The 144,179-nt window shown below is 37.4% G+C and overlaps 1 protein-coding gene across 2 annotated transcripts; it reads left to right on the top strand.

Moving 5' to 3' along the window:
* The first annotated feature begins 35,468 nt into the window (after window positions 1–35,468).
* LOC149804505 (vam6/Vps39-like protein) lies at window positions 35,469–141,799 on the top strand. Of its 2 annotated transcripts, none has more exons than XM_089940807.1 (26): window positions 35,469–35,652; window positions 43,670–43,738; window positions 46,962–47,029; window positions 47,581–47,623; window positions 50,594–50,688; window positions 53,232–53,303; window positions 56,971–57,009; window positions 59,113–59,205; window positions 66,245–66,428; window positions 76,769–76,886; window positions 78,909–79,026; window positions 81,442–81,571; window positions 87,068–87,210; window positions 89,996–90,124; window positions 92,205–92,346; window positions 93,313–93,399; window positions 101,560–101,633; window positions 106,032–106,130; window positions 107,025–107,142; window positions 114,025–114,153; window positions 115,717–115,819; window positions 119,956–120,001; window positions 123,336–123,485; window positions 130,523–130,596; window positions 132,902–132,993; window positions 137,135–141,799. In XM_089940807.1, exons 1-25 carry the CDS (start codon window positions 35,580–35,582, stop codon window positions 132,942–132,944), a joined length of 2,439 nt encoding a protein of 812 aa, XP_089796933.1. In that variant the 5' UTR covers window positions 35,469–35,579; the 3' UTR covers window positions 132,945–132,993; window positions 137,135–141,799. The 2 variants fall into 2 exon arrangements, with proteins under 2 accessions (XP_089796933.1, XP_089796922.1); XM_089940796.1 differs by having other exon boundaries at window positions 130,523–130,657.
* The last annotated feature ends 2,380 nt before the right edge of the window (window positions 141,800–144,179 follow it).

Genomic DNA, 144,179 nt, shown 5'->3' with positions numbered 1-144,179 from the left:
AAATCCACTCCACTGAACAAGAAATGCATGAAATTGTTGACGGGGGCTACTTTATTTTCGTCATTTATATCGGAACCATCCGTCGATGTGTCGATCACCTTTACTTTCATGTACAAGTAAGTTCTATTCAGATCAATGTAGTCTTCGGGATGTCCTTTGATTTCAAACTCAGTGGGAGCTGATCCCAAGTCCTTGACAGAGGAGACGGGATGAAATTCGACCCATTGGGATTCATGCATCGTCATCATAGTAGGTGGCATGGCAAACAGATCCAGTTCCGACTTGGAACAGGCGCAAGACTATTGGTTTATCATTTTCTTTCTTTCTTTTTTCTCTCTATGTTTTTTATAATAATTAGAAACTCCTATGTCTCTGATGGTTCTTCTTTTCTTGGTCTTTCTAGCTCTAGGGGTGTGAAAGCCTCTGTAGGGTGTCTTTGTCGTCTCATTCTGACTTGTCATAGCTGTGTATTCAGGGTTTCTCGTCGGCTCCAAATGTCTTTGCCCATTTGAAGCAAGATATTTTTTCTTGCTCTCAAGAAAGCTTCATTATGGTTTTGTTTATAGATGATGACATTTTGGAGAAATTCTTTGCCTTGCGTCAATGTGGCATCTATTAAAGCGTACAATCCTTGTGTCACAATCGGTTTCAACAATGGGACTACCGAACGAAAGGCCGATTTCAACATATCTCCTAAAATCATGTCCTCGCTGTCGAGCAACGCCTCGGTACAGTGGATACATGGCTTAAGTGTCGCTAGAGAATCGTTTTCGAAAATGGTGTTTCACCGCCTTGACTTTCCCGTTGGAGAATGGAATATGTTGTCCCAGATCTACTTTTATAGTAATGTTGAGTGTCAAAATGCGACTTACTCACGGGTAAATAGTGAGGATGTACAAATTCGCGGTGAACGTGATAGGTGTTTCCACCTTCCTGGTCATTGGTCGTGGCAGAATCCACTTTAAAACCTGCTGGACGTATCGTTCAAGAATGTTTTCGATGTCGTACACTTCGTTTTCTGTTTTAGTCACACGTTGTAACTCGGGCAAGTAAAACGTTCCATTTATCATTTCCCTGTTCATATCTTCCATTTTATAGACTGCAGGATGACGGCCACGCATTTGTCCTGTGACACGAAACAATTCGCTGGTCCAAGTGGGAAAATAACCTTTGTCGAAAGTGCGCTAAGTTTTGCCAATGCTTACCCAATCTCCTGCTGCCAACACTCCACCTTTCTTGTGGACAGCTACCATCGGGGACGTACCAAACAAGCGCTCAATAAGTCACTTTGTTGAGTCACTTCTGGGGTGGGTGGGTGGGTGGCATGTCCGTTGCTCCGATGGAAAGATCGGTTGTATGCTTGGACCACGTGGGGTAAGACGTCAATGTACTTGAGTGTGTTGATGCATAAACAATTTCCACATGCGTTCTTTCAAGGTGCGTTGAAAACGTTCCACGATGTTGGCTTTGGTTTCGGGATTCTCGGTTGTAAAAAAAATGAATGTTTCGTTTTTCTTAAAAATTCTTTTGGAAAGCTTGGTTCAGAAATTCGGTGCTTTATTCGTTTGCCATTGATGTGGGTGACGACCACTTTGTTTCAACACCAGTTTGAGGGCTCGCACTAACTTACTGTTTGATTTGGAAGTCAATGGTCCAGGCAAATTTGGAAAAGACGTCGATGACACAAAAAAAACACAAATATTTATAGCCACGATTGTATGTAGCCAAATGAGAGACATCGACTAGATCGGCTTGCCATTGATGATTGATGCTCTCCACTCGAGCGCGACTTATGGAAAAGTTTCATCCAATCAGCTTGTGTAAAGTGCACGTGGCTTGTTTTTGTACTATCGTTGCACTTGAGGTAAACGGAGACTTTTCAGACGGGTTTTGGCAGCACGATACAATTTCTAAACTCCTTCGTAACCTGTAGGATGGGCTGGATATTAGTAGTTGTTGTTGTTGTTGTAGGGTTTAACGCCATTTTTCAGCACACGATCTGCTATACACGACGGCCAGTATTAACGGTGGAGGAAGAACCCGTGAAAACCTCCAGAAAGAACCACCGACCTACGAGAAGCTACTGGCAAGCTATCTCACATACCCACATTAGCCGAACCCGAGACTCGAACCCACGCAGACAGAGGTGAGATGGCAGTGATCCGTAACAGAGACCGCTTTAGACCACTCGGCCACTCGGGGCGGATAGTAGTAAATGCTGGCTAACACCTTCTCCACTTTTTAATAAGTCACTTACTCTTCGCTGACGTTACTTTGGATGGGGCGAAACGGTGGTTTGGAAACGGCTTTACGTGTCCGATGTGCCACGAGAGCAGAAGTCGAGGGTAGTGGTGGCAGTGGTGATGGTGGTAATGGGGTGGCTTTGGTCTTGTTTTCCCTCTTTCTTTAAGGTTCTTCTCGTTGGGGTGTGGGGAATGGGGTCAACAAGAACGCTGAAATCTTACTAGGAACTGGAGCTGCTGACGGTGTTTGAAAGACTTCTCCTAACTCTTCTTACTCAAGCATTCGTGGCACTGCGTCTGTCTTGGCCACTGGAGGCGATGGCGGTGACGGTCGTCACGGACTTTTCATCAGGATCTTAAAATCTTTCAGTGTTGGTAGAGCTTTTTCGTCTAAAGCTTTCTGGTGAAACAGTTGCAGCCGTTGCAACAGTTGACCGTACTTTTGCGATTTTTCTGTTTCGGACAAATCGTTGCAATCCTTCAACGATTGCAATTCGTGTTGTAACTAGGTCATCTCGGTCAAATGAGGAGTTGGAGGCAAATACGGGGTCCGTTGTTCTAGCCAACGATGGTATTCCATCCATCGTTCGGAAGGCACAAGAGACAGTTTCCGTCCTACCATTATATTCCAAAGGTCACGTATGAGATCTTTTGACTCAAGGGGTCCCTTTTATCTTTTTCGTCCTTTTATCTTGAATCGACGGGAAAAACTCTTCCCAGGAGTTCTCTCAGCATGGCTCCCGCTATTCCTTTACCAAGAGGTCCTAAACTAAATTCTCAGCGTTGTACCATCATCTTTTTCTTTCTTTTAACTGATGGGTATTTTCTTTTGGACTATTTGGCGAAGGACGTGTCGATGTTTGGCTAAGCATTTTTCTAATGTGGAGACAAAGGTATCGTGCCTTTCAAGACATTCAGACAACATTCGTTCACGGTATCGATGCCGCTTTGGAAACTGTTTGAATTCGTTTTTTTTCCGCATAGGTGAATGAGCTTTGGACAGGACAGACAACATGTTCCACTGTTTATCTAAACAAGGTGGAAGTCCTTTCCTTTTCTTTCCTTTTTCAGCCAGGGAGTGGTGTTTACTTCTTTTAGTAGACATCTTTTTGGATCAAGAGGAAAATATACACTGAAGTCCATCGCTTGACATGCGTCCTTTTATCTTATTTGTCTGAGAATATTTGAAGAAGAAAAAAGAACATCCTCCAATTTGGTTGCTCTTTATCTTCTTTGGAAGGCTCCGTCTTTTCAGTGGTGTGACTTCGATGGCTGGCTAAACTTTTTTCGAATGGCGAAACTGTCCTTTTCTTTTTGCTTTTCCTTTTTGGACAGAAGAACGACGATGGTGACGGTATGCACTTCTTTGAGGGGACATCTTTTGTCGTAAAGGAGCACTAAAACACTGATCCCCATCGGTTATCATATGTCTTTTTTTATATTGGACTGCGTCGCCACTGATTGTCTTTACGTCCTATCAACTTGATGACAGGCATCACACGTCGTGGAAGGGTTCTCAGCGGTCTAAATCACGACAGTGCTTGCTTGGACAAATCCAGTAAACTCTGTAACATGCCCTATCTCTCTTGGACTGGTTGTTCTTTTTCTTCTCGGTCCGTTTGGCTTTTTTATTTTGAGTGACATTTTGCTTGGGGAGGACTCTGGCGGATTGGAATCCCATTTTGAGAGGGAGCGAATGATAACACCTCATAGAGAACCGCTACCTCCAGGTTTTAAAATGATTTGCTTTTCAAGGCTGCTTTGTTCCTCTAAACAAAGCATTCGGTTTGATGTGGAATGTCAATGATGCCTTGCAGTAACTGACGTGCTGTCACCGTAAACCATCGTAAGACTTCTATGAGACTGACTTCTAAGACACGAGCACGTATTTGTGGATATTGTCGCGACTGAAGCCATACAAGGCACGAATCAAGATGATACTAAAGGGAGCTCATGTTGATACTGTATGAGGCAGACACAAAGCATCCAAGGTTTTGAAAGATTTTCTTCTTGTTGTTGTTGTTAAGTCGACGACGGGGATCTGTACAGGATAGGCCCTCCGTCTTGGAACTAGTTGTGAAACAGATGGGAACGAAATCGCAAATAATCGGCGGTAATGGGGTTTTAAATCCTTGCACAAATAGGCGTGTTAGGCTTAAGTGGCATCGTGGTAGGCATGAGTCAGCCAAGGCGTTCCTAACTGCTTGGCTAAGACTTCCACTTGCGATTTAACTCTAGGGCTTTTAAACAAGACCATGTAACGAGCATTGGGATTGATGATGCGATGGGCTTTGTCGTTTCAGTGTGGCTAACAAAGATTCCCACACCTCCGTGATGAACCCCTCTGCTTTCTCCAATGATACTTCGGACTTGAAATCTTTAAACTTCACCGTGTACGTGCAGTCTATGGTTCTAAATTTTCTAGATGACCGTTTTTCCGACTCTCAAGTGTGATAGTACTTTTTAGGGTTTACTGGTGAACTTTTGTTGAGTATAGTCTCTCTGGGTCTGGATTCGGGCTAAATCATATCATCTTCAAAATCGCTGACATGAATCTGAGCCAAGACTTTAGCAACTATGTGAGGCGATAGATCACGTTTCTGCCTCTTACTTTCTTCTCCTTTTTCCACAACATGATGTGATCGTTTCATTTTGACTGCAAAAATTCAAATGACAATATAGTAAAAGCTATGGGTCCCTATATCCATGTCAAACCAGTGTATTCCCTTTATTCATTTCACTCTCAAACTGACCAGAACGATGGAAGAGCCTACACAGATCTAAATTCTGATCAGAGCTTTGCGAGGTGTCATACGAAAGTTTTCTTAAGACAATTCAACGGACTACTCCCCCCTTCTTTCGAGATGAAAGTCAAGATACTTGTTATATATGTAAGAAGAAAGGGCATTGAGTCCAGACCGACAAGAAAAGCAAGACATGTGTCAGAAGAGACAAAAGTCAAGATAAATGATACCATTGTCAAGAGAACTTGGTCTTCAGAATGCTCTAAAAACAACAGGAACAAGAGGAAGAGAAGAGATCAGATCAGGAAGAAGAGCCACCCTCCCGAAAGGAAGAATCCAGACACGTCCAGAAAGAGATAAAAAAGATGAAAAGAAGAGTAAACAAAACTTTAAAAGTGAAAAAATTCAAAACAAGAGAGAGTGAACAAAGACACAGAAGTCTATGAACTTTTTAAAGTGTTGTATTGTGAATGAGATTGTAAACTTTGTACCTTAATAGACCAGAAAGAAAGCATAAGTGTCCCTTGCTTTTGATTTTTTAGAATAAGGACTTACACTCAATCATTTAGACACGAAAATCATGAGGCAAGAAGGGAATTTTGAGTTTTAATGGATTTTGGCAAAATGATTACTATCTCTTTTCGAGAGAGGTGGGTGGCCCTAAAAAAGACAGTTGGATGTTTTTTATTTTTTATTTAAAGAAAACTCAGGAACGGGATGTAATCAGCTTTAACTGCCTTAAGCTTTTGCCACGTCCATGGCCTACTTCTGAACTTTCTTCTGTCGATGATTTGGTAGAAATCATTAGGGTGGTTATCTCAGACGTAGTAACATGGTGGGGCTGTCTGGCTTGGGAAGGTCGCATTCGTCGTATTAAAGAAGTCTGATAAATTTGTTTCAGACTCTTTAACTCTGCTAAAATGTCTAAGAGTACCGTCACCGTTTGACTTTCATTGTCCGGCTTCTCTCCTAGACCATATTCCATCTTCTTCATCTTCTTCCTGTCGTTTCCTTCATTTTGCCTCTTCTTCTCGCTGTTCCTGTTGAAGGAGAAAAGCTTGTTCTGCTACTTTCTGCTGCTGCAAAAATTTCTCCATTTCTTCTTTGTGTCTTTGTATTAAATCCTCGAAGTGCGATAAGCTAGGAGAAGGTGGCGAAGGTGCTGGTACCGGAACAAATTCTTGTGAAGAAGAGAGAAACTCCACTAAATCCCAATTAAAATCGGTCTCTTCTGGATGTAGGACTGTATTGACTTTGGTAGCTACTGCTATGCCATCGCTTCTCACCTCCACGGCCGGTTCACTTTATTGCCTTCACCTGTTTTCCTCACAAGATGTGGACAAACGTTGAACCATCTAAACACGTATCGTCGATACTGTTCCGTACAGACTTACCCATGTATGTCATATCATCATGGACGATCATCTGGATTACCGATACGAGCGTTTGGAAATGAAGAATCTATGTGGAGAGACAGGGCTGTCTAACGAGAGTCCTCACTACGGAACAGAAGTCAAATGAAGTTTGAGGAAGACAAGAACACATATGCGATGTCCTCTTTGTTAACGGAATGATGTTAACAAAATACCAAATGCCCTTTTCAGGGCCGCTCATACGCCTCGAAAAGATATTTATTCTCTTTGCGAAAAACAATTTCGTCGATTTTATAGTTTAGGTGTGATGTATATGTTATATCTAAATATGTCTCTAATGTTTGTGTTTACCCACTTTGCCTTTTGCTCCTACACAAATCCTCCCAATTCCCTTGTCCGTATACAGTCCCAATATTCCCATGTTTAATTCCAAATGTCCGTATACAGTCCCAATATTCCATATGTTAAATTCCAATTGTCCGTACATCGTCCCAGGGGGGTCTGAAAAATCTTCTCCTTTTATCGTCCCAGGGGGTCTTGCAATGCTAATTCCCATTGTCCCTATATCGTCCTCATTCACTACTTATACTAATAGTGTAGCTAGTAAATCGTTGGCGTCAGTATCAATAATTTTGACTTCTACAATAGACTCTGCGTGATGTCATTAACAGTATCAGCTGTAGTGCAACCTTAATACTCCAATGACATAGCAGTTAACATGCACATAGTTAATTCATCTATTGTAAGGTGTTGGCAATTTAATTTTCGGCGCGAGGTGATACCATGATTTCTTTTAGAGCTGAATTGTTTGTTTTTTCTTTCTTTTATCTCTAGATGACTAATCCATTTTTCCAAGTAATATAATGGATATAAAATGGTGTTATTTTGATATAAATCAAAACAAAATATTTTTCCAAAATTTGACAGCTAGAAATTAAATAAATAAGTGTGAAGCCCCTGAAGTTACTTCCTCTGATTAGTTACGGTTTCCTTGAATCGTTTGTTGAACGCAGTGTGCATTATTCTGTTGGACTGGTTGTGCATGAGTTTGCTATCAGCTTTTCTCATTCACTAAATTGCTTTCAGTGCCTTCGATAAATCCAATCCCAACCAGGCCTCATCTTGTTAGAAGCTAGAGAAAGAAACAAGAAATGGACTTTAGTGACATGTTATGGAATTTCCATTGTGATTTCAACACAATTGTAATATACGAAAGAAAACGTTAGTGATTAGTGATAGGGGGCTGTCCCAGGCAAAAAGGTCGTGGTAACTTTGATATGACTACTTCATCAGGTCATCATGGGAATTTCGCTTCGTCTAATAATACCATACCAAGCATGCAAAGTGATGATGTATATATCAAACCTGCGAAAGCGATGCCACTCGTTATCATGGACTCTTTACTGGTTTTCATGGTGGGTGTCCATGCAGCTACCGCCATACAGATGTCATCCAACCTTAAGTAAACTCATGCGTATTTCACCGTACCCTCATCGAAATGAGCCTGTGCAAGATGAATATTCATTCCCTGTACGTTTGCCTGATTACTGCAACTTTGAAATTTGAGTCCAAACCTTCCAAGGAAAATGGCCTAACTATCTGGCGGTACCTGCCTCCGAAAAGTCAGCCAGAGCCGGATTTATATACTTGGGCGAAGTGGATAAAGACAAGTGCTTCAGTTGCGGTGTGTCACTTCACGACTGGGAGCATGAAGATACTGACATGATCATTAATTCTTTACAAGAGAACATTCGTGGTTTCCCTGTGGAGTTGAGAGAACGCATTTACCGAGTGTTGGTCAAAATACAAGTTCAACGCAAAGAATAATTTCATCCGTTACGTCACTGGTGTTTAAATCACTGGTACCTGAATGGTATAAGAGGACTGATTCAGATGAAAGTTCTCAAGTGGTCAGACATTGATCAACTACTCACAGACAATAAGGACCGAATTATTGTATGTGGTTTCTTTACTATTAGGTAGACATACTTCAACCAATTCCAGAAGAAGAGTTAGAAGATTACCAAAATCTTTTACACAACGTAATGTTAGTTCAAGATAAAACGTCTGAACGGCGTGTAATGTGCATGTCAGTGACTGAACAATTTAGATTCACTACAGGAGTACGATCATCTCTGTGCAGAAAGTAAATATATTGCTTCCGAAAAAAAGGTATAAAAATGGACTACCATGCAACGATCTTACGAAAAAAAGTACAGGAACTCTTGTCTTGTCTCTCTTCGTGTCGAAAGTGACATTCCCTGCACTCTGGCTACCTCTACTGTCTCTACTCCCTCTTGCTCCACTTTCAAAGTTATCGAAGAACACTTAGATCGTACCAGTTAGCAGGCATTGTATCTTCGCCATCCGTTTAACATGTTAATTGCCGGTCACAGCCTAAGAAAAAGAAAAGTACCCAGAAAACGAAAAGCCCCCAGAAAACACCTTCTACCTGAAAGAGAGGCACTTCGGTCAGGACGCAACCTTACATTCGCAAGTCATGACCTTCAGCGACGGTGACCGCGTCTCCAGTAGACTCAGGTATTTCCACATTCGCAAGTCTTCGACTAGAAAAGTTACCATAATGCCCTTCAGCACGGCCTTAGCTACCACTACCACCGTGACCACTCCTTCGCTCAGTTCTTGATTGCAAGATCTACAAAAGCAACCCTTGTGGGTGTCGTGTGGAGAACGTGTACCTTAAATGCAAATCGTCTTTTTCTGCCAAATCTTTCTGGTGTATTGTGTCATCGGTGCTGCCATTGCCAATTGTGGACCATTTGTTTGAGCAGTGTTTCATCGGTTACCTTCTTCCCAATCCTATACTGAAATACTCCTCAGATGGTTACAATAGGAATCTTGCGTCTAACGTCAGTCACCCTCTCAGAAGTCAACACTCTAACCACAACAATCCCCTTTTAGACAATCGTCTGACTTCGAGTGACCCCTCGGACAGCAGAACTCTGGAATTATGAATAACAACAACCAATTTTACTTAACGTTAGCCAGTGACAGTTCCTTGAAGGTTTATCCCAACAATATCTTGTGATGTTACACGGCTAAATTACCTCAGGCCATCCAATTAGATCACAAAGCCAGGTGACGGCAGATTATCTGTAGTACAACCAACGCTATGGCAATAAGGCACAGCCTCTCTTTAAGGCAAAAAAAAAAAAGAACAATTAGAACACCTAGATAAGACCCCAAAACAACTGGAATATATAAGGTGGTCTAAAAAGCCCAAGACCATCGGGCCCGGCTGCACAAGCGGAAAAGTCTAACAAGATAAGAGAACTTACTATAACCCCAAAATTAATACATATGAGGTGGTCCAACCCCAACGACCATCAGGCCTGGCTGCACAATGCGGCAACCAAATACCTAGCGAACCTAGTTAGGACCCCAAAAGTTAAGAATATATGAGGTGGTCCAATCCCCAAGAACCATCAGGTCCAGCTGCACAAAGAAGCACACCAAACAGCCTAGGAAAGCTTAAGATAACCATAAGTAAAAGGGTGAACTCAACCAAAATCACCCCATCCAAATCAGACAAACCAGATACAGTTATAATAACCCTACAGACTATCACTAAGCGGTTACTGATGCGGTACTATCCTTAATTAAAACAGCACGGACTATTTCTTCAACATATCTCAAAAGTCCGTCAAGACGACATTTCAGTAACCTTTTGGCAAGGGGGTCAACAACAAAAAAATATCCTGGATACACCAAGGTGCATTCCTGTTTCGTGGGCTCCTCCCTGACGGAACCTTCTTCCTTGCCACTTCTAGACATGAAATTAATTAATGTGCCTAGCACATATTAATTACATAGAGGGAGAGTCACTTTGTCCTCTCTTCATGAACAAATAACTAAAAAACCTCGGCGCCCCGATGTGACGTCATAGTTTCATTCAATCGCTACTGACGTCACATACTACTTGGTCGACACCTGGCGCAGTAAATGCAAACTGAATTACCACCCTTAACTCGAGTGCATGCTGGGACTATCCCGACTCGAGTGCAGCCTTACATCCAGGTCGCTACGGTCTATGAAGCCAGTCGTATTGACCTAAGACCTGACAGCTCAATTAAATAGTGCCTTCTATGCACAGTTAAGACTGGGGAATGTGGTACCATTCAGCTCCCCATGATCAATTAAATAGTCCATTTCGGATATTAAACAGAAAGCATGCCCGTATGGGCGATTACGTCTATAATTTAAATATGATGATGATGAGCCGGGCCATTCAGCATTTAGCCAGGGAACGTCGTCCAGTGAACATCGCAGAACAGTGCAGCGGAAGTAGTATATGGGGATACATTACGGACAATGGGAATTACCATTACAGGGACCCCTGGGTCAGATTACGGACAATGGAAATTTAACATGGCGAAAAATCGTGGGTCAGATTACGGACAAGGGGAATTAACATGGCAAAAAATCGTGGGTCACTTTACGGACAAGGGGAATTTAACATGGCGATAAATCGTGGGACAATCTACGGACAAGGGGAATTTAACATGGGATTTTTTTTTAAAAAAAATTTTTAAAAAAGGGGTAGGCAATTCAAAGACTATCTCTTTTCGAGATATATGGCTGGCCCTGAAAAGGGCCTTTGGGTTTTCTTCTTCTTCTAATTTCTTCTTTTCCTCCACCAAGTTCTTATTTTATCTCCTACACTCTTCTTCTCTTTCTTTTTTTTCTTCTCCTCTTCTTTCTTCTTCTCTTCCTCCTCTTCTTTCTTCCTCTTTTCATTTTCTTCTTCTTTTTCAATTTTTTCATTCCATTCTCTCATCCTTATCCTTTCCTCTTCATCCTCCTTTTCCTCCTTTATTTCTTTCAACAGATCACTAATGATTACCTTCATTTTTCGTAAATTGTTTATCTCCATCTTCACTCTATGGGGACTATATGAGTAGTGATCCTCGTTTAGGTTAACCAACATTTGCTCAAACATTCCTAAATTGTCCATGACGTTTTGCAATTTTTCCATTTTGTTAAGGTGGTTTGAAGCCATCTTCTTTTTTTATTCTTTGCAGAATGGTTTGAACCACGAATACTGTGGGTTCTTATACAAAAAGCGCGGACGTGATGGAAAACATCCCCTAAAAACATAAAATTGATCTTACCTAGATCATGACCAACAACGTGCGTACGTGAAGGAAAACATCCCCACTTTTCTCATTTCATATAATCAAGCCCAAACTATACTCTCCACATACTCTAAGAAACAATAAAGAAACCCATAATCTACTATTCACACAAACTTACTTCATCATTTACAAACACAAACACACAAACACTTACACTTCCACTATTAATAAAGAGTTAGTGTTTATATTCACACTACTCTACCTACACACATTGGCAAATCGATCGTTATTTCTTTTCTAGAGTATTGGGTAGCCCTGAAAAGGGCTGTTTTGTTTGGAACTTCATGGGCACCTGGTTAATGGTGGCACCTTCCAGGCCTGGCGCCACATACGCATCTTATCCCCCAGTTACTTTTTACCTTTTGGGGGGAGAGAGCAGAGGCAGGATATGTCGCTTCAGAATCCCAATTTTCGCTCTCTGGGATTTTGAAATTTTTTCTTCTCTCCTTTTCCTCCTCCTCTTCTTTGTTTCTTCTTTCCTCTTTATATCTTCTTTCTTCTTCTTTATATCTTCTCTCCTCCTCTTCTTTGTTTCTTCTTTCCTCCTCTCTTATCCTTCCCTCCTCGACAATGGTTTCCGCGGCCAGTTCATTTAATATGCGCCTGGCATATTCCAGATGCACATGAAGCTCCAACAGTTTCTCAAGTCTCGTGTTCATTTTTCGGTGTTGATCAATCAACAAGGGTAGCTGGACTGCCGAACGAGTTTCAATTTATACTGAAAGCGCGGACGTGATGGAAAACATCCCCCTAATAACATAAAATTCATCTTACCTAGATCATGACCAAAAAAAACAACAACGCGCGGACCTAAAAGAAACACTCACTCACTTTTTATGCTATCCATCATTATTTTAAAATTTTTTATAAATCACTTCAATTGACTATCACATAAGCAAAGCAATCCAATCTAACCCCAAATATACACCTCAAACACCAAAAAGACATAATTTTAATCTACTATCCACACCAACCTACTTTATCACTTACAAACACACAAACACACAATCCTATACACAAACACATACCCTCACATTTTTTATAAAAGAGTTAGTGTTTATATACACACTACTCTATCTACACACATTGGCAAATCAATCGTTATTTCTTTTCTAGAGTATTGGGTAGCCCTGAAAAGGGCTGTTTTTTTTGTTTTGCTATGGCATTCTTTTTTAGTTTCTAAGAATGCGATGTCCTCTGAGGATAGACTTTCTGGCGATAGGTCTGCTTCTTCGGAAAGAGAAGAAGAATTCTTTGGTGTCGATACGACAATCGACAAAGCCTCTGTCAGCTTCAGGTTGCTGCTGTTGCTGTTGTTGCTGCTGTTGCTGCTGTCTCTGAAGTCTGTACTTCTCTGTCCATTCTTCTTTTTCCCTGTTCATTTCTTCTCTGAAGAGCTCTTCTATCAGGTCTTCAGTGATTTTTAACATTCTCACGTTCTCTATTTCTTCTGGTTTCGGTATCAGACTGTGTCTGACCCTATGCAGATTCACGTAGGCTTCGTTGAGCTTAGCTAGTTTGGAGCACATCTTCTTAGGAGGATTAGTCGACAATGGATGGCTAGACTGGGAACAACCCTGTTCTTAAAGTTAAAGCGCGGACGTGAAGGAAAACATCCCCACACGGTTTTTGAGCCGCAACGTTCATGAGAGGGATAGTAAGAAATGAAAGAGCATCAATCCAACATTCTTCTAGCTAAACAAAAGACAAAGGCATTTTTTCTAAACACAACATTTTTATTCAAAAATCACTTAACACTAAACAACAACATTTTTAACAATAATCCAAAACTATAACATCAAACAATTTTTTTCAAATCACAAACATTTTTTTCTTCAAATACTAACTACTTTGAACAGGGCTGACAACGTTGTGAATGAAATTGTGATTTCCACTGTTGGAAATCATTAGGCCATTGATGGACACTACGTTTCCTAGCTTGAGACAAAAGATAAGCATAATGGTCACAAAACCATCGATCTACTTTCACATCGTTTCTAGCAGAAGAACGAGGATCAAAATGAGTCACTAAATGTTCTAAGGAATAGCCCAGGCTGCGATGATGCAGAAAATACACACAGTACTGTCCACACACCAAGGAATCTGTGCCTTGTAATTTCACGTTATTGAATCGGGTAGTCTGAGCATTTCTTCTCATAAAGTCGATGATATCGTCTTCCAAAGGGGGCAATCCGTACGAATCGAAATATTCCACACATCCTTCTTGAGGAAAGTAGACGGCTACCCAGTGGGTTCCTGGGAGATGACTGTCGTCCGTGTTGATCACGTAAGCTTGATGGTCTTTAGGTTTGCGATGAGGGAGTTCATCTTTAGCACAGACGACAGGATTCCAAGAAGCTGTATACGAACTGTGGTTCAAAAGGTAATAAAGTTCCCAGGTATCCATTGTTTTGTGTGGTTTTTTTTCTTCACAGGTAATAATAAGTCGTCAATTCGATCCTGACTTTTTGCTTGAAAATGTCTGACGAATAAACGGTTATTCGTTCTGTTTCCTCACTCTGATTCAGGAGAGCTTCGATACGATGGATCTCTTGAGTGGTTAATGGTGGACAAGAATGTTCACGCAAGTCTTTATACCACTGGTGCAACACGTCTTTGTTCGAGATGAGACTCCAAGCTTCGTCCAGATACTCGTCCAATTTTTCTTCTTGACTTAACATCAGGCATTTATCGTGTTGAATTTGACTGGGATGATCGTTTTGACATCCATTGCAATTTTTCTTGATCAATTCCGTCATTTTTTCGACCAAGTGTTTGGCAAAACAGCAGACTAAATGGGCTTCTTGTTCTGGCCATCTCGACTTCATCATGACAACTTCTTCGTCTTTGTCTTGGGATTCTCCTTCCACGGTCTCCTCACATTCCATGTCCAAAGTTTCTCCACTTTGTAAAGAGGGATAACAGTCTTCCATAGCTTCTAATAATCTAGAATGACTTCTCTCAAACTGTTGATTTCTATGGTATTATCGAATTCTGCATACAGGATGACGTTCACCGTGTCTGTTAGACTAGTCGCAAACTGAAGTTCCACACGAATCTGACCTGATTTTATAGGGTGGAAATGTTCCTCGTCGCTGCCCTGGTCTGGAGTGAAATCAAAAGCCCACAAAGCATAGCCTCCGTCATATTCGTCGTACGTAATGCCGTGACTGGTGTTGGTTCCTAACTGTCCGGTGGCTTCGTACAGGGACAAGTACGATCTCAAGTAATTCGACTTAGTCCTATCGGCGGTATTAAAGACTGGTTCGAAAGGTCGGGTACACAAGGTCTTGCCATCGCGACTGACTTCGATCTTGGACACTTTGCAATGTTGAAACTCAAAAGGATTTTCTTTATAGTCACCATTGAAAGCTGAATTCTTGACGATGCCAACAATCAAACGTTTGGGTAACTGTCCTTGGAAAAGATGATCTTCGATCTTGGATCGGAGTCCAGAGGCAATGGTGAACGTTTTCACTTCCACACGTCGGATCGAATACTTGGCGGTTGTTCTGCTCAATGTCTGACTGATGTCGTTACCTACTTTAGGTAACACTTCCACACGACGCACGTAAAGTTTGGCTTCTTCGATGAAGGTTTTGTAAGTGGCATCAGCAGTACTAGTCATCAAATGGAAAGCGGCACTGCTACGATTCAGTCTCAGGCGGACATCCACTCCGTTCAGCAAATACTTTTCTTGTAACCACATGTCCAAATGCAAGCGATCCATCAGTTCTAAACTACGACTTAGATGAATTTTCTTTCGTCGTTCTACAAATCCCGTTGTATTTGGCTCCTCCCCAGCAACAATTGTATTTTTGTTGAACCTATTCGCTTGGTCAGGTTTCCATACCACGCAAGCATCCAGATGAGTGTTCTTGGCTTCTTTTCCGTACGTCAAGAGATTCTCCAGGTAGGCTCGGTAAGGGTAAGTATCCATGCTGCTGCTGACCAGTTTGTTATTCAAGTACAAGTCCACTTCGCTAAACAAGGAATGCATGAAATTGTTGACTGGAGCTACTACATCATCATTGTCTATGGCACTGTTGTTCGCTTCGGTTACTTTGACTTTCAAGTACAGGTAACTGCTATTCAGATCGATGTAATCTTCGGGCTGTCCTTTGATTTCAAACTCGATGGGAGCGGAATCCGTCAAAGAGGAGATGGGATTAAATTCCACCCACTGGGATTCTTGCATGGTCATCATGGTGGGGGGCATGGCAAACAGATCCAGTTCCGTCTTGGAACAAGCGCAAGACTCTCGGTGCATCATTTTTTCCTCTTTCTCAATAATCGAAAACGTCTAAGTCTCGAACGGTTTTTCTTTTCTTGGCCTTTCTAGCTTGAAGTCTGGTGAAAGGGTGTTTTCTTCGTCGTCTCTTTCTGCCTTGTCCTTGCTGAATGCCTGACTCGGTAGCGTGCAGGGCATTTATAGGTGTGTCTCGTCGGCCCAAAATGTCTTTGCCCGTTTGCAGCAAGACATTTTTGCCAGCCCTCATGAAGGCTTCTTTAGGGTTTTGTTTGTCGATGATGACATTTTGGAGAAATTCTTTGCCTTGCGTCAGTGCCGCATCTTTCAAGGCGTGCAATCCGCGTGTCACCATCGGTTTCAACACCGGAGCCACCGAACGAAAGGCCGATTTTAACATGTCTCCTAAACCGTGTCCTCGCTGTCGAGCAACCCCTCGGTACACTGGATACATGACTTGCTTACGAGTCGTGAGAGAACCGTTTTCGAAAATGGAGTTTCACCGTGACTTTTCCTTTGGTGAATGGAATATTTTGTCCCAAATCTCCTTTTATAGTAATGTTGACCGTGTCCAAATACGACTTGCTGACCGGCAAATAGTGAGGATGGACAAATTCGCGGTGGACGTGGTAAGTGTTTCCACCTTCCTCGTCAGCGTTCGTGGCAGAATCTACTTTGAAAGGAATGACACGCAGTAACGGTACGGAGGTGTGTCCCACCACGTTGTATTCCACCACATCGGAATACACAAACATCAAATTCAGTCCTTGGTTCAGTTCTACCGGGGTACGAAAATACTTGACAAAAGTATCGTTGTCGTAAATGATGGCTTTTTCTTTTAGTGTTTGTTCTGTTTTCTTCTTCATCTTCACGTCACCACCCAACATGTCAAACAATTCATCATCAATAAAATTGAAACCCATCATTTTTTCCCCCTCAGGAAATTTCATCAGGAAGCGACGAGCTGTTTTGTGGTATTCCATGGTGATAGGTTTGATATTCTTGACATTCTTAAAAGCTTCCCCAAACACGCCATTAAACTTGGTGACTATGGTGTTGACCAAATGTTGACCACTAAAATAATAGCCTGAGGGAATGGACAACTGATAGTCGGTCCAATTTGGATTGCCTTTGTTTTTTGTTTTATGGGGATATTTGCTATTGTCATTCATCCACTTTTGCAGTTGTTCGTCATAAACTTCCACCACAAATTTATTTTGATCGGCAACGACATTGAGGACTTGGGTCGGGTGAATCATTTCGACTAAAGCCACTTCCCAATGGGCTTCGTGATCTAAGGGGATGGCTTGAGGTAATTTGGCCGTGTAACAGCACAACGTGTTGTTGGGAAACACCTCCATGGAACTGTCACTGGGTAAGGTTAAGTAAAATTGGTTTTGATGACTCATAATTCCAGAGTTCTGTGGCTGTCCGAGGGAATATTAGTGGATGTCAGAGGTGTGTCTCCGCCCAAAATGGGGTTCTGGTTGTGGTTGTTGGAGTGGTGACTGGCACTGGCACTGGACACAACGTTCCCGTTCGAGGAGAATTTCAGGGAGGGGTTGGGAAGCAGGTAACCGATGCAACTGCTCAATAAAATGGTCCACAATTGTTTGTCTCCTTGTTGCAAACTCAAATTGGCGATGGCTGCCCCGATGACACAATACACCACGAAGATTTGGCAGAAAAAGACGATTTGCGTTTTAGGCACACGTTCTCCACACCACACCCACAAGGGTTGTTTTTGTAAATCTTGCACAGAAGAACTAGGGGAAGAAGGACTGGTCGACGTAGCTGCGTCTGCTGCTGTGTGAAAGGGCATGATGGTCACTTCTTCTTTTTATAGTCGATGACTTGCGAAGCGTCGATCCAAGAATCGAACCTGGGTGGATATCCTTTCCAACGTACTTTGACTTCTTTGACACGTCGTTTGCCCACTTTACGGGTTCTGCGTTCGAGAATGCTTTCGATGTCGTACACGTCGTCTTCTTTTTTGGTGACACGTTGTAACTCGGGCAAATAAAACGTTCCTTTGAGTACTTCTCCGTTCATGTCTTCCAATTTATAGACGGCAGGATGACGACCATGCACTCGTCCAGTGACGCGAAACAATTCGGTCGTCCAGTTAGGCAAGTAACCTTTGTCGAAAGTGCGTTTGGTTTTGCCAATGCGCACCCAATCTCCTACGACCAACTCTCCACTTTTCTTGGGGACAGCCCTCGTCGGGGACGTACCGAACAGGCGCTCGAACACCAGCACTTCGTTGTCGGGAGTCACGTCTTGCGGGGCACGTCCGATGCTTCGATGGTAAGATTGGTTGTACGCTTGCACCAGGTGCGGTAAGATGTCGATGTACTTCAGAGTGTGGTGATGCGTAAAATATTTCCACATGCGTTCTTTCAAAGTGCGTTGAAAACGTTCCACGATGCTGGCTTTGGTTTCGGGATTCTCGGTGGTAAAAAAATGAATGTCACGTTTCTTTAATTCTTTTTGGAAAGCTTGGTTCAGAAATTCGGTGCCTTTGTCCGTTTGCCATCGAAGAGGGCGACGGCCGCTTTGTTTCAACACCCGTTGCAGGGCTCGCACTAACTCGCTGCTTGATTTGGATGTCAAGGGCACGACCCAGGCAAATTTGGAAAAGACGTCGATGACACAAAACAAATATTTGTAGCCACGATTGTAGCTGGCCAAATGAGAGACATCGGCTAAATCGGCTTGCCATTGATGATCGATGCCTTCCACTCGGGTGCGACTTCTGGCAAACTTGCGTCGAATGGGTTTGTGTAAAGTGTAGGTAGCTTGTTCTTGTAACCATCGTTGCACTTGAGGTAAACGGAGACTTTTCAGTCGCGTTTTGGCAGCACGATACAATTTTTGAACTCCTGCGTAACCTGCAGGATGGGAGGGATCGTAGTAAATGCTGGCTAAGACTTTTTCCATTTTTTTGTGTGGATTGGTGTGTTAATAAGGCACCCACTCTTGGAAGAGGCTACTCTTTTTCTCTTGGGGTATTTTCTTGGATTGCAATGCTTTGCGTGTGCGGCCAGCAATAGGTGTCGAAGAGGAGGAGGATGTCTGAGCGGGGGATATCGGTTCTTGTTTCACTTCTGTCTTCACTTCTGTCTTCACTTTCTTTTTCTCTTGTGAGGAAGAAGGGGTGGCCATCATCTTTTTAATCCATCCAATTCTGGAGGTAGGTGGTGTTGTTAACTTGCGTACTTTTTCTGGTGGAGTTTGAAACCCTTCTTCTTCTTCTTCTTTTCCTTTTTCTGTCTTGGTCACGGGTACTGGTGGTACTGGTACTGGTACTGGTGATGGTGCTGGACTTTTCATCAAGGTCTTAAAATCTTTCAGAGTGGGTAAAGCTGTTTCGTCTAAAGCTTTCTGGTGAAAGAGTTGCAGTCTTTGCAAGAGTTGACCGTACTTTTGCGATTTTTCTGTTTCGGACAAATCTTGGCGATCCATCAAGGATTGCAATTCGTGTTGTAACTGGGACATCTCGCTCAAATTGGGATTGGGAGGTAAATGCGGGGTGCGTTGTTCTTGCCACCGATGGTATTCCATCCATCGTTTGTAAGGCACTAAAGCTAGTTTTCGTCCTTCCATGGGGTTGTCAGGGGTGAATTCTGAGATCTTGGGACTTCCGAAGGCCTTTTTATCTTGCTCCCATCAGTCCTCCCAACATGGTTCCCAAGACTCCTTTCAGTATGGGGCCTAACAAGAGAGGTAAAATGCCTCCACGTTGGACCAACATCTTCTTTTTTTGACGAATGGGAATTTTCTTTTGAACCATTTTCCGAAGAACGTGACGATGTTTGCCTAAGCATTGTTTCTGGTGTTTGGACAAAGGGATCGTGCCTTTCAAAACGTTCAAACAACATTCGCACACGGTATCGATGACCCCTTTGGAGGCCGTTTGAATGAGTTTTTTTCGTAGGGGTGGAGAAGCTTTGGACAGGACAGATAACAGGTCCCCATGTTTGGCTAAACGTGGTGGTAGTCCTTTCCTTTTCTTTCCTTGGGGTTTTCTGGAGGGTGACATCTTTGAGTCTTTAGGAGCACCTAAAAACACTGATACCCTACTCGGTCACAGGCCTTTTTTATACTGGAACGCGTCGCCATTGATTGTCTTTACGTCGTATCAGTTTGAGGACAGGCATGACACGTCGTGCAGGGGTACGTAACGGACTAAATCGAGCCAGTTCTTGCTTGGACAAATCCAGTAAACTTTGTAACATGCCCGATCTTTCATGGACTTTGATTTTGGGAGAAGGTACTTTGTGAGCAGCAGCCACTGCCGCTAAATTGGAAGGTCCTGCCACTGGGGAAGTTCTTTTGGGGGTCATCAACGGAGAAGTTCTTGGTGTGATCAACGTCTCCAAGTACTCTTCAGTTCCTGGTGACATCAACGGAGAAGTGGACAAACGTGAGGCTGCCGGAGACGCTGTGGCAGGTCGTGGCTTGCGAGTGTAAGGTTGCGTCCTGGCCGAAGTGCCTCTCTTGCGACTAGTTTTCTTCTTCTGTGGACTTTTCTTTTTTTGAGGACTTTTTCTCTGTTTCTTTTTCTGGGGGCTTCTTTTCTTTTTCCGGGGTGATGGTGGTGGTGTCTGGTAAGAGGAGGGTCCTGCCACTGGAGAAGTTATTCTTCTTGGGGACCTGGTCTTTTTCTTTTTCTTCTTGGGGCTTCGTTGGACTTTTGTCTTGGGGATAACTTTGGGTGCATTAGGATCCCATCTTAAGAGTGAGCGAATGATGACCCCTCCTAGAGTACCGCTCCCTCCAGGTTTCAAAATGATTTGTTTTTTGGTTTGAGTGTCGATGCGGGGATCGGCCAGTTGGACCAAAGCGACTTTGTTTCGATCGAAAAAGCGTTGGGTTTGATGAGGAATCTGAATGATTCCTTGCAGTAATTGACGTGCCGTCACCGTGAACCAACGTAAGACTTCTTTGAGACTAGCTTCTAAGACACGAGCTCGTATTTGTGGATTTTTTTCTCGACAGATGCCATACAAGGCACGAATCAATTTGACGGGAAGATGCGACTGAAGGGACGTCATGTTCAAACTGTGTGAGACAGACGAAAAGGGTCTGAGGTTTTTATAGATTTTTTTGTGGAATGAAGTACGGAGACGTGTACAGGACAGGCCCTCCGTCTTGGCACCAGTGGTGAAACAAGTGGGTACGAAATCGCAAATCCTCGGGGGTCGTAGGTTTCAAATCGACGAGTAAATAGGCGTGTGGCGTTTGAGTGGCATCGTCGTACGCCTGAGTCAGCCAAGGCGTTCCTAACTGTTTGGCTAAGACTTGCACTTGCGATTTATCTCGAGGGCTTTTAAACAAGACCACGTAATGCGCATTGAGACTGATGGTGCGATGGGCTTTACTTTGTTGAAACAAATTTTGGGTGATGTAAACGACACTGGCATTACGGTGATGCCCTTTGCGCGTGAACCACAATTTAATTTCTTCTTCGTCTTCTCCTAACATGTCGTCGAAAATGACCAAATGGGTTAGACGGGAGTCAGAGACGATGCCATCGTCTTCTTTAGGAATGCCTTCCACAAACAAGATGGAATCGCCTTGACTTTCTCGCAAGAGGCTGTACGCCGATTGCCACTCTTTGTAACACCACACGATCCGTTGAGGGGGCCGATCGATCAAATGATGTTTATGTTCGATCAAACGTTTGACGAATTCGGTTTTGCCTGAACCGCTAGGTCCAGCAATGAGCATGTTAAAGGGATGGCGAAGATACAAAGCCTCCCAACTGGCACGATCTAAGTGTTCGTCGATGACTTTGACAGTAGAAGAAGAGGGAGCAGAGACAGTAGAGGTAGCCATGGTGTGAGAAATGTCACTTGTGACACGAAAACAAACAAGACAAGAGTTTATATACTTTTTTCAGAACACGTTTATTGAATGTTTTTTTTCAAACATGAATACGAAAGACAAAAATACATAAAAGCCAAAGGCTTAAGTACAAGAATAAAAGGCACATGATAACGATGAATGTGGAATAAACACAAGTGTCTGTACAACAATCACATCTTTTGGGTAATGTTCTAACCAGTTCAACAGGGGGTAAGGTCACACAAGTGTCCTCCCGAAAGGGTCTTTCAGGTCTGTCCACGACAGTCCTGTCCTGGGTGACGGGTTCTTCTGGCACCGTCACTAACACGGGTTGAAAAGTAACTTTTTTCCTTGAACAACTCTCGTGCATACTGGGCCACTTCTTGGGTCCAAGCCTCAAAATCCCATTCTTTCCAGGCACGGACATCTGTCCAATGGGGATGTAAGTCACAAGCTACACACACATCGTCATACACGTCTTGGGTAGCTAAAAGTTGACGAATCTTTTTTTCCCGTAGAGGTCGAGAAGTATCCAGATGAAAACGCAAGGCTTTGAGCAAAAGGAGTTTTTCGTGACCATTTAAGGCCATGGAGGTGGTAAGTACTGATCGTAAAGAGTCCACAAGGAATCGGCTGGTAAACGAAATCCCAGAAAACAAGTCACTAAGACACACACCACTTGTCGTCCCAAATTGAATGGATAAAGTTCTTGTAATAATCGATGGTAATGATCCACGGTTTGAATATGGTCATTGAGTTCCTTCCACGGAATCTGTTGGATGACATGTGACATAAGTCGTGGCATGGCAGCCTGTTTTTATAGTCTCTTTGTTTCGGAAACAATACACGTACTTTCTAGCCAGAGATCTTCGTTCTCCAGTAGGGAATCTAAATCTTGCATACTGTAACCGAAACTTCAGAGTTCGTTTAGAAGTTTCCTCTTCCTCTAAGTAGATTCCACGTAAAATATGTTGATAATCCTTTAACTTGTCTTCCTCAATGTATTGCTGTAGGTGAATCTCGAAGTAACCAAAATAATGAACGTTTCGATCATTCACTAACTCAAAGTGTTGAACAAGGTCTGACCACTGAAACAATTTCTGACGAATCAGTTCTCTTATACCATTCAGGTACCAGTGATTAAAGATCTGGTGACGTAACGGATGCAATTGTTCTTTACGTTTGACTTGTATTTTCACCAGCTCTCGGTAAATGCGTTCTCTCAACTCCACAGGCAAAGCACGAATGTTCTCTAGCAAAGTATCCATGAATAGGTCATACTAAATCCTCTTTGGTCTGACACAAGAAATGTACTCTTTGCACAAACATGGTTTCACTTCAGTGTCGAATTTAAATCGTTGAGTCACTAATCTACACATGACAATTCGTTCAGAAGTTTCCTCTTTCACCAAGTTAACATTGTGTTCAAGATGTTGGTAATTCGTTAACTCTTCCTCTGGAATTCGATGCAGTACGTTTACAATGATGTAGGTAGAATCGTCCATACCAAACCAATCCTTTTTAAAACTAGAGGATCGTTGATCAATGTCTGTCCGATGGAACACTTTCAATTGAATCAATCCTTGTATAGCCTTCAGGTACCAGTGGTTCAAACACCGGTGACGTAACGGATGCAATTGTTCTTTACGTTTCACTTGTATTTTGACCAGCTCTCGGTAAATGCGTTCTCTCAACTCCACAGGCAAAGCACGAATGTTCTCTTGTAAAGTATCCATGAACAGATGATTATGGTAAGAAGTTACTTCAATGTCTCGGTCCCACTAAAGGTAAGTAATGACAATTCGGTGACCATCGAGCATGTTCTACGTAGGCCGAATCTTGCGGTTCCCAGTGGTGAAGTGTCACATCGCAACTGAAGCACCTGACTTTATCTCCTTCGCCCAAGTAGAAAAATCCGGCTCTGGCTAATTCTTCGGGGGTCGGTCCTCCCAGATACTTTGGCCATTTTCCTTTGAACGATTGAAGACGATTTTCAAAGTCGCAGTATTCCGACAAACGCACAGGAAACGAATATTCGTTTTTCACAGGTTCGTTTCGATGAGGGTTGAGTGACATGGGCAGGAGTTTGCTCAGGGCTGGATGACATCCGTAGGGAGGTAGACGTGAAGGTGAACATTCCCCTTTAAACCCGGTAAAATGTCCAAGAGGACGAGCGGCATCACTTTCGCATCCCTCAGGTTTGACACGCACAGCATCCCTTTCCATGATAGGGGTAGTGAGAACAAAGTTCCCATGATGCTTTACGGCATCGCTCAGGTCACAACGTACAGCATCGTATCCATCGCAAGGCTCACAATCGCACTCGTCTGCAAACTCCGCTACGCAATTACAATGGTAACCACATGGACAATCGCAGTTTCCTTCCGGACATTTTCCGTCGCAATGCCTGGGTCTTATCCATCCAATATTAGTCACACTAGAGGAAGATACAACTTTTTTACAATCCCCAAACTGGAACGATGTCTCTTTCAAAGTATTCATCTTGTTTGCTCGGTCTTGGTAGTCACAATGAACTATCGATCTTGTCTAGGGTTCCTTTTTATATACAGGCCAATACCGACGTGACCGTACGGTAAGGTGAAATGATTGGGAAGTCTCACTCGCTTCTGGTACACGATTTGATAGATTTTTTCCAAGGGTCGACTGACGATGTGGTGAGTGGGTAAACGTACAATCTTGTTCGGTTGGTGAGTGGTCACTTTAAAGTTTCCATCCTCTCCCGATTGCAAGGCTTCTTTCAATACCCCAAAGTTGACCACTCGACTGGTACGATAATTCAGAGTCAGTCCTTTCACTTTGCACGTCGTGTGCACTTCTCCTTGTTTGTCCCGGTATTCGTAGCCGTAATTTTTGGGACCGCCACTGACGAAACTTAGAATCTTGTCGTCGGGATGCTCGTCTGTCCAGGCTCCTAAACGGTCTCCTTCGATGTTAGGGTGATGTTGACTCGGGTGATGGATGTAAATGCAACTGTCCGTGTCAAAGTACAGGACGCGTTCCCCTAACAGTTCTAAAGCTTCGTACAATTTTAAGCGAGCATGGGCTGTCACGTAAGCCGCAATGATGACATTTCCAAAAGGGTCGTCTTGTACAAAGTCCAGATCTTCTTCGTAATTGACCAAGATCAAATTCTCTCGAACGACGTCCACGTGTTTCATGTATTTGGTTTTGTCGTGAATCATCTGGAAGTAGCGGGAAGGTTCTGTCAAATATTCCGTCTTGGGTAAACACGGTCGTTGTGCCATTTTACCCCACAAGCAATTTAACATCACTTTGGCAAACGATCGCCTGCCTTCGTTTTTCTCGATGTGGTCTAAAGTGATACCTTCTTGTTCGTAATATTTCTCTTTGAATTGTATTTGGTCTTCGGGAGTGTGACACCAGGAAGGATAGCCGCTGGCTTCTTGCTTCAGTTTCAAAAAGGCATCCACGTAGTCGGCGAAAATGCCTTTCTGCGTGGGGTCACCCTTGCGGTACTGTTGTGTCTTGGGAAAGTGGCAAATTTCGTACACTTCTAACAGTTGGTATCCAATGTCCAGAGCTTTGAACAATTCTACGCTGACCCAGGTTCCCGTCAAGGCACGTTCTTCCTGGGTGTGCTGACAAGGTTGGTCTTGGTTGCACGTTTCGGCACAAGTACGGCACAATGGAAACATCAGTTTGCCTTGACAATGGTGAGGTAAGACGGGATGGTATAGGTTCGTGGGAGGCAAAACTTTACACTTGATCAAGCCTTCGTATTGTCGAATGTTTTTCAGGTCGATGTGTTCCGTGAACAATTGCGGGTGCCCTACAGGAAAGCGACAATATTTGCACACGTAGGGATACAGCGAACACACGTCCAAGTATTTGATTTCTTCTCCTTTCTCTTCGTCGGCTTGGTACAGCAAACAGGTGGCATTGGTCCTTCCTCCGTACAAACTATCCCTCGGGTTCAGCGGGTCCATGAACTGGTAACTTTCCACGAGGCGTTTAAACTCGGGATCGGTTTTCAAACGGTGATCGTACTCGTGTTCCCACATTTCCACCACTTGGTATCCTTGCTGTTCTAACTTTAGGCATCGCTGACAAGTGTCCTGGTACAAGTCTTCCATGGTTCGTTGCAAAAACTGATTTTTAGTGTCACGGTCAGGGTAACAGACGGGACATCCGTGAAATAAGCAACCGTTAAACTCGTACACGATCTTGGGGTTTTCTAAGTCCCAGCCATCGACCGAATACGTTCCGATGGTCTTTTCGCCTCCTCCGTTGCGGGCATGCTGAATCCATTTGTCTTCCTTGTCGCACAAGTAATGTAACCAGCGTAGGGCTTTGACCGAGTATTGACGCTTGACATAGTGGGTCGTTTGAGGACTGATGACAGCCACGGTTTTTTCAGGCATGAATCGTTGTCGATACACTAAGGAACACGCTTTGGCAATGGTGCAAGCTTCTTTCAAAGGATCGACCCCTCCGTGTTCCATGAACAGTTCTCGAAATTTTCCACAGCAACGTCGTAAAATGTCCACGTCGGAACGACAATACTTTAGCATTTCTTCCTGAAAGTCGAAAGGGTCGGAGGCGTGAGCCTGGTACCAAGCGTAGAAAGCTTCTCGTTGTTCGGTACGCATGTTGTCGGGGTCGTAATAGTGAGCCTCAGGTAAATGGGGTAGAACGGCATGTTGATTGGCTTCCGTATTGAAAAAGTGTGGAAAGTACCCTTTAGCCATTTCTGTCATTCCAAACGTTTTAGGCATTCGACTCAAAGGCATGGCCAAATAGCTCATCGAATCTTTAAACTGCACTTGTCCCACTTGCATGAAAATGATTTTGGCTCCGTTCAAAGTCACTTTAGGACGCTCGGTGCCTTGTTCCGTATAGTATCTGAGAAGAAACTGTCCATCGTATCCGGAGAAATTGTGAGCCATCACCGTGGCATGGCGATGACAATCTCCGTAACGTTCGATGTCCTCTTGGCTCCACGTCTTGTCGACGGGGTCTAAGACCCATTGGGCAAAATCGGCTAACGTGTTCGGTCCCCGAAAGATTTTTTCACGCCCTCCGGGAATCTTGCTACAGTGAGGGCAATGACTGAAGATAGGTTCTTGAATGCACTTCTCGCACGCTCGATGAGCCACGCAGAAATTAGGAATGTGAATGCCGGTCTCTTGCATGCATTCGAAATCGAAAAAGATGAAATTGCCTTTCTTCTTGTGACCGTCCTCTTTCTCTGGTGGGGGTTGGTATTTTTGCACGTAACATTCGTGTTCCAAGTCCACGATGTGGTGACAAATGTGACATTTTTTCTTTCCTGAACATACGTGTGCCTTGGTACTATTGGTACGTATGCCTTGTCCACACGTAGGGCACAATCTCAGGAGTTGACAAGCGCATTTCTTCTGTGAACCTTGCGTCTTCAAATGTTGTTGGTAACAGGTAGGGCTGACAAACGTGCGCAGACAAGTGGAACAAGGCACTGGTTCTTCGCTCAGACAGGGTGGAGAGGCCAAACATCCTGAGCATTTCCATCCACAATGTTTGTGTTGCTCTCGATTATTATAACCATAGTCACATTTCTCACAGTAATAACCGTATCCCAGGAATCCGGTGATACTGGTAATGGTATCGAAATGGTCATCGTGATGATAAAGGTGAATGTATTTTCCGTCCTTAAAATCTTGGCCTCGAAACAATAGAGGCCCGCGCATTTCTTGAGGGTGCACTTTCAAGGTGTATCGTGGAGCTAGGACATCTTGCAATTTTTGCATCTCAGGAATGCCGCAGGGTGTGTCTTTGGGCAGTCCGGCTTGTTGCAACAGGAGTTCTGCTTCGTTTCGTTGTTTGGCTCGGTCGGAACGTTGAATAGTGTCCCAGGTTCTTTTCCATTCTACCGTGTTGTTCTTGTTGGCATAGGTTCGTCCCACCACGATGGCACGGGCTAAACACATCTGGTCTTGAGGGTTGTTAATTCGGACGAGACTCTTTTTGGTGTTGCGAAGGTCGTCCACCAATAACATCTTTTTGCGTCCAGTCCCTTGAGGAGGAGAGACGTGGGTCATGTCCAATGTGGCTTTTCCATCGGTGATGTCAAACTGATCATTAGATTGTTGTACGTGTTGAATCTTGTCCATGACTTTGGAAGCAGTTAATTCTGCAGGGGTGCTAAACTCGATCCAAACAGGGGATTTCAAACCGTCGTGTTGTATGGAAAGTCTCAAGCGATCGTCTTCTTTGGGTTGACATTGTCGCTTGAGTGCAGTGAGCAAAGAATCCCACACCTCGGTGATGAACACTTCTGCTTTCTCTAACGGCACTTCAGCCTTGAAATCTTTAAACTTCACCGTGTATTTGTAAGCCGTGGTTCTAAATTTTCTAGAGGAGCGCTTTTCCGTCTCTCGAATGGAATAGTACTTTTCAGGGTTGACTAAGGGTAGTGAACTTGGTTTAGAGGGTTGGGATTCTGGTTCACTCATGTCCTCTTCAAAATCACTGGCATGAATTTGTGCCAAGATTTCAGCCCTGGTACGAGGCGATAGATCACGTTTCTGCCTCTTACTTTCTTCTTCTTCTTTTTTCTTCTCGAATGAATGGGATCGTTTCATCATGAAAGCAAAAAGTCAAATGACTCAAGTTCAAACACCATAAACTACTTTATAGTCATAGCAGACCAGCGTATATAAAAGGGTGTGTGTCTTGTCCTTTCACTATTCATTTCACTCTCAAACCGAGCACAACGATGGAAGAGACTAACCAGATGGAACGTTTCGTCAGAGCTTTGCGAGGGGTCATTAGAAAATTCTCTTCAGACCAGCCTACGGACTACTCTCCTTCCTTTAGAGATAAAAGTCAAGATACTTGCTATATCTGTCAGAAGAAAGGGCATTGGTCTTCAGAGTGTCCAGACCGTCAAAAAAGAAAAAAAACAGGGGATAAAAAAGACAAAAGTCAAGATACCTGTTATTATTGTCAAGAAAAAGGACATTGGTCTCCAGATTGCCCAAAAAAGAAACAAGAGGAGTCAGAAGAAAAGAGGAATTCTTCAGAAGAAGAGAGGGATTCTTCAGAGAAAGAGAGGGATTCTTCTGAGGAAGAAAGAAGACAGGTGAAGAAAAAGAAACAGGAGAAAAAAAGAAGAAGGGAAGAAAGCGAGGAGGAAGAAGAAGAGGAAAAGAGTGTGACGGTGAAGAAATTCAAAAAACAGAGAGACTAAACAAGGAGAAAAGAAGAAGTCAATGAACTTTTTATTAAAGTGTTGTGTTGTGAATTGTGAATTGGATTGTAAAAAATGGAGAAAAGAATAAATGAATGATATAAGGTAAGAGTCTTTGAGTTTTGATTTTAAAATAAGAAGCTACACTCACGCACTCATACACAGACACGTACTATAAGGGTAACATGGGTGAGTTTTTTATGAGTTATTGGCAAATTGAAATTGTATTTCTTTTCGAGAAATGTGGGTGGCCCTGAAAAGGGCCTTTTTTCTTTATGGTGAGTTTAAGCAATCAATTTTAACTGCCTTAAGCCTTTGCCACGGCCAAGGCCTACTTCTGGACTGCGTAATGATGATAATGATTGGGTTGAAATCACTAAGGGTGGTACGGTAGGCTTAGTCACAGGGTTGACGTGTTTGGCTCGGGAAGGTCGTATTCTCTTCGGTCGTGATAAAGAAGTCTGATACATTTGTTTCAGACTTCTTAACTCCGCTAAAATGTCCAACAGTATCGTGACGGTTTGACTTTCACCCTCTTGTTTCTTTGCTGCTACTTCTTCTTCTTCTTGTTGTTTTTTTCTTACCTCTTCTTCTTGCTGTTGCTGTTGCTGTACGAGAAAAGCCTGTTCCGCTTCCTTTTGTCGTTGTATAAATTTCTCCAATTCTTCTTTCTGTCTCTGTCTAAAATTCTCCACTTGCGGTAATGAAGAAGGTAACGAAGGTTCCGGAACAAATTCTTGCGAGGAGAGAAAATCCACAAAATCCCAATTCACCTCTTCTGAAAGTAAGTCCGAGTTCCCTTGGGCAGTCTCCCCTGCTGGTGCACCCCACTGGATCGTTTTCTGAGTTTCCGTCATGTTGAATCACTATCGCATAGATTGACTGCACACAAGCGCTAGCGAATCTATATTGACTACGTGACGTCACAGACTGCTCTCTTCGGATTGGATGCGGGCTGACTGAATTCTGTAACGCGTGTTCGGATTGGTGAATGAACTCAATCCGTTTCAATCCTTCCTGTCCCTATAAATAAGCGCCGTTCAATGCATTGATTCACCTGTTCTCGTCGCTTCAAGATGTGGACTACAGTTGAGTCATCCACCCTTGTGTCTTCCATGATGTTTCGGACAGACTTGCTCATGTATGTCCGATCGAAGTGGACCGTTGTCCACAGGACAAACACCAGCCTGTGGATACGTAGGATCTACGTCGAAAGACAAGGATGCCTGAAAAGAGTGCTAATTTACGGGCCAACAGTGAGACGCAGCCTAAGGACAAGAAGAAGACCAATGCGGTGCCATTTATGTTAATGAATACATTAACATAAACCCAAAGGCCCTTTTCAGGGCCCCCATATTTCTCGAAAAGAGATAGTCTTTGAATTGCCTACCCCTTTTTTAAAAAATTTTTTTTTAAAAAAAATCCCATGTTAAATTCCCCTTGTCCGTAGATTGTCCCACGATTTATCGCCATGTTAAATTCCCCTTGTCCGTAAAGTGACCCACGATTTTTTGCCATGTTAATTCCCCTTGTCCGTAATCTGACCCACGATTTTTCGCCATGTTAAATTTCCATTGTCCGTAATCTGACCCAGGGGTCCCTGTAATGGTAATTCCCATTGTCCGTAATGTATCCCCATATACTACTAGCGGAGCGTCCACGTGCAGGCTATGAAGACGCCACTAAGACTGGAGATAATGATGAGCCACCAGCCAAACATGGACAAGTTGTTAGCAGTGGACAGAACATGGCATTGCCGAATAAACTTCGCTGGGAGACAAATAGAACGTTACAGGGGAAATACTCCGGAGTGCTCGTCACTAAATAAAAGGAGGGATGAGTGCATGGAAAAAGCATGCAGCACGTGGGCCGTGACTAACCATTAAAATAAAAAAAAGGAAGCGCGGCCACATACATGGGTTTGCAGCCCACGGAATCCCAACTACCCAGCCTTAGAATCCGAATAAACAAAAATAACGGATTACAAGTGACCGGTTATTAATAGCACAGTATTAACGCGGATGCCGAAAAGTCGTCATGACTGCTAAAATAGCAATGGAGACCATTTCCCGAACTGCCTGGACGACGTTCTTGATCTCGATTTGAAAAGGTCGAGCAACAATCAAATTGCCTGGTTGAATGTATTCGGTGCTCATTTTGGCTAGAGAACCCATTTGATAATATCTCTATTTTCATAGAACTTAATCTGACCGATTTTGGATACCGCCATCAAAATTCTAGTTCTTAAATTAGTATGCTTGATACAAACTATGTACGAGTCATTTTGAATATACTGGTTGCTATTTAATTAGCTTATTGAATATACACATTGTACACTAAATTCTAACTCATTAATGGATCATTTTTTTTCAAACATTCTGACTTATTCGATTTGAACAATTGCACAGGTGGCTATCACATCGTTGGTATTTTTCATTGTCCAATAGCATAACTGGACTAGATTTGAAATAAGTACGGGCTGGCATTTCTGGGAGTACACAACATCCATGGCTGGCCTGCCGAGTTCCTTGCTTCCTTGCCTCTCTCGGTCATCGTACATTGACGGAGATGTGGAACCATTTCCACCCGTCAAAAAAAACAGGTGTCCTAATGTGACGTCGTCGCTGCCGACGAATCCAAGCCGACGTTACATACTGCTTGGGGTGACACCTGGTGCGTTCAATCGCAGCTGAATTCCAAATTTGTAATCATGAGTGCGTGTTGGGTTCATTCCCACTCATGACGGCCCTACATTCGGGTCGTTAGGGACTAATTAGTCCCACCATCTGATGGCCAAATTAATCAGTGTTCTTTGAACACATAAATGCCTGGGGGATGAGGCACCAATTCCTTCCCCCAGGAGTAATTAAACATCCAGCTGAGCTGTGCTGGAATAAACCGTCGAACATGCCCTAACGGGCGAAATAGACGTTAATTTAACAAACTAACTAATTCGCGCCATTCTACACGGAATAATAAAACAAGGAGATGGCCAGCAACCATATGAATAAGATGTTACAATTACAGGAAGTGGTGGATACGATAGGCACGGTAGAAAAGCTACTAGTGAGAATCGAAAAAGCTGCATATAGTCCTCACATTTTAAAAATGGATTTGAACAATTTCAAAAAAGGCTAAGGAACAACTGAGACAAATGATTAAAGAAGAAAAGGCGAGAAGGAGGATGAAGAGGACATACAGAGGATGAGAGAGTGGAATAACGAAATAGAAAATGAAGAAGAAAATGAAAGGAAGAAAGAGGAAGAGGAGAAGGAAAAAATGAGGAGGAAAAAAGTGAAGAAAAAAAGAAGAAGAATTCAACAGCGATAACAAAACTAAGAAGATGGTGGAGGAAATGAAGACACTCGAAGAACAAGAATAAGAAAGTCAAAGGCCCTTTCAGGGTCACTCATATGCCTCGAAAATATATTTATTCTCTTTGCCTAAATTTGTTTTAGTCAATTTTATAGTTTAGGTGTGATAGATTGATGTTCTGGGAGTACACAGTATCCATGGCTGTTCATCAATCTATGTATGTGTTATATATATCAATGTCTCTACTGTCTTTGTTTACCCACTTCGCCTATTGGTCATATACAAATCATCCCCATTCCCTTGTCCGTATACAGTTCTAATATTCCCCATGTTAAATTCCCATTGTCCATATATCGTCCCAGTGATGTCTGAAAAATCTTTTCCGTATATCATCCCAGGGGGTCTTGTAATGCTAATTCCCATTGTTCGTATATCGTCCCCATTCACTACTAGTATAATAGGAAGAAAACATTAACATAAAATAGGTTACTTAACAAACGAGAAAATGTTTAGTGGACTTCAGATAAATACGTAAAGTTCAGACAGAAAACGTGTACACTCCTGCAAATCGTAGGATGATGATTTGCAGTCTTACAATGGAATACATATTCTTAACACACTTAGATAACGCTCGTAAATATCTAAAATATGACACGTGGTTGGGGAGGTAATCTAAAAGTTAAAGTTCAATTTGGCTCGAATATGTTTCACAAAATTCCTTTAGCCACCGCGTTGGCACACGTAACAAGTGTCAAACATGTGATTAAGGATCATAAACACATAGTCAAAACTACATACGTGTTTTGTTCCGAGTGGGCGGATAGAACTAGTTAGATGCGGCTATGAATATGTTGAGCCCGTCAGAGTTCTTTCTCTGACTATGAAGAAGAAAAAAACACTTATGTGAGTTTTGTATTTATTTCATATCTCCTTTTTCGGGCACATTCTTTTCAATTTTTGTAAGATATACTTTTAAGAATATGAATTTGGCATTTTTAAGAAAGATAATAAACAACCTCTAAAAATCCCATGTGGTTCTGTCTCTTCCTAACATGCAGACAAGAAAATTCTAAAATTCAGTTTCTTATTAACATTAGGACTAGAATTTTAAGAATCATTTGAATATTTTGAACAAGAAAATTCTAAACAAGATTGTTCTGTTTTCTCTTTTTATTTTCTACTTCAACAGAAGCAAGAACTAAACATGTAAACAGACATATAATTCCCAGCGTGTGTAGCAGTAATGAAAAAGTCAACATTAGCAGTGTAACTAGATGTAATTTCGGAGTGGGGGTAGTACCATGATTTTCTTTTGAGCTGAAATACTTTTTCTTTTATCTCAAGATGTCTAATTTTTTCCAACTAATATAATGGATATAATCTGGATATAATATGGTGTCATTTTTCTATAAATCAGAATAAAATACTTTTCCAACTATTGACAGACAGAAATTAAACAGAAAGATGTCAGGCCTCTTCCCCAGATCATTCAATTGTTGGTTCCTAATTTAATTGCTATATACTGTGGTACGTATAGTGGTGCATTGAGAACTACCGCTGTATACCGCAGTACATATCGTGGTTCGTTAAGAAATACCGCGGTAAAGAAAATCGTCGTATCTAGCTCTTCGTTGCTTCTTATTCTGCGTCACGGCAAGGACGAGGCAGAAATATACGTCGAAACCACTTCTGATCTCATAAACACTTTCAGTAAGGAATAAGAAAAGAATAAAAGAAGCTGTCATAGAATATTAAGTGCTTGATTGCTAATTGAAACAAAATAAAAAAAAATTAAAATAATACACCGAAATTTTTACAAGTGTTCCAAGTCATGATTTGATCTGTTTTCCATGTCACTAACAATAATGACGATACAAGAATCCCAGTAGGTAAAATTTCATCATGACTACCTCAGCCCATTTCGAATTTGAAGTCCAAGTACAAACCGAACATTCAAAACGATAATAATAGCAGTCACTTGAACCTGAACGTCAAAGTTCTCAAAGTGGGCCACACCAATGTAGGCTACGATTCCAGAGTAGCTACCGTCAAATATTGTATGCATTCTTTGTGGAGCGAAGTGGATTTGTACTTGAATAACAAAGTGGTGAGTAGTGGTCTAAAGCACTCTCCGTTACGGATCACTGCCGTCTCACTTCTGTCTGCGTGAGCTCGAGTCTCGGATTCGGCCAATGTAGGTATGTGAGAAAGCTTGCCAGTAGCTTCTGGTGGGTCGTTGGTTCTTTCCGGGCTTTTCCCAAGTTCTTCCTCCACCGTTAATACTGGCCGCCATGTATAACCTATCGTGTGCTGAAAAATGGCGTTAAACCTTACAACAACAATAACAACTTATCATTACCGAACGTTCATGGAAAATCTCTTGACGTTCTGAAATGCAGCCAAAAACACTCATCCAGATGACTCTGTGGATTTGAAACCTGACACGCTATATAAGCTCAAGGACACGGCGTTGATTACAAATGACGATGCAGGTCACAATGTTGGATATAATGACCATCGAAACAAAATCAAACATGGATGCAGATTAGAACCGATGGATCTTTTGCATTTTGAACATGTGGTTGCAAGACAAGCATTTGTTGAACTGCCTGAGTCTGAGTCGAAGTAGTACCGTGTTCCATTTGATAACCAATGCTAAAAAATACAAAACCATCATTGAATAAACTAGGAGCCGTGTAGAGGTTTTACCTAAAATGGGAAACGACACAAGTCAAACTCTGAGCAGAACAACGGCCAGGTATCCACTATTTTTACGACTCTGTCGTCACAAACTTAAGTAAAAGAAAAGAAGCAAAACCAACAAGTTGTATAAAACTTTACAAACAGTTTAATTATCAATGTTATAAATGACAAATGTGAGAAAAACTTACAGCATAATGAAGTGAATCCAATTTAGTCCTTATATATGTCGATGAAAGTTTTAAACGAATGAAAAGTCCTTTATAATTTTCAATACTGGAATTCTGATGGTCCTCCAAGAACCGTGACTTTGTCCAGATGACGTTATCTATAAATCTTTCGACTATTTCTCATTGAATTTCCACGTCAGCGTCTCGCAATGTAACTAATATTACCGAATTCGTCCGTGCACGAATGATTTAAACATATAATACTAACACACATAGCCACTGTATTTCGACTATGCTTTGCGTGGATTTCAAAATAATTAACATTTTTAATTCTTACATTTTAATAGTAGCATTGAAATATTCCGGATTATAGGGTTAATATGCGAGTTCGATCTAACATCTGAACCTCAATCGGAGACAAAATTATAGTTCCCACTCTTCAAAAAGAAGGTGTCTAGATCATGTGAAGCAGGAAATTACGTCCAATACATTCCTTGAAGTTCTGCTATGTTGATTTCATCTGTGGTTTAATGGGAAGATTGTAAAACTCATCGGCAGATGAAATAAAAATGCATGACGCGTATGAAGCAGCTCCAATACTGGAGAAGCTGCCTCTAAAAATAGAAGCGATTGCATGTTATGGTGAGCTAATAGTGTCCTCTTTACTTAGTCCTACAATGTAAGACCTAACACATCAGAGGTCTCACTAGGATTTTAAAACTAGGAGTTCAGGACTCCTAACTTGGTAAAAATCGGTGTCCCACCCGCAAAAGTTGCAGTCCCCTCCCAGAAACATGTTTAAGTGGCTAAATGTCCATTAAAATGCCATGAATAAGCAGACACTAAACTTTGTCAGTTTTATTTATTTCTAAGCATTTATTATTCTATACAAATAAACTATGTATAAAAATTGTTAGTATGTACAAATATCATATTCTTTAACTACAATATATTTTACTTTTGACTATGTCGCATTTCACAAAATTTTCTGATGCTTGGCTTTGGATCGTATTCCTCTATGCTTGGTCCCTCTTCTTTGACTTGCATCATTTGTGTTAAGGTCTCGTGTTTTATTCAGGACCTTCCCTTGCTCTTGATTTATTTCTGCACATTGAGGCCACTCTTGTATGCCATGGGTGTTACTGGTGACACCAAAACAATCACAGCTAGGACTGCAAAGTCTGGAAGTCTCTATACTCTTCAAGTATAGTTGTACAGGCTTCGGTCAGTGTGCAGTTCAATGATTTTATGACTACCTCGGAAGTAGGTGGTCTGAGGATGTCTCATGCCTAGAATATGTGGAACTTTGCAGATTAGAAGAACCAGTTGTTGCCATTGAGTTTAATTTTCCATATTCTTTGCACCACTGGCATATAGCTCTTGCTGGTCAATCAAAATGAATTTTGTAAATCCAAGGAAAGTTTTTATTCCAAATACTAAGCCAGGCATCACGCACTTTCTTACACTTGGCTACTGCCCCATCAAAACTATCAGTTTTAGCAACTTTAGCAGAGTTCTGAATCACATTAAAATCTTCATCAGTTTTCCGTTTTAACCCCAAAATATTTATCCAAATTTGTACACAGCATTTTGCACATGGCATTGACAAACCACCCCAACAAGTGCATTGTTACATCATAATCTGCTTACACTGGTGTCTGGCCTTGGCACAGTATGCTGTAATATAACTAAAATAGCCATGCAACTGACTAACTACAATCGACACCCTCTGAACACAAGAACGGGAAATGACTACAGTCGACATGAGGACAGCAATTTTAAAAAAATGTAACTGAAAAAATAGTTTTCCTGCAACTTCAAAGAAAACTGATTACCTCTGAAGCACCGATATATACCAAGCAAATAAAAAAATCTGGTTCATTGTTCTTATAATTACTTGATGTTGCCGCAGCAATAACAAATGGGTATTTGTTTGGTCCTTCAAAGAGAGCTTTTAGCGGTGCCTTAAATAACACATGCACCTTCATCAAAGCAAGCCAACAACCTTTGATCAAAGGAAGTCAGCAACAAAAATAAAATTATTGTTTCAGTTTTCATAATGACAACATATTTATTGGGGGCCCCAAGTGGCTGAGTGGTCTAAAGCACTCACCATTCCAGATCACTGCCATCTCACCTCTGTCTGCATGGGTTCGAGTCCAAGGCACGGCTAGCGTGGGTACATGGGAAAGCCTGCCAGCAGCTGCTCGTGGATCGGTGGTTATTCCCTGGGTTTTCCAGGGTTCTCCCTCCACCAGTTATACTGGCCGCCATGTATAGCCTATCTTGTGCTGAAAAATGGTGTCAAACCCTAGAACAACAACAACAACATATTTATTGTGCTGCTAAACTTTCCTGTTTGCAACAAAAATATTGGTTACAAAGGACTCCTGTGTAGGTGATTTTCTGCGTCCCCCCCAAAAAATTTGCATCCAAATACACATAATTAAGCATTTCCACGATCTCTGGCACATGAAGGTTTTGTTTTAGTGCTATGTCTTACTATCCAAATAAAGGCCTTGTATAGTGTGTTCCGATGTCGCTGACATTGGAACGAGTAGTCAAAGCTTCAGGAATATCTCACACATTTACAACTTATATCGACACTCTTCCACTAAATTATGTGTAATTACTATACTTTGCTGTCTTTATCCTGGTGGAATGAAAATATGACACTAGCAAATGGACGCATTTTCATGTTCCATTGACATACATTTGAATTTGTTTCTATGTGACAGTAATCTAGGTATGCTGAAGTATGTTTAAGTAGGTTCATGTGGCGGATATGTTTCTTGAACGAAACGAAATGTTACTTTACAGTTCTAATAGGCATAATATATTTTTATTTGTTTCTTTAAAGAATATTTCAACTTAACCCAATTTCAGCATTCCCAGCTTTCATCGCTTTCCAGTCAGCTGAAATGTAGGCCAATGAAACTTGAAAACAGTTCCATTTCTTTTGTGAGAATTTGAATTTATTAGAGAAAAGACATCAGAGTAAGTAAAGTTTGACTAAAACATTATGACTTTACTTTGTAGAAAAGCGCCATTATGTTGACTTTAGTTACTATGTTAGTCTAAGTCAAAACACACTACACATCGCTGTTAGTTATGCAGTAAGACCTTGACACCCAAAACATATATGTCAGCGTCAAGGTCTTACCTGTAGGACAAGTCTTTACTATATTATATAGTATATAATCCAATGCTGTATTATTGCTGCAAACAGGATTTTCACATTAATTTTGGACATGCGCTGTCCAGCAGTTGTTTACAAATGTAAAGCTATAGCTAGTAAGGACACAAATATCTTGCAGCACAATTTCCTCTAAAATGTCAGCATTTATTTTAAGTTTACAATGAAAAAGCACAGTATCAACACTTTTCCACAAATAACAGTCTTATTGATTTTGGTCCAACAAGACACCCCAAGAATGTCCCTAAACATTCTCACCTACCCAGAATACATATATACAATTGAATAAAATCAAAGCATAAAATGTGATAGTATAATTCTGCATTGTATAATTATCGAGTAACATCAGTAGACTTTTGCTCTTGTCAGTCTTCAACAAATCGAAGACCCCATTACACCGTAAGATTCTTGAAAACACCCCAGAACACCTCAAATAATGTTTCACAGTTGAAATTATTTTATCACTTCACCAAAAATTGTGTAATTTAATCTTAAATATCCCAAAATTGAAAGTTAAAAATCCATTAAATGTTTTAAGCTGATTACAAAGTCAACCACAGTGGCAAAGGAGTTATCATTCATGCATCTGATTCTGAGTCTGAAAAAGTGCATTTTGATACATTTGGATAAACTAATACCAAATGCATTGCAAAGTAATTGAATAATCATTTGATTTTCTTTTATCCCTATGTATCCTGGTACAAGGATGTGTTCTTTTCATGGCCTATTTTATTGATGTTCTTCTTTGTTGTTGTTTTTTTAAATTTTCTTTTTAATCAGGCACACACACACATATATATATATTAATTTTGTCATTATTTCTTTTCTTGTTTTTTGGTATTATTTATGAGAAAGTCTCAAAAATACACCCTCAATGATTTTTTTCTTCTTCTTTTTGGACACTGTTGTTCTTTGGGTTTTCACGTGATTCCATTTCCTTTTCCTTATTAGTGATTGAAAATTTCCCATCTTTTGAATTTTGCCTCTGTTTTGATTCCACATGGAAATTTTGGAAGAGTATTTTTCTTCTACTTCAAACTTGCAACATCAGATAGTATCATGTGTATTGTAAATTTGTTCTTCGTTAATCATTTGATAATTTCCTGTCATGTAGAGAACTTCTGTAATCCATAAAATGCAAGTGTGTAATGCCATAAAGTTTTTTTATTAATGACTTACATTCCTCAAGTTATCCACTAACAGAAAACAATTAGATTTATTACCAGGAGGCACATGACTGTGTTCTTTTTTAGTGATCAGTTTGTATGCTTCATGACCAGAATGCCACTGACCTGATATTAATTATTTCATTGTTCATAGGAACAAGGAAATTGACTGGTTTGGCATCAGTTTCAATGTTCTCATAAGTGTTGTCACAATTAATTTGAGTTGACGTGACAGAGTCATCATCAGTGTTTGATTGATCACTCTATAGTATGCATTGATTAGTGGCAACAATTTGTGGATTTACACTGCATTCATTGTATATGTTGGAACTGTTTATTGTCTCTGATATCTTTGGTAATACTGACTCTCAGTTTTGTTAATTTTAAATTCCTTCTCCATGATGTTCATTATTACGAAAGAAAATATCCATTTATTGCTATGACAGATGTACTCATTTCATGAGGCTGAAATTGCTCATTGTTTGCACGACTGCTACACTTCTTTAGAACCAGGACAAAATTACTAGCAGTCCGTATGGTACTATGCATTGGACCCATTCTGTTCTGTAATATGGTAATCTGTGCATTGTTTTGGATTCCTTCTGTAGAGAACAATTTAGTCAACACTGCACGAGTGTTGTCTAACAGACCATTCATTCTAAGATACAGTCTGAATTGGTAAACCCACTTCAGCAGAAAATGACATTATAGTCCATATTGATGAATACCCACCATCTGTGCAACATGAAATGAGGGATTCCTTATAGGAGGGAGAGTAGTCCATTAACTGGTTGAAGTCTGATCATTTTGTCATTTAGTGACATTTCATTTTATGTGCATGACCTCAGTTTGGCTGTCAGATCCTCACTTCCCATCAGTGCAGTTGAAACAGAGTTGAGAATGCAGTTGCCATCACATACGATAGTGAAAGTACACAAAACAAAGACAGGTCACATTTGTTCATAATTTCTTGTGCATTTTAATTTATTTCCACAAAATTGGAGGGGATGACCTGTTATCCATAGAACTGAAGGGACTCAAGGATCTGTCTCCTGTTGCTATGAAGCAGACTTTCAACACCCTAAAGGGATACCTGAGCTAAGCAACATAATCCTTGAGTAATTGTTAGATGAAGTCCTCATTTCTACCTTAGATTTGCTATACATCTCTGATACCATGATACTGTGCGAGGACAACAAACTACATACATTTGATATTGTTTATTGTTTTCAAACAAAAGCATACTTTTGGCTTCTCTTTTATTAGTTTATTTGATTATATTATAGCTTCTCGAGGGTCGTGGTTCTTTCTGGGGTTTTTCCGGGTTCTTCCTCCACCATTAATACTGGCCGTCATGTATAGCCTATCGTGTGCTGAAAAATGGCGTTAATTAAACCCAACAACAATAACAACAACTTGATAATTATACAATGTAGAATTATACTGTTAACTGTCTTTTTTGTTATTTGATTATATATATATATATATATATATATATATATATATATATATATATATATATATATATATATATATATTGGGTAGGTGAGAGTGTTTAGGACAGGCTGGTGGTGTTTTGGGGTAGTCTTGGGGGTCTTTCCTTTGAAAGTTAAAACCTATACTTATGCTACTTGATAATTATACAATGCAGAATTTATTGATTTATTGATCACTGTCTCTTTTTTTGTTTCATTTTATTTCATTGTATCCTGGGTAGCTGAGAGTGTTTTAGGGTAGTCTTCTAGTGTTTTGGGGTCTCTTGAGGTCATTTCTGTGGCAATTTAGATCTCTGCTGATATTACTAGATAATTATACAATGCAGAATTATTCTGATCACTGTTTTTTTTCTTCTGTTAATTTTATTTAATTGTATATATGTATTCTGGGTAGGTGAGAGTGATTGGGAACAGTCTGGTGGTGTTGTTTGGGGTAGATGTGGGGTCTTTCCTTTGCTAATTACTATTAAGTATAAAAACTGTACTAATGTTACAAATTATACCATCTTGTGATTTTTTTTACCAAAATTATTGACTGTTTACACTTGCATATACAATCTTTGGTTTGGAGTGAAGAAATTCAGAGGCATCATGAAAGGAAGCCGCAAACTTGATATAAAATGCACTGGAGTTGATCTATTGTTAGATACACAAATTCTTTGTTGATATTGACGATGTTAACATTGCATTGTTATATCATCGTTTGCTTATTCTGACATCTGGCCTGAGTATGGTACGCAGTGAGATCTTGGCATATTTTTTTTTTTTTAAAATTATAACATTCCTGGTAGCAGAAAACAATCTGATGAGGCACTGTGTCATAATGGATCTTTCAGATGAAACAGTGTTGGATTATTGGCCTCTGGCTAGTAATTATTATATTTTAACTGACCTCTGTATGACTATGTGGATGATAAGTAAAATTCCTCTTTTTTCATTCATAGAATTAAATAATTCAGATCGTTCATATTTTCTATAGTAATCCCTGTCAGAACAGAACACCTGTGTATTCATTGTCTGTTGGCCCTTTTTCAAAATAAAACTTCTGATGCATGAGTGGAAGGCAGCGCCACAAGAAATATATATAAAAAAAATCCTGAGATCTACTTGTTGGTTTCCTTATGCTACAGGTACTAGCTACAATAGAAAAACTTCTGAAGGCAGGAAAAGTAAGAGCTACAATTGACCAAACGATGGCTAATTACTTTTGTTTTTAAAATGTACCCAGGAAAAAATAACTTTGCTCAAACTTCAAAGGAAATTTATCACCTCTAAAGCACCGATCGTGCTGCATAAATACTAAGCAAACAAAAAACAAAAATTCAGAATTATAGTTGTAAAAAGTCTTCAGAATTATAGTTGTAAAAAGTCTTCAGAAATATAGTTGTAAAAAGTCTTCAGAATTATAGTTGTAAAAAGTCTTCAGAAATATAGTTGTAAAAAGTCTTCAGAATTATAGTTGTAAAAAGTCTTCAGAATTATAGTTGTAAAAAGTCTTCAGAATTATAGTTGCAAAAAGTCTTCAGAATTATAGTTTTAAAAAGTCTTCAGAATTATAGTTGTAAAAAGTCTTTAGAATTATAGTTGTAAAAAGTCTTCAGAATTATAGTTGTAAAAAGTCTTTAGTGTTATAGTTTGTTGAATTGTGTCTGCTTGGTAAATATTTAAATGTGCTTAACAAATTCCTAACCTTCAAAACAATTCAATGTAAAACTAACCAGTGGTGCCATATGATCATAGGACACTTTATGCCAGTTACCGGGGCCCAGAGTTGCCGAGTGGTCTAAAGCACTCTCTGTTACGGATCACTGCCATCAAACCTCTGTCTGCGCTGGTTCGAGTCTCAGATTCAGCTAGTGTGGGTAGTTCTTTCTGGGTCTTCCAAGGTTCTTCCTCCACCATTAATACTGGCCGCCATGTATAGCCTATCGTGTGCTGAAAAATGGCGTTAAACCCCACAACAACAACAACAATGCCAGTAACACTTGTAGGTAACAAGCAGAATTATTATAATGCAGTCTTATTTTATATTATGTTAAATGAATAAACATGAATTTATTTCATATTATATTCAAAACTGTATAACAACCAGTATTTTTGGCTGACAATATTATTTTTAATATGCTATTCTGGATCATCTGGAAATAGATTGCAGCAAAAATTAGAAGTGATGAAGTTAATGATTCTAACAAAAGGATTACCATGTGTGTTAAAAATTAACCAAAATGGTCCTTTTGCGATTTAAGTTCCCAAATATTAATACTGTGATAACCATTTTAAGAGTGGTATAAATGCTACCCCCTTCCCTTGGGTCTTTTAAAATGGATGAAAAGTCCAGTATAAAAGAATTAAGTAACAGTGGCATGTTTGCTTATTTTTCAAAAACAGTTGAAATATTCTTCCTTAGAAAGAAAATTTGTTTAAAATGTTTATATTAACAAGTATTTCTGGCCCATTATTCAGCGTCTCGGGGTGGGTGGGTGGTAGAGCATATAAATTGATACTGGTTCATCTGAAGCAGTAACATTTCTTTTGAGGACTTGTGCTTATTCGTCCATGTTGCTCATGTTGTGTATGACTTTAGTTTGGGATCTTTAAGCTTTTTAATGCATGAGGAATTAAATACATTCATGTTTATAGCAGTGTGCTGATGTAGTGAGCAGATATGGTGGCTCAGATCTGTGATAAGACACATTATTCGTAATATGTAGCTTATGATTAATACACGGTCAGATTATGAATGAGAGTCATATTTTTCTCCCATTCTTCCCATAACTGTTATGTTATATTATCTTTTCCAGATGATGTACTACTTGTGGGAACCAAAGAAGGGCACCTGCTACAGTATAGAATCAAGAAACCTAGAGCAGGCATGTAACATGTACCAATGTACCTAAGCTAAACCATATATCCTTGTGTTCTAGATGTTATTAGTATGGCACTGGTCACTTATTTTGAATGCAAATTCATAACTTGCCATTGATTTTCCTACCATTTCTGAAGTGGGGCCCAGAATTGTGAACATGTGCATAAACAAAATGAGTTTGGAATGTTCAGAATGAGAGAAAATAAACAAGTCAGCATGTGTATTCAAAAGCTAAAGACAGTACATTTCAGTATGTTGTACAACAGTCAGTAGGATTTTTTCTTAAGTTGGCTGAATTGTCATAAAGGAGTTACTGAGCAATGTCATAAAATCCAGTTTCCCATAAAATAACAATTTCTGAATACAGATTTTAAATTTTTAATAGTTTTTTCATCAATTTTCACTTAGGAATGTTAGAGAGCACAAAGTATTTTTTAAGTTGCTTGTTATCTGAAACTCAAACCAACCTCTCTTGGAGATAAAAATTACAAAATTATATTCATTTTAGATCACCTTTCTGTAAGACAAAGTTAATTTATGGTAGAGTCCAGTTTCAGACATTAATCATGCGTTGTATATCATACGTTCTAATTAGCTATTTTCAACTTTTTATGAATAATCACTTGACCATTTTGCATGTTATTTTACAGAAAGCATTCTGACAGCAGGGCCTTTCTTTTTGGAAAATCAGTCAGCAGAACTGAACAAATTTGACAACATCTTTGCATAATGGCCCTTCAAGTTTGTGTAAATTATTCAGATTTGCAGTGAGAGATGGCCACCATTTCTAAACTTGGAAGAAAAAAAAGAATCTTTAAGTGACTCTTTGTAGAATCATTTAAGCCTAATTGACCAAGAACTTTAGTCAGATTTGTTGTTGTTGTTGTAGGGTTTAATGTCATTTTTCAGCACACGATAGGCTATACATGGCGGCCAGTATTAATGGTGGAGGAAGAACCCGGGAAAATCCCGGAAAGAACCACCGACCCACGAGAAGCTACTGGTAAGCTTTCTCACATTCCCACATTGGCCGAATCGGAGACTCGAACCCATGCAGACAGAGGTGAGATGGCAATGATCCATAACGGAGAGCGCTTTAGACCACTCGGCCACTCGGGGCCCCAGTCAGATTTGTGTAAATGATGCTGAATTAAATATTAATATGAAGTTCTTTAAGTTATTACAGATGATGCCAATCTGCCAGTGAATACGGCTGTTCCTATTATAAATTGAAATGTTTAACTCCTCATAAAAAGCTGCTAAACAGAAATTGAACAGATTTGACATAAAGCATTCTAGCTTGGAGGCCTTTCCAAACTTATACCAATGATACTGATTTGCCATCAAATATGGCCACTGTTACTCAAAATATAAAAACCTTTTAGCAAATTCTTCTATAAAAAAACAGAATTTGAGTAAATTTGACAGCATCCTGGCACAAATACCTTTCAAGTTTGTGTAAATGAGGCAATTCTGATTAAATATAGCCACCAATATGAACATTAGAATTGTATTTAGATGAATTCTTCTCAGAAACATCATAGCAGAATTTGACCAAATTTGTCAAAAATGTTATGGCATTAATGACTTCAAATCATAAAATGATATTGCCACTAATAATAAAGTTTGAAAGTCCTTTAAATGAGTTCTCAAATGCTCACAATAGATGCTGACCAAATTTGACATAAACCATTTTTGGGAGGAAGTGCTTTTAAATTTGTACCATGGATGCTATCGCATATGGTTGTTGATACTAAAAATAGAAACAAAATGTTTGATAACTCCTCCTAAAATGCTGCTAAAGAAACAATGACTAGATTTGACAGAAAGTATTCAATACTTTTCAGATTTATGGAAATGGTACTGTTCCTCCATCAAGTGTGGCCACCATCACTAAAACTAGAAAAACAGTTACACAGTCCTTTAAAAACAAATTCATGGACTTTGACCAACTTATTCAACTCATTGACCAAAGCATTCTGGTCCACAGATCTTTCAATCAGTCAAATGGTGTTGATGTTCCATCAAATATGAATGAAGTCATAAAACCTATAGAATCTTTGAAACAATTGTTGTCATGGCATATGCAATCAACAGCATTGGGAAAAAAGTATCCTACTAACCAAGATGATATGCTGTTTTGATTAGGAATGGGTTATAACAACTCTCTCCCCCCTACACACACACAGACAAAATGCACTTCGGGTAAAGTTTAAGCATGTCAGTATTTGTTTCACAGATAATTATTTTATCTCATTTCTGAACCAGATGTAAGAGAGTAATTATGTATGTGTAGAGTAGACAGTTTCATCTTTTCTTCATTACATTGTTCCTCGCACTAGCATGAAAAAAAGCTCACAAAATTTGCAAGGAATATTTATGGGGGGAAGAGAAGCAGTTTGTTTTTTCCTGATGCAGATATTTTTTGACTTCTTTCCCATGGTTGAAATTTTGATATTTATTCACCATTCTTGTGAATTCTGTAAATTTTACTTTTATATGAATAACATGCAAAATTGCTGAGCCTGTTTCTGTTTTCAATTATTTCAAGCAAGTGAATTTATTGGGAAATGTTCATTCAGACAAGTGAATTTTTAGAGAAAATGTCATTCAGACAAGTGAATTTATAGAGAAAAAATAATTCAGACAAATGAATTTACAAAGAAAGGGTAATTCAAACAAGTGAGTTTACAGAGAAAAGTTAATTCAGACAAGCAAATTTATGGTGGAAACTCTATCAAGAGCATTATCCAGGCAGTTAGGTTGTGATGAATTAGCCTCACGCTTATTCCATTAGATTCAGTACTTAAGGCAGAGGTGACTGAGTGGTAGAGTGGTCTAAAGTGCTCACCATTACAGAACATGCATATTTGCCATCTCAGCTCTTTCTGCATGGGTTCGAGTCTAGGGCTTGGCCATTGTGGGTACATGAGAAAGCTTGCCAGTAGCTTCCCAAGGGTAGGTGGTTCTTTGGGGAGTTTTCCTATATTCTTCCTCCACAAGTTATACTGTCTGCCATGTATAGCCTATTATGTGCCGAAAAATGGCATTAGGCCCCATAAGGACAACTTAAGACAAAAAGACACCATTTCATGAGAAACATTGGATAAGGAACAATTGACCTCTAACAAAGTTTTAATTTTTGCAAATTCTTTGAACATTCAGTATTGTGAGTTCTATTTAAACTACTGTTTCAAAAGATTACATTTGTCTTCAAAATTTTGCAGGTGATACGAAGTATGAAGTCACTTTGGAGCGTTCAAATAAATCTTTCTCAAAGAAACCAATCTCACAGGTAAGAGTAATCCATGCTTCTACAGTGGCTCACTTAAACTGATTTATGATGTTCCTTGGAGGTTGGAGTTGTCAAAATTGCACTTTTTTTTTTCACAAGTTGGCACAGCATCTCACTTTGCAGCGTAATTTTAAATTTTTGATGAGGTGCCAGACAAAGAAATTTTAGATTCTTGTAATAGTCAGCCTTTTGGGATGTCATATTTACCTAATAATATATACGGACAAAAATGTTTTAAGAAATAAAATGAATCTATTTATGCATGATCTTCCATTTTTGTAGTAGACGATAATGAAGAGGACAGGTCAAAATTATATTTATTCTCCTTGTCATTGAATACTTGACTTTGCTGGAAATTTGTGAATAAGTAAAGTACAGTAGTCCAAGTTGCAACAAAAATATGTAATGAATCATTTATCCTGATTATGTTGAAAGTATAGGTTTTTATGATTTGTTAAACTTTGAAGTTTAAAATAACAAACAAAGTAGCAAGTGGTCGATTCAGGTGTGTACATTATGTCATATTTCCCCGTTATATCTTTTTATTTCAGCTGGCAGTTATTCCAGAGTTATTCCTCCTGATTAGTCTTTCAGGTATTGCATGCTTGTTTTTCTTCTATCCATGGAAGGTTTAAGTTTTCATGTTATTGTTTTTAAATGCTTTTTTTTGTTCCACAAGATAATCTAAAGCGCTGTACTCTGACAAGGTTATATATAGAGACATCTGACGAATATTAAGTTATTAAGGGCTGTTCCATTAAAATATACATAGGACACAGGGAAGTCACTTTTAAAGTGGGGTACTCACCCATAGATGCAATTTAGAATTTTCTTATCATTTTAATATGAACTCTGTGAAATCAATGTATCCTGGCATATATTTTTTAAAAACTGCCTTCTCTAGGTACCATGTATGTTTAAATGGAAGAGCCCTGTAAGAGAAATTGCCTGAAAAAGATGAGTTTTCACTTCAGGTACCTTTTTTCTAAGTTTCCTGCTTGATAAAAAGACATTTCTTTTATCCATTAACCCTTGACCAGTCGCATATACACCTGTATCTGTGTACTGGATATGAACAGCAATTCAAACCTTTCATTTTCTTAATTCAATTGTCTAAATAAAAGTGGTCACACATAACATGCTTAATTTCACAGCTTTGTTATGAATACCGTATTTAACAGTGACTTATGTAGTAATTCCAAGATTAACAGTGGCCTTGACACATGTAACAGTGCCACAGTTAATAGTGCCCTTGATTTTTGTAACAATACCATATTTAACAGTGGCTTTGACTTGTGTAATTATATCACATTTAATAGTGCCCTTGACTTGTGTGATTATATCACATTTAATAGTGCCCTTGACTTGTGTGATTATATCACATTTAATAGTGCCCTTGACTTGTGTGATTATATCACATTTAATAGTGCCCTTGACTTGTGTGATTATATCACATTTAACAGTGCCCTTGACTTGTGTAATTATATCACATTTAATAGTGCCCTTGACTTGTGTAATTATACCAATTTAACAGTGGGCATGACTTGTATAATTATAACACATTTAATGTGGCCTTGACTTATGTAATTATACCACATTTCACAGTAGCATTCTTTATGATCACATTATTGATATAGGTCACATGACACAAACTGGGTAGACGCATCCATACACCCTGGGTTATGTACATATAGTGTTACTTTCAGTGATGACTGTGTAAATTCAGTGGTTTCATTCCCATCCCTGACAAAACACACATCATCTGTAACAACTATGTGAATTCAGTAGTTTGTTTTCCATACCTGAAAAACACACATCATTAGAGGATGAAAAGTAACGAATCTGATTAGAAATGTGGACCTCTTACATGGAGTTGTTTTTTTTTTTGTGTTTATACTGCCAGCATGGCTTGCAAAATCAGAGAGCAGAAAAATACAATTTGTTTTACACGTTTTAAAAAAAGTTGTATGCATTTCCATCAGTATATTCATTTTATGGTTAAAACATTATGAAATCATCATAATATATATGTATATGGTGAACTACAACAATATCTGAGTAAGTGGACAATGAAGAGGAAGAAAAACATAAGTGGTCAGCACTATAGAGTTGTCACCTTTATTTTTTTAATAATGTGGTTTCAAGGTTTCAGGTAACTCTTGATTTGGCTTCTTGGTGCTTTTTCATGTTCATGTCTGTGTTCTAATCCATTAATCATATCCACAAAAGTTGAAAACCTCAAAAGTAGATCACCATACAATGTAAAATATGTACAATATTCAGTGTCTACATATATATCAATATACAGTGTCTACATATATACAATATGCAATGTGTAAAAAATATACATGTGTACTATATACAATATTATATAGTGTGTACAGTATGCAGATGTGTACAGTATACAGATGTGTACAATAAATATGTGTGCAATATGCAATGTGTACAGAACACATACAAAGATACAAGGGCCCCAAGTGGTCTGATGTGCTTACTGTTTCAGATCAGTGCCATCTCACCTCTGTCTGCGTAGGTTCTAGTTTCGGGTTCGGCCAATGTGGTATGTAAGAAAGCTTGCCAGTAGCTTCTTGTGGGTCGGTGGTTCTTTCTGGGGTTTTCCTGGGTTCTACCTCACCATTTATACTGGCTGCCATGTATAGCCTATATTGTGCTGAAAAATGGCATTAAATCCTACTATATATATATATAATAACCATGTTTCTATATGAATCTTTCTCAGACAATTGTAAAAAAAACACAAACATGTCTCGTCATTTAATGTGTATAACATAGATTTGAACTGTTCTTCTGTTTTCAGCGATAAAATGTCAAATCTGAAACGATTTATATTCCACCAAATAAGATGGTATTATGTGACATAATTCTTGTTTTTTTAAAGAAAATTCAGAATAAATTCCACAACATTTAATATATTATATATTAAACAATTCACTCACATAAAACAGATAGGAAGAAAGAATATTTTTCTTGTTTGTGTACCTCAACAGCTGAAGATTGCTTCATTAAAGTGGACATTTCTCTGACAAAACTGAAGTACTGTGGTCATTGTCAAAAATAGCCCTTTAAGCATTTTAACTGTGGTCAAATATCCACATCCAAAGAACTTAGGTAAACAGGTCCACAACTGCCAACACTTTGTGCATGCACCAGTGAGTGAATAGAAATCAGTATTTTGAATTTACCAAAGTTAAAACTGCATACTTCCAGGTAAGACTGAATGTTGCAATGAAACCCATCTTCATTTTTGTTAATATATAATATAAAAGTAATTTTGTACACACAATTCTGTGATATCAATTTTCATAAAGAGTTGAATGGTATAAATGAAATGTGAGGCATATTGCCAGATTGTCCTCAGTATGAAATAAAAATAAACACATCATGAAATTTTTATTGCAGCAAAAACAATCTGCTATACAGCTGGTTTGAATTCTTGTGTTTTTTTTATTATTGATAATTCATTCAAAACTATTTTCTCTTGTTGTATTTCAAGTTCCGTAATAAGTGTTCTTGATTTGAGTACATTTTCTAACTGTATTTCAGATTATGCAGTAAGTGTTCATGATTTGAGTACATTTGGGCAGATTGTATTGCTAGCAAAAACAAAGGGAGCAACTTTATTTGAAGTAGATCTCCAGGTTTGTATTTACAGAGCTCTTGGACAATATATCCATTAGCTGTCAGAAAGTGAATATATTTCTTGTGGATTACAAAACAGCTTGATATAGATTTACTCTCATCTTTTATTTACATTAATTCTTGACTGGATCTCACAACTGTCAGGTGAAACATTGTGAAGAATGTACTTATAAATGGTTGTTGTTTTGGAATTTATTTTAGCATAGAGATTTATGTGGCTCATAAGAAGAAATGATATTAGAACATGGCTGATAAAATCCCATCATCCCAGACTATTCATTTTCAGAGTCAGACAATTAAATATTTTCAAGACACTAGTCCAGAACAAGTGATTATTTTTTATCTTAATACAAGTCAAGCAAATGCTAATTTTCATGCTTTAGTCACTTTGTCTACCCAGTCATGCTCCCCCAAGGCATACTGAATGCTTGAATCTACTTCACTCCACTTATTTATATCCCTTGATACTACAGTAAGTGGTCATTGATTACATGTTTGTACATTGATAACCGTGTGTACATCGATAATTGTGTACACATTCTGTTTCTGCTTGAATGCATATTTGGCTAAGCAGCTGAATTATCAGCCAATCAAAACACTTTAAATAAAACTAGTCTGGTATGATTAATTTGCAGTTTTGTTATATTGTGTTTACTATAGCCAGATACACTTGAGAGGCTTGCTGTTTGATTTCAGTCCAGCTATTCAATGCAATTAAATTAATAAAAGGCACTCTGCCGACATTGGTGTCAGTTTTCTTTATGAACTGATTAAATGACGGTAATTAATCTTTAATTTTTAATTGATTATACAGAGAATCAGTTTCCACATGTGATATTCCATTTGACGTAAAGTGAATATGCTAATTATGGCCTGTTTATATAAAGCACAAAATATATGTTGTGATAACTTTGGAATAGTTGATGAGCAAGATTTTCTTTACTATGCAGATAAAATGAGTTGACTTCATTATTTTCATGAGGAAGGTTATAGGGAAATAGAAGGAACATTCACCTGAAAATCAAGGGCAAAAATGTAAAGCTGCCACTGAATCAGAGGTAACTGCTTTTCCAGAAAGACTCTGGGCAAGCAAAAGGTGTGAAATATGATGCCACTGAGACAGACAAATGTTCAGTCACATTGGATTGATAATTATCCATGGCCTGAATCATTGAAAGAATGCTGTTTTGCATTTTTTGGATTGATAATAATTCACTGCTTCAGTTATTGAAAGAAAAATGTTTTGCAGATATTGCTGTTTCAGAACAAGATATGGTGTGTACAAGAGATCATGACAATCAAAATAATGAAAAATTAAGCTCTTTTAGGAAACAAATAAGTTGTGCATTATTTTTTTGTGTTATTTCTATGGATTAAGGTGCATACATCTCATTGAATCTAGTCAAGTTATTGAAATTTTGAGATAAATGAAAAGGTAGATGGGACAAGTGAAGTTTCTGCAGCTAGTCCTGGACAAGTGGATAGAAAAAAACTTGATCAGTCCCATTGAGTCTTACACATACAGGCCACATGATAACAATTAATGGAGTTCCAAGTAATCACCTAAGTTGATTGCTTGTTACTAGGGTTACAAATCAATTAATCAAAATTTTGGAAGATCAACTTAATTGTTAGCTATTTCCTGAAATAATACATGTACCACATACAAGTCCTCTCTGTATTTTACAAGCTGCATACAAAAGATTGAAATATGTGCATAGACTGACCCATTTACAAGCTGCGTACAAAAGATTGAATGAAATGTGTGCATAGATTGACCCATTTACAAACTGCATACAAAAGATTGAAATATGTGCATAGACTGACCCATTTACAAACTGCATACAAAAGATTGAAATATGTGCATAGACTGACCCATTTACAAACTGCATAAAAAAGATTGAAATATGTGCATAGACTGATCCATTTACAAACTACATACAAAAGATTGAAATATGTGCATAGACTGACCCATTTACAAACTACATACAAAAGATTGAAATATGTGCATAGACTGACCCATTTACAAGTTGCATTCAACATATTGAAATATGTGCATAGATTGACCCATTTACAAGCTGCTTACCAGTGATTGAATGAAATGTGCATAGATTGACACATTGTTACAAATGTTGAATAAAAACTCTACAGTCATGCATAAAGGTTAGATATTATGAAATATTAACATGCAGATACATTGCATAGAAAAGTGATGCAGATATCACAGACTGCAGAGAGTGACAAATGGGCAAGTTGAATAGGGGGATGCACACTGCGCAGACAGCAGAGAGTGACAAATGGGCAAATTGAATAGGGGTATGCACACTGCACAGATTGCAGAGAGTGACAGATCAACAAACTGAATAAGGAGATGCACATTGCACATTGCATTATCACTCTTTAGTACTGATCAGTTACTTTTCCTGAATTTGTAATCAATCCCTGATATAAGCAGTTATCACACATACTAATCACCATGCACTTTCAAATCTGTTCGCACGAAAACTTTTTAAAAAGTTATTACTTTTCATTTCCTTTACAGAAGCCAGCTTCTCTGAGTGGGGAAGTTCAACCATACCTCAGGATGTGTGTAGCTGTCAAAAGAAAATTACAGGTTTTGTTTACAGTTTCCATTTATTTCCTTATCCTTGAAAACTTTGCCTGCTGAAAAAGTGTAGTGTATCTATTTTATGAATTCACTGATTTGGGCATAAATATTTACAGTAGCTCAAGGAAGTTTTAAGATTTTTAATGATTTAATTTATATCATTTAGATGGAATGTTGTGTTTTCAAGATTTTTTTCAGCAAAGTAGGACAGTACTCAAATACATTAAAAAGTCATTTATGTACACCTCACTGATATTGTTACAATAAATGGTATTGGGTTTTTAGATGGCAGTATTCACAAAGAAACAAAAATGATTGCAATTTCAACTCATAGTTTTCAGTTTTCTTATGTTAGTTAACAGTGTCAATCCATTATACAAATTTTTGCACATTTCTTCTTCAAATACATCACCTGATCATAATTTGGTATTTATCCTTTATTCACACTTTGGTAACTCAGCAATTCAAGAGACAGTGCAATTGTATTAATTTCCCTGAATGTTTACATTGATGTTAGTGCCACAATTCACTGTAGTTTTTGCAACATTTAACTTCATTTTACCTGAATATGTATTTGTTTTCTTGTTCTGATTTCAGGTACAATTGGTAGGATTGAGTGAAGTGATTGTAAATAATTTAAGTTGCCAGACTTACCAGCACCCTTGTATTTATTGCATGGGGTTTACATTGGGACATACATATGACGTTGGTTCACAATGGTCAGAAGATAGATGGGTTACCATTTACACCAAGCAACATTTTTGGTTCAGTGAAAGGGTGAAGAAAAATTAAGTTTCAAATGCAGTTAGAATTGTTATTACCTCTTTAGACTACATTCTATTCCAATTCCCTGATGGTAGAATTCTCTGATAAAGACTAGATTTCATCTGGTGCATTCATCAAGATCTCTCATTCAGCTGCAGTCCCACTCTCACCAGCACTGCAGTGAGGCTTTACTGCATGGCACAATCCTTGGGACCAAATTTGATGTGGTACATAGGCCAACTAGAACTGACATGAATCTACCTGGTACTGGCTAGGATGATCATTTCCAGAAATGCCAGTGCCAGACTTCATCCTAGGATATCAGTCATTAGTTACACAGGCAGCATTGACTGTGGTGATCAGACCCAGTACCATCTCTTAACTGGTCATAGACCAGCTTGATTCAAACACTAATGCAGTCTTATCAGATGGCTTCAACTTGTGGGACTAGTACAGTATTTGTTGCTCCAGGAATGCCCAGTCCTGGCTTTTAGACACAAAAAACATTGTGAATCCATCAATGGTGACACAAGCCTCAGCTCTGCCAGAGATGCATTGCCTACCCAGTGATCATGTCCATGCCTATTGGTACTGGGTAAATGATGCCTCCACTGGATGACACCAGATGGATCCATGACAGGGACTGGTTTTTTCCACTACCTGGTGCCAGCTGTGGCAACAGTCTACTTATGGATACTAGTCCAGGACAATGGAGAATGTTGGAATGAATGTCTGATTTTGTTGTTGTTGTTGTGGGGTTTAACGCCATTTTTCAGCACGATAGGCTATACATGGCGGCCAGTATTAATGGTGGAGGAAGAACCCGGAAAACCCCGGAAAGAACCACCGACCCACGAGAAGCTACTGACAGGCTTTCTCACATGCCCACATTGGCTGAATCTTAGACTCGAACCGCCGCAGACAGAGGTGAGATGGCAGTGATCCGTAACGAAGAGCGCTTTAGACCACTCGGCCACTCGGGGCCCCGAATGAATGTCTGAAGATAACTGTATCCCAACAAGGACCTACTTCCATTCCAGGTCCACAAGCACCAGCTGCCTCTTTTGATCTAGTGATATTCAGGGAATCTGTCTGTTGAGTTCAGTCTGCATTTTAAGCCACTTGTGATCGCTCTCCTTTATCACATTGATTGACTGCTTTTAGTCAAGAAAACCAGCTGTCATTCAGGCAACTACAACAGTCCAGTTGAGTTGCATAGTGATTATTTGTGCTGTGAGGCATTGGAAGACACAGTTGTTAATGCACCTTTCTCTTCTGACCAAAATTGCCATGAATTTTAAACAACATGCAACATGACACACTTGCCATCTTTTCACCATCAAATCACAGCTCTTGACAGAGACATTCCCAACTTCAGACAAACAGATCTTCCTCACTGCATATGGACAGGAAGCCCTTTCTTGACATTCAACAACTGCTTAGATGTCACACTCAGCACAGGAACATTGTCCTTCCAGATTGTGGGTGTTATAAGGTGTTTGCGAGGGCTGCCATTCACTGTTTATGCATGCTTTCTTTACCATCAACATGACAAGAGACCCATTCAAGTGGTCATTTGGTAGCAAGAATCACATTCCCCATAGAAAAGGGAAGTTCACTCTGTTTACTGTCAGCATCACAAGAAACCCATTTATTTAAGTGGTCATTTGGTTGAAATAATTAGCATTCCCCTTAGAAAAGGGAAGTTCACTCTGTTGACATTGTAAATTCATGTGGCTTTTACTCCAGACCTCACTGACATCTCACCTCTGTCCTCATGGATTTGAGTCTCAGGACTATAAAGTCCAAGCATGGGTTGACATCAGTGATGAGGTCGAGTCTCCTTCTTTCCATCAGCTTCCCCAGTCAACAGATCTCTGGGAGATTAGTGATCAGCTGTCAGAATATATCTATGACCTGGGGAATGCTAAAGCTTTCTTTTTGAAAAGCCAGTACCAGGCATGTGCCCATTCCACTGCCTACAGTACTGAACTCCCAGCATTGGATAAGAATGTAATAGTGGTTAAGATGTCTGCCTCACCATTGTATAAGGGGTTTAAGAATGTGTTTCTCGCCACATTGAAGCTGGTTTGAATCTTTGTTCCCATGTCTTCAATGCTGGGTCTGACCTCATTGCAATTTTTCAGCTGCAGAAAAATCAGCCAACCAGCATACCTGGGAGTCAACAGCCCAAATTCAGACCAGTCAATCTTTTCAATTTTGCCCTCAGTCATACCTCAGAAATGAAGTCCCTGTAAAAACTATCACTCATTTCCATGGTAATGAGACCATTGTTCCATCTAAAAACTAAAATGAATGTGCTCAATTCCATGGTGACTAGACTTTTATTCCCTGTAAAAAACATACCATGAATGTACTCAATTCCATGGTGACAAGACTTTATTTCCCTGTACAATATATTATGAATGTACTCAGTTCTGTGGTGACAAGACTTTAATTTCCTATAAAAAAAATACTATGAATGTACTCATTTCCATGGTGACAAGACTTTATTTCCCTGTACAAAATACTATGAATGTACTCAGTTCCATGGTGACAAGACTTTTATTCCCTGTAAAAAAAAAACATACCATGAATGTACTCAATTCTATGGTGACAAGACTTTAATTCCCTGTAAAAAATACCATGAATGTACTCAATTCCATGGTGACAAGACTTTTATTCCCTGTAAAAAAAATTTACTATGAAGGTACTCAATTCCGTGGTGACAGGACTTTTATTACTTGTAAAAAATACTATGAATGTACTCAGTCCTTAATGACAAAATTGTTATTCCCTTAAAAATTACTATGACAATATGAACATTAATACAGACTATTAAAGTACTTAATTGTATTCTGAGGTCAGAGCTCACAGTGCTTATTTGTGTATTTACTTTTTGTTTCAGCTCATGTACTGGAAAAATAGAGACTTTTACGAGCTCCAGGTAAGAAGTTAAACTGCCAAGCCAGGCTAATGATTCATGGTGCCACAGTGCCTTACATGCCTACAGGTTCTTCTATCATGCTCAAGTTTTGCCACCATACTTTAATTTCCTGCAGCTGTTCTTAATCTTAAATTAATGTAACAATTTTAACAGTTTCCAAAATTAAATAAGTTAGATTATGGATTTCAGATCATTCTGGTGGCCTATGTGGTTAGAGTCTCCACCTTACATGCAGGAGGATGCAGGTTTGAATCCCAGCTGAGTCATACCAAAAACTTATAAACATGTTACTAGCAGCTGCCTCACTTGGCACTCAGCATTATGAGGTTAGTGTTAGGACTGGTCAGCCTGGTATCAGGATAATGTGACTGGCTGGGACACTATACTTCGTGTCTGTGGTTTGGTGCCCTAGTGCTAGACATCACTATAAACTGCCACACTGCAGACTTCAGAGTGATATCACTGAAATATTGTTAAAGCTACATTAAAAATCCAAAACATACACACACACACACACACACACACACACACACACACACACACATGGAATTCAGTACATGATAAAAACTTTTTTGAACTTAGTATTGCTACAATGATTTCCATGATCTGCTGTTTCCAGATCTGTTTACAATTGGAAATATCTTTGAAAGAATTCAGTAATAATGGATGGTATTCCCTCTAGATTTAAGGAGATTATCTTTACTGTCACCATTCATTGATAATTTCTGCAGTAAGCTTTGATCTGTTGTTTTTAATAAAAATGTCTACCTGATCATGGTAACATTATACTTTGAAATTTTATAGCACATGTAATTAGGATATTTTAACCTGCATCTAATGGTAGTAAATTTAAATCCTACTGTTTTGTAAGAATGATTTTCAATTTTGTCTTACCTGCAAAACATAAGAAAGGAATCACATGATGTTGTCATTGTTGCTGTAAGCTTAAATATATTTGGCATTTATCCGACACTGTTGCATGCATGGTCAGGAAAGTTAGTGGCTTCATATTGTCACCTTCAAGCTGGCACATTGATAGTTACAATTCTTACATTACTCAATGAAAAATAGTGTACTAGAATTTCTTGTGGGAGACATTTACAAGTATGTTCAGTTTTATTGGGTTTTTTTTTTCCAACATAAATTGTGCAAGTGGACATTAAAAATAGCCTGAATTTTGCTTGCTAAAAATATTACAACTATCTAAATACTGCTTGAACTGAAAATTTAATTTCATGCCCTGGTGTTATTGTGACTCTCCACACTTCTGATTATGTTTGTTCATTTAGCTTATTTTTACCAACACTGTTGTGCATACAGTCATGGGATCTAATGAGACTATTAATCTATCAGGGTACTACTGACCATAGGCAAATGTAGGTTGCAGTGACCTACTTTTATTTGCTTATGTGGCTTTGCAGGTTTTTTTTAATTTATGGCCATTCAAGTCTTGTTTAAATATGTTCTCATTTGTATTGGAGAATCATGCACACTACCTTTGTAATGTAAGTAACTCCATTTTCTGTAGCAGCCTGTCATTTGTTTTCCATAAAAGACATTTGCTTGTTTTCTATAGTAAATGTTGTTTTCTGTAGTAGTTTTTATTGTCTGCTGTAGTGGCTGTCATTTGTTTTTAGTAGTTACCTGTAATTTGTTTTCTATGCTAGTCTATTATTTGTTTTCTATTGTAGCCTGTTATTTATTTTCTATCATAGCCTATCACTTGTTTTTTATATATAGTAGCCTCACATTTATTTTCTATACTAGCTTCTCATTAGTTTTCTATACTAGCTTTTCATTAGTTTTCAGTGGTAGCCTGCTATTAGTTTTCTATACTAACTTTTCATTAGTTTTCTATGGTAGCCTGCCATTAGTTTTCTATACTAGCTTTTCATTAGTTTTCTATGGTAGCCTGCCATTAGTTTTCTATACTAGCTTTTCATTAGTTTTCTATGGTAGCCTGCCATTAGTTTTCTGTAGTGCCCTGTAATTTGTTTTCTGTGGTAGCCTTCCATTAGTTTTATGTAGTACCCTGTCATTTGTTTTATTTTGATTGGTGTTATAGTTTTATTGATATACTCTACTTTTTATTGTTTCCTTCAGACAGATTTGAATTTGTATGACATTCCAAGGGCCTTGGCGTGGTGCAAAGATTCTGTTTGTGTTGGATTTAAAAGAGATTACTTCCTTATTAAGGTATGACATTTCTTTATTATTTGTTATATCCTTTGTTTTATCATGGATGTAGTGTGCTCCATCCCTTGCAGATTTATCATTTTGGTGGGAGCTTTAGTAACTCATTAGTAAATCAAATTTGTAATCCAAGAGTCACAGGTCTGGTACCTGCCCAGATCATCCAGGGTCAGCTGCCTTGATGTTTCCTTTGAATGATATAGCCAGTAATGAAGTGTTAAAAGTGCCACTAAAAGCAACAGCAGTTAATTTATGATGAATTACTTTTGTGGCTTAACAAAAAAAGAATATTGATATGGGTATTTTAATTTTGTGGCTGTGCCTCCTGTTATCTTGAAGATGAATCATTTACTTTAGTTCTTTAAATTAATGGTTTGCTTGTAACCACACAATATTTGTACTGTTTGAATGTATTCCTGTTACTGAGACATGCAAGGACATATGATGAACAATCCAGTGATGATAATTTCCTTGGGGTTTTACAGCAGATCATATTGTACCATTATCGGGGCTTTTTTTCCACCGTTCATAGGTAGCCATGAATTGGGGGACCATCCCGCGTACTACCTTACAACTCTTTTTCCACATATGTCATGTCTTCTGTATAAATGATTCAAAACATGTACACTTTGAGCTAATAAAAGGGGGAATAAGTACAGGAAGAAAAGAGGATAGTCTGAAGAATGAAAACACTTTGAGCTGTAAGAAAGAAAAAAGAGAAAGAAGCATGAGGCAGAAGAGAATAAGAAACAGGCATATTGTAAGAGTATAAGTATATAATAGGTATACATATAAATCTTATAAAACTAATTTCTGATGATATGTACAAAAATATAACCAAGAGATAATTCAAGATTGTAGATGCATCAACTGATTTTCATAAATATATCTAAAACATTTCAAACAATAGACAGAAAATGACAACAACATTCAGTTTCAAAACATTCCAGTTTATTGTTTCTTTTGGCTAATTCCATCTCACAAATGCAGTATTGTTCTTAAAAAAAAATTGTAAACAGTTTTAGAGATGGAGGTTTTCTTTCATGGCATATATAAAATTAATATATATTAGATATAAAATTAATTACATTGCCTGCTCCTGCTTTTAGCATACCAACAGTTATTCCTATATTTAAAACAAGAAAAAAGATAACTTGTACATTAAACAAAATCTTGGTAATCACCAGGTATATAATATAATATGACTGAGACACTTGCATGTTGTTTGTGTAACAGCTAAATAAAAAACAATGCCCTGAATAATATGAAGAATCCATTTGTTTGTTCAGAATACCTTATGTATCACACAACAATAGTAGCTACATCACTGATCCTCTGTAAAACTGCTATATCAATTACAAGCAAGTTTATCTACTTTTGATTTACTGTTTCTCACATTAATGACTTAGGTGGAATGAAAATTGTACTCTTTTGTATAAAAAAAAAGAATAACAACCAAAACCAACATCTAAGCCATTGAAAGCACTTTATGTTATACCAGCATATAAGCTGTTTGATATGTTTTGTTATACCAAAGCTATAGACATTGAGAGTGTTTTGTATTATACCAACTTCTGAGCCACTGAGAGAATGTCTGCAATAAGTAGATCTGACAGGCACCATTTGGATTGTCAAGGTTTGTTGACTTCGTTCAGCAGTCAAGTTACAGCATTCCTACTACTAAATGAGTTGGATGTCAAGTTTTGTTGACTTCATTCAGCAGTCAAGTTACAGCATTCCTACTACTGAATGAGTTGGATGTCAAGGTTTGTTGACTTCATTCAGCAGTCAAGTTACAGCATTCCTACTACTGAATGAGTTGGATGTCAAGATTTGTTGACTTCATTCAGCAGTCAAGTTACAGCATTCCTACTACTGAATGAGTTGGATGTCAAGATTTGTTGACTTCATTCAGCAGTCAAGTTACAGCATTCCTACTACTACTGAATGAGTTGGATGTCAAGATTTGTTGACTTCATTCAGCAGTCAAGTTACAGCATTCCTACTACTGAATGAGTTTGAAGTCAAGGTTTGTTGACTTCATTCAGCAGTCAAGTTACAGCATTCCTATTACTGAATGAGTTTGATGTCAAGGTTTGTTGACTTCATTCAGCAGTCAAGTTATAGCATTCTTACTACTGAATGAGTTGGATGTCAAGGTTTGTTGACTTCATTGAGCAGTCAAGTTACATCATTCCTACTACTGAATGAGTTTGACGTCAAGGTTTGTTGACTTCATTGAGCAGTCAAGTTACATCATTCCTACTACTGAATGAGTTGGATGTCAAGGTTTGTTGACTTCATTCAGCAGTCAAGTTACAGCATTCTTACTACTGAATGAGTTGGATGTCAAGGTTTGTTGACTTCATTCAGCAGTCAAGTTACAGCATTCCTACTACTGACTGAGTTGGATGTCAAGGTTTGTTGACTTCATTCAGCAGTCAAGTTACAGCATTCTTACTACTGAATGAGAAAAATTACATCTAAAGCATATCAACGACAACTCTTCTTAACATGAAATGCTCTCATAGACTATTAAATATGTATTGACAGAGAATTGCAAAGCTCACCAGAACATAAACTTTTGTTGATGCCTGTCATTTCTCCTTCAAATACGTTCCCCGATCACATTAACGTTAGGGATATAAGCCTGCTACCTCTCGAATCCAGCCCTACTAAAAGACGAAAATTCGTCTTTTCTGTCTATCGCATTTAGACCAAAGAGCAATAACTCTTGCCCTTACCTCCCCTTGCCACTGCCAGGTGTCACTAGTTTTTAAGCTTCGCTTGTACTGATAGCACGTACATTATACCTCCAAACAATCCAAGCCATCTTAGCGTTAAATTGGACCATCCGAAGTTAAATTTGGATTTATTGCGTTGGACAATCATTCTTCTACAGGTTGTATACATTATTTTAACAATTTTTTTCAAAATTGAGTGACTTTGTCACCCTTACGGATTTCATCTACTGAAGACCATGTTACACACGCTATCACGGAACTCGTGTTGTCAATTAAGAGTTAACGCGACACTGACTAATTTTGCTTACTCCGTTAGTAACGGTTGTGGTATTAGCGAATTAATAACATGCTGAATTGATAATTTGTGCTTTGTTTTCTTTTCTTGTGTCGTTTCAGTAGAAATGTCAACCAAATGCATGAAATGCAAAAAGTTCAAAGCAAAAGAAGACGACCATGACTCTTGTATTGTATGTACCAAGTGTACATCATCTATACCATGCAGCGTGTGTAATACTTTGACAGAGCAAACGTGGGCTGATGTAGTCCAGAAGGCAGCAAAAGGGAGGGATAGACAGAATAAGTCGAAGAAAGATAGCATTGATGTCCTCAGTATACATCAGAAGACAGCCTCCATTGCAAGCCTTGTGGGGGACGTTGGGGTCCCTCCTCCCCCTAAAGTTCGTCGTTTGCAACCGTCAGCCATAGTAACATCAGCGGCAATGGAGGAAAATAATGTTGACAGGGTACAACAGTCCAACTTTGAACAGATGCATTGTTTGGTCCAGGAAACGACGACGCAGCTATTGACATCAGGCCAGATATTACCCTTATTTCCCTCGCTCGCTTCCACAGCTTTTTCTGAGTCTTTGGGGGAATGTTCCCCCAATTTTAGGCTGCCCAGTGGGCGTAAGCCCCCCCCCCGCATGTCCGAGCATGGCCTTCGGGCCTGTAAGTCAGGACGCATGGGGTTTTTTCCGGATCCATCGGATCCATTTCTTTATACAACCTCTATGTCACTGGCCGTCCAGCTGTCCCAGCATGGGGACCCTATTGCTAAAACGGTCCGACCAAACATGACTTATGGGGATTTTAGTGATAAATCCGTCCGTCAAGCTGTACCGCCGGCAACATACCAATACTATGGCGGAGATTTTAGTGAGAAATCTGTCTGTCCAGCCAGGCCATTGGAGCAGCCGGTACTGGTGATAGCAGGACTGTCGCCAACATTCAGACCGACCACAAGCCAGACAAACCAGCCAGCAGGTCCGGCCGTCCATATGTTCACGGCTTATCCACAAGGGAGAGTTAGTGACAGTGTTAAGGATGACGGAATCGCGTCATCTATGCCACCTGGTATGCTCTATCCAGAAATGCAAGCTATTACAGAACACGACTCGGCACACAGTGAGGGTGACGAAACTCCTGCAAATCAGCCGTACACAGATCCAACCATGGAACGGACTAAGTTTGGCTTCAAGGCGGCAGTGGAAGAAATTTATAGAGTGTTGGCAATTTCAGAATGCCCTCCACCTCCTACCGCCACTCAAGGCTACAAAGTTAAGGCGTCTGTAGATCTTGATGGGGAGGAAGAGACGCCGTCCTTCCGGCTCCTTCCCCAGTTGGCAAAAATTAAGGAGATCAACGATCGTCTATCAGGACGAATATGTGATCCGGGGAGTGCTAAGGCGTTCTTTTCAGAAAGCCAAATACCAGCGACATTCTCGGGTCGCTGGTACAAAACTCATTCAGACGCCTTCAGTACGGATCTTCTGGCCCTGGACAAAAATATGGCAGCAGTTCACATGTCTGCTCCACTGTTTTACAAAGTGGACAAAAATGTGTTCCATGCCACGTCAAAGCTAGTCCGGAATGTAATCGCTACGTCTTCAATGTTAGACTTGGCTTCATTAGCCATTTTCCGACTCACAGAAAAATCCGACAATGACCACGCTTGGGAAGCGACGGCCCAGATTGCTAGAGTTATTAACAGGGCAGCTCACCATTCCATGGCTAATGCGTTGACTGCTTCTGCCAACTTAGACCTGATACGACGTGACGCATGTCTGCGGTCCACATCACTCAAGCCCCATCATACTCTGGCTTTACGGATGACTCCGTTTGGGTCGCCTTTACTCTTTGGAGGAAAAATTGAAGAAGTTCGGAAGCAGGCAGCTCAGGAACTGCCCCTTCAACTCGCCGCCCAGCCCTCGCAAGCGTTTAGAAAAAATCAGCCCCTGCCGCAGCGGGGGGATGATTGGCGGACCAGGGAAAAGGGATCCTTACAATCAAATGTGCAGTATAGATCCCAATCCAATGCCAGGAGAGAACAGTCTAATCAAGCTAGGAGGCAACCATACAGAGGCGGTAAGAAACAAAGTTTCTCCGTCTTCAAGCCTCCTAACTCTAAAAATTGACATACCCTCTCCACCACCCGCGGACAGCCTACCTGTGGGCGGCCGCCTCCTGCAATTTCAGGACCACCGGACCACCTTTTTTCCTCAGAACGATTGGGCGATCCAGGTCATTTCGAAGGGACTTCGGATTTCATTTATCCAACCCCCTCCCCTGTCCTCCTCTCCTCTCTTCACGGACGTACCGTCCGATCGGGAGAAGGATACCTTTCTACAACAGGAGATACGGTCGCTAATAGAAAAAGGGGCGGTGGAGATTGTGGAAAACCCGCAATCGCCGGGGTTTTATTCCAGGCTGTTTCTTATCCAGAAGGCAAACGGCAAGTTGAGGCCGATCATCGACCTGAGTCGCCTCAACCAATACATTTTACCACCAAAATTCAAGATGGAAACGGCGAGATCAATCCGTCTTTCCATCCGGTGGGACGAGTATGCCATCAGTCTAGATATGACCGACGCATATTTTCACGTCCCTATCCACCCCGCGTCACGGAAATTTCTCACATTCGCTTACCGCGATGTGGTTTATCAGTTCTGGGTCCTACCCTTTGGCCTCAACATCAGCCCTTGGGCTTTTACCAAGGTTATGGATTGCGTCGTCACCCTGTTCCATTCGACTTCATCTACAGGGATGGCAGTGTACTTGGACGACATCCTCCAGAAACATATGGTAAGTTCTATTCTGCTCAAAGGCTGAACTGGAAAAAGTCCGATCTCCGTCCATCTCAGCGTTTTGTCCATCTGGGTATGGAGTTTCTCACCAATCTGAATCTGGTACGGCTTCCTCGCGCTCGCGTAATCCGGATCGTCTAACTCGTTGAGTCCGTTTTCAACAGGACGTGGATTTCAGTGAGAGAATTCTTGCAACTCCTCGGATTATTCAGTGTGGCGGCGGACTTGATCCCGCTTGGCCGTCTTTTTTTGTCCCTTACAAATGACGTTACTGGTACAATGGCGCCCCTTTTCAAGTCCCCTCAATCAAACAATAATGATCACGCCCGAGATACGATCATTCCTGAGTCAGTGGCACAACCCAGGTTGGCTGTCCACGGGGATTCATCTGGAGATGCCCCAAGCGGAGATAACAGTATGTACCGATGCCAGTACCTACGGTTGGGGTGCCCACCTGTTGCCGGACTTCGCTACAGTCAGCGGCACGTGGGAGCCAGGGGAGAGGCCTCTCCACATCAACCTTTTAGAAATGAGGGCTGTCATCAATGCCTTACATTTCTGGAAGGATCAACTCTCAGGAAAAACTGTCCTCATTATGTCAGACAACTCTGTGGTGGTGACTTACCTCCTCAAACAAGGGGGCATTACTTAGAAACCCTCCCAACCACCCCCGATATGCGAGCATCCTCGTATAATATATATCGCTCAGCTTAAAAAACTAGTGATACCTGGCGGTGGCAAGGGGAGGTAAGGGGCAAGAGTTATTGCCCTTTGGTCTATCCGAGATAGACAGAAAAGATGAATTTTCGTCTTTTAGTAGGGCTGGATTCGAGAGGTAGCAGGCTTATATCCCTAACGTTAATGTGATCGGGTAAGTATTCTCGGAGAAACACAATTTGCTAAAAATTTGCTATCTCCATTACATCAGAACTCTCAATTTGAATCATATCGTACAAATTATGAGATAGATAAGTTGTGGGTATTATTATTAATAGTCCTTTCATTAGACATTTAATGTGCATTAAAAGGCAACCATAGGGCACTTTATTAGGTCTATGACTCACACCATGATGTATTAACATTCAAATAATTTGACACATGTCCTGATCAGTAAATACTAATCAGTTAAATGATCTGAATCAACAGTTGTTTAATGATTATAGATATGTGCTAGCTCAAGCTTTGATTTACATGTTAAATTTTTGTCTTTGACAGGTAAACACAGGGGAATCTAAAGAGTTGTTTCCAACAGGAAGCTTGCAGCCAGAACCTGTGGTGACAAAACTAGATGACAACATGTTGTTACTTAGTCGTGACAAGATGTCCATATTTATTGATGCAGATGGCAACCCAGTGAAAAACCAGCCTCTGACATGGTCTGATATCCCATTTGATACAGGTATGTGCTTCCAGAGTTACTGTCCTTGTTTCCATCAGTTTCAAATTTCTACTACATTTGAGCTTTGCAGTGAGGATAGCAAAGGAACCATTCAACATGTTATAATGCATTTTTGTCTATAACTCATCCCATACATGTAAATGTGCCTTTTATGCATTTTCTTCATATGGGATAATTATGGTCTATTCTAATGCAGTTAGGATCATTGTCTCACATTGTTTGTTTTTGATTTGGATTTTTAACATAGCTTTAACAAAATTCTTCATTTGTATTGCTACGATGCCTGCAGTGTGATGTTTTTTGTAGTGATGTCTAGCGATGGGGCATCATGCCACAGACACGTAGTATCATGTACCATCCAGTCACATTATCCTGACACCAGGCTGACCAGTCCTAACACTAACCTCTTAATGTTGAGTGCCAAGGAAGGCAACTGCTAGTACTATTTTTATAAGTCTTTGGTATGACTTAATCAGGGTCTGCACCCATGACCTCCAGAATTATAGGCAGACGCTCTAACCAGGGTTCCTGCAGTCATGGAAATCCTGTAAAAGTTTGTAAATTATAGATAAGAATTATAAGGGCCTTGAAAAATGTTGAAATTTTCATAAGTCATTAAAAGTTTTAGAAAAGTCATGGAATTTAATTATTTTGCATTATCTGGTAGCATTTTCATTTACCAATGCAGAAGTTTTACCAACCTACCTAACTTCATAAGTCATTAAAAGTTTTAGAAAAGTCATGGAATTTAATTATTTTGCATTATCTGGTAGCATTTTCATTTACCAATGCAGAAGTTTTACCAACCTACCTAACTTCATAAGTCATTAAAAGTTTTAGAAAAGTCATGGAATTTAGTTATTTTGCATTATCTAGTCACATTTTCATTTACCAATGCAGAAGATTTACCAACTTACCTAACTTCAATAATGGATATGTTTAAGCAGGTTCCCTGTAAACTTCAGTCAGACTACATCCAGGGATTTTACCACCATTCAAAATCATTTTACTTCCGGCACCCAAAAGAGAATGAACTATCCGATAGAATAAAGTATGTCAAAATCCAACTGTAAAATATGTTTTTATGTTAAATTTACATGTTAGGTAAGTATTAGAAGTCATAAAATTACATAATAGCTACTCTTGAAACTGGTAAAAAGACCTTGGAAAAGTTTTGGAATAGTCATGGAATTACATTTTTTTTAAAGATTGCAGGAACCACTTAGGCCACATTTTCTCACAGACCTCTGTGTCCCATTTTTTTCATATTTGTCCCGTATTTTGGACTTGAATACAGGTTAAAAAAATTCTTCTTACTAATCCCTTTTTTTCTTCAAAAAAATTATAAATTTCCTTACAATTTTCTGTTTAGAATGGGCACCTGGTTCCATTCAGAGAGTAAATGTATCGCATATATAAAGGGATAGAGAGTTCTAAAATATGATTGGTTCATTCAGATCAAGGCTACCATGTCAGTCATTAACTACCATATTGGATTGTGCAAAGCAGTTGCTGCTAAAACTGTATCTCATTTTTGTAATATTCAACTTTTAGTCATGTTGAAAAGGAAAGCAGAAGATTCAGAATTTTCTCCAGCAAAGGAAAGAAAACAGAACTGGAAGAACAATTATGCTCTCTTGTTTAGATTTGTGAAACCATCTATAATAATAATAATAATAATAATAATAATAATAATAATAATAATAATGATAACAATAATGACTTTTTTTTAAAGAGGGTAACACAATTAGCTAAGAACTAACCTACTTTGAGGCCCTCATACAAAGGAATTTATTTATTTTAGCTGCATCTCTGAAGCCACTGGATATATTGGTTTTATAAGAAGGTAATAGAGTGGGCATTTCTAATCGCAACCGGAATATTCCAGAGCAGAGTTCCAGAGTATTGGAAACTTTTTAAAAGTGATTCCTTATTTGGTTTGGGAATTTTATACTGTTTGGTAGACATGGATCACATGTGGGGGAGTATTGCCAGGTAGCCTATACTGGAATAGTGATTGTAAATATTCAGGAGCACTATTATTGGATATCCTGTACATTAATTTGGCTTTTCTCAAAAAGATTTGGTCTTTAATAGGTAATATTTTTGACTTACCAGCTAAATTTTCCTTGCTTTCTTTCTGGATTGATATTAGCCCAAATGCTCCTTTATTAAGATGTGCCAGCTTTGCTGCGTTTATCATTTGAATTACCCCATACTGTATTACAGTAGTCTAAATAGGGTTTTATGTAACTGTTATAAAATAGTTTTCTGAGCCTTTCTGGGAGAAAATGTCTTATCCTACTGAGAAGCCATAAATTTGAATTGACTTTTTTACTGATATGTTTGATATGTTCAGTCCATGATAGGTTATTATATACTAAAACACCAAGTAGTCTATCATGATAGACCATTTGCAAATTTTTATCCCTCCATGCCATAGTTCATCACTATCAAGATTTGTCCTTTTTTGCCCTGTTGAGATAAGTAATATTTTAGTTTTACCAGTATTTACCACCATGCCATTGCATGTGCACCAGTTGTCCAGTTTGTTTAGGGCATTCTGTAAAGAAATTTCAAGTTCATGCTTTGTGTTTTGGATGTCTGGCAATGTTGTGTCATCTGCATAGAGATCTGTAAATGATATTGAGTCTCTTAGTAAAAGTGGTAGGTCATTAATGAATAAAATAAATAGTAATGGACCTAGAATTGAGCCTTGTGGTACTGATCCATATCTAATTGTTCCAGGTTCAGACAGAATATTATTTATATAAACATATTGTGTTCTCTCACTTAAGTATGAAGTAAACCATCTAACTGTGTTTTCATCAACTTGGTAAATTTTCAGTTTCTTCAAAAGGATTGCATGATCCACCATGTCAAAATCTACAGATACAGATCCTATTATTTTACCTTGATCAAGTGTTTGAAGCCATTTATCAGTTAGGGAGATCAAGGCAATCTTACGTGAATGTTTCTATCTAAAGCCTGATTGATTAGGGTGCAACAGCAAGTGTTCGGTTAAATATGACATGAAAGAGTAGTAAAAGAGAAAACTGAGTTTTGCAAATTGTGTAATTGTGATTTTGCTGTTGGGTGCAGAGGCACCCATGACATAAAACAGCATGAAAGAGCTATTAAACATCAGCTTGTTGCTTCATCATCAACAACTCAGCCTGAACTTGCGACGTTTATAAATGCCAAAGAGAAACTTGCTGAAATTCAATGGAAGTTCGCTTTAATAAAATTTTTTTAGAAATGAACATTCCTTAGTCACTAGTGTTGCTGATGATTCATTTTGCACACTTATTTCCAGATAGTAAAATCACAGAGGATTACTCATGGGTTAGAAGGTAAACATGGTACATTGGAATTGATGATGATTGAAAAAACAAGGTGTGGAAAAGGCTCCTATAAACAGCCTGTGTCAGAAGGTGCATTAAGGTGCAAGAATGCATTGCATGCATCTTTGACATTAAATAGTTAGGTAACTTAGTGTCCTACTTTACTGATGGTTATAGATGTTGTAAATAGTTACATATGCATTAAAGTTTTAAAAATCAGTATTTGTTTTTGAAAATCAGTATTTTTGGACTCTGTGGTTGGCACGTATGCTCTGTTTGTGTGTGTGTGTGTGTGTGTGTGCGCACATGTATGTGATTGAGTGTGTATGTGTGTTTTATGGATTTTGTCTTGTCAACTCAATTTTTGGATAGACTTATTTCCTTCCCTTTGATTGTTGTTTGTATAAGGTACAGGTCAAGAACCATTCAACATTCTGGTCCAATTTGGGATGTACTTTTTTTCTTAAACCTAGGTTTGCCTTTCTTGGTTTCCACTCCATTTTGGTTCAATTTATGGCACTTAACATCATATCTTTGCATATGATGTATTGTGGAACTGGCACAATTCAGGAATCATTTAATTTATTCAGATGCAGTTTGATATTAATCTGTCTTATATACTTTTATGTGCCATTTGTATGTTTGGTCTCTACTCCATTTTTGCCATATGTATGCCTCCTGTCAAGCAAATTGTCATCCTCACATGAAACAGGACTGAAGAAATTATTTTTATTGACATTCCAGGACATGTAATTTAAAAATCACTTGTCCAAACTTCATATTCACTTGTACCAAAATTAAATCATTCGCCTAGATTTGATGAGATGGTTGCAGCTTAACCGATATAAAGAACAAAAGAAATAACACATATAATATTTTTATTTATTGTGCCAACATAGAAGTATCAGTACTTGCGTCAGCAAAAAAGGAATGCAACTTGCTAAATTCAAACTTTCCCCAATCTTTTCTGTCAAGACTTGATCAACTGACAGAAAAAAGTCTCATTCCCTGTTCCTGTTATTGTTGTTAACACAAAGTTCAACACCATTCATTGCCTGGAATGCACACATCATTTCCACAGAAGAAAATGGTTTTCTATAAGGGTCTAGAATGTAGACTGTGTTAAAAAGAGTTCAGTTCATTCTCATTTACTTTTAAAATGTTCTTTTGTAATGGAATGTCAGCAGCTTTAGCTTGGCTTTGATCAAATGCTAGCTAGTTTTATGTATATACTGTGTACTCTGCTGCACAGGCATTATGATGCTCAGAACTGTCATGAGACTTGTTTCATGTATATACTGTGTACTATGCAGCAAAAACATATAAAGGTCCAGAACTGTTGTAAAATTTGTTTCATGTATATACTGTTTACTATATTGCAAGGGAATTATGAGGTCCAGAACTGTCATGAGACTTGTTTCATTCATATACTGTGTTCTGTGCTGCAAAGGCATTATAAGGTCCAGAACTGTTGTGAGAGTTTTTTCATGCATATGTTGCAAAGACATTATGAGGTCTAGAACTGTCATTAGACTTGTTTCATGTATATACTGTGTACTGTGCTGTGAAGGCATTATGATGTCCAGAACTGTCATTAGACTTGTTTCATGTGTATACTGTGTACCATGCTGCAATGGCATTATGAGGTCCAAAACTGTCATGAGACTTGCTTTATGCATTATCTGTATATCATGCTGCAGAGACATTATGAGGTCCAGAACTGTCATTAGACTTGTTTCATTTAAATAATGTGTGCTATGCTGCAAAGAGATTATGATGTCCAGAACTGTCATTAGACTTGTTTCATGTATAGACTGTACCATGCTGCAAATGCATTGTGAGGTCCTGAACTGTCATGAGACTTGTTTAATGCATTAACTGTGTACCATGCTGCAAAGACATTATGAGGCCCAGAACTGTCATGAGACTTGTTTTATGTATATACTGTGTTCAGTACTGCAAAGACATTATGAGTTCCAGAACTGTCATGAGGCTTGTTTATGTATATACTGTGCACCAGAACTGTCATGAGACTGGTTTTATGTATATACTGTGTACCAGAACTGTCATGAAACTTGTTTTAAGCATATACTGTTTATCATGAGACTTGATATGTTCAGTCCATTTACAAATACACAGATTGAATTGCTAGTTACGGAAAATGTTTGCAACAACTGTAAAACGTCTTTTCCTCAGAGTCCATAAGTTGAACTCATGGATGCTTATCAGCAAAACATGGCTGAACATTTCTATCTCTTAGTTGTGTTATATTTAACATTTATTTCCAGCCACATAGTCTGGTTTATGACTGTTTGGAGAAATAGCAACCTTACATTTTATCCCAGCAAAGAATGGTCCAATCAGGATTGTTCTGGGTTGAGTAAACACAATATAACAAAATCATTTAAAACACTATGAAGTAATCATGCCAAGATTGTTTTGTTTGAAGTGTTTTGATTGGCTGATAATTCAGTCGCTTAGTCCAACATGCAGTAAAGTGGGGGGCCCCGAGTGGTCTAAAGCACTCACCGTTATGGATCACTGCCATCTCACCTCTATCTGCGTGAGTTCGAGTCTCAGCCTCGGCTAACATTTTTACATGAGAAAGCCTGCCAGTAGCTTCTTGTGGGTCGGTGGTTCTTCCCCTGGTTTTCCAGGGTTCTTCCTCCACCAATTATACTGGCCGCCATGTATAGCCTATCTTGTAAACCCTACAACAACAACAACAACAACAACAACAACAACAACAATAACAGCATCAGTAAAGTGGTAATAGAACATGCATACATGAAACAGTTGGCAGTAACCACAGGTGTGATGTACCACAGGATATGAATGAAAAAATGGAGATAATTCAAGCATTCATTATGTCCAGAGGACATGAAAAGCCAGATGAAGGTAGATTGAGTGCTTGATGCATGAAAATTAACACTTGCTCAGCTTGTTTTAAAGTATGGTGAAAAAACTCTCTTGTCCCACCCTGATGAGCACCTTGGATGATTTTATTTGTCTGACTTTGAAATGAAAAGTCTGGGACATTAGCCTGTTGAATTTAATCAGACCTGAATGGACACTTGTAATGTTTCTTGTAGCTCACATAGCTCAAGAACTATTCAACATATTCAGCTGGAATTCTTACACGTAGAATAGATATGTCTGTAATGGGTTTATCCTTGTAGTTTCAGACAGAGTTATGGTCCTTGTCCATAAGCTTCACATTGTTCTATGGGATGTATTGATGAGGCCATGAAAGCTTTGTATTTCAAGCATTTCCCACCGCTTCACTGGCCTAAGTGGTTAGAGTGTCTGCCTTGTCACACACATATGTCCATACACACACACACGTGCACACACACACACACACACACACACACACACACACACACAAACTATTCATGTCATCATTTAGAGGAGTTGTATCCCCTGAATGCCCATCTCTTTGGTTTTCCTACACTATTTCCTGTTTAAAACTTAAAAGAGCAAATTGCAGTGAGTTGGGCTCTTTGTGCTCTACCTCTGGTTATTGTTATTTTTATTATTATTATTATTATTATTATTATTATTATTATTATTATTATTAATATATGTAGGACAGAACATTTCTCTGAAATGTAGGTTTCCGTATTGTTTTAGCTGATCCTTCTGAAATGTCTAGTGAGTTATGGTATATCTATGTGTCCATCAACTATCAAATTTTTGTTTGTTACCACTCTGGAGAATGTTTTTGATCTGATTTTGATCAAACTTGGAATGTAGGTTTATATAATTTCAAATTATTTAATTTATATATTTATATAAATAATATCTTGGATGATTTAAGATATAAGTGAGTAATATCCATAATAACTAGGTGAGCTTTCATCTGTTTTACAGCTTGTTACCACTTCAGAGGCCATATTTCAGATCTGATTTTGAATAATATTGGAATATATGCCAATATCATTGAGATCACAGATAAATTTGATAATGAGCAAGATCCATGCATATTAATGAGGTAGTCCTGCTTGTGATTGGCAGAACTTGTTACCCCTCTGGAGTTCATTAATCAAATATGGTATATATAAAATAAGATAAGAAGATAAGAATTCTTTATTTCAGACTACAAAGTCCATACTTCTAAATTAAAATATAATTATAAAGTAAAAACATTGTAAACATAACAGAACATATATATCATATGTACAAGTCCTCAGATACATCTACAACAATTAATTGTGCCATATATTGTTAAGAATGAAATTAAATGGCACATTTAAAGACTAAGTTGTTCCTTCTACTAATAATATGAGAATTTAAATGAATGTCATAGTTCCAAAGAGATTTCAATATACAGTTCTTACTATTACATATTCTTGTCATCATTGAGGAAATATACTTTCTCATTACTTCATCAAAACTGAATAATTTGCAAACATGTTGGAGGCACTGTTCCACCTAGGAAGACCTAATAGAAAATGAAGACTTTTATTATAACCAATAACTAGTTTTCTTTTCATACATTCACTAAAGTTTGTCCACTGAGGAGCACAATACATATTGCAGCAATAAGATTTGAACAATCTAATTTTGATATTCAATGAACAGTTCTTAAATTTACATAGAAGCATGTTTGTTCAAGTACACACAAATCAGTAATGTCTCATCATATCTTCATTATTGGACTGATTGGATTTCAAAATATGACCCAAATAGGTATAACTGTTGAAATACGTAAGAGCATTGCCATTAAGATATAAAAGAGTAGGAGATGGTAATTTAAAAGAACTTGGCTGAAAGACCATGCATACTGATTTTTTTGTATTATAGATGATATCATTCTCAAATGCGTATTGTTCACATATCTTTAATAATTTCCTTAAACCTGTGATAGAAAGGCTTATCAATGACATATGATCAGCAAAACTAAATTTTTTTAAGAAACAACGCATATCTTCAGTACTACTATACTGTTTCAATTCCTTATAATTATATTTCCATCATTTTTTCAACAGATTCACCAACAGTCTTATCTTAGGCACTAACCTCACCACAACATATCACTTACGTTAAGCTCTGTGTGCACTTATGTTAGGCACAATGCATTACTTATGTTAGACACTATGTGTCACTTACTTATATTAGACACTATGTATCACTTATATTAGACACTATGTATCACTTACTTATATTAGACACTGTGTATCACTTACTTATATTAGACACTGTGTATCACTTACTTATATTAGACACTATGTATCACTTATATTAGACACTATGTATCACTTACTTATATTAGACACTATGTATCACTTATATTAGACACTATGTATCACTTACTTATATTAGACACTATGTATCACTTACTTATATTAGACACTGTGTATCACTTACTTATATTAGACACTATGTATCACTTACTTATATTAGACAATATGTATCACTTACTTATATTAGACACTATGTATCACTTATATTAGACACTATGTATCACTTATATTAGACACTATGTATCACTTACTTATATTAGACACTATGTATCACTTATATTAGGCACTATGATTGGTCAAACTAACGGAGTGATAACATGAGCTCGTCCAATAGCAATAAAGTGATGCATATGAAAATTGGGTCAGTGATAGCCCTATGAGTCTTGATTGAGACAATACTTTTTGAATTTAATTATGCCCTTGGAGGGGTCTTATATCTTACATATCTGACAATTTATCAAGTGTGATAAGTGTCAACACATTACAGATCTTCTTTTCCCTCAGGAACTTAGCCCCCAGGTCACAACAGAAAATGTCGATAACTGCATCTTATAACCATATATATACTTACTTGGCATGAAAAGACAACAAAATTTATCAGTGCAAACTTGGTGTCCATCCCATCCTGACAGAGACTTAACCGTGGGTCAGAACATGAAAACTACTGAGGTTGCTACCCTATAACCATATCTACAGTACTTGACATGAAAAGACAAATTTATATATGCATCAGACATTGGCTCTAGGGCCCATTCTTACCTGCTAGGGGATTTGGCTTGAAAACTATTGAGATCCTATAACTATGGATATGTTTAGTGGAAGTGACCAGTCCATTGCAGATACCTAGCTGAAATTTCCCCTTTGGGGCTGTCCTTACCCTTTAGAACTTACCCAAAAGGTTCAAACTTATGGGTGGAGGTCAGACCATGGAATCATGGGATTACGTGTTTTACAGAAATTCTTTTCTAATTTAGAAAGTGCAGAAACAATCAGTTTAATTATTGGGGCAATAAAAAAGTTTATTCTTTCCCAAAAAGTGTTAGTCTTAGTTGTTGATAAACAGTTTCCTTGGAGAGTAGATAACTAAAGAAAATGATTGCCTGTTATAAAGAATGGGATGATGCAAAGTAAATAATTCAGAAAAATGATTGCCTGTTATAAAGAATGGGATGATGCAAAGTAAATAATTCAGGAAAATGATTGCCTGTTATAAAGAATGGAATGATGCAGAGTAAATAATTCAGGAAAATGATTGCCTGTTATAAAGAATGGGATGATGCAAAGTTAAAGATAAAGGAGAATGATGAAGAAAATGATAATGTAAGGTAAAAGAAGTTGCAGATTTGGTTGATGTTTCACAGAAACTCACAATTTCTCCTCAACTTGAGATTTTGAGTCATATTGCTTGTGATTATGTTGCTAATATTGGGATTAGCTTTGAGGCAGAGATAGTAGAAAAGGTTTAACAAATAAACTCCTTAAGTTTAGAATTTCAACTCTAGCAGGTTTTTTTATTATTTGTAAAAGAGATAAGGAATTCTGGATTTTTTTACTGTACCTAAGTCATTAATTCATGCTAAATTTTATGTGAAAAAAATTATAAATTTAAAATAAACAAAGGAATGAGTTATTAAAAACTCAGTTGAAGAAAGAAAATTTGATATTGAGAGCAAAACTTGGGTCAGAATATGGATATGTTTATTGTAATTAAGGTTCTGAATTCATGCATGCTTGATATATCTACTTGTAGTACACGACCCTCCCTACCTCATAGCTGTTCTTCCAAAGTATATAGAAATACGAACCATGGAGCCACCACTTTTGATACAAAGTTCCGAACATAAGGCCAGATATATCTGTAAGGGCAGGTATGTAAACATAAATCAGTATGTTGTTCATTTTAAAGATTTTTTAGTTGCAAATCTGCATATATGCTCACTGTTGGCCACCATAAGTTCTTATTCCGTAAGTTTTAACATGCCAGAATATTTATATTGACTATACAGTGAGACTTTTCCTCAAAACACTATATATGTAAGTGATATAAATGCAGTATACCATATTTAAACTAATACCCGCACTCTTCATGCTGTTCGTTGAAGGCAGATGCATTATACCATATTGAATACACACTGTCAGCTTAACAAATTTGCATTGCTGTAAATTTTGTGCACTTTAAGTTCTTTATGATAAATGCACACTGATGATAGTAGTTTCCCCATTATGTGTGTATGTGTGTGTGTGTGTGTATTTACATGGTGTGTTGTCTCCCTTTGTATTGGAAACGACTCACCACTTTGAATAAAGTATATGTAAGATTCAGACATGCTTTAGCTTGAATGTTAAATAATTGTTTTAAAATTTCTGAATTATCTGATTGGTGACTTCAAACAAGTTATGGCTTGAATGTAAAATAGTTGTTTCAAAATGTCTGAATTCATCTGTTTGGTGAGTTCTGTCTGAAAAGAAACATTGAACAAGGAATAATATCATCTTTAATTGATTGTTTTGTCTCTTTGCATTGCTTGTGAGCTTGGAAACACCTAATATAAACCAATGCTTAATTTAATACTGTTTTAGCTTTTACCTTTCGATAGACAAATCTTGTATGTTTGTCATGTGTTCTTGTTTAAATCTCGATTTATAATCCAACATTTGTCTCAAAATCAAACATTTGTTTTAAAATCCAGCATTTGTTTTAAAATCCAACATTTGGCTTAAAATCCAACATTTGTCTCAAAATCCAATATTCATCTTAAAATCCAGCATTTGTCTGAAAATCCAATATTTGTTTTAAAATCCAGCATTTGTTTTAAAATCCAACATTTGGCTTAAAATACAACATTTGTTTTAAAATCTGACAATCGTCTTAAAATCCAACATTTATCTTCAAATCCAACAATTGTCTTCAAATCTAACTTCTGTCTTAAAATCCAACATTTGTCTTCAAATCTAACTTCTGTCTTAAAATCCAGCATTCGTCCTAAAATCCAACATTCATCTTAAAATTGAACATTTGTTTTAAAATCCAACATTTGTTCTAAAATTCAACATTGGTCCTAAAATCCAACATTTGTTTTAAAATCCAGCATTTGTTCTAAAATCCAACAATTGTTATTTGTTTTAAAATCCAACATTTGTCTTAAAATCCAACATTTGTCCTAAAATCCAACATTCACCTTAAAATCATACAGGAAAATTTGTTGACATCGTCCGTCAAGGCATATAATAACAATGAGCTCATTTCATGAATTTCATATCTAATGTAAAATCATGGGAGCTATAAAGTATACTGCCTTACAGTGAGACTGCCTTATAATGAGGTACAGTATTCATTATAACACTGTCCATGGAAGTTGTAGAGTATACTGCCTTACAGTGAGACTGCCTCATAATGAGGTACAGTGTTCATTATAACACTGTCCATAGGAGCTATAAAGTATATTGCCTTAGTGAGACTGCCTTATAATGAAGTACTGTATTCATTATAACACTGTCCATGGGAGCTATAAAGTATATTGCCTTACAGTGAGACTGCCTTATTATGAAGGGCCTTGATGTGATTGAGTGCTGTACAAGAGACAGTGTTGTTTTTTTCTTCATTTTTGTCTCACATGTGAATAATGAGGCATAAGCCTCTTATTTGTCCAGTACCAATGCCAGTGAGAACAGTGTTAAGGTGCTGTTATAAAAATTTTGAAAGTTATATATGATCTGCATGTATATTAGTTGTTGTATTCATATGATACATATTACCGTACTTCTAAAGTTTGTACCATTTTCTGTTCCAGCTGTGAGTGGCAGGAAAAAAATGCCAAAACTGACATCTACATCAAATTAATATTGTGTATTGCAAAACTTTGTGATCCATCAAATTTCTTTTTTTACAGTGGGTATATCTATATTGCATCCAGTAACCACATCTGGCAGCTGAACTCCGTGCCAGTAACCATTCAGATAAAGCAGCTGCTACAGGGAAAAGAGTTTGAGTTGGCTCTGCGGCTAGCTGTATGTACATCCATATCGTCTATTTTATTTTCCTGCTCATCAAGCATAGAAGAAATGTTGGTTGGTTGAAGTAGGAAAAGAGGTGGGGCTTGGATAATAGTTAGGACCAGAAATCATGCTGCAAGAGCAACTTTTTGCAAATTCTTTGTATTCATCCTAAAATAGTGACACCCAAAAGAGTTAAAAAGTTGTGGGTGTTGTGTAAAAAAATAATGTAAAGTTAAACATTTTAAGTGAACAATATAATGATAAATTTAATTGCACAATGGAAAGTTAGAATGATAAATTTAGCTGCACAGTGGAAAGTTAGAATGATAAATTTAATTGCATAATGGATTAAACATGCATTAAAAAAATTAGAATCTGGTAAGTTATAGAATTTCTGTCCATTTATGTTGGTTGAAGATAGATTAAGATGCATGAAAGTATCAGTCAGTGATTATAGGAGCTAGCAATGATAATAATATAAATGTATTCTAGCTAATTGCAAAAGATGCAACATTTGTTGTACATGTCTTAAAACCCATTCTAATGCAATGACTCTTTTTTTTAAAAAATCCTTGTATCAACTCAGTATTGTGGGCATTAATGATAGCAACATATTTGTCTGCATGATATGTAGTATAAGGAATAAGCACCCACTTTACAGCTCAGATATCCCTGGTTTGATCCCTAATGCCATCATTATATATAAAGAATACAAATCATATGGTGAATAACAATCCTTTCAAGTGCACTTGATCCAGCAAGGGATCACGTGTGTCAGGGATTGATTAAGATAAATGCAATAAACTGACAAGGAAAAGTGCAAAAATAGTATCTAACTAGCCTGAGCGCTTTCAACTCTTTAATGAGTCTTTTTCAAAGGCAAATACAAAACATAGACAAGACAAACAAAAAACCCAGAAAAACTCTTATGTTTGTGAAACTTTACATGGCTGTTTCTACAGGAATTATCTGGGATATAATTTGCACTTACATAAATTTACATAAAACAACAGATGTCGTTATGGCTCATCAATTTCTATGTCAGTACAGATATTTTCCAGTATCAGCAACAAGCTGAAATAAACTAGTTGAAACATAATAACAATGTGAATATGACCACACTTTCATTAGGATTGGTTGTAGCAAAATGTTCTATTTCCATATTGGATGTCCAGGGGGCACTGTTTTCATTCATGACCAATTAGACTCCATAAGAAGTCATTTATATTAACATGGTTTTAATCTAGCCTCCAAAATTGGTTTCATTAACATCCATTCTGAAAATCTTTGTATGGCTACATCTCCTGAATGGATAGCCATATCAACACTTGGATGGTTGGCAGTATGGGTTTTTCGCTTCAGCACTTGTTACAGTATTTCATTGGTTTGGAATGGAAATGGTGATGACCAGCATAATGCACATTTTTGTGAAGGAGTATAAAAAACCAAACCATACTGGCCTAGATCATTGCTTGCATTTTTATACTTCATTGAGCTTATGAACACAGTGATTTGTACATATACTTGTGATTGTTTACCAGGCATTGTTTGCCATGAACAAGCAGATAGCACCCTGATTTTAAGGTCAGAGTTCTGGACTCGGGGTTCTTGCTTCTGGTTTATGAGCATATCACAGTCAAATACGAATGGATTGTTATCAAGCCCAGTTTGTGGATCTGTCAAAAGATTGTCTTGAATAATGCCACTTAAATAAGTTAATTTCTTTCTCTCAGGGCTGTTCTATTTAAACATGGAAGGGAGTTTTTAAAAAATATATGCCATGGTACTTTGATTTCACAGAATTCATATTAAAATGATAAGAACATTCTAAATCGCATCTGTTGGTGAGTACCCCACTTTAAAAGTGCCTTCCCTGGGTCCCATGTATGTTTTAATGGAACAGACCTTAACAGTAACATGAAATAGAGTCTAGGAGAAACTAGAATAGTTTCAGACATGTGTATGAACTGAATTATATAACAGTGACTGATCGATTCTGAAAATTAAAGCACAGAAGTATATGAGAATAATAACAGTATTGTGTACCATAATGGAAATGTTTTGCATAGCATCATTTGTGCATTTCTCTGCCTATGCGAATGAACTGTTCCAGCATTCCATGGAATATTGATATCTTTGATAGATATAGCCAAAATTCACATGTGGTTTTATCATGACATTTTTCTGTGACGTGTCCAGATATTGTGTATCTGTGATATCAGGTGAAGGATCAAATGATCTGCCAATGCCATTTGTACTGTATGTAGAAACAACAACTTCTGATTGACAACCACTTAATATTGCATGTGCAAGAACAGAAGATCAAACACAGGGCCTCAGAAATGCAAACTGAGTGCCCTGCCAATGTACTATCCTTGCCTGAAAAGTTAGTATAGATTTTCAATTTTCTGTTTTATTCATAATTAGGATATGACGGAGGAGCCAGAGCTAGAGAAGCACACCAGAATTAACCACATCAAGACTCTGTATGCATTCCATTTGTTTTGCCAGCACAGATTTCAGGAATCGATGCAGATATTTGTCAGATTGGAAACAGGTTGGAAAATAAGTCATTTCTAATTGGGGTAGTGGGCACCGCATTTGTCACATGTCCATGCAGATAATAGTCAAGTTATCAACAAGTTTGAACATGATCTGTATGATTTCCTTTCATTTCATTAGCACAGACTTGATCCGTCCATCTATGTCAGGTATAATACATGTTTGGACAAGTTCACCTTAAGCTGTATTTTGGTTAATTAGTGCACAACATGTATATTATATGTGAGAATACTTGTAAATATATGTAGTGATATATACTACAAATATTGTGTATCATTTAATATATTTTCTTTTCGGTGTCAATATTATACGTGACATAGCTCATAATGATGCGTCATAATGTAATACAGAGTGATTTAACACTTACTGAAGTTACATTGTCATAATGTCATAGTGATATGATACTTAATGAAGCTTCTGTCATACTGTCGTATATGACATAACACCAAAATCATGTCAAATGTGTCAAAATGTCATCTAGTGATATAACACTTAGATCAGTGTCATAATCTCATGCAGTGATATAACACATAGTGAAGTCATAGTGTCTTAGTGTCATACAGTAATATAATGCTCATAACACTTAGTGATGTCACAGTGTCATACTGTCATAAAGTGTGTGTGTATGATTTAGATTTTCAACGTATCTTTAACAATTTTCCAGTCATATCGCTACGATGTCTGCAGTGTGGCAGTTTAAAGTGATGTCTAGCACTGGGGTATCATGCTGCAGACATCTAGCATGATGTCCCACCCTGTCACATTATCCTGACACCAGGCTGACCAGTCCTAACACTAACCTCTTAATGCTGAGCGCCTAGCAAGGCAACTGTTAGTACCATTTTTATAAGTCTTTGGTATGACTCGGCTGGGGTTCAAACCCATGACCTCCCGCATCTGGGGCGGATGCTCTAACCACTAGGCCACCAGAGCAGTCTGTCATAAAATGACATAATACCTAGTAAAGTCAGTGCCATGATGTTGTGCACAGTGTCATAATGTGAAACAGTGAACTAGCACATAGTGTAGTCACACTGTCATAAATTACAATGTCATGATGTCATAAAGTGATACCTGGTAAAGTCACAGTGTCATTAATGTCATGGTAAAATTGCACTTAGTCAAGTCACAGTTTCATATTGTCAGTGACATAACACTTAGTCTGGTCAGTGTTGTAGTGTCATAAAGTGACACATCACTTAGTCAAGTTCCATTATCATAATGTCATATTGATACATCACAGTCAAGCCATGGTGTCATAATCTTGAACAGTTAATATAATACCTATGTTTTACAGTGGCATAGCACCTAATGAACTCCTATAACATCACTGAATAAGATTGTTAGTGCCTATGCAATATATTAACACAGTATGCCACTGTTATGTATATGTAATTTAATTATTTGTTTTTAGTTTTAAATTTTTTAAAATTCCATTACATGCTATTATAAGGTAACTTTGTCTACAGGATTTGACATTTGTTTTCAGAAATTCAGTTCAGTTCTGTTTGACCTGACTGTTATAATATAGAAACACTGTATCTAGTTGCTGACCTTGATTCAGAACCAGTATGGGTTCTGGTAAATAACTTTTTTATATTTTTTTTATTATTCTTTCCCAGAGTAAAAACCATTGATTTGAGTTAAGGCCATACTGGGAGTATGTGATGTTAGGCATGTAAAAAGTTTCTATTTTATTCTCAAAGGGTGACCATGTGACCCTCATATGGGAATCTATTATGCATCTTAAATTAGTGTATAACTGTTTTCTGGATAGAATTTGGGCATTCTGGCTCTAAAAACCATTGACACTTAAAGGTGTTTTGTTGTGACCAGTTTGAGTTGAAATTTTATTTTATGGAATACAAGTGATTCTTTTCCCCGGAAATATATAAGTGCTCATACAGAATTCTTGAACCAAGACGTTCAATGAAATTTATTCGGATTTCAAAACTGGATTAATTTTTTCTGTGATTCAACAAGGAACTGTTGACACAACAGCACTTTAAAGGTTGCAACAGACGTCATCGCCTTCTATTTTGGATTTCATCGGGACTAGAACTCAGATTCGTTTAGGACCTTTAAGTTTTAATAATAGGACTTCTACTTTTTAATTCTTGAATTAATTTTGATTTGATTCTTGAAATTTGATTTGTGAAACTGTTCTTTTTCTCATTTTTTCCTTGTTTTTCAAGAACATAGAACTGGAAAACCTGACTTCTTGTCCATACCAGGAACGCATTTTGCACACTTTTATATTTTAATTATTCTTAAACTAAAGATAGTAATGAAAGTGTAAAAATTAAAAAAAGTAATACTTTTTATTTAAAGTCTTTAATATTTTTAAGTTACAGTTATATTTTCACCAAAGTCCAATTCAGAAAGACTTTTTAAAAAAAGTGTCTTCATTATCCTGCTATTGTTTGTGACCACCTCTTTTTCTTTGGTCTGATTGTGACATTTTTTCGGGATATAGATCCTGTTCAACATGCAGTGACTCATCATCAGAATCATCTAAATCATCATAGGTAGAATTTTCATGAAAGAACAACAAATCATTGTTGTTGTTTTGTTGCCAACTAAGGTTGAAGTAGTTACATATTGCAGATGTTAAATATATTTTCAGTAGTTCGTGAATTTCAGGAATTCATTTTGTTGTATACAGCCGGATAAGTTTGATATGGGTAGACTTGTCAGACAAATGACAAAGAGTCTGAAGACTCCTAAAAAGATTCAGTTGTGTCTGAGAATAAATATGATCATTGAAATCAAATGAAGTAGGACAAAAAAATAAAATCTTAATTCAGTTTTAGTTATCATATTTGTCAGAAAACAACAATTACAGTGAAATTTATATTTTTTCATGTGAGAAAGAAAAAAGATACCTATTTGCATTATTTTTACCACATTGTAGATATGTACAGTTTACAAAGTTTAGTTTAGCCCTTTTACCTCATACAGGCACCTAGGACACCTCTACTCCATTCTCATGGAAGTGCATTTGGACGCCTGCTATAAACATCAGTCATATTTAGCAGGTTTTTGTAGCGCCACCTTTGAAGAAAACCCAGGAAGATATAGCCTAAATATTTAATTATATAGTTTAGAAACATGAGACAATACTATATAGTGGAATTTGAAAAATGGTGTAAGGTCAAGGTTGTTTTCTGACATCATTAATTTTCGTGAAAATACAAAAAATATTGCGAAGCAAATACAGTTGAACCAATGCATGTTGTTACTACCAGTATGTAGGCAAATAATAAAACCATAAATATGCAGTACTATGAATAGATTTTGTAACAACATGGCGCAGTACATGTTTTTGGATGTTCTCGGTTGGAAAAAAGAGTTCAGTCATATATCGACTTTAATGCTTTTGTGTGTTGTCTATGAATAGTTTCAGTAATGTTTCATCGGGAACAATGAAATCAGGACAAAGAGTATGGTTTGAAGTCACCTGTGCATTTGTTGATATGTACATGTGGTAGGGGTTGTTTCACATATATTAGAAAAGCTTTTTGACTGTAATCTTACCCACAACTTTTAGAAAAAAAAATAATAAAAAAATCAGTGGTTGTTTATTAAGCTTTTTTACAGACTTACAATTACAAGACTCTAATCTTGTTACTCCTATCAGTTAAGATTAATTACAATGTATAGTTTCTGCTGTGCCTTTTTAAGCCATATGGCCAAAAATACTCTGCATTTACCTCAATCCAGACATACATATATGGCAAAAATAAACTGCATTTACCTCAATCCAAACATACATATATGGCCAGAATACACTGCATTTACCTCAATCCAAACATACATATATGACAAGAAGTGTGAATACAATGGGTACCATATGAATATAGTAAGTTTTATACATGTACAAAATGTGTTGATAATAAAAAATATCACACAGATATTTCAACTTGAAAAATAAAGCATTGCTTAATACTGTGCTAAATTCATACTGTGAAATAGAGGACATAATTAAAATACGAGAACACAGATATATATATATATAATAAATAGGACTTTGTATATTGCCTGATCTTTAGAAGCTCTAAACGCTTTACAACACTGGACAACACATGACGTGATTTTTAAAAAAAAGACACCATAAAATTAGAAAACTGAAAACATGCTGAAAATATTGAAGGTAAGAAAACATTATTAGGTCTTTAAGTCTGTTCTTGCAATCAAAATAGGTGAGTTATATATATATATATATATATATATATATATATATATATATATATATATATATATATATATATATATATATATATATTGATTGTGTTTCTTGCTTTGCTCCCACTTCCCCCTGTTTATCTCCCACTTCTCCCTGTTTTGTCCAAAAGGATAAGTCATTTCCCCCTAAAATTCAGTTCTAGCTTGACCCCTGAAAAAAAACATATTAGATACTACATTCATTGATGTGACTGACCAACGTGGTTGCTGTTTAAGATCTGGGCGTATTTTAAAGTCACTAGGCTGTATTCTCCACTCTCCAAAATGGAGGCCACGGATTTTGTTCAGTATATTCTTAAGTTTGCGTCATTAGAATCACTACTATGAAGGCTTCAATAACTTAAGTAAAGGCTCTGATATTGATGTAGGCAACAATTAGTTTTTATAAATTATCAAATTCAAATGACTTAGTGATGTAAACGCAGACAAAAAACTTGTGAATGTTTAAGTATGAGAAATAGCAGCTATGGTTGGTCACACAGCTTCACTGGCTTGACGGTGAACAAGTTCTTTCAAGGTTTTAAAGCACATAAACATTTCCTTGAAAAATAATTAAACAGCTATAATGATCAGATTTTACTCTTAAATCTTTCTATACATAATTGATGTGTACGAAAATGTAAAATGGTTAATATTGATGTTAAACATAACATATACTACACTGCTTAACAATTAACAGGCAGACCTATGTGTATGGAGTCAAACAGGTGACAGGTGTTCTATTTATAGCACACTGCACTATATAACTTTGGTACATGTATATGAACTGGTAAAATGCCATACACTCTATGTTGTTGTTGTTGTTGTTGTTGTGGGGTTTAACGCCATTTTTCAGCACGATAGGCTATACATGGCAGCCAGTATTAATGGTGGAGGAAGAACCCGGAAAACCCCGGAAAGAACCACCGACCCACGAGAAGCTACTGGCAAGCTTTCTCACATGCCCACATTGGCTGAATCTTTGACTCGAACCGCCGCAGACAGAGGTGAGATGGCAGTGATCCGTAACGAAGAGCGCTTTAGACCACTCGGCCACTCGGGGCCCCCATACACTCTATGAGGTAAGGGGCTAACTTGTAACACCTGATTTCCAGTATTGTTTCATGAATGGAATCAATTCAGCATATTTAGAAACTTATCTTTTTATGATATGGTTATTTGCAATATGTTTATTAAAAGTTACAAATTTCATGCTTTTTCAATATTTCATGATTTACAGACTTTATAAATCTATTGTGATTTTTAGATCCGTCCAATGTAATAGGGATGTATCCAAACCTGCTTCCCCCGGAGTTCCGGAATCAGTTGGAGTATCCAGAAAAACTCCCGGAGCTGGAGGGTGGAGATCTGGAGAAAGCCCTGCTTGCACTCATAGATTATCTCACAGAAGTATGTCTGATTTTCTGAGTTTTCCTACATTGACATAAATTTGTCTCTTAGAAAAAGATTTAATAATGATAAAAATGTAGTCTAAAATTTCAGCATGCACACTTTTTTTCTAACCTGCATAAGCATGGTGAGAAATAGGCATTGCGTGACATAAACATGGTGAGAGAATGGCATTGTGGGACATAATCATGGTGAGAGTTAGGCTTGTGAGACATAAGCATGGCAAGAGATAGGCATTGTGGACATAAAAATGGTGAGAAATATTGTGAGGCATAAGCATGGTGAGAGATAGGCATTGTGAGACATAAGTATGGTGAGAGATAGACATTGTGAGACATAAGCATGGTGAGATAAATTTTGTGGGACATAAGCATGGTGAGAGATAGACATTGTGAAACATAAGCATGGTGAGAGATAGGAAACATAAGCATGGTGAGAGATAGGCATTGTGAGACATAAGCATGGTGAGAGATAGACGTTGTGAAACATAAGCATGGTGAGAGTAGGCATTGTGAAACATAAGCATAGTGAGAGTAGGCATTGTGAAACATAAGTATGGTGAGAGATAGGCATTCTGAGACATAAGCATGGTGAGAGATAGGCTTTGTGAGACATAAGCATGGTGAGAGATAAATTTTGTGGGACATAAGCATGGTGAGAGATAGACATTGTGAGACATAAGCATGGTGAGAGTTAGACATTGTGAAACATAAGCATGGTGAGAGTAGGCATTGTGAAACAAGCATGGTGAGAGATAGGCATTGTGAGACATAAGCATGGTGAGAGATAGGCATTGTGAGACATAAGCATGGTGAGAGATAAATTTTGTGGGACATAAGCATGGTGAGAGATAGACATTGTGACACATAAGCATGGTGAGAGATAGACTTTGTAGGGACATAAGCATGGTGAGAGATAGGCTTTGTGAGACAAGCATGGTGAGAGATAGGCATTGTGAAATATAAGCATGGTGAGAGATAGGCATTCTGAGACATAAGCATGGTGAGAGATAGGCATTGTGAGACATAAGCACAGTGGGACATCTTCCTCTTGATTAATTAGGTGCTACGTGATAATGACATTTCTGCATTGCACATCATCAACAATTACAACAAGAACTAATTTTATAACAAAATGTGTCCGTATTAATTTTGAAAAGTTTTCAATTTGTTTTTCTGAGAATTTGGTAGTTGTGATTAATATTTTTGGTAATGAATTCCAGTCTTTCATGATGCCTGGTATCATATAAGAATATTCATAATGATTTCTGCTGGTTTGTTTTGGTTTGATTATGATGTGGCATTATCTTTTGCTTTGTGTTTCAGACCTTTATGGAAAAGTTTTGATCTGTTTTCCAGTCTACATATTGTAATGGTTTCCAAGAAAAACTTATCTGATCGTATTTTCATAATCAGATGTAACAAACCTGAATGCTCACTTTTGGATTTTTTCAATTTCATCTTCTAAAACCTGTGAATGGGGGTCCCAAACCATACAGGCATATTCTAAAATAGGCTACCTAAACCCTTATCATCAAATTGTTTTTCATTTTGTGGGCAAGAGGTCAGGCTAGCTCTGACAAAGGCTAAAGTATGATTTGCTTTAGTGCTTCTTGAATTTCAAGTTTCAGTTTCAGACTACTAGTGATTGGGACCTTTAAATATTTTATTTGATTAAGGATTTTCTAAAGTAGTACCTTCATGTCCACTGTCCTAGTTTATTAATATTATTTGGAAATATCCTGCTTGGTTTTGATTGATCTGTAGCATACACAGTCATCCGCAAAGAGGTTAATTTCCAAGTCAATTTCAATCATTATATAATTGATGTGCAAGGAAACTGGTCCGAGTACTATGTTTTGAGGTGCTACTTTGAACAAGCAAAATTTGGAACCATTTACCACCACATTGTTCTTGGACACATACAAGAGTCTATTCAGCATAGAGCTTTGCCTGCAGGTCCTAGAGAAATAATTTACTTATTAACAATTAATGGGGGAATAGTATCCACATAAGCATGGTGAGACATAAGCAAGGTGTGATGTAAGCATGGTGAGACCTAGGCATGTTGGCTTATAGACATGGCAGAACATAAGCATTGTGAGACATAAACAAGGTGAGACACAGGTATGGTGGGACATAGACGTGGCAAGACATAAACAGGGTGAGACAATCACATGTGGCATAGGTTTAATGTTTGGGGCAGTGATGGCAGTAGCATCAGCATTAGGCTTTTGTGTAAATTTGGTGTTAAAGTTTTTTGCTGGTCATGCACAAGTAGACTTGTCAGTGTACAGACATGGATTTCATGTTCCATGGAACACTTGTTTTTGGAAATATGTTACAAAGCTAAAAATGAAGATGTACAGTTCCTATTAACAAAATATATATAATGCATAATATTGACAGCAACTTATTTGCACAGATTTTGGTTGACAAAATTTCTGAATTTACTGACTTTTTAGAGAGTAATTAAGAAAACTCTAATCAGGCAGAAATCACAGAAATGCTTTAAAAAGGGGTTCTTCTCAAATAAAAGTGAATTCACAATATCTACAACAGTTGTCTACTCATCCTGCTGTCTGACTTCAAATTAGACTCTTGCATTTTAAAATGGCTTTTTTCATTAGATTTTTTTAATGAATTCACCCACATAGATGTTTGAGAATAAATACCTAAAAATATTTGGCATTTAAGTAATTAAAGCTGTTTGAAAATATGTCAGAGTCATATTGAGTACATAAAAATTTACCATAAACTATATTTTTATTCACTGACTGTTTTAGAAAAGACGTGTCTTAATGAAGGACAAAGAGGTACTGACCACAGCCATCAAGGAGGGAAACAAGACAGTCAAGTCCAAAGATCAGCTGAGTCAAATAATAGATACCACTCTACTGAAATGTTATCTAGAGGTTAGAAATGTAATGATTCATCAATTTACATCAGCACCATGATATTTCTTACCACCAGTATAGTTGCCAAGTGTCTCGTTTTTCCTGTATTTGTCCCTTTTTTGGACCCAAATATGGGTGTTTGTTTTTCTCATTAAAAATCCATTTTTTTAAATAAAAATTTTTTAAAAAATTTCCTTGCAATTTTCTGTTTAGAACGGGCACCTGGTTCCATTATGAGAGCAAATTTATATAGGAATAGAGAGTTCTAAAGTATGATTTGTTCATTCAGAATCAAGGCTACCATGCCAGTTTTTAACCACCATATTGGATTGCACAAACAGTGAAACCATTTAGTAAACAAGAAAACATTGCATTTTGCAAATTGTATAATTGTGATTTTGCTATTGGGCATGGAGCATGAAAAAACTAATAAACATCATCTTGATGTTTCATCATCAACAACACAGCCTGCACTAACAACGTTTAGAACTTCCAGAGAAAACCTTGATGTAATTTGATCGAAAGTTCGTTGTACTAACTTTCTTTTAGAAATGAACATTCCTCTTGCAGGTGCTATTGTTGCTATTGATTTATTTTGCACACTTTTTCTGGACAGTAAAATTGCAAAGGATTACACGTGTGCTAGAATGAAAACAGTTCAATAAAAAATAGTCACACAGAATTCAAATCATCAGTTCAAGAAAGTACAGTGGAATCAATAATGACTGAAAAATGTGCAGAAATGGCTTCTATAAACAGCCTGTTTCCAAGTGTGAATGTGTTGCACTCTTGCACCTTCTGAATGAGCACCCAGATAGAACTGGGTGCCTTTTCAGAAGGTGCTAGAGTGCAACTAATGCATCTTTGACATTAAATAATTACTGATTGATGTAGATGTTGTAAATAGTTACATATTCATTAAAGTTGTACAAATCAGTATTTGTTTATGAAAATCAGTATTTTTGCCATAAGCAGTCAGTATTTTTTGGGATTGCATTTATGCACCAATTCTTGTATTGGTTGAAGTTGGTGATTTGGATTTTTAATGTGTCTTTAAAACAAATTCAGTCATATTGCAAAATTGTCTGCAGTGTGGCAGTTTATAGTGATGTCTAACACTGGGGCATCATGCTGCAGGCATGTAGTATCATGTCCCACCCAGTCCCATTATCCTGACAACAGGCCGACCAGTCCTAACACTAACCTCTTAATGCTGAGCACCAAAGGAAGCAGCTGTTAGTACCAGTTTTATAAGTCTTTGGTATGACTCGGCCGGGGATCAAACCCGTGACCTCCCACATCAGAGGCGGAAGTTATAACCACTAGGCCACCAAAGCGGTCATTGAAGTTGGTATTTTCTGATTCCTCACAATGCAATGCTTTGGAATTGAGATGATATACTCTAAAACATTTGTGCATTGCAGTATGTAATTAGAAATAAGAAATATAATTTTTTGGTTGAGATTAGAACCATGATGAGCAGGAGTGTATCTTAATAACATTTGGCAAAGTATAAGTGTATATCTAGAATGGCCTGCTTTTTTAAAGTTTATGTATCAATTTTACACTGTTCTTTGTCACCAAGACAGTTGCCTTGTGTACAAACTCTAAAATTGTTACATCACATATTCAACATTGCAATGGGCATCATCTCAAAGTCTTCAAGCCAATATACATTGTGATACATGTCATTTCATTTGCTATGTATCGTGATGCATATCATGTCTCATTGCTAGGCAATGCACAGGTTTTTCACTGGATAACTGACATCTTATGTATAGGTATTTTAACAGAATTTTCTTGCTGAATAGTCATGCTTGTCAAGTTTAAAATTTCCTCAGAAATCAGAAATGTACATCTGTGAAATGTTTACTTTTATTATAATAGAATATTGTTTTCTTTGGAGAAACTGGTGTCAGAATTCAGTCTTAACAATTCAACACAACAATCCCTTTTTAATATGAATGTCCACCCAGAAGCAGTTGTATGACTTTCACATCTCATATTGGCTTTAAGACATATCAACCCCGCTTTGTATGTGGCATATTGTCCATTCTCTTTTACCAAATACAATTTGTATGACCTTTTTGCCTTTCAGACCAATGATGCACTGGTTGCCCCATTACTGAGACTGAAGGACAATAAGTGTCATGTAGAGGAGAGTGAACGCTCACTCAAGAAGAAGGAAAAGTTTAGTGAGCTTATTATTCTCTATGAAAAAAAAGGACTTCATGAGAAAGGTGAGAAATCCAGAGTTTCATTCCAGGATGAAATGACCATGACAAAGATATAATGTACCAAAAAGTTTTTGTCAACAAGGAAACATCACTCACCATCAAAATACCTGACCCAGCATCAGAAAATGATATATAGATTGATTCCTATGACATTATAACAGGCTGGTTCTAATTTCATGATACTACCTTGTGCCTCATAAAATGATCTTGAAATAAGTTTGAATGAAATGTTGGCTCAGTCCTCCATTGTTACATTAACTTGTGACCCTTTAGAATTTGAGGTACAAAGAAATTAAACAGTAACACCATGATTAATTTTTATTGACTTGCTTCCTCATCATGTCCTGATTTCCAACGATGCCTCCCTTTGTCATAGATGTTGACATTAAAGTCAATTTGGGCCTTGCTTTCATTCCCAGTAATCTTCCATTTCACAAATATCTGTAGCGAGAATTTCAATTCATACTCTATGGAGATATAACCTGGGCCCATGGATAACCGGCACCTATCTGTGCATGGTTGAGACGGTATATGTCTAGTGCTTACATGCAAGGCAATGGGTGCTGTTTACCCACAGGTTAGAATCTCCATAGGGTTTTATTTAAATATCCATTTTATCCATTCCAAACAGTACTTCCACAAATAATGTGTACACTTACTGCAACAGTAGCTTTGAGATTTAAGTGATTTCTCGAGCTACCCAAAAATGCATCCTATGTCATTTTCTTTTTCCTATGACTTGTATCGGACTATGTATTTGAGGCAGTCAGATGTAGATAAAGGATTGGACAAGGATTAGTATGTTTTCTATATGGATTTTTTTGTGGTAGTGGTGGTGGTTAAGTGGGGGTTTAATAATACCAATAGAGATGCTTCAACCTTTCAGAATAATTAGGATCAGATTTTCAAGTCAGAATCAAAACGTTTTGTAACAGCTATGTATCAGGCATAATCCATTATCTTTTCCAGCATTACAGCTGTTGATGAAGCAAGCAGCTAGACCTAACTCCCCATTAGGAGGCTATGAAAAAACAGTGCAGTATCTCCAACGTCTAGGTCAGTAATATAAATACTTTAACTTCTGATTTTTATAAGATTTCTGAAGAACAGAGGATAAGTAATCATTCAAATTTAAGTTTATAGTATACATATAAGATCAGTTATTTTTTTCTTCAGTTCTGAAATGTTCAAGATTTGTGTAGAAAACAGCATGTGGATTTAAATCTGTTCATTACAACACATAATTGCCACATAGAAAATCAATGCAATTGTCATTTAAAAACTTTTGTAAGAATGACTTGTGACATAAAGTATTCACCCTATGAAAAGTAATCTAATATGCCATCTGTGCACCGATGCTACTTCAAATTCTGTACGAAAACCCCCTCTGTCCCAGAAATTTACTTACTTCTGAAGCGACTCTTCTCTTCTACTGCAAATTTTATTTCCTTTGTAAAATATATTACCTGATCATAATACATTAAGAGAACATCCATGTTTCACAAATCCAGCCTGCCAAGCTAAAAGAGATGTTAACTACATCATTTGGCTTGTTTTAGTAATCCAAATGATAAAAAGTCATCAGCTTACCAACATATTAGAATCAAGTGATTTCCCCCTTGGATTTGGTGCTCATCAATCAGAATTAAGTGATCTCCCCTTGGACTGGTGCTGTTCAATCAGAATCAGGTGATCTTCCCATGGATTGGTGTTCTTCAATCAGAATTAAGTGATCTCCCCTTGGACTGGTACTCTTCAATCAGAATCAGGTGATCTTCCCATGGATTGGTGCTCTTCAATCAGAATCAAGTGATCTTCCCCTGGATTGGTGCTCTTCATTCGCCAGTTACTACATGTACTCATAATGTAAAAATGATGGAAATGTGACTGTTGTAGTAAAGTCTGAATACTGGCTTATTCATGTTTGATTTTTTTGGATCCAGGTTTAATATCAGATTTAATGGAATTGGTCATGGAATCAAACTAATTTTACAGGAGTACCTCAGATGCTTTAAACTGTCTATTTCATGGATAACATCTGCACATTCAAGCTCTTGCTTATGTAATTGTTAAAAAATGGCATCCAGCAAGAGATACATATTAAAGATGAAGGGAAAATAAAACTCTTTAAAAGTGTCAATAGTCAGTACAAAAGGAATGTTTAGATTATTGGGGGAGGGGGGCAGGAAGGGTAACAATTACATTTATTGGACATGAGTTGATTTGAGTATGTCTCATGTTGGGAGATATGTTGTGAAATCAAAAAATAAATCCAAGAATTACATTTAGTTGAGAGATAGCAAGAAGCCATTGAGCTCGATAGGGTGTTGACACTGCATTTTGTGGAACTTGAATGGAGGTAATTAATATCAAAATGTACTTTACTAACTTTTTATGTTGAACATGTTTACTGCAGCATCAGTCTCGAATATAACCTCTGAACTTTTGAAATACATGTTTGCCAACTGTACAATGACAGTACATGATATTTTGTTACACTTTACTGAAAACTGATCCAGTGTACGAAAAAGAATTACTTTGTGTTGACATATCTGTCATTGGTAAATGTATTCTTACTGCATCTGTCATATTTTGCATTTCACTTTTCTTCTAAGTTCCATCAAGTAAATGACATTATCTTCCTTGTAATAAGATAATTTCTGTAATTGTCTTTGGCATTTATCTTAATTCATAGCATCCACTTCCCAGATATTAAGAATATCGCTTGACCAAGTTCACCTGCTGTACATTGCATTAATTTGCCCTCTCTAATTACAGGTAGTAATGGGCAGGATTAAGTCCGAGATCTGTAAGAAATTCAAGCTAACTGAATATAATTAAACAACCAGTATTAACTGTTGGGGGTGACATCCTGGCCATTCTGGTGATGTTATTCACTCTGGTCTGGAGTCTCGGATTCGGCCAATGTAGGTATGTGAGAAAGCTTGCCAGTAGCTTCTCGTGGGTCGGTGGTTCTTTCCGGGATTTTCCCAGGTTCTTCCTCCACCATGATTACTGGCCTCCATGTATAGCCTATCATGTGCTGAAAAATGGCGTTAAATCCCACAACAACAACAACACACTGGTCTGAAGAGATATATGCTGCAGTTGTGGTCAGATAGTTAACCTGGTCTATAAAAAAAACCAAAGAAACACTACCATAAGGATGTAGACACCATCAGTATTGTTGCCAGCATTACCTCTGTTGCCTCTTTATCATGTCTCAATCACCTGAGGCAGAAAGATCTTTGTAGGTTATGGCAATCTTCATCTGCGACCTTCCACACAGTCTTTGCCACACTATTGCCCACAGTGCAACAGCCAGATCATAGCAATGCTAAAAAGAATACCAGGCTTTAATTAACATGGTTTGGTGGCCCACATGTACCAATCCCAGACAACCCAGTGATGCATATAGTAGCTATGGTGATCAATCTTGTGATAACCAGCTCCAGCGCAGGCTTGACTCTACCAGTGGAACTGGATATGGTGATCCATTTCACTGGCATACCTAGTCCTAGACTCGAGATACACACCATATCTGGCACCCAGTCATTCAACATCCAGCCCTGCATCTGTTGCAAATGCCAAGTCTCTCACAATATCTAATTCCAGACCAATTAAGGTATTGCAGGCTAATGCCAGACTGGTCCATCACTTGTCCATGCTGTCACCATCCAGTACTGACTGCAGCAGTATCCCATTCCTGCCTTGAATTTTTGACTACATTCAGATGTAATGTTTGGACGTCACTATGTCCTAACATGGATGGACTCCAAGCTCATTGTCCCCAACTACCAGTTTTGACTGTTCCATCGTTGTTACCATTGCTGGAGACTTCTTTGTCACCCAACACCTCTGATTTGGAAGATGTTTGGCCACAATACACATCTTCTTTACTGTCAGGCAATGTCCAGTACTGATTCTGCCTTCTTTGCATCCATTGTACATGACATTTAGCTTCTGCCTCCAGAGGTATGTCCTCCTCCTGTTTCTTTACCTTTCCTTTGCAAAGACAACTCCCATCTAACTTCAGTCTGGCCTTTCACAATGTGCACATGAGGGTCTTCAGCATCGAAGACAAAGCAATTGGCAGAGATATTGCAGGCCTGGAAATGTTGAAACTGTCCTCTCCATGTATGAACCAGAAATCTTCCTTTGACATGCATGAATTGGTTCAAGTAGCTATTTCATTCATGACCATGATGGCTGAAGTTTATGAGCAGAACATGGCTTAGATCCAGCTCTCATGTTTGTCAGTCTAACATACTCAGCTCATCTAAACTTCCTGCTTCCATTAACTTCCAGTTTTAGTGAGAGATGCATTCCTATCAAGACCCATGCTGCTAAAAGACTACCATAAAGCCATCTGCAAATCACATTCTTTATCTTCCAACCTCCTACTCCACAGCCACATAGAGGAGGTCAGGAAACTTGTTGCCAAAGAGGCAAACATCACACAGACCCAGTGATCCACAGCTCAGTGTTTCTCATAAGCACCAGAGAAGTAGGAAGATCCCCTCCAAGGCATGCCTGATGGGGAAATCCTCCTCCAGATTTCTCTCCTGAGTGAGGGTAAAGCTTAGCAGAGTAAGTGATGACACAAGACACATGGAGATAAAGACTGGTTTCAGCCTTCCTATAGAAAATGATGCCATTCTTGTGCTGGCCCATTCTGACATCCCAGTGGAGGGAAAGACTTAAACATTTCACCAGGAAATTGGTATGGCTGCCTTCTTTACCCTTGAGTCATCTCAGAGGTTATGTAGATCACATTCCATCTTATAGCCATCCCCATTGTTACAGACCCATTCAAGGCAGACATTCTGTAGCAAGAAATAAACACTTTCTTCATGAGCAGGGCAGTAGAGATTGTTCACAACACAGTTCACCAGAATTTTACTCCTGACTCGTCCTGGTTATCAAGGCCAACAACAGCTCTGGTCATTCATAGATTTAAGCACTCTTTTTTTAAATACATTTGAGCAACTAAGTTAAGAAATGAGACCCCAAGATTGGTCTTCAGTACTAATCATAGAGAGAGTTTGCAGTTTACCTAGACCTGCAAGATATGTATCTTCATATTCCATTTCATAGGTCTTCCTATAAATTCCTGAGGTTTGCTTTCATGGACACCATGTACATCTTCGGAATAATCCATTTCGGTCTGAATCCATGTGTCTGGGGCTTCACAAAAATCATGTACAGAGTCATGTTACACTGAAGAACCACCTCTTTGATATCAAACTACCTGGATGACGTTCACCAAAAGGAACAGTTAAGACATATTTTCTACCAGATATAGAATCCCATGTTTTTCCTCAGCTTTGTATCTCATGTCTTGTCTCATTCTTTCCAAGTATTTTATTCATCAACAGGACATGGAGATTTAAAATCTCTTTGTATCTCATGTTTTATCTCATTCTGTCCAAGCATTTTATTCATCATCAGGACATGGAGATTCAAAATCTCTTTGAATTGTGTTTAGTTCCCTAAAGAAAGTGCCTTGAAGATCATCTTAGTGGTTCTTCCTTCCACTCTGAGTGTCAAAGTTCATTCTGAAAATTTCATTGCCTCTTTGGGTTTTATCAGTGCTATTGCAGATCTTCATTTCTTGAGCCACATGTTTGAGAGACCCATACAGATGATCCTTCAATCTTGGTGGGAGCTAAAACTTTGCCTGCTGCACCAAAGTATCTAACTACATGTCAACAGTTGGAAGAACCTCACTTACAGCTGACATCCTGCTGAAGGATCAACTGCTGGAAATTATTATCTTTGCAGACACCAGCACAATTGTGTGGGTGTCCATTCTTGTCCTCATTTTAAGAAGTAAGTGTGATTTGGTTCCTTTAGGACTGTTGCATGCACTTCAGCACATCCAACTATGGCAAATGCCTTTCAAGAATTGCAGAAGGTGTTGTCTGGCAAGGACATCATTATTCTTTCTGACAATTCAGTTGTTGTAAGTTACCTCAGGGGGCAAAGGAGAACCAAGTCACCATTTATCTTCCTTCTTGTTTAAGACTGTCTTAAATGGTGGAATTGTCAGCAAATCCACATTTAAATGTGCCACATCCAAGGCAGACTGAGTTATTAACAGACTTATTCTCCAGACTGAATCAACTGAAGCATGATAGTGCATTCACCTCTTAGTCTTCAGTCGAATTTGCATCTACTGAGGTCAACTAATTGTGACTTTTTCTCAGTGAGGTGAAACACCATGCTCCCAGCCTTTATCTCACCGGTCCCAGGTCTGAATGTCTGGCATTTTTTTGATCTTCACTGAAATGGAATATTCTCACAGCCTGTCTCCCAGCCCCTCAGATTCATAAGGTCATGTAGAAATGTAGGGAATCTGAATATAAGCTAATTCTAATTGCTCCTCTAAAGTGGAAAAATCATGAGTCAGTTTCCTGGATCTAGCAGCAGAGGCTCAGAGAAAATCCTGTTTTTTCACCTGCTGAAACAGCATCTGCAAATGCAGGTTTTCCACCCCAACCCAGAAATGCTCAACCTGCAGGCCTGATTCATATCAGACAAGCTCTCAGAAAGAAATATTATTTCTGCAAACAAGTGGCAGGGATGGTCCTGGCTTTTAAAAAGCTGTCGCCAAAAAAATCGCCAACCTCAATATTTTGTCGCCAATTTTCAAAAAGTGTCGCCAGAACAAGTAGTGTACATTTTTCCAAGTGTTAATTTAGTCTATTAATGTAACAGGCAATGAAAATTACAAAAGATGAGTTAGTTAATACTTTAATTACAACAAGCATTAACAAAGTGTTACATGAAGATCCGTCACAATTTTAGGGCTGCCCACTTGTTGAATGCAGTTTCAAAGTCTAATTTTTCACATCTGTACATGCTGATTCTCATTAAATTCTTGAGAGATGAGATGCAGAGTTTATTTCTGATGTCAGTTTTTATGAGGTTCATCTTACTGAATCCATGTTCACAGTCTACAGTGCTGACAGGTGACACCAGTAGTCTCTCAGCAGTCGCAGATGCGCATGGGTACGTTACCCTGGATCGCACTGTCAACTGAATCAAGTCCTTAACACCTCTATACACCATACCATTCCTGAGAACTTGAACCCTAGCATAAGCCACAAAGCCAGCCAACTCCTGACTAACCAAAGCATTATCAACTTTAGTTGACATTTTAATAATAATAAAACCCTATGATTGTACATTGCAATGTAAGATAAGTGACATATAATGAGACCGTCGATTGCATGCATTCTGTAATTAAATGCCCCTCCCCCCCCATTGGCTAGCTTCACAAAGCTTGTAGTGAATTGCTTTTTAAATCCCAAGAATGATCACTGAATGTTGTATACATTTTCTTGACAAGCAAAATAGGATCTCCATTCCCATGAATGAAACTTACACGAGCCAACACCTGGCAATATTGGACCGTATATATAAGCATAAATTCACACCCAATTTAGGGATTCTTTCACTCCTGTATTTTGAGAAATAAATAATTATTTTTGTATTTATACACAGTAGTCGGTACTTCAAAGGTTATCAGTTTTCTATGAAGGTTCAGCAAAACTATTGTATTGGTATATGTAAAAAAAAAACAGAAGGATTAGCCATTCAATTAATTGTATCTGTTCTATTCGCGTCTTCAGAAGTCAGTCAGTTGTAGGTATAGTTCGGTAACATGATGGACTGTATCACAGCATACAGTACTCGGCCCAGATGTCAGCATAAGCAGATTATGATGTAACAATGCACTGTAGAGATGGGGTTGTCAATACGAACAAAGGAATGTTTGTGTAACAGATAGATTCCAATGCATTGCTTAGTCAAGTTTGTGGCTTCCTTTCGTTCTCCCTTTTAATTTATCCGGTCCAAATCTATGATTGCATGTACAAATTAAATAACCAAAAAGTCTGTCACCAAATAAATCACCAGATGGGATATTTTTGTCGCCAATAAGGAAAAAAAATCGCAATTTGCGACATTGGCGAAGCCCAGGACAATCCCTGAAGTGGAGAACAGAATTAGTAAGTAAAAAAAGGTCCCCTACTTTGCAACTTTTTAGGGGAAATGTAGTATTTTCTCCAAACAGTGTTAGCAGAACAAATTCTCACTTTTAAAGCGTTGTTACAATAAATAGCTTACTTCCAACCAAAATCAAGAGCTACTTGTTCCATGATTTAAGACACATTTCATCACTATGTGAAAGATGACATAGGCCAAAACAAAAACCTTTTGGATTTTACAGCTTATTTCAACATAACTTCATATCTTGATTGTAAACTGCTGCTGTCAGTTTTAAGAATGGGCTCCCACCCATGGGTCCTTGTCATGAAACTTTTGTCTTCTTTGGACACTACTTCCAAAAGGCATCTTCAGGATGCCGTTAAGGCTTTCAAGCGATACCTGAATTGGACTAAGACTTTTGAAGAGAAAGATCATGCTTGCTTTTATCCCTTAAAGAAGGAAAGGATGATGCTTCCACTCAGACTTTTTCATCCTGGATGCATTAGGTTATCTTTCAGTTTAGCCCATGACCAGATGAGTTTTGTACACATATCAGCTGATAAAGTTATGGCTGTCACAAACATTATAACATTTGACAACAGCTGCTCTCTAACTGACATCATTCAAGGCTTGGATGGAGATAAGACAATATTCTCCAGTTTCAGAGACCTTTCATCCCAAAGAGTTCAATTCACACCTGGTGCCACAATGATCCCATGTCACTTAGCAGTTTTGTAACAATATAGGTTACTCTACTTACACTTGACTTGTGGGAGCAAATTTGTTTATAACACCTAACCAATTTTTTGACCTATGGTAACTCTTGCCCATGCCTCACACAAGACTTAGTGCTGTTTGACATATATTAGGATACTGGGCCCACTCTGGAGTAAAAGTATGTAACTCTCTCCATCTCCTGACAGAGGATGATTGGGTAATGTATTTGAAGAAGAAAGGAATTTTTTTAATAAGATATGTTACATTGATAATTATTACACAGTCATAACCTGGGCACACACTCTTGAATCATCCCCACAGTTACATTATTGGAAGATCATGTACTTTCTCTTTTGGCTTATGTAGCAACTAATGATTGACAGGTTTTGATTTCATATCCCATGTTTGTTTTTATTAAACAGGTTTTCCTGTAGCTTTTTTTTTGTTGTTGATGAACTGGCAAAAACATCTTATTTTTTCCAAAGGTTTCTGTTTTTAATTTAGGTGCTGAACATTTGAATCTGATATTTGAATATGCCAAGTGGGTGTTGAAACAAAGTGCAGAGGATGGATTGAAGGTATATGATACAGTTTTATTTTGTAGGTTTTAACTTGTTGAAAATGCTAAGAATTTTTTTTATAAATGTTGGCTCATCTTGAGATTTGTTTGTCAGTCTTAAAGCTGCTAAAGACCTGTCTCAGTGTAAGTAACTATGTAAATAAAACTTTTACAGTTGGACAAGAAATGATAGTTACATGCAGTTACCAATGAAGCTTGTACTTTATTCCTTAGGTGATCTATCTACTTGTTTTAAATGTTTGTCACTGTCAAAAAATTACATCAGATGTTCAGTTAAATGTAGATAAATGACATTTCGAATTAATTGGTAAATCAGATGAAGTTATTAGTACTTTTGCACCAAATATTGTGTTCAGGAACGAAAAAATAAAACCCTTTTCTTTTTTCATGTGGGGTCCTTTACATGCTAACAATGCCACAGTCTCACTTAATTACTTGGCAAAATGCTCCAATGCATGACAAAATAATCTTCCAAAAATTTAAAAATTAATAATTTATAAAGTTCACAAAATAACTTTGAATCAGTGTTTTCTTAAGATAAAGTGCTTGAATATCAGTTCATTATTGTTGACTAATTTTCTTACGTGTTTACCAACCAGAAACCATTCAGATAATTTTTATTCATAGCTGTGGTGTTAATCTGACCAGTTTTCAGAGAACATCATGGTCACAGTCAATCTAGCATGCATTTGGTCAATCAGAGTAAAAATAAATGCATCTGTTCTGTGTCACTGAATTCACGATCTGTCTGGTCTTGTTCAAGGTAACATTTTGCATGTATGAAGTTGTAGGTCTGATTCAGTTTTGGTTTTTAATACAGCCATTGTTCTGCTACATTTAATTATCTATGTGGGTTACTACATTATCATTTTCTTTCATGCAAATCAACTGAGTATTTGATAGTAGTAGCATACAGATTGCAAAAACAGCACATTTTGTAATTGAGGTTAAACCTACTTGTAACAGAAGCAGTGACATTAGTCTCATTGGCTGAGGTGAAAGTACTTGTATTGTACCATATATTTACTTAATGCTGACTAGCACTTTTCACTCAGCTGTTTTAACCAACACAATTATAATTTGCCTGCCATGTTCAACTAGTTCAACCAGTACAATTTAAACTTGCATGCCAGGTTCATTTAGTTCAACCAGTACAATTTAGACTTGCATGTCAGGTTCAGCTCGCCCTTTAGTTAAGTATTCTAAGACCCATCTTGGCAACAAATTCATATTTCTCTTTCACATTTGTTCACCGATCACATTAAAGCTAGGATATACATCTGCTATCTCCCAAATCCAGCTGTACTCTAACGATGAAATTTTGATTTGTCAGTCTCATGTAGTAAAAGGGGAGTAACTCTTGCCCATTACCTCCCCTCCCAACCTTCGGTGTGGCTAGTTTATAAGCTTAGCTTCCATAAAACAACATTTGGATGTGACATGTCCCATGAATCCAAAGCCAAATTTGTGTTAAATTCCAGCCATCCATATAGTATTTGGGATTTTTTGGATTGATATTCTCTCCTAAACAGTTTCTAAACATGATTTTATAAATTTTGGGAATATTTTGTGAAATGTTTACACTTTCTTGGACTAGGCACTTTTAGGCCATATGGTACAACATGCTGTCATTGATGCACACACCACCTATTACTTGCTGTCCCAGTTAGTAACAGGTGTTTTTTAAATGTCCTAATAATGTGTTGTATTGTTATTTTATACATTTTTGTTGTGTATTTGTTTCATCTTGTTGTTTCAGTGAGACCTGTCAGTGAAGTATAATAAATGCTACAAGTTCAGGGCAAAGGAAGACATGCATGAGTTGTACCTTTCATTTGTATTTTACCAGTACCATGCACTTTGTGCACTATATGGTCTGAGAGTGTATAGACAATGGTTTTGCAAAATTTGACCAAAGAAGGATGGTGACAGCAACACAAATTGTTAAATCACTGCAAGTAATTATGATACACTGGGGGAGTTTATCCCATTTTTAGGCAGTTCAGGTGGCTAAAGCCCCCAAGCATGTCTGAGCATTTCTTTCTGACCTGTATGTCTGGGCATGTGGGGCTTTTAATGGATCCAACAGATCTATCTTCTACTACCATACTGCCGTCTAAAGCCAAACATGATCATCTAACCAGTTAAGCAGGCCAGCCAGCCAGTCCAGCTGTCTCAGTCAGGGGATCTTACCAAGAGTTCCATACTTGTCACCAGGCCACATCATCTTTTGACAATTACAGAGATTTGAATGATAGATTCTCCATCCTATCATGCCTCTGGCATAATTACAATTATGTCCATCAGGCCAGGTCTGTGGCTTTGTCTCTGTGCAGTTACGGAGATCTTAATGATAGTTTTTTCCAATCAAACTTGCCTGTGGCTACATACAATTATGCTTAAAGAGCTCTTAGTGATAAATCCATCTGTCTCACCAGGTCTGTGGCTACATACCTGTATAATTATAGAGATCTTGATAGATTTCTGTCCTAACATGCCAAATGCTACATACAGTTACAATTATGGGGATTTTAATGATACATATGTCCATCTCACCAGGTCTATGGATTCATTTCTCAACAATTATTGAGATCATAGTAATAGAATTACCTGCCCCAGCATGCCTACGGCTACATACAGTTATGGCGATATTTGTTATATATCCGTTCATCTCGCCTTGCATACGACTAGCCAAGCACAGTATGATGGGGAGTTTAAAGATAGATCTGTCCAACCAGCCTTACTCACATTATGTCCTGTACTAGCACCAACCAGATGACCTTTTGCATTGCTGGTAACATACTGGCCATACTGCCTGCAAACCAGCTGGTCTTACCAGTATGACAGCGTCATCTAGGAGATCTGTCTTCTCTTTTATTCACTGCTTACCCTCAGGGTAATTGCTGTGAATTATATAGAGATGATTTCATTGTGTCATCTTTGCCACAGGGAATGCATTATCCCAAAATGGGAGATCATTAATAGTCTGGTACAAGACGCATTGGACTGCCTATCTTACTGATCTCCTGGCATTAAATACAAATTTAGTGGAGGTTAACACATCTGCCCCAGTTTTTATAAAGTGGATTAAACAAAAGGGTTTCTTGCCACATTGAAGCAGTTTCAGAACATTGTTACCATGTCTTCAGTGTTGTATTTGGCTTCTTTGGCAATTATCTGACTGGCGGGGGAAGCTCAGCCAACCAACACTCTTGGGATCCCAAATTGTTCAAAGCCCAAATTGCTCAGAAGGTCGATATCATAAATGAGGTATTATCATTCCTGTGTCATTGGTGCAACCACAGTTGGTTCACAAGAGGAATTCCTCTGTAGCAGTGACAGTATGTACTGATGCCAGAACATAAGGCTGGGGAGCTGGATGCCGTCTCCCAAGTCCGATTTTCATGGCTTAATTGGGTTATATGCACAGAATACTCAAAAGATCAGTCACTTCATGAGAATTTCAGCTGATGAAATTAGAGTGATCTCTGCACGCCTCACATTTCAATGCACCATTTTTATCAAAGACATAATTGTCAGGTATGCAGTGTCAACCATCTTGAGTTTTTATCTCGTGGATTTAGCTTCTCAGAGACAAGACCTGAATTTGGTGGGTCCTTTGGATGCCATCCAGATGACCACCAGTCCCAGTTAAACCAAAAAAGAACTTTGCTTGCTTCACCAGTTAAATTTGACAGAAAGATTTCAATAAATATTTTCTTAACCTGATAAATCGATCACTTTTCACGTGACCATGTGCTGTATTGCTTTAAATAGGAGAGTCATTTATCATTCACGTAGGGAATCCAATCTTTCTTCCCTTGATGGATGCCCAGGGTATAGGTAGGAAGCTCATCATTCCATCCTTCTAATACCTATTTTCATGATGTAACGGTGATAAGGGAATGTATTTACAGGAAAAAGAAATTTTTAAAGTTATGTTTCTTAGTGAATATATACCTAAGTACATTACTTAAAAAAACCTCCCAACCACCCTACCATGGGAGCATCCTCATTGATATATTGCTCAACATAAAAACTAGTGACACCTGGATGTGTCCATTGGAGGTAATAGGCAAGAGTAATTGCTCATTTGTCTATATCAGACGGACAGAAAAGAAGACTTTTCTTCTTTTTATTTATGCTGGATTCTGGAAATAGCAGGCTTATATTCTTAACATTAATGTGATCAGGTAAGTATTCTCGAAGAACAAAATTTACTTAAAAATTTATTTTCTTAAAAATACTTGTGTAACAAAAAACAGTATATGGTATTTCTTTTAAAGTTCATTAAAAAATAAAGACAATCTTTACAGAAATGAATATACTGTAGAAACAACTAGGATAATGAACTTTTGAAGTCTCCCTTATAAACTTGATGTTGTTCACATTTCAGATATTTACTGAAGATTTACCAGAAGTGGAAGGTTTACCAAGGGACAAAATCCTTCAATACTTACAAAATATAAGTAATGATCTTGCTATACCTTACCTTGTGAGTATAATCAGTGAATACATATGCATCATGTATTTGTATAAGCAAGGACCTTGCTATACCATACCTTATAAGTATAATCAGTGAATACATATGCATCATGTATTCGTATAAGCAAGGATCTTGATATACCACACCTTGTGAGTATAATCAGTGAATACATATGCATCATGTATTTGTATAAGCAAGGGTCTTGATATACCACACCTTGTGAGTATAATTAGTGAATATATGTGCATCATGTATTTGTACAACAATTTGACTTTATAAACTTTTTATCCAGGATGTGATTTTGGCAGAGTTGTCTGTTACTCTCCCGAATTTGTGCATGTCAAATTTATGATTGTCTATAGGTACACTTGTTTCATCACCTGATATGGTACTGTCCTGTCTTGCTGTGTAATTATTCAAATCAGGTTTTTCTTGGATTTATTTCTTCACTCTTGTTAGAACATATGAACATATGATGAACCCACAAGAATTGCAAGAGTCTGAGAACAAGGAAATTTTCAAAAACAAAATATTTTCATGAATATGTGAGATGGCAAAATCTAAATTTTAAAAAAGATGATTGTGTATATCAACATAATTATATGATTGTGTATTGCCCATGAATCAGGCAGTTTTATATTGCTATGCTGATTTTGCAAAATGTTTATGGATGCTAAAATACCATTATTTGCAGTACCATTGTTTTTCATTAAAAAGATCTCTTGGTTTTGACTAAAAAAAGGGAAAAGGCTAGATATCTTGTTATTGTTCACAAACAGCCATTAAATATTCAAAAGGAAAACATGGTATATTAGAGTGGATTCCAAACATCTGTGTTATAAGCTAAGTAAAACATGATATATTGGAGCATCTGTGTTATAAGTTCAAAACTGTCTCTTGTAGGAACATATCATCAATAACTGCCATGATGAGAACGAAGAATTTCATAATTGCTTGGGTCATCTTCTGCGAGAAAAGGTGCAAGCTTTGACAGAAAAATACATTAAATCTCATCCTGAAGGTAAAATATATAAATATGGAAATTCCAGTGGTTTTTGTTCCAGAATTCAGCAACTACAGTCAACAGTTTCATGGATGTAACTTAATTTTTCAAGTGTATTTAACATTTTGTACATTTGATGCTATATTTGAAATCTGAATTCATTATACATTTAATACTTGATTTATTAAACATTTGATGGCATTGTAATGAGAAAAGAAAATTCTGCAAAGGCAGCAGTCTGATTACTCCATTTGCTGCATTAACACCTACAGGTAGAGACAATTAAAATGCATTAGACTGGAAATTATAGTATGGTAATTATATCCCAATTTGAAGAATTTAGCATCTTCTTGCAGGAAACAGGTGGAAAATGGTGGCTGGAATGGCTGTGTTAAATATTTGATTACATTTAGGTGCAACAAAGATGGTAGAGTTAGAAAATTTTAAACATGTACAATGGAGCATATGTCTCTAAATTGTTTACACTAAGGTTCATCTTCGATTTTGAATTTTCAATATTGATCAGGATATTTGTATTGTGAAGACTTATTGGTACCGTCCTTATTGGATGTATACAATTGTCTGTCTAATTCAAATGTATGGGATGCACATTTTAGGTAGGACTCTTCAAGCCTTTGCATGATTGATAGAGAGCATTGAATTATTTGAGTTACTACATATCCGAATTTTATGCTTTATAATGTCATCCTGTTTTTTATTCTGGTTTTGATATTTGTAAACAGCAAGTTCAGGTCATTACCATGGGATACATTTTCCACAACATTTGAGAGGGGCCAGGAAAAGGCCTACATCCATTCCAGATAAATCTCAATCTTACCAAGCTCAATGATGCTTTGAACAAAATAGGCAATGGCATTTGTTATGTACATCTTGGTTGTATTTTTTAACCTTTGTCCATGATTGTAGATTGTACTTTAAGAGATCATGGTCATTTGTAAACAACAGGTTTACATAGCTAATTTTTGTCTATGATTGTAAGTTGTGGATAAGATGTTGGCATAGCTTTTCGAATTTTGAAAGTTCTAGAAATAGACTTGTTTACAATATGTTTTATTCCACCGAAATGTGTCACATTTTGGTCAAGTGAAAGCGTATAAGGGATTTGATAAATAACTAATTCCTATTTAGATCATTGTCTAGAAGAATCCATTTGTTATCAGATTTTATAATTTGAAAGGAATTATTTATTTAAATTATTCATTGTCATTACTAAGTGCTTATTGACTTGGGATATACACTACTTCGAAACTATTGTGAACTCAGAGACATTCTTGATTGCATCATTGTTGTACATTAAGACATTCAAAACTATTGGAATTCATTCAAAACATTCTTTATTTTTGGACTTGAAATTGGACATTTATGATTTATTTTGGATTTACTTCACAATACTGTGTCTTTTGAATTTTCACTTTGTAACTTAGATAAATAAATAAAAATTATTTTACTAAAATTGTTGGTTTCACATTTTATATTTCTTAATTCAAGACCTAGAGTCATAGCACATTCTTTTCAGCCAGAATGGTTGGAAGAATTTGATTGGCTGATGTGTAATGAGGAGAAACCAATCATGTACTGTTCTTCATGTAAAACAAATTCAGAAGTTAACAAATCCTCACCATTTGTCAAAAAAGAACAGACAACTTCAAAATTGATGACATCAAAACTCATCAGGCTTCTAGAATGATCACATAGTGCACTTCTCTTTTAAAAGCTGCATCCACACCAGTAGTGACTAGTGCTACATCCACACCAGTAGTGACTAGTGCTACATCCACACCAGTAGTGACTAGTGCTACATCCACACCAGTAGGACTAGTGCTACATCCACACCAGTAGGACTAGTGCTACAGCTCAGTGTTTATTCAAGTTAAAGCAAGCAAAATATTACAGCCTAGTTACAAAATGCAGAACTGCACATACTCTTGAAAAATATCATCTGAGCTTTTACCTCTTTTGAGAATAAACTAGTAATGAGTCTAATGAAAGAGATGAAGATATTGGAAGTGTCAGAGAACTTGTTTATTTGCTGATATATTATTTAAGAGGGAAGAAATAAGAAGAAAAATACAATGCTTTTCAAAGGCCATTAAGGGAAAATACTCTGGTAAGCATAATATTTTGATTTTCTGTGGGCCATTCAAATTTAGTTTGGGCTAGTACATTTTGGAAGTTTGCTGACCCAGTGGGCCAGTACCTTGCATATAGACCTGAAAATGGATTATTTACTTGATTTACATTTCATTCATGCATTATCTGCATTTGAAGTTAATTTTATTTGCATTCATTTACATCTTATTCAAGCTTGTATTTCAGCTGTAATCTTTGATTTTATTTTAGTTTATGGTCTTGGAAATACCACTAATTACTAAAATTCTGAACAGATCTAAGAATAAGTGTCATTTGTACAGCATTTGGTTGTGTGTGGCATTTGTACAGTAACGGGTTATGTGTAGCATTTTTACAAATACTGGTTGTGTGTGGCATTTGTAAATTACTTGTCATGTGTAGCAATTGTACAGTTACTGGTAGTGCGTAGCATTTGTACAGTTACTGGTAATGAGTAGCATTTGTACAGTTACTGGTTGTGTGTGGCATTTATACAGTTAACGGTTGTGTGTCGCATTTGTACAGTAACTGGTTATGTGTAGCATTTGTACAGTTACTGGTTATGTGTAGCATTTGTAAAGTTGCTGGTTATTTTGTAGCATTTGTACAGTTACTGGATGTGTGTGGCATTTGTACATTTACTGTTTATGTGTAGCATTTGTACAGTTACTGGTTGTGTGTGGCATTTGTACAGTTACTGGTTGTGTGTGGCATTTGTACAGTTACTGGTTATGTGTAGCATTTGTATTGTTACTGGTTGTGTGGCATTTGTACAGTAACTGGTTATGTGTGTCATTTGTACAGTTGCTGGTTGTGTGTGGCATTTGTACAGTTACTGGTTATGTGTAGCATTTGTATTGTTACTGGTTGTGTGTGGCATTTGTACAGTTACTGGTTATGTGTAGCATTTGTATTGTTACTTGTTGTGTGGCATTTGTACAGTTGCTGGTTATGTGTGTCATTTGTACAGTTGCTGGTTGTGTGTGGCATTTGTACAGTTACTGGTTATGTGTGGCATTTGTACAGTTACTGCTTGTGTGTGGCATTTGTACAGTTACTTGTTATGTGTAGCATTTGTATTGTTACTGGTTGTGTGGCATTTGTACAGTAACTGGTTACATGTGTCATTTGTACAGTTACTGGTTATGCATAGCATTTCTACAGTTACTGGTTGTGTGTGGCATTTGTGTGGCAATTTGTGAAGATCCTTTATTTCTTTCCTCTCTTGTCTTATTAAAAATGTTTTAGTAAACTAACAACTGCATATAATGTGAAAGATAGCCACGTCTTATTCAAAGTGTGCAATAGAAAAATAACAGATGTATGTAATGTGAAAGACAGCATTGAATTTATGATAAATAAAAATGTATCAACTGCAGTAAATTAAATACCATAGTTTTATAGTAGTTTTAGATTATTTTTCATAATTTTTTATTATTATTTCATATCGCTCAGATAAAAAATTAGACACATGCCAGTGCTCAAAAAATCTGATAGCCTGATGCCCAGGGCCCTCTATTTTTAGAACGTGCCCCTCTATTTTTAGATCGGGCCCATCCTGTATTCAAAGTGAGGTGCCCATCAGACTTTTCAAAAAAATTAGTGTACTTTCAAGATGTTGACATACATGCCATAACACAGAGCAATCTAAATCAGATTACCACTGTCCCACAAGAAATTGAGATCTGCTTTTAATCAAATGGAAGCTTGCTAAAAATAATAATTTGTACTCCCAAACCCCCTGACATGGTTGTGTTTCAAGAAAACACAATTTTCAGTAATCCTTAAAAAAGTAAAAAAATTAAAAAATTAAAAAATATTTTTTTTTTAAGTCTATGCCCATTACATGTAGTATGTAATAAACGGTAAGCTGTAATGATTGGAACTGTCAGATATAAAACTGACCCTATAGTTACAATTAAAGAAAATGAGGTCAGGTATAAAATCAAAATTTCACATTAACTGGCAGACAAACTCCCCATTTCATATTCTGGTCAGCTGTGGCTAAACTGCACAATAGCTAAAGGTTAGACTTCATAAGCATAAGGGCTTTGTGACTAATTAACAGTTAATCCTTATCATTGCATTTATCTTGTGAATTGGACTGCCCTTTGGACATACTTCAAAGAAACCATGTTCTACATTGTGTGTATATAAGCACCAGCAATTGATTGGCAAATAAATGATGCCCTATTTTGTAGCAACTTATGATGCCTGGGAAATTCATTTTAACAGTTTAAATATGCAGTCATAAGTTACCATACATGTGGCAACTTTTTTTCCCACTTTTTATATCACATCTTATTTGCTTAGGTTTAACTCTTAAGGCATGTAACACTGTTTACTAAATAAAATATTTACTCTGAATTAGTTCTTTGGGGGCACATTTACTGTGTGTTATATTTTGTTTTATTCCTTCTTTTAATTTAATCATGGTAATTTAAATTTACATATACGGTAGAGTTCTTTTGCAGAAATGGAGATGAGTTTTGTTTGCAGAGAAAATTACACAGTATACACAGTGATCATTCATAGGATTGAAACTAATTGGTGACAGTTTTTTTATTTTTTATTTTTGTTTACTATAGTACTGTTGAAGGGCTTTAAAAAATCTGAAATTTATGTGAATAATGTTTAATCTTAACATTCTATATACAGAGAAAAAATCTTTGTAGTGTTATATTAATTATTTCGTCACAGCAGTATTTATGAGTGATAAAATAGAATATGGCATATGTGGAGCATACGATATATATATTTATGTATGGGTTTTTTCCGAGAAATGAAAATTGACAGACATATGTAATAATTGGGAATTCTCTGCAAATAATCAGGAGATATAATGAGATCAGGAAGAAGATGTGGAATTACCTCAAAAATCATGAGGTTTTTATCCTGGCTTGAGAGTTGACAGATATGAACTGTCTGGACTTGTGGAATTTCAGTCAGGGCTTGTGAGTTTAATTATGTCACCAGCCCTAGGCCTATGCCTAAAAAATAATTTCTTTGAGCACTGCATGCAACCACAATTGATGTCATTACATTAGTGGCAGTTACCATGTCTCTCTGGACAAAAAACAATGTCTTGGCTTGCATGGAGTCATTGTGATGAATTTCAATGCAAATTGTCATGTGAAAGTACTCTTGACCATGGAAATTTAGCACCAAGATGAAAATAATCAACTTGGAAATCCATTCATGAAATGCATTTGCATGACCATGGAAATTTAGCACCAAGATGAAAATAATCAACTTGGAAGTCCATTCATGAAATGCATTTGCATGACCATGGAAATTTAGCACCAAGATGAAAATAATCAACTTGGAAGTCCATTCATGAAATGCGTTTGCTTGACCATAGAAATTTTTCACCAAGATGAAAATAATCATCTTGGAAGTCCATTCATGAAATGCATTTGCAAGACCATGGAAATTTTTCACCAAGATGAAAATAATCAACTTGGAAATCCATTCATGAAATGCATTTGCATGACCATGGAAATTTTTCACCAAGATGAAAATAATCAACTTGGAAGTCCATTCATGAAATGCATTTGCATGACCATGGAAATTTTTCACCAAGATGAAAATAATCAACTTGGAAATCCATTCTTGAAATGCATTTGCATGACCATGGAAATTTAGCACCAAGATGAAAATAATCATCTTGGAAATCCATTCATGAAATGCATTTGCATTTGCATACCATGGAAATTTTTCACCAAGATGAAAATAATCAACTTGGAAATCCATTCATGAAATGCATTTGCATGACCATGGAAATTTTTCACCAAGATGAAAATAATCATCTTGGAAATCCATTCATGAAATGCATTTGCATGACCATGGAAATTTTTCACCAAGATGAAAATAATCAACTTGGAAATCCATTCATGAAATGCATTTGCATGACCATGGAAATTTTTCACCAAGATGAAAATAATCAACTTGGAAGTCCATTCATGAAATGCATTTGCATGACCATGGAAATTTTTCACCAAGATGAAAATAATCAACTTGGAAATCCATTCATGAAATGCATTTGCATGACCATGGAAATTTAGCACCAAGATGAAAATAATCAACTTGGAAGTCCATTCATGAAATGCATTTGCATGACCATGGAAATTTTTCACCAAGATGAAAATAATCAACTTGGAAATCCATTCATGAAATGCATTTGCATGACCATGGAAATTTTTCACCAAGATGAAAATAATCAACTTGGAAGTCCATTCATGAAATGCATTTGCAAGACCATGGAAATTTTTCACCAAGATGAAAATAATCAACTTGGAAGTCCATTCATGAAATGCATTTGCATGACCATGGAAATTTTTCACCAAGATGAAAATAATCAACTTGGAAATCCATTCATGAAATGCATTTGCATGACCATGGAAATTTAATGCCAGCATGAAATTAGTCAATTTTGAAATTCAGTACATGCTCATTTTGTTATTTATTGTTCTGCATTTTGAATTTGCATTCTCCATACAGTGCATTATTCTTTGCATTCCATTTTCATTTAACTTTTAAATTGATCCATTTCAGGGCCTGAAATAATACTTATAGCATCTGACATTATAAATAAAAATGTGATAACATACACAAGTGTTGTTCAATTTCATTTTAAAAAGTGTACATTTTTAACAAGTTTAATCCCTACGATACATAGATGGCATTTTAATTTTGCATTAAAATTTATTTTTTCTTTGTCTAAACTTGTGTATATAGTATTCATCTGTGATTTTTGACATTTCTATACAGGTCTTCCCAAAGTCAAGCCTGGTAAAGAACCTGGGGAGTTGGGAAGTTACAGAATCAAATTGATAGAGTTCTTAAATTGCTCCATGTTCTACAAACCAGAGAGGCTTCTAACAAGATTCCCAATGGACGGTAAGTTACAGACTGAGTGTAACTTTACTCTATGTATTGATCTGTCAGTTTGACCATTACTTATTGAGTGCAACATGGTAGCATGGAAATTAATACAGAAAAGAGTGGTCTAAAGCGCTCTTCGTTACGGATCACTGCCATCTCACCTCTGTCTGCGGCAGTTCGAGTCTAAGATTCAGCCAATGTGGGTATGTGAGAAAGCTTGCCAGTAGCTTCTCGAGGGTCGGTGGTTCTTTCCGGGGTTTTCCCGGGTTCTTCCTCCACCATTAATACTGGCCGCCATGTATAGCCTATCGTGTGCTGAAAAATGGCGTTAAGCCCCACGACAACAACAACAACAACAATACAGAAAAGAAGAAATTAAGAACAGGAAAACAAGTAAATAAAATTCAGATAATAGCTAGTTGGCTCCCAGTTATTTTGTTTCTTTATAGACTAGGCAAACCAGCTTACATAGCAACCCCTGTGTGTACACCTTTTCTGTGTTCTACAACTTACAGGTCTATACAAGCATTTTTAAGAATACATGGAAAGACATTGAACCCAAAACCCAAATTTAAAGAGTCTTTCCCAAGTGTTCTGATAAATGAAGGAAATATGCAGTCTAATTATGGTTGTATTTCTCTTTCAGGTGCATTATTTGGTCATAATACATTAGTAGTACAACCACTGACTCTCAATCCACTCCTCATGACCTTGTTTTTCGCTACAAAAGTACTAAGCTGTTAACCCACCTAAGAGTTATCTCCCTTTAGAAGGATTGCAATCACATTGTTACTTTAGTCACTACTTAAGTTCATGGTAGGAATCATGTTTCATTTGGAGACTTCGCAAACCAATTTCCACTTGTGTCTTTTCATGATTTGACTTTGCAAACTGATTCCCACTTGTGCCATTTCATGGTTAAGGCAATTATAAGGTGTTTTCTCACACTGAGACCAGTATCTCTGTTTCCCAGCTTACTCTTGCATGAATGAAAAATTCATTTATGCTTTATTGGTCTAACATGCATGTTAGCACCTTTTTAATTACCTATCCAAAGGTCTGTAATACTTCATTTCATCTTACTATTAGACATGCATTATGAATTGTCAGATAATTATCTAGGATAGCATGCCGTAAAGTTATTAATGTAATTATTTTAGACATTTATTTTTATCAGTGAGCTCATCATCCAGGAAATGGATTTAGTCAAATTAACAGCATATTCACTAGGAAAATTTTGACAAAATTGTTTTTGTTTTCATGTACAAATAATGCATCCTGGTGTTAGCATTCATGAATGTTACCAAGAGGAAAACATATATGATCTTTAAATTGTGTTTATAGTTTTATAGTGGATCCAGTGTCTGACTAACTTTGACGTAGAAAATTCATGAAGTTAGTAAATCTAATCCAAATATAATTCATGTATTCTTTTCTATTATTCTCTTATAGAAAACATATTTTACAGGTCCTCAGGATTGCGCATATTTGCTTGTTACTTTATATGTAATATTATAATGCCAAATTGTAACCAGATTTGTATGCATCACTCTCTTTCTGTCTTTGCTTTTTCCAAAGGGTTTTTTGAAGAGAGAGCCATACTCCTGGGACGACTGGGCAGACATGAGCAGGCTTTGGGTATCTATGTTCATGTGCTGAAGGACAAAAAGCTGGCAGAAGAGTAAGAAAAATGACTACAGACCAAAACATACATTAAAAGATAATTAAATTTTCACCATGCTTGAGCAACTTCCATAGCTTGCAATCACAAATTTCTGTGCAGTTTTATTAGACATTATTCCCTGTTAATATCAATCCATGGTTGTGACTCAAAATCAATTGCATATATAAGCTTTCCAGTTATAAATGTTATATAAACGTCTTCCCACCTAGGTAACATTGTCTTACAATGGATATTATAGTGTCTTCTTTGTAAATATCAGTAATGACACTTCAGTGCCTTTTTATGTGCTTGTTGTGTGTACTATATAGAAAACTCGTATAGTGATTTTACCTGTATAGGCAGTCTAACATTGGTCATCCTACAGGAAACTTGTTACTAGAATTGAATATTTAGCATCCACTTAATAAGTATTAATAGCAACATTTTAATTCTCTACCTGTACAGGCCATGTTCATCTTTTTTCAGGTATTTTTTACAGAGTGTAACTCTGTACGAACATTCCTAAGTTCATAAAGCTGGAAGCATGCCACACTATGTGTATATGTTGTCTGCTCTGTTTTGTTACAGATTTAGATCATAGGCAAGACCAGACATACAACCACTCTTCGTGTGTGGTTTTATCTGGGTGTTTTTTTTTTAAATACATGCCAGACTTGTATACTATGGACAGAAGTCAATGGGTGGCAGTTCTTTGGGAACTGAGGGGGAAGGCACCTTGAGGGTTGAAGACATCATCAGCTTGCACATAAAGGTTTGAAACCATATCATCGACTAAGAGCAAGAACAGCCTAAATTACCATCTCGCATATCAGAATTATAGACTGGGTACGTGGATCAGTATCCCATACCCTATCTCAACCTCATGGACTTGACAGTGCCATGCCAACCAAGACTGCCATGTTCCTTCATAACTGCACTTGTTCATATAACTCTGATCGCAATGGGTAATGACTGCAATTGATCATACAGTAGCAGACACCAGATAAACGAAGTTGTCCAGTTCCATGACTACATAGTACTGCTAGGCACTTCCTGCATAGGATGCTCAGCTTAGTAACTCAGTACCATGAACCCAGTTATACAGTAGTCTAACCTGCATAGTGATCGTAGACACTTCCTGCGATGTCCAGTTTATACAGGCACTCCTGTGGTTCTTTCCAACTGACATAGTGCTGCTGTGCACTTCCTGTAGATGATATCCAGTTGTTACAGGCACTCTCATGGATCATTCTTAATTGCATAGTGCCACTAGGCACTTCCTGTGCATGATGTCCAGTTTATATAGGCACTCTCTTGGATCAGTCTAATCCACATAGTACCACTTGACCCTTGCAGCATATGATATCCAACTTGATTTCTCAGTTCCCAAACAATATCTCTTTACATGTCCTCGAGTCTTTTCTACCTGAAGAGAGCCTCTAATTAGTGACACCTTGGAAGTAATGGGATTTAACTCATAAATGCTGCAAGTGTAGGGAGCTGCTTGTTTTACTGTTCTGAGATCAGGTAATCATTGACCATTGTAGAATCTAGATTCTTCCACAATCTGACAATTATTGACATTTTGGGCTGCTTACATTGGCAATTTCAAGTCCCAAGCATCTTTGGATGTTTATTCCTCACAGATGCCTTCCCTCAAATTGTTGTCAACGGTTCTACATGCCCCACACACCAGATACTAATAAGTTAATTCACAACATCCTGACCATCGGATCAACGTTGGATCAAATATCTATGATGATCGTTCAAAAGGTGGAACACCCTGAACCGCACTGGACATGTGTGGGAGCCTGTTTGTAGAATGGACACTTCTTAAACATATAGACACAACATACTATGGCCAAGGCCGTAACAGCAAATACCAAAACTTACAACTGGTGGAGTGAGATACAGTGTTCTCTATCACCAACTTTCTGTGTAGACCATCATATGCCAAGCTATGCTTGCAATCTTAATTATCTAATCTCCACTTTATTGATCAGGGTGACAGTAATTACGAATAAGCCACCAAGAATGCATTCTTCCTATTGCTCACAGTGGAGAAATATAAAAGTCAATATAAAAAAATATCACACGGATGTCCCTAGAGCACAGACTACTGGGAAACAGTCCTACAGAATTAACAACCTTGAAAACCACAGTCCTCCCGAACTTAGTGGAAAAAAGGCAAATTGGTCTTTGATTGGTTTCCCCAATGTCTCCACAAAACCTTACCTATCTCGGATGACATCACTTTCATGCACCCCACCCACTTATCACAGATCACTGTAGGGGAAAGACTGGGAGATTCTTTCTCTGCTGAATGGAGAAGACTTTCCATGATGACACATTGACCTGACAAGTTGTTTCCAGAGGACTCAGTTTCACATTCAGTGCACCTCCTCCTTTACCCAGAGTTCCTTCAGTTACATATGCAGTTGTCTGCCCTTGGTCATCAACCAAAGCACATTCAGTCAATTCTTTTAATCTGTTGGGTTCATGATGGCATGTAATAACAGGTTCTAAATGCCATCCGTTGGGGAGACTATGCAACCATTGTGGACTTGCATGACAAATAACTCCACATCCCTGCTCACATTGCTTGTGGAAGTCCTGTGATTAGCCTAAATAAAGAAAAATGGGATCAAATTGTGATGGACCTATTGGCAACAAGATGGAATGTCAAAACTCTAACCTTTGTCTTACTAATCCTGGATCCTAAAGGCCTAGATAATCAATATTGTTTCTATAGATTGGACAAATATATACACTTCTCATCCAACACCTCAGGTCCAAAGGTGATACAGGAATGAAAAGAATCGGAGTGGCACCTCATCTTAATTACTCCACTCGAAAAGGAAATCTTGGATCAGCCTCATCAGTCTTGCAGCAGATTCCACAGGAATTGCGATTAAAATTTGTCCTTAGGAACAAATAGTTCTCACAAGTGGTGGATAATCCATCTACCGAGTGGGATAATTAATGATCCACTGTCTTAAATCAGACCCCTAATGTAAATTACCATATGTGCTCGCGTATAAGCCCATTCACGTATAAGCTGACCCCCCCCCCAACTGAATTGGTAAAACTGTTATAAAGTGCATGACCCGCGTATAAGCCAACCCATAATTTCTAGACTACCGGTACATCACACCCTGTTATTTACCCTTCCTAAGCGTGCGCGCAACAATACCCTATGGAGCCTCTCACTATTGTTCCTTTAAGACTATCGTACATGTATTTCTACTCTCAGTCAAAATGTTTGTCGTATATACCTTCAGTATCATAATTCTTTTATTTTTTTACGTTGTTTCTTTTCATATTTACACTGAAATAAGCTAGCATGCATTTGTACGATACTGTAGAGTTTAATGATTACTGATTAGCTGAGGGTTAAATACTTGACTGGAGATTACTAATATGGCAGTTCTTTTGGAAAATACACGTACCACCGTGGCTCAAATAACACGTATGGCTGCATTTTCTGGTGGATTGACATCTGTCAAATAGATGTCAAGTACATTAAAACATGTTTTTCATTCATTATCCTACCACTTAAGTTACAAAAAAAATATTTGTTTCACTTCACGACAGCACAAATCTTATGAGCCATGTGGCATCATTAGGCATGTGATCTCATCTTAAGCAATCAACAGAAACAATAAATACTGGAAATCAAGGGAAAAAAGCGTTAAAAATTTCAGACTTGGACCTTGGCCTGCAGATAAGCCGACCCCCCCCCTTCTTCCAGGCCTTATTTTTTTCCAAAATTTTTCGGCTTATACGCGAGTATATACGGTATGTTTCAGTGACATTTGCAATTTATCAGACTTTTTTTTAATTTTTACCACTTGCAGTTCATTAATACATTTAGACTTTAGTTAATATATTTCTTATTTCTTCACTACTGTTTATTTTATGTTTTTAAGAGGTAGATCATTTATTGTTTATATGTGCATGGTACTTGTTTCCCATTTGTGAATGTATTTACCATATGTGATTGTCTACAAAATTCAGTCAGTGAATACTGTTTAAATTCATCAGTTGTTTTGCAGTGGTGTATGGATAAAGGGATGCATTTAAGAGACTTTAAAGTGTAACATAAATGATAATTTAAAATGTTACATATACCTACATAATCCTTATCATTTCAGGTACTGTATGAATTACTATGATAAAAGTCAAGAGGGGAACAAAGATGTAAGTATCTGTGTACATAGTCAAAAAGCTAAAGTCTTTTTTGAAACATTAATTAACACAGTTTACATGGTCTTTTTTATTAACTCTTTAGAACTAATCCATGTCATCTACGTTGCTTTTAAGAAATTGAAGATCCCAACCAGGAATAGAAATTACCTTGTTTTATATAAACTGTATGAAGAAAAAATATCTCACAGAGCCATGTTCTCTTCTGTCTGTAATTATTATACCATATTGAATGAGGATATCTCTGGTATAATTCATAATTTGTAATTGGCCCCAAATTTAAAAAAGGTTTTTCCTTGGCAGTAATTTTTAATATTTCATCAATAGGCCATTAAGTTTGTTTTGTGCTAATTTTTATGTGAGAATGATTTTGTTTTGTCATCAGTTTACTAAAAATAAAAATTTCGGTTTGACTTATTTTCTTTTGATTGTAAACTTCTTTGTTCAGCACTGAATCAGCCTTAGACCAAAACTTCAAAATTTGAATTTTTAATGTTAGTGTTTTCTAATTTCTTATTATTTTGACAGATAAATAAAGTAGGGTTACTTTCATAAAATTCTGTAAACTGCATTCCTGTACTTACACTTCAGAGAGTTACCCAAGGTGAAAATAATGAGTTTGACTACAAACACATGCTCAGAAGTTGTATAACCTCCAGACTGGGTCTTAAAATCATTGAATTATTTGAGTACAAACACATGCTCAGAAGTTGTATAACTTACAGGTTGGGCATTAAAGTCATTGAATTATTTGAGTACAAACACATGCTCAGAAGTTGTATAACTTACAGGTTGGGCATTAAAGTCATTGAACTGAGTACAAACACATGCTCAGAAGTTGTATAACCTCCAAGCTGGGCCTTAAAGTCATTGAATTATTTGAGTACAAACACATGCTCAGAAGTTGTATAACTTACAGGTTGGGCATTAAAGTCATTGAACTGAGTACAAATACATGCTCAGATGTTTGATGACCTCTAGGCATGACCACATGGTTATTGAACTGTCTGAGCACAAACTTATCTGATGATTTATAAACTCAAGGCTGGTTCTTGTAGTCATTAAACTCTTGCAGACATGATTTTTCTGTTTTAAAGCAGAATTCTGCTTTTCTCCTGACTTGAATCTGGTTTTTCTTGATATAGTCCAGTTTTTTTTTATATCATCTCCAATCTGGTTTTTTTTTTTTTTTTAACAGTGTTTGGTCCCTTTCCGCAATGACCCTTGTAACGTATTTGTTTCATATATTAGTTAGCCCATGACTCTCGTAAAGAGTATTCTCATTGGTCAAAAGTTTACATTCATCCAATGAATCTTCATGTAAAGGAAACTGATGGCAATGGAAAGAAGAAGCGTGCTTGCAAAAAATGGCATCCCAAGTTGTTGAGAGAGACCATGACATGAGAAGTTTAGATAAAGGTTTAAAAAACATATGGAAATGGGAATGGCTGGAGCGAAAAGTCAATGGAAATTTAGTTGGTCAGTTTATAAGAAAACTGAACGCTTGAGGACTGGCATTTTGTGACCTCTGCAATATAGATATAAATTACGGAAGTCGTGCCTTTACTGATTTATTTTCATTCCCCACAAGTTGAATCCTCCATCAGTGTCATGAATGATATTATTGATTCTAAATCAGGAAGGATAAACACTGAAACCTACAACTCAGTACAGAACATAAAATATGGCCTAAAGGCATCTGGAAAAAGTGCAGTCAATTACTATAAGAAAAAAGAATTTTTGCATGAGAGAACAGATGTAGCCCTCTGTCAGAATATGCACACTGCATGTCGCCAATACAAGCTGGAGCTTGAAAGGAAAAAGGCTGTCATTGAAAAGGAAAACAAACGATTGCACATTGAGCCAACAAAATCAGTGATGACAAAAAGGGAGGCTAAAGAAATCTTTGACAAAGCTGCAAAAAGAGCTCGACTGGCATATCAACAGGTTGTGTCCAGTGGGCAAAAAGACAAGTGAATATATGGGATTATTTGTATATAGGTGATGTACTTGGGTGTTTATTTTACAGATTTGTTATAAAAAGAGAGAAGTGTAATATGTTGGCAGCAAAAATTGCCAAATTATTGACTTAATTACGATGTGAAACCTGACATGCACATGAGATAACTTAAGCACCAATAGTATTGGAGAACATATTCATGTGACAATAAATAATGTGAAATTATTCAAGTTGAAAATATTTGGTAAGTTTGTTAGTTTTTCAAATGATTATTTTGTTACATATTCTGATTATAAGTTGCAGCTATTCATGACTGTAAAATGCATTTTTGGACCCCCAAATTGTGGGCGCTACCCCTCAAGACCCCATTGGGGGAGGATCCACAAACCCCCATTCAGATTTTCAGCTTTTTTTTTATGGAAGACCAAAATCATGTCTGCTCTTGGAGTACAAACACATTGTCAAAAGTAGTATAACCTCCAGACCAGGACCTCAGAGCCATTACATTGTCTGAGCAGAAACATATGTTAAAAAGTAGTATAACCTCCAGACCAAGACCTCAGGACCATTATACTGTCTGAGCAGAAACATATGTTAAAAGTTTTATAACCTCCAGACCAGGACCTCAGGACCATTATACTGTCTGAGCAGAAAAACATGTTTAAAAGTTTGATAACCTCCAGACTGGGCTTTGTAGTCATTAAATTCTGAGTGCAAACTCCAAAGTGTTGTAATCTCCAGACCAAGGCACCATAGTCATGAACCTATCTGGGTACAAACACATGCTCAGGAGTGTTTTATAACCTCCAGTTTGGGCCTCTTCATTAAACCCTTTCAGAGGGCAAACCCCTGCTTAAAAGAATTTTAACCTCACTGTCATTAAAGTGACTGTGCTGAGACTCAAGACTGAGAAAAAGTGTCTCCATTTTGTAGGAAAACCATCTTGATCTAATTATGAAATATTGAGAATTTTTACTGTTTAAATTATTCTTTAAATATCTACATAATTATATATTTACATAATTATGTTCTTAACGACAACAGAAGCATTCAGTAGTTGTAGAAGTGTCTCTATATTTGTACACAGACAATACCTATGGTTTTTGTCTGTTTAAAATAATGTTCATTTTTAATTTAGATTACTGACAATGCAGCCCAAAATAAAGATTTTTTGTCTTGTTTTGTTCATAGCAAAGTTTTTACAATGAAAATATTTTGATTTCAATACATGATCAAATATTATTCATGAGAGATGTCGTGACTACATGACCAGGTCAGGAGTTGCAAAGATTAATCAAGCAGAAAGTGGGTATTAGCAAATATAAACATACCTAAATAAGGGTAATATCACTGACATATCTGTTGTAGGTATATGCCCACTTGCTGAAGATGTACCTCCAGCCCCCTGAGCCATCCTCATTGGGTTTATCCTCATACTTTGACAGCAAACCTCGGACTGACATGGAAGCTGCTCTTGGTCTATTGGAGGAGCATGCTGGGAAAATTGACACAGCAAAGGTAAATTGTGGGTGCATTTAAATTTATTCCAGTCTTGACATTGCATAGGTAAATTAGGCTGCATTTAATTTGACTCCAGTCTTGACATTGCAAAGGCAGAATGTCAGAGTGCATTTAATTTTACTCCAGTCTTGACACAGAAGATATAAATTGTCAGGGTGCAGGATGCATTTAATTCCATTCCAGTATTGACACCTTAAAGGTGAATTATCAGGGTGCATTTAATTTGACTCCAATCTCAACACAGCAAAGGTAAATTGTCAAGATGCATTTAATTTGACTCCAGTCTTGACACCATAAAGGTAAATTATCAGGATGAAATTAATTTGACTCTAGTCTTGACACAGCATAGGTAAATTGTCAGGCTGTATTTAATTTGACTCCAATCTTGACACAGCAAAGGTAAATGGTCAGGCTGCATTTAATTTGACTCCAGTCTTGACACACTAGCTTTAAATGTTCTACACAAATGACAGATGCTTGACACATTAACCCCTGGAGGTTTTTGACATCTTGAAAGCTATTTGTGAATAAATCCAAAAACACAAAATCCACAGTGATCTTTCCATAACATACTGCCTAGTTGTGTTAGAAACATCGTTTTTCATTGGCTATTTGACTCGTGCATGAGCAGAAGGGTAAAAGTTGGAGTTCTTTTTTTTTTTTTTTTTTTTGGCTAAACAGAGCCATTATTTTTGTATCGAGACCACTCTTTATTTCAAATGCCCATCTTATTCTACTTTTTGCAAAGGCTCATCTGTATGTTTGCAGTTCATACTGGTTTGCCTTAGATCTGAGACCAGAAAGTCTAAAATCTGGACACAAAATCGGATCCTGACCACGGGCGAATTTTGGGTAGAAAAAAGTCGGGTCCAAAAATTGAGGTTTTTTATCTGTATTTTGTAGTGCAACTAGATATTGCAGATTATTTGGTATCTTTGTAGAGCTACATCTGTCTACCTTTTTATAATACCACCCACTTTAGTGTATCTTGCATGACCATGATGCTACAGAGCCAATCAGTAGGCTACTACCTACTGCCCTGTTAAGTCGTCACTAGGGGTTAATGTGTTAATGCAGAAATCATATAAGTAAATAAGAATACATTCCTCTTTTTCCACAAACAACCGTGAACAAGATGAAAATAAATTGGGTGAATATCAGCAAGAAGAAAAGTGGCTTATGACAATTAATTGATTCCCAATACACACAGTTCATGATGCTCTAAAAATTGCTTACACATAAAGTAAAGTGAAATATTGACTGTTATTATGACTATTTTGTCAGTATTTCAATTACTCATGCATCTACTTTGTAGGTGAAAAGTGATCTAGCTCCCACTCTCAAGTTCTGGATTAAATGTTACCTTATAATTATTTTGGTTTGACTTTACTTTTTAGCAAAATTTGATGTCAAACTGTATTCTAAATCAGTTGGTTAGGGGAAATTATCCTAACTGGTATGTTGTCATTATTGGTCTTGATTTGTCTGAATGACTAAATAGGTGATCATCTGTACCACCAAGTTTCTCTAAGCTGTTTTTTATGCCCACTACACAATACAATAGGTGACCGCTCTGGTGGCCTAGTGGTTAGAGCGTCTGCCTCAGAAGCGGGAGGTCATAGGTTCAATCCCTGGCCGAATCATACCAAAGACTTATAAAAATCATACTAACATCTGCCTTGCTAGGCACTCAGTATTAAGAAGTTAGTGTTAGGACTGGTCAGCCTGGTGTCAGGATAATGTGACTGGGTGGGACGTCATGCTTCATATCTGTGGCATGATGCCTCAGTGCTAGACATCACTATAAACTGTCACACTGCAGACATTGTAGCACTATGACTGGAAAATTGTTAAAGCTACATTAAAAATGCAAATCACACACACACACAATACAATAGCTGATTATCTGTACCACCAAGTCTCTACAGGCTGTTTTTGTATGCTGACTACACAATACAGTAGGTGATCATCTGTACCACCAAGTCTCTCTAGGCTGTTTTTATATGCCCACTACACAATACAGTAGGTGATCATCTGTACCACCAAGTCTCTATAGGCTGTATTTGTATGCCCACTTCATGATACAATAGTTGTTGTTGTTGTTGTAGGGTTTAACGCCATTTTTCAGCACACGATAGGCTATACATGGAGGCCAGTATTAATGGTGGAGGAAGAACCTGGGAAAACCCCGGAAAGAACCACCGACCCACGAGAAGCTACTGGCAAGCTTTCTCACATACCGACATTAGCTGAATCCAAGACTCGAACCCACGCAGACAGAGGTGAGATGGCAGTGATCCATAACGGACAGCGCTTTAGACCACTCGGCCACTCAGGGCCCCCATGATACAATAGGTGATCATCTGTACTGCCAAGTCTCTATAGACTGTTTTTTTTAATGCCAAATCAAATTATGGTTGACATTTCCAGAAGCAGTGGAAAGCTGTACTGCAATGGCAAGACCAACCAACCAGATACAGCTCACTGACACATTATAATGGACCAGCCACACAGTTTGTGCCAGCCATACAGCCATCTGGCCCTGCCCAACCAGCTGTCCTTGACCAACATCTGCCAGTCAGACCACATTTCATACTGCTTTTGCTCTTATACCTGAAAGGTGGGTGTCACACCATGCATGGTGACAACACAGCATTGTCCATGCCATATGGCTTGTTATATCTATGACATGCAGGAAAACAGCTACCAATCAACAAACAGGATGACACAGACTCAGATCCAACTATGGAATGGATGGAATTCAGCTTTCCTGTCTCAATACAATAAATATATTGTATTTTGTCACTTTAATGCCCTCTTCCTCTGGCAGTTAATACCACAAACAAAGTAAAAACCACAGCAAACATTGATAAAAAAGACACAGATCCATGATTCAGAATTCTACCATGATCGGCAAAGATTGCAAATTTTTTACCAGGCATCTATCAGATAGGATTCATGACCTCAGTAATTCAAGGACCATCTCTTTAGTAAGCCTGCAACTTTCTCACTTCACTGGTATGGATTGTATAACAGTGTGTACTACTGGATATATCTAGTCATGAATTGTATAACAGTGTGTACTACTTTGATATATCTAGTCATGGATTGTATAACAGTGTGTACTACTTGGATATATCTAGTCATGGATTGTATAACAGTGTGTACTACTTGGATATATCTAGTCATGGATTGTATAACAGTGCATACTACTTGGATATATCTAGTCATGGATTGTATAACAGTGTGTACTACTTTGATATATCTAGTCATGGATTGTATAACAGTGTGTACTACTTGGATATATCTAGTCATGGATTGTATAACAGTGTGTACTATTTGGATATATCTAGTCATGATAAGGATATAACTGCCATCAACATGTCTTGTGTTTTAAAGTATTTCACACCAGGAAGAGTTGGTGATGAATATCATGTCTCCTTCCTCCCTACTTGACTTAGCGTCACTAGCTATCTTTCGTCTGGTTGGAAAGGCAAGGAGTGAGCACACTTGGGAGTCATTGTACTGGATAGCCAAAGTAGTGTCAACAGGGCAGTCAACCATTTGACAGTGAATATCCTTACAGCTTCCTGTCGATTTGACAAGAAAATATGCTCTGTTATGATCATCATCCCTCGCATCTCACTATGTGGTAACACTGCATTCTCTCCCTTTTGATTTCTGCTTGTATTTTATTGTAGAGGTTAGAAAGCATGCAGCACAGGAGTTGCTGCTCCAGCTATTTTTGAAAGCCCCCAGCTTGTCACAACATCATTGGCGGTTACACCAAAGAAGAAATTATTCTGAGCAAAATAACCATATGAAAACACATAAGCCACAACTTTTCAAGGCCAGGTGAATTATAGGCAGCTGTATGCTACAAACTTGTCCAGGCAAGCTGGCTGGGGAATTTTGCCTCTCCCAACAAAAATTTGTCTTCCCTTCTACCACTGGAGATGCTTCCTCAGGGTGCTAGATTCCTTTTTCACTAGACTTGGATCAAAATCTTTCTGGGAAATAATTGATCCAAGTCATTTTGGAGAGGCTCCAGATCTTGTATATCCAGCCCCCACCCCTTTCATTGTCTCCCATCCCATGAAGGCGGGCATGTTACATAGAACATTTGTTTTTAAAGAGGTTGGTGGAGTTATTCCAGAAACTGGACTCCCAGGTTTATACTGGTCACAAAAGCCAGCTGGAAATTGAGACCAATTATAGGCTTGACCAGGCTGACCTGAACTTCAAAAAGGAAACAGCAAAGTCCATGCTGTTGTTGGCTGTCTTGATCTGTCTAGCATGTATTTCCATACACTCCTACACAGTATCATGTAGTTTCATCAGTTAGGCCACCACAATGCAGTATACCATTCCATTCCCTTCGATTGGCTTCCACCTCTACACATGGGCCTTCACCAAAACATTAAACTGTGCCATATCCACTTCAAGACATCCTCCTCCATGATGACATCAACATGCCTGGACAAAATTCTGCAAAACACTCAGTTTTAATTCAGGATCTGAACAACCTTCTCTCTCTCCTTAACAGTTTATGAAAAAGATGGCCTGTGTCCCTTTTAAACATCTCGATCATCTAGGTACATCATTCCTTTGATAAATCATGCCCGATAACTTGTGAACCCACTTATATCATGGGATCAGGCATGGGTTACAATGTTTAAATAGAAAAATGCCTTGGAAAACATTGACTGCATAGTCTATGCCTTAGAGAACATTGACTGCATTGTTCATGCCTTGGAGAACATTGCATCATCTATGCCTTGGAGAATATTGACTGCATTGTTCATGCCTTGAAGAACATTGACTGCATTGTTCATGCCTTGGAGAACATTGACTGCATTGTCCATGCCTTGGAGAACATTGACCGCATTGTCCATGCCTTGGAGAACATTGACCGCATTGTCCATGCCTTGGAGAACATTGACCGCATTGTCCATGCCTTGGAGAACATTGACCGCATTGTCCATGCCTTGGAGAACATTGACTGCATCGTCCATGCCTTGGAAAACATTTCTGCCAGAACATACATTGCATAAACTTGTCATGGCTGCCTTTACATGCACTCTCTGCAATATGGTCCTTCTAGCACCCAATCTCATGTCATTAAGATGACCAGATTATGATCTAAACTAAAATCTGCCACTTCCTGATTTATTGGCAAGACAGGGAGTGGATAGTAGTGGGAATACCTTTGGAAGTCCTTGAACCTTAAGTCAAAATCCTTATGGATGCCACTTTGTCTCAAAACAAAGAAAATCTATGTGGTTGTAGAGTGAGGTTATTATCATCATGTTATGATGTCCATCCATGCATCTGTTCCCTATGTTATTCCACACAATATCTTGAAATCTCCATCTACCATCTTGAAAATCTGCAAATGGCTTGCACTTGAGATAAGGAAGAAGCCTATCAGATTTAGGGTCAAAAGGTCAATGACTGTGACTGAAGAAGAAAAAAAACAATCGTTTCCACATAGTAGTAATAGGTCTAAATCATAGACATGGACAAATTGTTGATGAATTGTGGTTAGGAAGAAGCCTACTGATTTTGAGGTCAAAAGATCACAGGTTAGGGTTGATTGGAAAAACAGTGGTTTGCACACACAGTAACATTAATTATACATCACATACCTGGACCAATTTGTTTTATTTTTATGATTTGTCTTAAGGAAGAAACCCATTTATTTTGGAGTTGTAAAGTCAAAGATCAAGGTCAGAAGAAAACTGGTTTGCACAAAAGAACTTCAGTTCTTTATCACAGATTTGGACCAATATTTGTGAATGACTTGTGCCTGGAGGTAGAAACCTATTGATTTTTGGATGAAAAGTTCAAAAGTCAAGGTCATTGGCTGAAAAAGGAAACAAATTCAGTTCTGTATCACATACCTTCAACAAAGTTAACCTATTGAGTTGGGGATCAATAGGTTAAAGATCAGGGTCACTTGATGAAAGAAGACAAATTCTTTTTTACATGAAAACTTTTAGCTTGCTACCATATACCTTGAGTTTGTGGAGTGCTTGTTCTTGAGACATGGAAGAGACCTAGTGATACTGTAGTCAACAGCTAAGGTCATTATCACTGAAAGAAAAGTGGGTTTTGCAGAATGCCTTTGGTTCTAGAGTAAGTGTTTAGGGTAAGAAAGGAAGCCATATATCTTGGGGTCGAAATATCAGAGATCATGGTCATGGTAATTCTAAGAAAATAATGGTTTCTGCAGGGTAAGTTTGGTTCAAGTCTGAATACTTAACTAAATGTTAAGGTCACTGCAACCTATTCATCAATAATCTGCAGAGTCAACTATACCCTGTTAGTGCCTATGCAGAGGTCTGTTAAATATGGTGCTGGCAAATAATTTACCTAGCATGGTATTTTTCTTGTTCTAAATTTTATCCTTCCTCCACCTCATTGTGGTATCGTTGTCCTTGCATTCACAAAATATTGCAAGCACAGGTCTAGTTTTGTCCATGTGTACAGTAGTCTAGGTCATATGATGTTCACTAGTTATAATTAAGGTCTCTTGCACTTAGATTCAGTAAACTAATTTCAAAATTTACTGCATTAATAATTATCATGCTAGTTTGAACTTAGGAAAAATTAAAACACTTTGTACACAGTTAGAAATAATTATTAACCAGGAATCTCTTTCCCCTCAGCTGACAACAGGTTTGTATTTGCATTTACTGAAGCATCGATACCTTGTCAATGAGTTGAATATGTATTTATGTCCATTTATTGGAGAACATGCAAATGTTTCATTTATGTTTGATGAAATTGGTATGTAGCAGGCCAAAATAGTCTAAAATAACAACTTTGGTATCATTAAAGTTCACAAATTCAGCAAAATGAGCAGAAGAAAGTTTTCACTATATATCTGCTAAGTTGCAATACACATGTTATGTAACCATGTTGCTGATAATATGAATAATCATGTTATAAACTACATTTCGTGTTGAATTTATCAGTATTTTATTTTCATGAATATCTTGTAATTTACAGTACATTTTATACCCTTTTAGGCTCTTGACTTGCTGCCCCCAACAACAAAAGTGAAGGAGATCCTAACATATCTGGAAAATGTCCTTGAACTTAAGTATGCCTCCAAACATCAGTGTCAGATTCTGAAGAGCATGCTGTATGCTGAGAGCTTGCAGGTTTGTTGTAGGTTATGAGCATGCAGGTTAGTTGTGGCTGATTAAGAGCATGCAGGTTAGTTGTGGAAGGTAAAGAGCTTGCAAGTTTGTTTTGGAAGGTTGAAAGCTTGTAGGTTAGTTGTGGCTGATTTAGAGCTTGCAGGTTAGTTGTGGCTGATTAAGAGCATTCAGGTTAGTTGTGGAAGGTAAAGAGTTTGCAAGTTTGTTCTGGAAGGTCAAAAGCTTGTAGGTTAGTTGTGGCTGATAAGAACTTGCAGGTTAGTTGTGGAAGGTTAAAAGCTTGTGGGTTAGCTGTGGAAGGTAAAGAGCTTGCAAGTTTGTTTTGGAAGGTTAAAAGCTTGTAAGTTAGTTGTGGCTGATTTAGAGCTTGCAGGTTAGTTGTGGCTGATTAAGAGCATTCAGGTTAGTTGTGGAAGGTAAAGAACTTGCAAGTTTGTTCTGGAAGGTTAAAAGCTTGTAGGTTAGTTGTGACTGATTAAGAGCTTGCAGGTTTGTTGTAGGAAGTTAAATCTGGTTATAGCTCTTTTCTTGTTCTCATGACACAAATAGAATGATTTCATTTTTGTTCATTGATTTCATGGTTGCTAAAAGCTGTGAATTTTAATAACCAATACCATAGTGACAAGAATAATTGGAACTTTGGGGCTAATTTCATTGTGACCTATTTAAAAATTAGGTCTTTAAGTTAATTTCATTGTAAACTATTTAAAAATTAGGTCTTTAAGTTTTGAACTATTGGATATATTTTTATGAAACTTGACCTGTATCTAAGTCTTATCTAGCCTAATCAGGTGCCAAGTCTTGACTGTGTGTTATCTAGCCTAATCAGGTACCAAGTCTTGACTGTGTTATCTAGCCTAATCAGATGCCAAGTCTTGACTGTGTGTTATCTAGCCTAATCAGGTGTCAAGTCATGACTCTGTGTTATCTAGCCTAATCAGGTGCCAAGTCTTGACTTTGTTATCTAGCCTAATCAGGTGCCAAGTCTTGACTGTGTGTTATCTAGCCTAATCAGGTGCCAAGTCTTGACTGTGTGTTATCTAGCCTAATCAGGTGCCAAGTCTTGACTGTGTTATCTAGCCTAATCAGATGCCAAGTCTTGACTGTGTGTTATCTAGCCTAATCAGGTGCCAAGTCTTGACTGTGTTATCTAGCCTAATCAGATGCCAAGTCTTGACTGTGTGTTATCTAGCCAAATCATGTGCCAAGTCTTGACTGTGTGTTATCTAGTCTAATCAGGTGTCAAGTCTTGATTATGTGTTATCTAGCCTAATCAGGTGCCAAGTCTTGCCTGTGTGTTATCTAGCCTAATCATGTGCCAAGTCTTGATTGTGTGTTATCTAGCCTAATCAGGTGTCAAGTCTTGATTATGTGTTATCTAGCCTAATCAGGTGCCAAGTCTTGCCTGTGTGTTATCTAGCCTAATCAGGTGCCAAGTCTTGATTGTGTGTTATCTAGCCTAATCAGGTGCCAAGTATGAAAGCCATGGAGATAACAAAGAGAAAAGGTAATATTGTGATTTTTTTTTTCAATGACTGTAATGCTTAAACCTCTGGAAATTTGTTAATGAAACTTGACTTAGAAATACATCGTGACTTGACAACTTGTCAAATATATAGTAATTCCTATTGCACAGATTTTAAGTTAACACATGGGAAATGTCACACGATAGATATAGTATGTGCCATTTGCATTATTCATGTTTGCTAATAGGTATTAAGAATATGTTATTGTGTTCTTCAGATTCTGAATTTCATCTTTAAATTGCATCATGAATTAATTGTCTAAGTGGAACATCCAAAACTCCATATAAGTGACTATACCAGATACAGTATAGTTCAACTATCACAGAATTTAGCAGCTCTTGTAAAAGACTGAATTTATAAATAGATTATTTAAAGTAAATACTAAAATATAATACAGATTATTTAAAGTAAATACTAAAATATAATACAGATTATATAAAGTAACTGCCAAAATATAGTACAGATTATTTAAATTAAATACTAAAATATAATACAGATTATTTAAAGTAAATACTAAAATATAATACAGATTATTTAAAGTAAATACTAAAATATACATTAAATCAATCATTCAAACATGAATATTTTTGTTGTAAATATGATAAATTTGAAAAATTTACGAATATTCTTTATTGCAAAATGATTAGGATTGGCAGTAACCTATTTCTCTCCTAAATCTTATTATGAAGTGTACTGACAAATGCGGTCTTCATTGCAGGTCCATGAACAAAGGATGTTCTATGAAAAGATTAAAGTGGTGATCAATGATGAGAAAATCTGTAGAGTGTGTAAGAAGAGGATAGGTGGGAGGTAGGCCAATTACAACATTCTGATTGTCATTTGTATGTAAGCCACTGAGGTCATCTCTTTTAAGCAAGCACCTGTTCTTAACAAGTAACATTGTGTAACAGGAAAAAGTATGACAAAGCATAACAGCAATATCTCTTGCTGTGATTGACAAATGTGCAACAAATGTGTCACTTTTCTGTTTGTCATCATCATTAAGATTCTATGGTCAGGCTTTGTATTGAAGATGTTGAATGCCTGGGATAGTTTGGGGTACATTATAGAAAGGTTTTTGGGTAATATGCTGTTTACTGCTACAGTTTCAGCATAGATTCTGAAAAATATTTCACAAAAATACTGACTTCATTCACTGTATTGATTTTACAAAGACTTTTTCCTTCCAAAATGCTGCATTCCAGAGTTCATTTCATTTATTAGGCTCAGCTCATCAGCTTCATCAGTGAAGCACTTGAGAAAGCTAAATTGTGTTCAGTTTAATTAGCTGGAAGACTTTGGGTGAGTCCTTTACATGTTAATCTGGCATTGCTCTGCTGATTCAAAAGTCCAGATTTTGCCTCCCCCAAACTGGAGTGGCTTTTGCTGGTCTATTTTTAATAACCAAAGATCCATGGAAATGTTTGACTTGTAGAGATGATCTTTTATTAAATTACTTATCTTTATGTCAAACAATTATTACATGTCGCCTCACTTATATAGTCTCTTTTGGACAATTTTTGGCTGGTATCACTGTTGTCTCTATGTCAGCTGTTATAAAATATGATGACATTGTTATTGGTGGCTAAAATGTATTGACAGGAAGTTAGGAAGCTTCTGCTAGACAAGTATCAGGTTAAAAACGTCAACATACAGGTTCCTGCTTTCTTTATCTCCTCCCAAAAGTTGGTTGCTAAATACGGTGTTGAATTTTATGCTCATTGTTGGATGGTTGCTAGGTAGACAGTGATGGAAAGAAATGTTTTTCACCAGACAGACTGGAAGAGAGAGATACATTTTTTTTTCAGGATAATATTCAGATACATAATCTATTTTCCTTGCATAATTAACCACAATATCATTTTAGTGTTTTGTGTCTCATCATTGGATTAATTTAGTTGTTGTTGTTCTAGGGTTTAACGCCATTTTTCAGCACAAGATAGGCTATACATGGCGGCCAGTATAACTGGTGGAGGAAGAACCCTGGAAAACCCAGGGAAGAACCACCGACCCACGAGAAGCTACTGGCAGGCTTTCCCACGTACCCATGCTAGCCGAGCCTTGGACTCGAACACACGCAGACAGAGGTGAGATGGCAGTGATCCGGAACGGTGAGCGCTTTAGACCACTCGGCCACTCGGGGCCCCGGATTAATTTAGTAAATATACCCCTAAACAACTGTATCAAGCATACATCTTTACAGAGATATGCCACCCAAACTGCACCACACCATACATATTTAAAGAGATATACCACCCAAACTGCACCAAACTACACATATTTACAGAGATATGCCACCCAAACTGCACCAAACCACACATATTTACAGAGATTTGTCCCCCAAACAACTAAAAAAAATACATATTCAGATACTTGCCCCCAAAACAACCATATTGGAACATCTTTACAGAGATCCCCCAACAACTGTATCAAAACATACATATTCATGTAGATTCGACCCCCCTCACCAACAACTGTATAACAAAATATATTCACAGAGATTTTACCCCCAAACAGCTGTATCAAAAAATGCATTTTCACAGAGATTTGTCCCCCAAACTGTATACAAAATACATATTCAGATATTTGCCCCCAATACAGCTGCACTGGAACATCTTCACAAAGATCCCCCCAACAGTTGTATCAAAACATACGTATTCACATAGATTTGACACCCCAACAACAACTGTGTAACAACACATTCACAGAGATTTTACCTCCAAACAACTATCAAAAAATACATTTTCAGAGAGATTTGCCCTGTTTTCTGAACATAATCACTAATTATTTATCAAGGGGATAATTTTTCCATATGAGCATATATGAGGGGTACTTCATAGTTCTTAATATTTTGTTACAGCTGTTTGTTTCTTTAAACCTGTCAGTAAAAGTGAAATACTTATCAACAGATAAAATAGCATTCTGTAAAATTATGTCAATAAAATTTAATACTAATCAACAGATAAAATAATTTTTATGTAAAACAAAAGATTGGCAGCTGCAAGTGCAGCATACTGGACACCTGCAGATACATGTATGTGATATAGCATATGTAAGTGAGAGGTATGTCAATGTCTCAGACAAGGAGAACAATTCTGCTCCTATGCAAACAGCATACTTTAAAATCTGGGTGCGCTCAGGGTACTCTGACTGATATCAAGACCAACTTAGATAAAGGTTTTGGATGCAGTTTCTCTCATATCCTTTAAATACAAGGTGGTTTCATCATTTTTAAGATGATCCATGGCATTCGTGAGTGGGAATCTGTGGAAGATGACCCACTTTCTGAAATTAGTGAATGTGAATCTGTGGAAGATAACCCACATTCTGGAATTGATGAGCAGGAAGTGGCTACTGTCAAGGCAGGAATTGATGAAGATACTCGATACATGGTGGAAGAGATTTCTGTTACCATGGGTATTAATTCATCGGCTGTTTTTAATATATTAAAGAATCATTTGAAACTCAGAAAAGTTAATGCAAGATGGATACTACATTGATGAAAAGCATTTTAGGGTTCAAATTGCCCGCTGGTTACTTGCCAGTTATGAAAAGAGTGGCCAAAATACATTTGAACAAGATTGCCACAGGTGATGAAACATGAATTTACTTTTCTGAACCCAACCCAAGAAAATAATAAATTTTGGATCAGACAAAGCAAGCAGAGACCACAAATCTCTCCATATAGTCAGACTGTCAAGAGAGTTTCTTATGTTTTATTTTGAATGCAATTTGAGGACAACCATCTGTAAATGCACCGGTACCTAGGGTTCACAACTTTACCATGACAGTGCATTGGTACATGTATCTGCCACCATGACAGGCTTCCTAGAGAAGCACTGCATCCAAACTTTGTCACATCCTCCATACAGCCCCAAATTTAGTTTTTAAGTGATTCTTGACTTAATCCCGTTATCAAACGTTTGCTGAGGGGCAGATGACTTGAAAACCACAATGTGATTGGAAATGCAGATTTCTATTGTATGAATAATATACCAAGAAAAGAATATAAAATGGCATTTAATATTTTGACTGAGAAAGTGTGCATTGAGAGTATGTTTAGAGGATACACTGACATACTGTTGACTAATAAAGAACTTTTTTCTATTGTCCACTAATATTAAAAACTGTTTAAATACCCCTCAAATATACAGTGTGATATTGAAATTAAGGTTGAAATTACCCCTCAAATATACAGTGTGATATTGAAATTAAGGTTGAAATCACCCCTCAAATATACTGCGTGATAGAGAAATTAAGGAAATTACCCCTCAAATATACAGTATGATAGAGAAATTAAGGTTGAAATTAACACTGAAATATACAGTGTGATAGAGATATTAAGGTTGAAATTACCCCTCAATATACAGTGTGATAGAGAAATTAAGGTTAAAATTACCCTTCAAATATACAGTGTGATAGAGAAATTAAGGGTGTGTGTGTGTGTTTGTGTGATTTTGATTTTTAACATAGCTTTAACCATTTTTCAGCCATATCACTATGATGTCTGCAGTGTGGCAGTTTATAGTGATGTCTAGCACTGGGGCATCATGCAACAGATATGTAGCATGATGTCCCACCCAGTCAAATTTTTCTGACACCAGGCTGACGAGTCCTAACACTAACCTCTTAATGCTGAGCACCAAGCGAGGCAGCTATTAGTACCATTTTTGTAAGTCTTTGGTATGACTCGGTCAGGGATCAAACCCATGACCTTCTGCATCCGAGGTGGATGCTCTAACCACTAGTCCACCGGAGGGGTATGAAATTAAGGTTGAAAGTACCCCACAAATATACAGTGTGATAGAGAAATTAAGGTTGAATCAAGAATATATAGATGGAATCTTTCATTTGTTTTGAAACTCAAAACTAAGACATGGATGAATATCTGTTAGAGATAATACAAATGAAGGTAGAATATTATTTAAACTTTCTGCGTTCTTTTTTTCAGCTTTTTTGCCAGGTATCCCAATGGCATTATTGTACATTATGGTTGCTGTAAGGACCCCAAAGAGGCCCCTTTTGATTCTTGATAAGTGATGATTTGGATTATTTCGTCATGGATTGAAAACCTTTAAACAATGCAAGTGAAAATATGAAAAATGCATGTATATGAAGTATTTCATAGTAAAATCTACTTCCTGTGAGTTTCTATACAGAGAGAAAGAATGAAACAGTAGATGAGAATATCAGTTTACATAATGCAGTAGATTACATCTTATTTATATGTTACCCCAAGGGTGGCTAAGCAAAATATGATGAAATATTCTTCACATAATGAAGTCTACCATAACGCAAGCCTAACGTCTGTATTTCGAAACTATAATTACATATAAAGAAAGCGGACAGTTACAAAATATTTGAATTCCAGAAAGTTCATACATATGCTTCCATACTTGTTCCTAATGAATTTCTTTACTGTGTAACATTTCTTAACCATATCTGTGTAATGCAGCAATATTTACTCCTCTCTTTTTCACATCAGTTACAATGCATTTAATACTTCACATTATTACTGTGCAATATGTATGGTAAAATAGTAAATATGTACATATATGTAATGTGACGGATGTTTTTTATATTGGAAGCATGTTCTCAAATTTCACCTCATTCCATGAATTATTCAGGAGTTATTGGTGTCAAGATTTTTTTAAAAAATGTATAATTCCTCTAATTTCACAATTTTATCTTACAACTTCTATGCCATTTCAGGAGCACATATTAAACATGTGTCTAATACGAAAATAAGACAATTTAGTATCAGTACAAAGTACATCAGCAAATTGAAACAACTTCATTTTTTGCTGTATATTCACTATTTGTAATTTCTTTTGTTGTTTTTTTTTTAAATTGTACAATGCATGAGGCAGTATTGGTCTTGCCAGTTTTAGCTTAATGTTTTATTTAATGGCATAAATTGTGTAATCCATACTTCAACAGCTGTCTGATCTAAAGACGTATACTTTTTAGTTACATTAGTGTTCTGAAATCACCTCATAAATACAGTTTCCTGTTTTTGTGGGCTTTAACTGCACTTTTAACACATTACTGGCTAAATCATGCCAAGAAAATGGAAGCTAAGTGCTTTCCCAATGACACACCGAAGCAGCTGACCCAAGGCTGGAAACTCTTGGATTACAAGTCTGACATGCTACCAACTGAGCTACCACTGTCTCTGGTAAATAGCTTTCCCAGATTCCATTTTAATTTTTGGACATTGATAATTATATTTTGAGTTAGAGCTAGTTTTTTTTTGTAACTCTAACTTTTATCCACTTGCATATCATTTGCGTGGCAAGTTATTGCTGTGTATTAGTACAGTCTTCCCTCTCTATAAAACACCTCATTATAAATATATCACAGTCTTCATTATAACACAGGCTCGTTAATGGATTTTATCATAAATGTTGATGTGTTTTTTTTATATAATTTAACTCATTATAGGGCGAAGTGTCATATATCATAATACACTTTTCTGGCATACCAGAAGAGCATTGTAGTTGGGAACACTATTTTTCTGATTAAATTTAGTAAGGCACCACTGCACAGTGAAATAGAGACATTTTCTTTGAAGTCATCTGTGTATAATGTTTCTGAATTATATCACTGGTGTGGGATTCATGCAGATGATAACTTCTTGGAGAATTTACATGGAATTTGTTTATAAAAAAAAACTCAGATTTAAGCAATTTTAAGATACAGCAAAGTTCTGATTCAGGTCATACAAATTGCATAATAAGGTGTGTTCATTCTTTAGGCCACAGTGGCTTCTTATAAACTAATTACACTGTATTTCAGGGGTACACCCCCACCCCCCGGCCCACGAACGTGTTCTGTTTGGCCCTCAGGGCAAATTAAAACAACACAGAAATCTGGCCCATGAACAGTAATTATATTAAAGAAATTAGTGTTTGCGGCTCTCGAGTGGTCTTAGAAAATGCAATCTGGCCCTTGACCAAAAAAGGTTGTGCATTTTGTTCATCAAAGTTTAGATTTTTTTGGTTCAGTATGATGACACATTTTTAGTAAGTGTTGCATACTGCAGACTAAAGCTATGATCTGAACATCAACCTTGTAAATGCAGGAACACATAAGTGATTGAATATTAGCCATGTAAAGGCACACAAGTAACTGTGATTTGAGAAACAGCCATGTAAATGCAGGAACACATAAGTAACTGATTTGAGCATCAGCCATGTAAATGCAGGCACACATAAGTAACTGATTTGAGCATCAACCATGTAAATGCAGGCACACATAAATAATAGTCCTGCTATGTAAGACACTTCCCCTGATATTTATGGTTTTAAGTCAGGCACACACTTGGGAGCCCATATTGACACTTTTATACAAACTAAAGTAATGTTGCTTTAATTGGACTTTACTTACTTTGAAGTCGTTTTTCTAACAAATTCAAATTCTGACAGAAGAAAAAAAATGTGTTTTCCAGTTCACTTGACATACAATTCATTTGGATGGAATGTGATGGAAGCCAGGAATGCTGAAATCAGATTAAGTTGAAGCATGTTTCTTTCATGAAACAAATAAAAATATGCTATTATTGAATAAAGTGTTTGGATAGCTTCATTTTGTTCAAGGAACTTATCATCCTTCTGACTGATTTCAGCATTCCTGGCTTCCTTGGCATTCCAGACCCCTGAAATACAGGTCAGTGGAACTTGAAAACAAGTTTTCTTGCTTCTGTCTGAATTTGAAGTTATTAGATAAATGACATCAGAGTAAGTAAAGTCCCATTAAAGCAATATGACTTTAGTTTGTAGAAAAGTGTCAGTATGGACTGCCAAATGTACAAGATATTCCTGAGAATTTTACTTTTCGTTCTGATGTTAGTCTGGAAAAGACTACTCATAGCCATTTTTTTTCAGGCAGTAAAGATGGTGACCTAAAAACACAAATATTGGGGAGGCATCTTACATAATAGGACTAATATAAATAACTGTGATTTCAACATCAGCCACATAAATGCAGTCAAACACAAGTAACTGTGCTTTGAACATCAGTCATGTAAATGCAGGCACACACAAGTAACTGTGATTTAAACATCTGCCGTATAATGCAGGCACACATAAATAATTTCAACATCAGCCATGTTAATGAAGAAACACATAACTGTGAACATAATTAGAAAGTAGTATTAAATAAGACTGATGAGTATCACGTAAGACTATTTAGTGCCAAGACAAATGGAGTCAAGTGCTTTGCAAGTAAGAACAATAAAACATATTACAAATAGCAAGAACTTGAGATTATGTGAACCAGAATTGGACATAGTGCACTCTGTAAACTGAGATAAAAGTCTGCTCTACTTATTGGGGAAAAAATGTTTCTGGCTTCCAGATTGGTTGATCTGTCTGAATAACCTTTTAGCAATTTCACTGATCATACAGCATTTGATAGCTATATGTGGTATGGTTTCCTTTTTATTTTTTTTTATTTTTTTGTTGTAATGATTACTGTGACAATGAATTTACATGACATTTCAGAAAAACAATTTTTTATATATAAAAAACATGAAAGCTAAATCTTTTGTTTAGGTAAGAAGGTTGACTAGCTAAGTTGAGGTTTGAAATGTTATCACATTTTAAACTTCCTAACTTTTCTATTTCACAAAAAAAGCATATATGAGGATAATTATCTGAGAGGTTACAACATTGCTGTCCAACCACTGGCACGTGGGCTGGTTTTAAATGGCCTGCCAGAGCTATATAGTCGTTGCTTTTCAGTTTTCTGCTGCAGCCCTCGGCTTCAAGAAAAACATTTTTGAGTGGCCCATGGTGTCAAAAAGGTTGGACAGCACCAGGTTACAAAATGGTGATCATAATTTACATAACGCAAAAACTTAAAGGAAATTTTAAAATCAAAATTTTAATATTTTTAAATATTCATAAATTATTAGTGAACAAGGATATCTGTCGTCTTATAATATATTCAAACTTTTTTCATCACATAGCTGGAATGTTTTATAGTGAACTGTATTGGAGAATTTTGGACTTAAATATATAAATGGAATTAAATGTTTCAAAAGCAGCAAATTATTTAAATTCAAATCTTTCTTAATTCAAATCATTGCCACATCAAAAACATCATGTAATTGGTTCACTAGCTCCAATAGAGGTTTATAATACTGATTTAGAAGAAAATGTCTCTTAAAGTAGTTAAGAAATGTTTAAAAAATGTTTATGGAATTTTCTAAACTATTTTAAATAAAATCTTTTATAAGTAATTATAATTCTTTGTTTTAATTGATAAACATTCTATCTTTCAGGACCTAGATAAGTATTTATACTTTTACATGTCTATGACTCATGGTAAGAGAAATTTGAAAATAAATATGTATATATACAATTTGTACATTTGACCACCATGTTTACATTAAGGATGAAAAATGTACTAACCAGTTACTGACAGTCTTTTGCTCAAATAAAAGATTGCAGCAGTTTCATCAGCATTTTTTGTTTGTTTGCATTATCATACGTTACCATTCCAAGTGCCAAGATTCTGCTTTTAAATTGTATATACTGATAGACCAATAATGAAAAAAAGATATTTATACATAGCATTGATTTCCTTTTGTCACAATAAATGGTTGCTTTTGTATTTTGTTCAGTTTTCTGTTGAGTCACTATTTACCTTAATCATTGTATCAATATACCCCATCAGTAGGGGTGGGTGGGTGTGTGATTTGGATTTTTAATGTCGCTTTAACAATTTTTCAGTCATATCGCTACGATATCTTCAGCGTGGCAGTTTAGAGTGATATCCAGCACTGGGGCATCATGCCGCAGACATGTTGCATGATGTCCCACCCAGTCACATTATTATACATGTACCAGGCCAACCAGTCCTGACACTAACCTCTTAATGCAGAGTGCCAAGTGAGGCAGCTTTTAGCACCATATTTATAAGTCTCTGGTATGACTTGGACGAGGTTTGAACCTGTGACCTCCCACATCTAAGGCTGACGTTCCAACCACTAGGCTACCAGAGCAATCTCCCCTTATTGGGGACATTTTGATTTGGTCCAATCTGTTCATCCCTCCATGTCAAGAACCTTGTCTGCAACACTGTACAAGATTGACAAATACAATTTTACTAGCCTATATATGTAATTTTATTAGATTTTCAGGTCATTACAGTAATTTTTGAGGTGTATTTTACATATTTTAAAACTTACTGAACTTGAAAAGTTCAATGAAATCCATGTTTGCTTGATTTACAAACAATTTGAAGTAATTTAGAACCAATATCATAAAGTGCAAAGTGTTTTCGAGAAAACCTGACATCAATATGACCATAACTTAAAGATTAGTGATAACCTGACTTTCAAGATGGCTGCCATGGCCATCGTGTTTGACACCGTGATCAGCACCATTTTCATTTAGGACCAACAAGATGTAATAAGAATCTCAGTGCCAATCCCATGCATAGTTCATACAAATGTTTCATTAGAAAATTCAAGCACTTTTAAATGACAAAACCTTAGTTTTCAAGCACTATAATTAGCTGCATATTAACTTCTTAAATAAGAACTATTAACTATTTTTTTGCTAAACTTGGCCATCATGAGATGATTACAATCCCAAATGAGGCAGAATACTTAGGTCTCACTGGACAGTTGTTTTGATGAATTTTCATCTGACAATGACCTATTGCAGAAAAATGAGAATAATTTTACATTAAAGGTACAAATAAGCATGCTTGTAAGATTTTGACTGAGGTATTTTAGTTATTTCCTTATCCAACTGGTGACTTTTATACTGAACTCTGCCACCAACCCCTCTTTTTTATGTTTATTTTTTATTTATGACAGCGAAGAGTTATTATGAATATTTTCCTGTGATAAGGCAGCTAAAAGAAACATGCGCCTTATGCATGATTAAAGTTCACTAGTACTATAACAAATTAACATACTTAATCACCCTTCAACCAACGCAATTTTTAGATATTTACCTCTGGAGCAGGCATACGTAAATACACAAGCTAAGTTGGCTGTTCATTTACAGCTCAAGTTGTGCATTTGATCTCCAGTGCTAGTCTAACTGTGACAGGCACTCATCAAACAAACCAAGTCATTTTCAAGCCTAACTCTAAACCACATAACAGATTTAGCTTCTGTGTGAATTTATAAATGCTGGGCTTATGATAGTTAAGCTTATGCCTTCTACCTTAAAAATGAAGGGGGTGTCAAAATCAAAACCATCCAGTGAGACCTTATGAGCACATTCTGAAATATCATTTATTTTTGTTGGGCTCAATTTTCGTGGTTGTGTATTAAAAAAAAAGGCATTTTCATGGATACTTAAATTTGTGGTTTAGCCTGTAAAAGTTTGCATATTAGTAGGTATTTAATTTCACGGTTTAACCTCTACAAATGCCTAAAATAAAGAACACAAAAGAATAAAACAATACTGCCGCAAATGGTGGTCACTTTAATGTCTAAAGCAATACTACTACCTGTATGAACACAAATCAAAGACCTGGCAAGTTCAATACTTACACCATGTTTTCGACCAAATGAATAACATCAGTCAAAGCCAATGCAGCCAACAACACTAAAACAATACTTCCATCTCTATGAGCACAAATAAAACACCTGTCAAGATTAATCACTTTCACCATGTTTTCCTTTGAGTGCTCAACATCAAATGAAGCCGACACACCCAACAACACTAATCAATACTTCCATCTCTAGGCCAATCAGTTATTAAAGAAGAATTAAAGTAACACTTCCACAAGTGGTATGCTAAACTGGTCATGGATGCCATTAAGGAAAAAGATGTTAGTGCTAATGATCAATGCACAGTAGTAGTAAACCTTGCAACCTCATTAATCAAGCCAATTCACGCTGAATGGATAATTGCAGCTCACACGACGATGAGTGAAAGATATAACCTAATTATCAGTGTTTTCTTTTAGAAAGCTGGACTTGTTTAATTCAGCAATTTGGGGATTATTTACCTGAGAAGCATTTGAGA

The sequence above is a fragment of the Sinohyriopsis cumingii genome, chromosome 2, assembly GCF_028554795.1.
Source record: "Sinohyriopsis cumingii isolate HCF-2022 chromosome 2, ASM2855479v2, whole genome shotgun sequence".
Taxonomy (NCBI): Eukaryota; Metazoa; Mollusca; class Bivalvia; order Unionida; family Unionidae; genus Sinohyriopsis; species Sinohyriopsis cumingii.
This window is presented reverse-complemented; position numbering and strand designations above follow the sequence as displayed.

Bases quoted from the DNA above. Each gene is read 5' to 3' on its own strand.
- LOC149804505 (XM_089940796.1), top strand. From the start codon at position 35,580: ATGCATGACGCGTATGAAGCAGCTCCAATACTGGAGAAGCTGCCTCTA. The intron at 50,689-53,231 runs GTTTGTATTTAC...TTTCCTTTACAG, and splicing joins TATTTGAAGTAGATCTCCAG to AAGCCAGCTTCTCTGAGTGG. The intron at 53,304-56,970 runs GTTTTGTTTACA...TTTTTGTTTCAG, and splicing joins CTGTCAAAAGAAAATTACAG to CTCATGTACTGGAAAAATAG.